Source organism: Callospermophilus lateralis, chromosome 12, assembly GCF_048772815.1.
Source record: "Callospermophilus lateralis isolate mCalLat2 chromosome 12, mCalLat2.hap1, whole genome shotgun sequence".
In the NCBI taxonomy this organism is placed as follows: domain Eukaryota; kingdom Metazoa; phylum Chordata; class Mammalia; order Rodentia; family Sciuridae; genus Callospermophilus; species Callospermophilus lateralis.
This window is the reverse complement of record NC_135316.1, coordinates 72,797,185-72,919,080: the sequence shown is the minus strand read 5'-3', so window position 1 is coordinate 72,919,080 and position 121,896 is coordinate 72,797,185. Positions and strand designations below refer to the sequence as shown.

The 121,896-nt window shown below is 40.1% G+C and overlaps 1 long non-coding RNA gene and 1 other non-coding gene across 2 annotated transcripts; both read right to left on the bottom strand.

The window, feature by feature from the left end:
• Positions 1-22,505: 22,505 nt before the first annotated feature.
• LOC143411778 (uncharacterized) lies at positions 22,506-88,016 on the bottom strand. The gene is made up of 4 exons (XR_013092892.1): positions 87,795-88,016; positions 60,597-60,688; positions 24,018-24,076; positions 22,506-22,587 (listed from the first exon to the last, which is right to left on the bottom strand). It is a non-coding gene; the product is annotated as an uncharacterized LOC143411778 (long non-coding RNA).
• LOC143411920 (small nucleolar RNA SNORA31) lies at positions 64,727-64,827 on the bottom strand. The gene has a single exon (XR_013092923.1). It is a non-coding gene; the product is annotated as a small nucleolar RNA SNORA31 (small nucleolar RNA).
• Positions 88,017-121,896: the final 33,880 nt, after the last annotated feature.

Genomic DNA, 121,896 nt, shown 5'->3' with positions numbered 1-121,896 from the left:
TTGCTTGGCTGCCAGAGGAAAGAAAGTTGTGCCTGTTCCTGAAGAACTACCTCTTACCAAGAAATATAAAGCCCGGAGCAGAGGAATCTGGAAAATGATCCCCGACCCTGGACACCTTTCTGTCCTTCCACTCTGGAAAGATCCGCTTCAGCATCCTGACACGCTCACCTGTGGTGTGTTCTTCTTGAGCAAAGCATGTCATTACTCTGTAGAGTGGAGATAATAACTTTACCTACCTTATAAAGTTGTCAGCATTCAGTGAGGTCGTGTTTGTAAAATGCCTTGTTTAGAACTGGCACCTAGAAAGGACATCACAGATGGTGATTGATCATTATTTTCACGTGCACATGCTTCAGTTATGGTCTCAGAGTGCTCAGCTCTCTTGAATACTAAACACAAGGCCTGAGAGCTCTGACTTGAGCTCCCTAATCAGAATCTTCCTTATTCCTCACTGTTTTGAGACTGAAGTCCTGCTTCTCAGAATCCCCTGGCTTAAATTAAAAATCTCTCTCTCTCTCTCTCTCTCTCTCTCTCTCTCTCTCTCACACACACACACACACACACACACTGGGCACAGTGGTGCATGACTGTAATCCCAGTGACTCAGGAGGCTAAGGCAGGAGGATCGCAAGTTCAAGTCCAGACTCAGCAGTTAGCAAGGCCCTAAGCAACTTCACAAGACCCTGTCTTGAAATAAAAAATAAAAAGGGCTAGGGTTGTGGCTCAGTGGTTAAGTGCCCCTGGGTTCAATCCCCAGTACTAATAAATAAAATATACATTCAGAAAAAACAAATTATAATTATATAATATAAATTTTAAAAAATCTTTTGAAGTTTTATCTATCTATCTATCTATCTATCTATCTATCTATCTATCCATCTACTCATATAATCACTATTAGGAAAAATATCTAGGACATTTCCAGCATCCTGCAAGGTTCCTCAACATCTCCTTCCAGTTGATGCCCACCTCTCTCCAAGAAGTAGTTCCTGTTCTGACCTCTTTTCACCACTGATTGCAGTTTCCACTTCTTGAAGCTAATGAAATCATAACTTGTAGGTTTTTGGTGCCTATCTACTTTCACTCAACATTATATCTGTATCGTTGGATATAAAAGTAGTTTCTTCTTCTATTGCTATGTAATAACATGAATATGCCACTGTTTGCTTAGCTTTTGTACGTCAATGAGCATTTGGGTTGTGTCTACATCTTGCCTCTTGTGAGCACAGGCCTTCTGGAAGAGAAATGCACTTGCTTTTTTGGGGCATAGACTGCAGTGGAATTGCTGGGTCATGGGGTCTGCAAAAGTTAGCTTTTGCAGATTTGATCATACAGTTTTTCTGAGCTTCATTTGAACCCAGAGACTTTGCCCCAGGGAGCCTCTGATTCCTCAGCTTCTTTCCTTTGCTGGGAGAGGAGAGGAAAGGTAACACCTGGGAGCTAAATGGCAGCTTAGCTGGAAGTCTGTGGGAACTGGCAGGGATCCCAGGAGCCACTGCAGCCTCGACCTACGGCCCCCATGGGTTAGGCAGGGTAAGGCAGGTGACTCTTGAACTTTGTGAGAAAGCCAAATCCCAGAGAAGTGACTTGTCCCATTCAGGCCAGGCCAGGAAAGAGCTCCAATGGCTCCATCCCAAGCTCAGTGTGAGGCAAGGCAAATCAACAAAACTTGATCTGTCTGGATAAACCCACGGGGAAGTGTGGTTTCAGCTGTCAGTCCTCCAACAGAGGATCCCTACAGGGCACTGGGAAGCATGTTCACCTGTGTATCCTTACTTCAGAAGATCCAACAGGAAATGTGCTAAATGTGCTTTGGTTCTGATGGTGGCATCTCTGCCAAACTTGAGGATGGACATACGTTCTGATGCTTAGTTTTCACAGTTATCAGAATTTGTTTTTTGAACAAGATATTTTAGCTCTTTTCACTGCACATATTTATTTTTCCAACTGTTCTCATTTGCCAAACAGAAGCTTTACAAAGTGTCTCAGAATTTGTAATGGTAAAACTTTTTAAAGTGAATTTGGTTTTATAAGTTAAGCTAACACAACATAATTACTCTGATAAATTAAAAGTTCCTGGCTTGGTTGTTGCCTGAATAATTTCTGCCCTAAATTATTTAGTTCTTTCTGTCAGTCTCCTTGGAGCGGTTGCCAGAAAAGAACAGGGGTCCCAGACCAGTTCTGTTATTTTAGGGATGTCCATTTTTCAGACAAATGGACATTAAGGTAAATCTAAAATATTGTTATTTAGTTTAGAGTTAGAAACTTTGTATTTTCTTCCTTACTAGTATTCATTTAAAAAGAAAAGTCTTTTTTTGGCATTCCTCCAGAGAACTCTATTCTCATATTATAGTCAACATGGCTGGGTTCAAATCCTGCATTTGCCATCTGCTAGCTTCTGATCTCCAAACAGGTGTTTCCACATCTGTGGAAGTTTAGATACTATTCTAAGGTGCTATGCACTTAAGCAACAACAATACCGAAGGTTTCTGCTAATTAAATGCCAGTAATTGTTAGATTGACATCCATAAATTATTTGTATTAAATTTCCACCATTTTAGAACTTTGTGTGATTTATATAATGTCACTTCTGTCAGTTCAGGGTTTACTCAATAATGATGAGCATGAAGGGACCTCGTAAGTGTTAGAAACTGTGTGTGTTCTGGCCCTGGCTCCTGGGAAAGCAAGGAGCCAACAATTTCAGCTTCCCAGTGAGGGGAGGGGTGGGTATTCTCCTGTATTAGTTTGTTACAGCTGCTGTAACAAAATACCAAACTACTGATGGCTTCAATAAAAGAAATTTATTCTGTCACAGTTCTGGATGTTGGAAAAATTTCCAATCTGTGACACTTTAATGATGTATCCTTAATAATCGTCCCAGTTTTATGTGGGCTACAGATTGTTTTTTATGAATATTAACCAAAATGGATTGAAGAAACTGAAGCTATAACACTTTCAGAGCTGGAAAGAACCTGAGAGCTTGACCCAATTCTTTATTCCTGGGAAAATAAAACACAGAGGGTCCAGAGAAGCTTTGTGACTTGTCTAAGTTCATGCAGCAAAGACAGAACGAACCCTAGGGACTCCTTGTCCAGGGCTCTTCCTCCAGGACCCACACCCTCTATTATGTTTTTTTTTTTTTTTTTTAACAGCTGGGTTCCTTCCAGGTCCAAGCACCTTCTTCACTTTTGCACAAATCCCAGCCCTGTTTCTGATTATTTAATAGGATTGTCCCCAGAAGACCTGATACCCACATGCTGTAGCCTTGGGTGACAGCCAGATGCTGGTTGGCAGGCAGCTGTTTGTCCTGAGATTGCTCTGAGGGTTGATGGGCAGTCCTGGCCCTGGCTGTGGGGCAAGGGTGATTTAGGAGACATGCAGAGTCAGCTCCTGGAAGGGCCAGCTTTCCTTAAGAAAGAAGGAGAGGACCCTGGAAGGACAAGCCACAGGCTTTCTCCCCTGGAGATGGACATAAATAAAGAGCATTTTCAAAAGGAATATTTAGCGGGGGGGTGGGGGGGGGCTGGGGGATCTTTATGCTTTGTTTTCTGCTAGGAGCACGATCCTGGTGTCCAGCTTTCATTTTTGTCACTTGGAAATGAGGGCCCTGGGCTTCCCAGATGGAAGGCTACCTTCCCAGGGCGGCTGGTAGTGCTTCAGCGCCCTGTGGCTAGATGTGTGTGGGACTTAGATTTTTAAGATGTTGAGATAGAATATTTAATCTTTCTTTCATTTTAACGTGGCCAGTGGGTAAGGATCTATGAGCATAGAATGGCTTCGGAAGATGGTCGTCTCTGACATATAAAAATATGACAAGCCCCAGATCTGTCTGTCCTTTTCACCCTTTCCCTAGCTTCCTTCTCCCCCAATTTCATCATATTTTTAACCAGAGATGGAGCTTGGATTTGAGAGTCTTCCCATTTCCATGCTTTTCTAGGCATATCTAAGAATATTAAGAGCATGCTTTGAAACCTGTTCTCTTCCACTGAGTTGATCAAGGCCCTAGGGAAGGAAGTCATTCCAATGTTTTAGTCGTTCTTTTTTCCTTCCTCCGCTGTCTTCCCCTTGGAGGTGGGGAATTCCTCACAGGGAACGGCTCCTCCTCCCCCTCTGTAGGCATGGCTGGCCTAAGTATATGGATTTCTACACATTACTTTTCTTCCTTCATATGCCTCCTGGTGGCTTATTACCCTCCAGGAGAGACTGGGAGAGTTGAGATTCCTGTCACATGTGAGAAGGGAGATCTTGTGTTTTTGGCTGAAGTTGGATTTTCGATCGATCAGTCCTCCCCACCACCTCCCAATCTCTGTGACCTTGGTGAATTAAGTGTGCTTTGCCAGGGCCTCTCATTGTAATGGGCATTCAGTCAATGTTTGTTATATTGAGTTGCATTTGATGCGCCAAGGCATAGAGCCCGAGTGAATTGGCAGAACATCAGAAGAACCAGAGGATGTTCTGGGGCTTCCTGTTGAGGAAGTCCCCTTGCTGGACAATTTAAGGTTAACAATTGGTCTGTTACCATATGTGCTGATTTTCTAGGGGTGCTGTAACAATATACCACAGCCTGGGGAGCTTCAACACAGGGATTTATGTCTCACAGCTCTGGGTGCTAGAAATCCAAGATCAAGGTGATAGTGGGTTGGTTCTCATGAGACCTCTCACCTTGGTTTGCAGGTGGTTGCTTTGTTGCTGTGTCCTCCCATGACCTTTCAGCTATAGGTGCACATCCCGGGTGTTTCTCTTTGTGTCCTAATTTCTTCTTATAAGGACACATTCGGAGTGAATAAAGACCCACTCATACGACCTTAACCGTAATGCCCCTTTAAAGCCTCCTATCTCCAAAAAGATTCACATTCTGAGATACTGGGGAGCAGGGCCTCAACAGATGAAATTTGGGGATGATGGGACAAAATTATTCAATCTATATGCCATATTTTTTTTCTTGTTTTGTTTTTGGTATTTCCTACATCAAGAAGTCAGAGACTACCTTTTGGTATGATATCTGACTTCATTTATATAACATGATAAATAGTACTGTTTTTTCATATGCATTTCTCTGATGCATCTCAAAAATATTTGCATACCCCAAGACATTAGCAGATTTCTATATACAATATTCACTAGAGAAATAGTAGTTACTTCTGAAATCTATAATTCCCTTTTCTTGCAGTTATTTTTTGAAATATCTGAAATAATTAGGATGCACTTAGTGATAATTAGCATATAGTAAATGCCAGATAAATATTTGTGAAAAGGATAAAGAAATAATAAGAGCATTTATATAATCTGTACAATATGGTATGTGGTATTTCATCATTTTATCTACAACTTATTGAATATTATAACAATCTTACTATGTGGGTAAAAAATGATGGCTCAATAATAAATAAATTTTAATGCTGCATTGTTAACAATTCACCAAACAAATTTTTGAAAACAGACACTGTGATGTGTGGATTTTGTTAACTATTATATTATGAATGAATGAAGTTAAGTAAATGAATAATTGGAACTACATACTTGCTTAGGGTGCCTATCATTCATTGTTAATAAAACATTTAGCTATATAAAATTTTACTTTTGTATGTCACATTATGATTTAATGAAATTTTGATAAAATCTATATTAATAATGCTGAAGTTTCTTATTGAGTCTTATATCAGTTTATGAAATAAACATGCTATATGTGAATAATAAAAAAAAAAGAAGCCAGAGACTATTAAGTAAGAATTGACTTTAGACATCTAGTTCCCCGCCAGTTTCTTTACAGATAAGAAACTGACTGCATTAAAGAAGAGAAACTGAAACTCCTCCATGTTCATAGTTAGGATGCCATCCGATGCAGGGACCAGGGTTATCCAGGAGGCAGAGTGAGTCATGGGAACTCATAGGTAAGAGGTTCTAATGTGGTTTCTGTGGAGAGGAACAGGTGAGGCAGGGCAAATGGCTTTGGTTTGTCGAGTCTGAATGATTTCAGTGGACTCTGGGGTGTAGGGATTTTCTGTTGGCTCCTTACTGGGGGTGATTCGGGTAGGGAAAAGGTAGCTCCAAGAGTGGAATTCGGACGGAGGAGGTGGTAGGGGAATGGGCTATGGATTCCCTGGAAAGTGCATTTGCAGGCTGAGTTATTTACTGGCTCTAGGAATTGTCTAGCCTGGGGAGGGCGGTCCCTATGGGGTCAGTGAGAACTCAGATGGCAAACATCAGAAACACTTAAAATGAAATGTGTAATTGCCACGGCAATGAGAGCCCAGGAGTAGCATGTCTTTTCCTTTGTAGCCTGTGACTGGAACATAAAAGACATTCAATATTTGCTTATGGAATGAGCGAACTTCTTATTTCCTCACACCACTCAACCTGATCACACCTTGCCATTGGTCTGATTATTGAGAGGCCACCAATGGTTACATGCGGACTTGCTAGGTAAGAGCTCCAGGTCGCCACTTCTTTTCTCGACTCTGAACATCTTTTCAGTGCCTACTCGGTGCCGGGCATTAGACAGGCGCATACTCCCTGTTGTCAAGGAGGTCAACGCGATGCTACAGAGCTGGGGTATCATTTGTCTTTTCCATTGACTTCAGAGTTTGGGTAAAATAGAGACTTGAAGTTCCAGTGCTTGCACATACTAGGCTTTTTAAGTTGTGTTGAGAGGTTAGCTTGGCGTGTGTCCTTCTGATGTCTTGAGGAAACTCCGGCATCGTGGTGCAGAGGGTCAGATGAGAAAGTCTGCCTCGCCTGATCCTTTGTGGTTTGTGACTGGAAATCCATTTTGAGTCTCAATTTCCAGGCTCGTCATAGCTTCAGTATCCTCCAGTGTTGTCTGTTTTAAGGGGAAAAGACTGAGTCTTCTCATGACAGTTCTGCACCTATTGCTCACATTCTCAAATTAATACGCCGGGTTTTAAAAATATAATTTTCATTATGATATCAGGGAGGGATGAATCTTGTGCCAAGAACCTTTCTTGGATATACATTGCTGGGATTGTGCAGTTCTGTCTGTGCCGAAGCTGGGGTTGGGCCACGGGGAGAGGGAAGCAAGGAGGAGTCTGGACTTTGTTCCTGTGGAGGAGAAGAGGTGGTGGATAGATTCATACACATTGATGAATATATTTATACACAGATACAGTTCTGCACTTTTTCTCAACATTTTGCCATTTTTAATTTAGAGCAGTCACTTTTACATAATTGAAAGAACACTCTGTAAATGTCATAAAGTTAAATCCTTTAGTCAAAAATATTCTTTATCTACATAGTACCTACCCAGTTCCTGGTAGCCTGTATTCTGCTTTCTGTCTCTATGGATTTGACTACTCTAGGTGCCTCCTATAAGTGGAATTATATAATATTTGTCCTATTTTATTTTGGCAGTAGTAACCATTTGTATCTTTTTTTAAAAAAATTAAATTTGTTCTAACTTGTTATACATGACAGTAGAATGCTTTTTGACACATTGTACACAAATGAAGCCAAATTCTCATTCCTCTGGCTGTACATGGTGCAGAGTCACACCAGTAGGGTAATCGTACATGTATATAGGGTAATAGTGTCTGTCTCATTCTAAAGTCCTTCCCATCCCCACGCCCCACCCTTCCTCTCCCTCCCCTCTGCATAATCCAAAGTTCCTTCATTCTTCCCCACCCCCACTATGGGTCAGCATCTACTTATCAGAGGAAACATTTGGTCTTTGTTTTTTTTTTGAGAGTAGCTAATTTCACTTAGCATGATATTATCTACCTGCAAATGCCATGATTCCATTCTTCAAGGCTGAGTAATAGTCCATTGTACCACATTTTCTTTATCTATTCATCTTTTGAAGGGCAAATAGCTATTTTGAATAGTTTAGCTATTATGAATTGTGCTGTTGTAAACATTGATGTGGCTGTGTCACTGTAGTATACTGATTTCAAGTCTTTTGGGTATAAACTGAGGAGTGGGTCAAATGGTGGTTCCATTCCAAGTTTTCTGGGGAATCTCCACATTGCTTTCCATAATGGTTGTACCAATTTGCAGTCCCACCAGCACTGTATGAGCATACCTCTTTCCTCACATCCTTGCCAACACCTAAGTGTTGCTTGTGTTCTTGATAATTGCCATTCTGACTGGTGTGAGATGAAATCTTGGAATAGTTTTGATTTGCATTTCTCTAATTGTTAGACATGATAGACATTTTTTCATACATTTATTGATCAATTATATTTCATCTTCTGTGAAGTGTCTCCTCAGTTCCTTAGCCCATTTATCGATTGGATTTTATTTTGTTTTATTTTTTGGTGTTAAATTTTTTGAGTTCTTTATATATCCTAGAGATAAGTGCTCTATCTGAGCTGCATGTGGTAAAGATTTTTTCCCATTCTGTAGGCTCTCTCTTCATGTTTTGATTGTTTCCTTTGCCGAGAAGAAGCTTTTTAGTTTGAATCCATCCCATTTATTGATTCTTGATTTTACATTTGGTGCTTCAGGAGTCTTGTTAAGGAAGTCAGGCCCTAAGCCCACACAGTGAAGATTTGGTCCTATGTTTTCTCCTATTAGGTGCAGGGTCTCTGTTCTAGTGCCTAAGTCTTTGATCCACTTTGAGTTTATTTTTGTGAGACAGAGGTTTAATTTTCATTTTGCTACATACGGATTTCTAGTTTTCCCAGCACCATTTGTTGAAGAGGCTATCTTTTCTCCAATGTTTTTGGCACCTTTGTCTAGTATGAGATAACTGTATTTATGTGGGTTTGTCTCTGTGTATTCTTTTTTTTTTTTTTTTTTTTGGTACTGGGGATTGAGCTCAGTGGCACTCAACCACTGAGCCACATCCCCAGGCCTATTTTGTATTTTATTTAGAGAGGTCTCACTGAGTTGTTTAGTGCCTTGCCATTGCTGAGGCTGGCTTTGAACTCACCATCCTCCTGTCTCAGTCTCCCGAGACTCTGGGATTACAGACATGTGCTACCACGCCCAGCTGTGTCTTCTATTTTGTACCAGTGGTCTATATGTCTATTTTGATGCCCATACTATGCTATTTTTGTTAGTATTGCTCTGTAGAACAGTTTAAGGTCTGGTATTGTAATGCCTCCTGTTTCACTCTTCTTGCTAAAGTTGCTTTGCTATTCTGGGTTTCTTGTTTTTTCAAATGAATTTCATGATTGCTTTTTCTAGTTCCATGAAGAATGTCATTGGGATTTTAATAGGAATTGCATTAAATCTGTATAACACTTTTGGTAGTCTGGCCATTTTGACTATATTAATTCTGCCTATCTAAGAGCATGGGAGATCTTTCCATCTTTTAAGTTAGTTGTCTTTAATTTCTTTCTTTAGTGTTCTGTAGTTTTCCTTGTAGAGGTCTTTCACCTCTTTTGTTAGGTTGATTCCCTTGTATTTTATTTTTTGTTTGAGGCTACTGTGAATCAGGTAATTTCCTAATTTCTCTTGATGTGGATTCATTGCTTATATATAGAAATGCATTTGATTTATGAATATTGATTTTATATTGTGTTACATTGCTGAGTTTGTTTATGAGTTCTAGAAGTTTTCTGGTGGAATTGTTTGGATCTTCTAAATAAGAATCATGTCATCAGCAAATAGTGACAGTTTGAGTTCTTCTTTTCCTATTCATATCCTTTTAATTTCTTGCATCTTTCTGATTGTTCTGGCTAGAGTTTCAAGAAGTGGAGAAAGAGGGCATCTTTGTCTTGTTCCAGTTTTTAGAGGGAATGCTTTCAATTTTTCTCCATTTAGAATGATGTTGGCCTTGGGTTTCGCATACATAGCTTTTATAATGTTGAGATATGTTCCTACGATCCCTAGTTTTTCTAGTGTTTTGAACATAAATGGATGCTGTATTTTATCAAATGCTTTTTCTGCATCTATTGAGATGATCATATGATTATTGTCTTTAAGTCTATTGATGTAATGTATCACATTTATTGATTTCCATATGTTGAACCAATCTTGCATCCCTGGGATGAACCCTACTTGATTGTGGTGCACTATCTTTTAAATATGTTTTTGTATGCAATTTGCCAGAATTTTATTGAGAATTTTTGCATTTATGCTCATCAGGGGTATTGGTCTGAAATTTTCTTTCCTTGTTGTGTCTTTGTCTGGTTTTGGTATCAGGGTGATATTAGCCTCATAGAATGAGTTTGGAAGTGCTCTCTCTCCTTTTCTATTTCATGGAATAATTTGAGAAGTATTGGTGTTCATTCTTCTTTGAAGGTCTTATAGAAATCAGCTGAGAATCCATCTGGTCCTAGGCTTTTCTTGGTTGGAAGGCTTTTGATGGCGTCTTCTATTTCATTGCTTGAAATTGATCTATTTAAATTGTGTATGTCTTCCTGATTTAATTCGGATAGATTATGTTTTTCTAGAAAATTTTCAATGTCTTTGAGATTTTCTATTTTATCGGAGTGTAAATTTTCAAAATAGTTTCTAATTATCTTCTGTATTTCAGGAGTGTCCATTGTGATGTTTCCTTTTTCATCAAGAATTTTAGTAATTTGAGTTTTCTCTGTCTTTCTGTTTGTTAGTGTAGCTAAGAGTTTATCAATTTTGTTTATTTTTTCAAAGAACTAACTTTTTATTTTGTCAATTTTTTGAATTTTTGTTGTTTCAATTTTATTGATTTCAGCTCCCATTTTAATTTTTTACTGTCTTCTACTCTTTTGGTATTGATTTGTTCTTCTTTTTCTAGGATTTTGAGATGTAGTGTTAGGCCATTTATTTGTTGACTTTTTGTTCTTTTAATGAATGACTCAATGCAATGAACTTTCCTCACAGCACTGCCTTCGTAGTGTTCAATAGCATGCTATTTAGTCTCCAGGTGTTGGAGTAGTTTTTAATTTTATCATTGATTTCTAGTTTCATTCTGTTATGATCTGATAGAATGCAGGGTAGTATTTCTTTCTTTTTTTTTGTATTTGCTGATAGTTGCTTTGTGTCATCACATATGGTCTATTTTACGGAAGAATCCTTGTGCATTGACTCAATGATGGGTGAAATATTCTCCATATGTCTATCAAGTCTAAACCATTGATTAAATTATTTAGTTCTATGGTTTCTTTGTTTAGTTTTTGTTTGGAAGATCTATCCAGTGGTGAGAGAGGTCTGTCACCCAGTATTACTGTGTTGTGGTCTATTTGATTCTTGAAATTGAGAAGGGTTTATTTGATGTACCTAGATGCTTCATTGTTTGGGGCATATATATTTAGGATTATTATGTCAGTGATGTATGAATCCCTTAAGCAGTAGGAAATGTTCTTCTTTATCCCTTCTGACACACTTTGGCTTGAAGTCTACTTTATCTTATATGAGAATGGAAACCCCTGCTTGTTTATGTAATCCATGTGAGTGGTATGTTTTTTCCCAACCTTTCACCCTCAGTTTGTGGATGTCTTTTCCTAAGAGATGAGTCTCTTGAACACAGCATATTTTTGGGTCTTTTTTTAAAAAAGGTTCAATCTGCCAATCTATACATCTTTTTGTTGATAAGATTTGGCCTTTTAACACTGAGTGTCGGGAGCCATTCTCACACGTGACTGGGTGACTCCCGGTTAGGGTCTGAGGCGCTCTGGCTGTGTCGGAGCTTTCCCGGCCCTCTCCTGTTGAGAGAACCCGTCCGTGTGGGGGTGTAACTGACCACTGACCCTGGAGGCCCAATCACTGACCCTGACCTTGGAGTGCGGCCCCCCCTTCAACCTTCATTGGATGGAATTCTCCCCTGAATTTCTTGCTCCCCAATAAAAGGCTACTCCCTGGCGTGCTCTCCCTCTCTCTCTCCTGCTAGCTCTGAGTAATCCTTGCTGCCCTGCTGGGCGGTTAGAGGAGGGAACCAGAGAGGGGAGCCGTCTCGGACCTGGTCATAGAAAAAGGTAACTGAGTCTGTGTGTTTATTTCGATCTCGCTAGCTAACTTTTATGCCAAGAACCTCGTTAATGAAACCATTGCGCTGGCCGCATGGTAGAACTGAGGGTTATTTTGAGGTGTGATTTGTATTCCTTGTCATTTTAGTTTATATTTTGTTTTTAACTTTACTTGGTTTCTCCTTCGATTGACCTTTCCTTCAGTGTACCTCCTCCCTTTTCTGATTTTCATTATTTTTTTTTTCATTTCCTCCTCATGGAATATTTTGCTAACAATGTTCTGTAGTGCAGTCTTTCTAGTTGTGAATTCTTTTAACGTTTGTTTATCATGGAAGGTTTTTATTTCATCTTCAAATCCGAAGCATAATTTTTCTAGATATAAAATTCTCGGTTGGCATCCATTTTCATTTAGAGCTTGATATATGTTATTCCAGGATCTCCTGGTGTTGAGGGTCTGGGTTAGGAAATCAACTGAAATCTGAATTGGTTTCCCCCAATGTATAATTTGATTTTTATCTCTTGCAGCTTTAAAAATTCTATCTTATTCTGTATGTTAGTTGTTCTCATTATAATGTGTCTTTGTGTGGGTCTGCTGTAATTTTATACATTTGGAGTCTTGTAAACCTCTTGGCAGTTGATTTTCCATTTCATTCTTTAGACTAGGGAAATTTTCTGATATTATGTAATTGAAAAGATTGTGCATTATGGGTTCTTCTCTGTGAGGCTGACTTTATTTTCAAGAGTATATATTTTGTCTTCATTGCCTGAGGTTCTGTCTTCTAAATGAACTAGTCTGTTGGTGATACCTTCCATTGAATTTTTAATTTGGTTTATTGTTTTTTTCATTTTCAGAATTTCTGCTTGATTTCTTTTTATTGAAGTGATCTTTCACTTCCTGTCTTTTTTCTCTGATACAATCCTTTATTTTGAAGATCAGCCTAACTGTGTACCTTCTAAACTCCTCTGACCTTTCTTCTATTGTGTTGTCTATGAATCCTGTTGTTGAAACATCTTGGCTTGTTTGAGGTGCTTTGTTCTCTGTTTTTTTTTTTTTTTTTTTCATGTTGTTTGTATGTCTTCCATCTAGCAGTATGGATCTGAGGCAGTAAAGTTTTTACCCTGTAGTCTTATAGTGTCCCTGAAGGCTTCCAGTATCCACTTTTACAGGGAAGACAAACAGTACCCAGTGCAAACAATATACACTTCAAACCAAATAGCTCTTATTAAGGTGTCTACAGTTTTGTTGCAATAAACAGAAATGATGTGTTCAATGGTTGTCTACAATATAAACAGTAAATTTGCTAAAAGGGTTTACAGTTTCAAATGATGGACAACGAGGGAACAGAGGTAGTGTAAGGTATGATGTTTATGAGGGAGAAAGAGGAAAGCTAGAGGTAAAAATGCATAGTAAGAGTGAGAGAAGAATTAATAAAGGTTGGCTGTTAGTATGAGAGATGTGAGAAGGACAATCCAGGAAGACAGAGAGGTGAGAGAAAAAATACACACAGATTAAAAAAAAAGTAAAACTATAATACACAACAAAATTCTAATATACTATTCAGCCATCCCATTCCTCAATAAATTAATACAAAAACAATATTTGCATTCAAAGATGGTAGAGATGTGAGAGAGAGAAAAAAAGGCAAGTCCCAATGGAAAATTGAACAATTGCTTCTATTGGCTTTCAAAAAATGTTCTCAGCTTCTTTTCTCTGCTGATAGGTGGGGTTGTCTGAAGTTTAATGGTAGCTCCAGTCTGGAGGGTGCCACACTAGTTGGCTGGGTGAGCTGATAGCAAGATGCCATCACCACGCCCTCTTCCAGTCTTCCTACCTATTTTAGCCAGCCCCTTCAGTCCCTGCATACTTCAGGACTCACTGAGCTGGAGAGAGCCTGGTTTTCTCCAGTTTCTAAATCTGAGCCCCACCTCCCCCCACGGGGAACTGCCCATAGTCTCTAGCATTCCACAGGCTTGCCAGACCCAGACTGGCCCAGGCCAGCCCAGCTGCAATCTGAGGAACCTAGGCTTCAGCTTCCCCAGGCTCTGCCTTGCTATAGTCCCAAGATCTCAGTGTGTTCTAACTTGCAGAGAGACCACCAGGGATGTGTTCATACAAAGGAACGACCCTGCAAAGAGGCAGCCAGTTGGCGGCCACTGGCACACCCAGTAGAAAGACCTCATGTATAGCCAGACCCACAGGTACCCTGACTTTATATCTCCAGACCCTGCCTGGGGTCCCCAGACTGAGGTGGCTGCCCCCCAAGATGGTGGCAGTGGCAGTGGCAAACCTGAAGGCACTGGCTGGTGTCCTAAGATGGCAGCAGCTGGGTGTAACCAAACCTGTGGGTACTGTGACAATGGACTTCCAGGCAGCAGTGGGCAGCGGCCGGTCTGCAGGCTGAAGGCAGGTGATCTGTGGAAGGACTCAGGCGGTGGGTGATGGGTAGATGAAAAGTAGGCTGTGGACAGGCAAGAGGTGGGCAAAGGGGAAAATGGCAGATAATAGATGGTGGTCACCCTCATTGTTAAACAAAATAATGTGTGAAGATGTGAGAAAAAAAAAGAATAGCGCTACTCTAGATAAAGTAGAGAGAAGTGGAGGGAGGGGAGGGGAGGGGTTGGGGAGATAGGAAGGATAGTAGAATGAAACAGACATTATTATTACTGTGTGTATATATGTGACTGCATGACCAATGTGATTCTGCAACCTGTGCACTCAGAAAAATGAGATATTGTATCCCATCTGATTCAAATGTATGATATATCAAGATCACTGTACTCTCATGTATAACTAAGTAAAACAAATTAAAAAATAGATGGTGGCCAGCCAGTGATCTGTGCTCAAAAGGTAGGCAATATGCTGGCAGATGGTGGGCAATCACAGGGGAAAAATGGGGGGCAAACAGCAGGAGATCAGTGGGCAGCAGATGGCTACCTCTCAGAGAAACAGTATTTCCTCTGCTTGAATCCCAAGTCAAGGAGTGACAAGGAATGCAGCCTCCCTCTAGTTCACCATCTTGGATCTCCAATATTTGTCCTTTGTCATGGCTTTTTCCACTTAGTGTGATGTCTTCAAAGTTCATCCATTGGTAGTAGGTTTCACTCCTTCGTTTCTTTTTAAAGGCAGAGTAATATTCCAATGTATGTATCTACCACATTTTGTATATCCGTTCATTTGTTGATGGATACTTGGGTCATTTCCACCTCTTGGATACTGTGAAAATTATTACTATGAGCATTGATGTACACATATCTCTGAGCCTCTCCTTTGAGTTTTTTTTAACATAATAAGCTAGGGAGTGGAATAGCTATGTTGAAATTCTTTTTGATCACTCAGCTGTGTGAGGTGTCTTCCTTCTGAGGCAAAACATGCTTTCTACTGCAGACGATAGTATTGGTTTGGGATGTTGTTTCTGGCTATTCAGACTCCCAAGCCTGATTCTGGTAGTATCTATGCTGTCATATACTCTTCTAATAAACTTCCTTTTTTACTTAAATCAACTAGAGTTGCTTGTGGCTTGCAGTGAAAACCCTGAGTGGCACAGTTCTGCACATATCCTCCTACCCTCCTACCCCAGCACAGCAGTTCCACTCTTGTGGGGCAGCCGTTGTCTTCAGTTTCCTATGCATTCCTTCAGATATTCCTTTGATTTCCACCCCCCCTCTTATTTGATTTTTAAATGGAGTGTTTTTTTTTTAGGGCAGTTTTAGGCTCAGCAAAATTGAGTGGAAAGTGCAGAGATTTCCCATATACCTCTGACCCCATACGTGCAGAGTCTCCCCCATTATCAACATCCCCCAACAGAGTGGTACATTTGTTATGATTGGCAAACCCTACTAACATGTCAATATCACCTAAAGTCCTTTAAGTTATATTAGGGTTCAATCTTAGTGTTGTCCACTCTATGAGTTTCTATAAACACATGATGACATATCTCCACCACCACAGTATCATACAATGTATTTTCACCCTAATCTTCTGTACCTTGCCTATTCATCCCTACCCTTGCCCCTGGAAACCACTGATTTTTTTAAATGTCTCCAAAGCCTCGCATTTTCAGGAGTCATATAATTGTAGCCATGCAGTATGTTGCCTTTTCATAGTAGCTTCTTTCACTCAGCAATATGACTTTAAGTTTTTCTCCTGTGTTTCATCACTTTCCATTGTACTGAATAATATCCCATTATTTGGAGATGTATCACTATTTATTTACCCACTCACCTTGGGAAAGACATCTTAATTCTAAGTTTTGGCAGTAATGAAAAGAGCTGCTATAAACATCCTGTGAAGTTTTCTGTGTAGATGTAAGTTTTTCACTCCCTTGGGTAAATACCAAGGAACTTGATTTCTATATCATATGGGAAGAGAACGTTTAGTGTTGTAAGAAACTACCAAGCTGTTGGCCAAAGCGCTATACCATGTTGCATTCCCACTGGCCAGGAGTGGGAGTCCCTGTTGCTCCACACTCTTGTCAACACGTGGTGTCGGTGGTCTGAATTTTGGCTAATTTGATAGGTATGTAGTAGTACCTTTCACTTTTTGAAAATGTAGATGAAAAAAATGTGGCATATATACACAATGGAATATTATTTGGCAATAAAAGAGAATAAAATCATGGCATTTGCAGGTAAATGGATGGCGTTAGAGAAGATAATGCTAAGTGAAGTTAGCCAATCCCAAAAAACCAAATGTCGAATGTTTTCTTTGATATAAGGAGGCTGATTCATAGTGGAATAGGGAGGGGGAGCATGGGAGGATTAGACAAACTCTGGATTGGGATGAGGGGTTGGAGGGGAAGGGAGGGGGCAGGGGGTTAGAAATGATAGTGGAATGTGATGATCATTATCATCCAAAGTACATGTATGAAGACACGAATTGATGTGAATATACTTTGTATACAACCAGAGATATGGAAAATTGTGCTCTATATGTGTAATAAGAATTGTAATGCATTCTGCTGTCACATATAAATAAAAAGTAAATTAAAAAAAAAGAAAATGTAAGTGAGGGTACATTCTTGCCTTATTCACTACCCATCACCCAAGAGTAAGCCTTTGAGAATGTACACTATGTGCTGCAAATGAAAATTCAGTTTTCCAGCATCTGTTTGGGACTGGGCAGGGGACAGGTGTTGCTTCTGTAGAATTTGTCTACTTTCTGGGAACTTAAAAGGTGATAGCAAAGCTCTGCAGAAAACAAATAACAACAACAAAAAAAATTCAGTAGCAAAGGACAAAAAGTGAAAATCAAGATGGGGTTCTGTGTCCAGCCTCAGAGGTAAGAGTTTGAAATGGCTAATATCTGGAGAGACTCTTGTTGGGCCGTGAGGCGTTTTCTCCCTCTAGAGATTTTTTTTCAGCAGGTTCTATTCTGTTGAATATTTCATTTTTTAACCCCTTAGACTACGTGTCAGAGTTCAGAATGGAGTAGGTTTGGGCCCTGTGTGCCTATGTAGGTAGGGTGTGTGGCATCTGGTAGGTCTTTCAGGTTTGGATGCTAACCTTGCTTTATCTCTAGTGGCTTTGAGTCTGATTTGTTTTGGGAGGAAAGGAAATGGAAGGAAATGAGCAAATTTCTGTTTCAAAAAAGGCCACTCTTGCTATACTGTGGAAAGCAGATTGAAGGGAACCAGAAATTGATGTGGAGACTCAGGAGGTGGCTATCCGGTGAGACAGGGTAGCAGTCTGGATATGCATACAGGTGGTACAGCTGGAGAGCTGTGGATGGATTCAGGAAATTTTAGGAGGTACAGCCATCAGGACCTGATAAAAGATTCTCTAGGTTTTCATGTCAGAGTAGGAGTCATCAAAGAGACTTTGCTCAAATAAGTCTCATCCAGTCTCATCCTGTGGTGCCCACTGGGGTCCATGGCCCTTATGTGCTGGGATGCAGAGCGCAGTGACTATGAGAGTTCTGCGCATATCACAGGTGTCAGGAAGAAACCCAATGTCACAGGAAAAGGCAGGGAGCAAACCGACTGCCACTCTCTAGGTCTAAAGTAGACAAGACTTCAGGGATCAGAGCAACATAGTTTATTACTCACTGTAGAGCAAACAGAGCCAATGGCAAAGTGGGACTGTTCTGCCACCTCTGAGTCCTTCCTGGGCATGATGGGTCTAGACAGACAGGTCACATCACAACAGAGGAATCTAGGGCCAAAGGCCCAGAATCTTTGGACCAGATACTATGTTGCAAGAAACAAGCTCCAGGGCACAGACAGTTACAGGATAGTTATCCTGTGGGTGCTTTGCTTTACTACAGATTCAGGATCCAGACGAGCTTTGCCATCTGGCACAGTGGACAAGAACATGCAGGATGCTCAGGGTCCATGGTAAACAGCCTTTCCCAAAGAGGCATGTTCATAGTGATTGTTGAATAAATGAAGGAACAGAGCTGAGGGCTCTGCTTACAGTGGGAAGTCTGTTAGACTTCATTTGGTGACTTGGAATGCAAAACATGTTGCTGTCATATAGTTTTAACTGTACATTTTTGCTTGTTTTTGTTTTTGGTACTGAGGATTGAACCCAGGGGCATTTTACTACCGAATTACATCTCTAGTCCTTTTTTTTTTAATTTTTAAATTTTTGAGATAGTCTTGCAAAATTGCTGAGGCTCGCCTGAAACTTGTGATGCTCCTGCCTCAGACTTCCAAGTTCCTGGGATTACAGGCATATGCCACTGCACCTGACTAACTGTGAAGTTTAACTGTAACTTGTTCTTATTATATTTGGGAACCTGAGGAGTGCTAGAAAGAAAATGGGTGCGTAGGAGTGTAGGGTATCGGCAGATTAAATGTGGAATTTTCTCACAATATAGGCATTTTTGGGACGCAGGTTCTTGAGCCGTAGAACTGTTTGCAAAATGGCTAGATATTTCCACATAGTGCAGTTATGTGATTGGTTGGTAAGTTGCAGCTGCAACTGTTGAACAAGCTGCTATCTGAGTTTTAAATAATTTTTTGGAAAGTACAATTCTCTATGGGATGACAGATTAAAATTCATGTTCTCATTTTTTCAATACTTTGTGAATTTTTCCTTAAAATCCACTTCTGCTTATAGTGGGGAGAATAAGTACTGAAGAGAGTTTGTAAAATAACTGAGGTAGCAGTAGCCCGGAAGGGGCTGTCTAAATAGAGTTTTGTCTATGGAGTTAGGAATGAATAATGTCATCTTGTTAAGACCTAAGGACTGTAGGAATTGTTTTAACTGAGAGATTAAATTGGATCAAGTATCAGGACCGAGGACTAGACTGGGTTATCCATTAATAAAACTGTCTAAAGTGTCTTAAATTCATCCTTTCAACTAAAAAAATGAGGTCAGCGCTTATCAAAATGAAGCCTTTAAGATTCAGGGGAAATGGTGGCAGAGGGTTCCTCTGGGGTCTCTTTTGCTCTCTCTGTTGATTTTTTTTTTTTTTTTTTTTTTTTTTGTACCAGGGATTGAGCCACATCCCCAGCCCTTTTTATTTTGTATTTTGAGATGAGGTCTTGTGACGTTGCTTAGGGCCTTGCTAAATTGCTGAGACTGGCTTTGAACTCCTGCCCCAGCCTCCCAAGCTGCTGGGATTACCGTCGTGTGTCACCACCCCAGCTCTCTTTCCCTCTTTCTGCCTGTCTGTATCCCTTCTCTTACCTATTTCCCAAGGTCTAACTTCTCTGACTGCTCCTCCCTCAGAGGTCTCACCTCGGATGGCTAGAATCCAGAGAACCACTGATATAAATAAGGATTTTAATGTACACCAGAATCACCCAGAGAGCTTGTTAAAACAGGTTTCAGTCCCATTTTCATAGTACTGGGGAGAACCAGGGAGGTGCTGGCAATTTTGCATTTCTATGAAGTGCTGTTGTTCCTAGGATCCTACTTTGAGAAACACTGACCTATATAGACTTTGTGTTTTACTCTTAATTGCATGTCTTAGAATAGTAGATCTGTCTTTTTCATTGCTATCGAAATGTTCATGTATGTGTACTGACACACACACACACACACACACACACTCAATGAATGTGAGTTCCATTCTCTACTTCCTTATTTGAGCTATAAATTCTTCGAAGGAAGAAGTCTTTAATATATGCAGTGCTGTTCTTTGGAAGTACTCAATATGTATTTGCTAAAACAAATATATGGATAGAAAGTTCTTGATTTCAATGAAACTCCCCCCCCCAGTACCTCTAGATTTTTATTTTGTTCATTTTTCCCTAAGGCATAGTCACAGTGGTATAAAAACATCTTTTATTGGTTGGGCATTGTGAAAAGAACTGACAAATTAAAATGTCTCACTTAAGTATAGTTCCCAGTGGGCTAATACAAGATAGGCTTTTCACCCTAGGGTCTTTCAAACATTGATAAATTATATGACAAGTTGTAGGATTTTCTGACTGGTATCTCTGAAGTCTCTTGGTGCCAGGTACATTTTTTTTTTCTTGATCTGAAAGACATTTTTTAAAAACCTTGACATTGACAGGTAACAGCAGGGGGGAGGCTGCCAGATACTTGTGATTTTCCCTGTTGTCAACTGGACTTGATTCTTGCATCTGTGTGTCGCTGGGAAGGGATACCATACTTTTCCTCCTGTGGACTCAGTTGCCATAGCACAGGCAACCGGGAGACTAGAGGCATGATGCTGTTTGAAACACCAGTGGAAGTTGATACTTGAAAGCAATACCTAGAGTCTAATAATTTGGGAAGTAATTAAAATTACCCCTTACTTGAGTTTTAAAAAAGATTTTCATTTTCAGCTTTTTTGGGGTTATGGATAAGGCTAGCCTCTGATTGACACCTAAGAGAAAATGGGGTCTTACTCATTGTGATTATTAGGGTAATCACCTTTTTCTGACCACACCAGTCCTGTTGAGCACAGTGGGAAGAACATAGATTTGAGGTTGAAGAATTCAACTTTTGGTTTTGCTCCTGTCTTGGATCTGATCTGTTGAGAAGCAGATGTTGACACAGGTTTAAATGTACAGAGCTTTTCTGGGGGAGGGAGCAGATCTCCAGATCCCATGCAGGTCTGACACCTGGAGAAAGGCAGGGAAAGGGGATTGTCTTAAACTGCAGGTTTCTGGGGGAAACTTTAGCCTAACCTTTAGAACAAAGGTTCCCTGTGTGGGACCATGTTTCACCACACTGGAATGACCCTGCCTTAGTCCTTGCTGAGTGCCCCACTGTCTCAGACACCAGCTGGAGGAAGCTGTGGGATGTATGGCTTTGGAGGGAAAGAGATGTGCGTTCAGAGGGCAGCAGGTGATGCTGCCCATCAACCATGTCCTTGTCGAAGGAGATCTCAGCGGCTCGTTTCTATGGCTGCCATAGCTTCTAGAAACATATTCTATCTTTATTGCTCTGTGGAAACAGTCTGATGAGAATATCAATTGGGGTGCATGCCTTTCCTCAGCAAAGCTTCTCCGTGAATGATTTCTGCCTAGAACTTGTGTATTGGGCAAAGTGACCAAGAGATTAAAAACCACTGGTGCGATTCATCTCAGCAGCCACTGCCTTGGTTCATTTTTGAAGTTTCTGATTCTGGTTCCCCAACTTTCCCTTCAGTTCTTATGTTATTCCCCACCCCCCTGCTCAAGGTAAATATATCTCAATTTTGTTGCTTGAAATCAAAGAAACCTGGCTCATCAACTATAATTTTGGGGGGTGTTCTTTTAGTTAAATGTGGGGGGCTGTGGGGGCTAAATATAAGATAGGATGTGTAAAATACTTGATGCATGGATGGTGCCAATGCTTTCCTCCCCCCACTCAAAATTGACTTCATTTTCTGACAACCTGTATCTCTGAGATTTGAGTTTGAATAAAGTTGCATGAGGTTATTAATATCTAGTCTTAGAAACGCATTGTATCCCTCCTTTTGGTGCCATGTTGTACAGGGAGCAAAGCTTAATCTCCAACCTCTGTAAATTCTGGCTGGGCCTGAGAATTAAATTGACATAAGATGGATTAACAGGAGAAACGCAAACAAAGTCTATTTGATACAAATTTTACACGGCACAGGAGCCCTCATAAGGAAATGGAGACCCAAGGAAGCAGTTTGAGTTAGTTACTCGTATTCTTGGTTGGACGAAGAACAGTGAATGGTGAAGAAGCAGCTTAATCATGTGGGGAGTCCTAAAAGATAAGGGCTCTTTTAACAAGGTCTGCACAGAATTCATTTAGTCCTGACTTCTCATCTAAGTAGAAGGAAGGACGTTGCGTTGCCATCTGGTATAGAGAAAGTGCCTTTCATGTGGGAATTTCATCTCCTGCTTTTATGGAACAGAAGAGAGGTCAGAATCTCTTCTACCTCTTGTTAGTCAACTTTGCATTACTGTAACTGAAGTACCTGACAAGAACAACTTACAGGACGAGAAGCTTATTTTGGCTCATGGTTTCAGAGATGGCGTTCATGGCTGGCCACTCTGTTCCTCTGGGCCCGAGGTGAGGCAGAACATCATGGTGGAAAAGTGTGTCAGAGGAAAAAGCAGAGCAGGATATGACAGTCAGGAAGCAAAGAGAGACAAAGTAGAAGGGATCCCAGGGAAAATGAGCCCTTTCAGGGCATGTCCCCAGTGACCCATCTCCTCCAACCACACCCCTCCTGCCCAGTTACCTCACCCAGTCCATTCAAAGTAGGATGGACGTACTGGGGTACACCGCTCACAATCCAATTTTACCTCTGAACATTCCTGCATTAACACAGGAGCTTTGGGGGGATACCTCGTATCCAAGCTGTAACGAACCTCTGGTTTTCAAGCACCTTTAATTCAGAATAGTCCACACATCAGAGGGTTTGTTTTAACCCATTCAACGTCAACTGTGTAGGACGTAAAATTCCACAAAGGATGCTCAAGACATGGTTCCCAGTCTCAAAAGGAAGCAAGAGCTTCCCCCCCAAATTTAGCACATTTGTTGTTTAGAATAAAATTTAAAATACTGATCATTTAAGGCCTCTTGGTCTCTGACCCTGCTTTTTCTTTCTGGCATTATTTCCCACCCCATCTATCAGAGTCCTCACTCAGACGGAACCCACCTTGTCCTCCTGACATTGGAGCGTACCTTCTCAGAACACTTCCACTAGTGTCTGTGTCCCTTGTCCTACACCCCAGTGTTCTGCTGTCAAAGTCCTACCGTCCTCATGACTGACCTCCCCTGTCCCTAATGGGAAGCCGTCTGTGGTCTCGGCAGCCTCAGAGCTTTCTCCCCTGCTCTTCCGCCCTTCCTGGCAGGTTTAATTCCTGTTTACAGGGTGTCCCTCTCATTGTAATGGGGCCCTTTGAAGTTAAAAGCCCCAAATTGGTTCTTTCCTTTTTAATTTCCTAGTAACCTGCATTTCTTTCATTCCAGCTTCCTCATCCTCTTGCTGGGAATGGAAACTGAGAAGCTGCCCCTCTGCCCCCCACCCCCGCACCCCTGCCCCAGGGGCCAAGGAAAGCAGAATCCTAACACATCTCTGGCCAGCACAGCCCAGCTGAATGTGCATATGTAGATTTCCCGGCTTATGGCTAAACGGTGATTCAGTTTTTTTTCTTTTTTTTTTTTTGTACCAGGGATTGAACTCGGGGGCACTCGACCACTGAGCCACATTTTGTATTTTATTTAGAGACAGGGTCTCACTGAGTTGCTTAGCACCTCACTTGAACTCACGATCCTCCTGCCTCAGCCTCCAGAGCCACTGGAATTACAGACGAGCGCCACTGTACCCGGCTGAGGATGGGGGTTTTGGTACTAATTGTTATTTTTCAGAGTCCCAGGATGTGCCTGGCATAATTGCTCCCAGAACAACAACTACAATCACATGGAAGTTGGGCAGGTGGAAGGAATACAAGAAGCAGGAAATCGGTTGCTCAGTGCTCTTGAGAGGCACAGATAACATCTCTTTAAATTTCATCGTGGAATTCCAGGCTTAGAGAGATGCTCTAACTCTAGTGGGAACTCCTGTTTACCCTTTATCCAGATTTGTCAGTGACTAATATTTTGCCACATTCGATGTTATCATTTTCTTATTCTTTCCATCTATAGATTATTTTTCCAAACCATTTGGGAATGTTACAAAAACCATACCACTTGCTTCTAAATTCTTTAGTATGTATTTACTAAGAATAAGGATGTTTTCTTACACAGCCATGGTAGAGCTACCCAAACCAGGACATTTAACATCAATATAGGTTTAATTTATTACTTAGTTACCTTTCTCCAATTGACCCAGGAAGTATTTCATGTTTTCACCCTCTGGTTTGGGATCCCACCTAGGATGATATTTCAAATTTTATTAATATCATGAAGTTGTAAGGACCCAAAAATTGATTTTTGGGTCCAGATTCTACTCAAATTCAAGACACATGCTTTTGTTCACTTAAGAAAAGTATGATAGTAAAGAAGAGAGACTTGTCATGTTGTACAGGGGTGACCTGCTTCCTCGTGCTTTTTACTTGCTGACCAGTTGGAGGTTCTAATGTCCCCCATTGGTGGTAGGAAGGGCTTCTGTCGAATATGATGGCTCTGTCAACTTGGGCTTGCGATTACTCACATTTCCCAGGATTGGCAAGGAGGTAGACTCCTCAAAAAGCCAACAGAAAACATTCACTTTGAAGAGGTTTTTGTGAAGCAAGATTGCCTATATTAACCATATTTACTCTAAGATTTTAAATTCACACAATTTGTCCAACTATCCACCACTTATGAATGATAGAAAAACCAAATATTAGCCTTTCACTTGTACAAGTATAAATGCTAATTTTTAGGTTTTCATGAGTACAAAGGCAAATTACCCCAAACACTGCTGACCCGAGATGCTGAAGGAGAAGGGAAGTCATTACTTTTGTCCCTTGAGTGTGCTTCTGAAATGTAATATTTGAGGGTCCAGGAATTTGCTCTTATTTTAAATCTGACCACTTTCAGGAAGGCAGCTGGTCTTTCTAGGTGACACCTCCCAACCCTTTGCAGGGAGACCAAAATTCTTTGTGAAGGACTTTTTTTACTCTAGAAGACTTCTCATCTGTCAACCTTTTCTCCTGGATTGGCCACTCATTTTGTTGGCATTTCCATTTCATTGTTGAAAGCTATGCCAGTGGCCACTTCTTCTATAAAGCCTGTTTGACCATTATTTGTCCCTTCCTTCATGAACGTCCAGCATTTGCTCTGTGTTATGGTAAGCAGCTGTATTAGTCGGTCTTTCATTACTCTGATGAAACATCTGAGGCAGGATAACTTTATAAAGAAGGGAGGTTTATTTTGGCTCATGATTCTGGAGGTTCAAAGTCCAAAATTGGACAGGTACCATTGGCTTGGCCTCTAGTGAGGGTCTTTTGCTGGCAGAGTCCTAACATGGTAGGATGGAGTGTGAATGTCTGTGTGCACCTCTGTCTCTATCAATGTATATTCCCTCTCCTTGTAAACCCACCAGGATTCACCCAGAGGGATTCTGCCACAATAACTTAATCACTTTCCAAAGGCCCCACGTCTAAACACCATAGTTGGATTAAGTCTCTACTTTCTTAATACCATTAACGTGTAACTTTGGGGTTTGAGCTCCTGCATGGATTCAGGGGGACAGATCGTATTCCAGCCATAGCAGTAACACACAGTGTATAATGATGGTCCTCAAGATCATAAGTGAATTCCATTCTCATGTCTCATACCCAGGGGTTTCTGGCCCATGGCTGGTGACCACAGGATGAATAAATTCTGAACACAATCTCACACTGATCGTCTAAGAATCTCTGAGTCTTCATCACTTAATTTTGGAGTTTGCTGGTTCTAATTCTTCACGTTGTCCTTTGCTGCGGTGCCCTTTGGTTACTTTACTTTTTACTTGGGTGAAATCAATACTGCAGTTTTATTGAAGCCAGGATGGCTTTGGATTATAAAGCAGATGTGCCAGTGTGGTGGGTGGATGGTGGGTGGTGGTAATTCCATTTGGTAGCTATTGGAAAGCAGAAACCTGGAGGGCTCTGTGAATTCATCTTGTCACCTCTACTTCTCTTTGACTGATGGGTGTTTTTCTCATTCTTAAAGACCTCTGGGGATGGCAATTTTGTGTGGCCCCAGATAGAAATCTTTATAGTGGCAGAATGACGAAGCACATGTAAGACGTTAGAAGTATAAAGATGGATGTTCTCAGATACCCCAGCCCCGTGGTGTACAGCTTCTCCAAGCCTGTCAGGGCTGTGTCTGAAAAGAGGGCTAGCTGGTGTTCCTAAACCCACTGCATTTTCTACCTTGTCCAGTTAGTGTCGAGCCCAGTGCAGATCACTGGCCATTCTTATTCTCGGGAACTTATGTTAAACAAGTATCTCATCCAATGCAAACCCCTGCTCCACTCTTGCCCTGTCCCACAGGCCTTGGAATCCATCTGCATCTATTTCAGCCTCTGGGCATGAGCACATATACATTCTATTAGGGCTGTAATGGCTCAGGTATAAGGTGTGGTTTAAAAGAGCCAGGGTTAGCCATTAGTCAGTCCGGCAATGTTTTAGCGTGTTATATAATAGTGCATCTTATATTCTGCAAGTAAATACCCTAATGTGTCATGTACTCATTTTAAATGATAATAAAAAAGATTAGTACTTCTCTCATAAACTTTTGCAGCAATGTGAGTTGTAAGGGGGAAAGGGCAGATACAATTTGCTTTCTCTTGGGTACCACTACCATCTGTGCTCTATATTTGTGTCTCAGTGATGCCCCTTTCTTGCTGCTAGTCCTGGTCTATTGTTAGCATAGCACATGTGGGCCACACTGGTAATTTCTGTCTGAAGAGGTTTTAGTTTACAAAAATAGGCAAAGCTTGACTTTTCACAGTCACTTCCTCTATAATTAAAATGGTATTTCTTAAGTTAGAAAAGGATGAATTCATGGTAGGGGGAAAAAGAATCTCTTAAAAAAGGCTGAATTAAAACAAAATAAAGGCTGAATTATATTCTTGAACCATTGCCATTTATAATGAAAGGCTTACTATTGCTTGAGAGTCACTTTGAACACAGGGTGTAACTAGATGATCCAAATTGAATGAATTATGCTTCAGGTTCTTTTCTTTTTGAGAACATATTGACTAATTAAAACAGCAAAAAAAATTTTGGTTAACCCTGGGGAAGAGGCGTGAATGAAAGCCTCTTTACACAAGCTTGTTTCTCTCTTCCTTCCTTTCTCTCTTTTTAAATGTATTTAGGAGTTTGCTTATCTTCCTCTGGAAAGGTGAGGGAGATCTTGTTTTTGATCTCAGGTTCTATAGATTTATAGATTTGGCTGCTTCTGCTTGATGCATGCTTCATTGTGGATTCTAAGTGAGTCGCTGACTTTTTTGGTTGAGACAAAGTAGTTCTTGCCCCACAAACATCACCAAGCAATCGCCTATATGAAGCTAACGAAGGCTTGTTCAGTCATCGCTCATCTGGGGCTAGTTAAAACAGGAGCAGTGTCTTAAACTTTCAACAAGAATGGTGACAAATTGCTTCTACCAGTGGCTCAGAGCCATCTGGGAGAAATCTGAAGTTGACTGAGTTTGGAAAAATCTTTAGGAGGAAATCTGCTAAACTTCTGGTGAGGAAAAAAAAAAAAAAGAAATCTCACTATAGGCAAAAGTTTCTGCCTCATCTTTGCAAATAACTGAAGTGAAAGGTCATTTTGCTTCAGTTACTCAGCTAATAGTTTCCACATTAGGTCAGTTGAGACCTTTGATATGAGTGAATACCTGGTTCTAGTGATGACTGAAATACCTGAAGGGCAGGGGACCATAAAGAGAACATCCTTTTCTTTTTTAATAGTTTATCTAGCAAACATTTGGAATGTACTGTATGTACAGCCTTGCACAAGAAAGTGATGGTCACAATTCTAAAGAAGTAGCAGTTTGGGCTTCTGCTCTGTGAATATGCTGGAGCCTTTCCAGGGTAAAGCCAGGGGTGATTTTCTGTTCTTTGCCCTTCCTCCAGGTAGAAGGTGAAGTCTCATTTGCTCCATGTGAATGTGAACATGAGCTGTACTTGGAAATTCACTTCTAACTCATAGAACATGGTGGGAGTGATTGGCCCCGTCTAGGTCACAAAGAGGAGATAGCTTTGTTGGGATAATATTATGCTCTGAATCTCTAACCCAAATCACATTCTAGCGAAGCAGAGAAATCTTTTAATAGAGTTGAATTTGGTGTAAACTTGTGGAGCCATGCTAGTCTACAAAGCTTGGTCAGTCCAGATGTGGGGACTAGTGAGAATGTCAGCTCCAAGCTGACTAAGATCCTTTAGATATTAAGCAGTGGGAGGGATACACAGGAGAGAGAATAAAGCTACGGGCAGGTGTGGGTGGGACCTCCTTTGTTTCTCATGGAAATGTTTGGTCAAAGTGCAGAGGTGTCAGGCATGTGCAACGAGGGAGGAATGGATCAGATCAGAGAACTAATGGATTCATACTTGGCTGCACTACAGTGAAATAATTATATAATATATCTACTGTCTTTCCCATTCCCTTCCCTGTTCCCTTCCCTTCATTCCCTTTGTCTAATCCAATGGACTTCTATTCTTCCCTCTTCCCCTATTGTGCGTTAGCATCTGCATATCCGAAAGAACATTCAGCCTTTGGTTTGGGGGGACTGGCTTATTTCTCTTAGCATGATAATCTTCAGATCTATCCATTTACTGGCAAAAAAGTAAAGTCATTCTTTTTTCTGGCTAAGTAATAGGAATACTCTGGTTTATGAAGGATTCATTTCTCACAGCTATCAGAAAAAACTGCTGAAAATCAGGCATAGGATTTAATTGTCAGAATGGCAAAAATGTAAGACACTGTAGCACGATAGTAGGTCTCGGTGTTCTAGTGAGGACCGTGATAGGAAAAGATGGGGACCTTAAGACTTGAGAGGGATGATGGGTAATCTTAACTCCCACCTTCAGTTTCCCTGGATCCTCCTCATTGGTGGAAGCAGCTTCTCTACTTTTTGCAGAGAGAAGCACCCATCTTGGACACCTCATTGCCCAGATATGATGCAGAGCCTTTCCTGAGGGTGAGGCAAAACCTGCGGCTTCTCTGCAATCTCAACCCACCACTCCTGATTGCATCAGGTCAATAACCAGGTCCAGGCCTTATTTCCACCTGAATGGGAAGGTAGAGCCATGTTTTAGGATGAAAAAGATGAAAAAAATTGCAGAATCGTACTAAGTGACTAGAGAAACTGGGGGACACAGGTAGGGCAGACCTTGAGAATGTTAGTCCTGGGTTGGAGGGAAGATAGGCTGGATAGGGGAGAAGTCATTGGCAGAGGGACACTCATAACTTAGGATTCAGTGTTCTAATGAGCACTGAATGCTTGTTTTAATAGCTTGCTGGGAGGACCCCCTGCAGTGTGAATTTGGAAATAGCTAGTATAAATAAGATGGAGCAGTCATATTTCCATGACTTTGAAAGTAAAGCCTCAGGGAAACACTGAAGTTATGGGAATGGATGGATTATGTGTGTCCCGAGAAACTACTATGTGACGATGTCCTTCACCTAGTTCTACATCTCTGCTTCATTCAATTTAAAGTCGTATCTGCCAATTTGAGACATCAGGCAAAGCAGACCTTCATTTAATTACCCATTATTTATTTAGTAAATATTCACTAAAATATATTATAGGTCCATTAGTATGCAAACGTGCCTTGCCTCAAGGAGTTTTTCACCTAGTAGAGAAAATAGATCCCGTGGAGAAAAATCATTTTCTACTCATAAGGTCCCTTGGTAGGGCCTTCAAGTGTACATGCTGTGACACAAGAGCTCCAGTATAGTGGTCCTGGAGTGCTGCTTTTCCAAAGTGACAAACCAATATGCTCTTTTGCTAGGTACAAAAATAAGTGCATACACTTGAATAGACAAAACATTTCATCTGAAGCATTCAAGATAAAAATCAAGAAGGAAAAAAATATGCAGATTGAATTTAAATATATTAAATTATTTAAATAAATTAAATATATTTAAGATATTATTAAATATATTTCTTTATCTTTTGAAATTGTTGTTCAGGGGCTATACAATTATTTTGCAAGAATGATTGAAAATATGAGCACCATGTTGGAGAATTTCTCATTTAAATAGATTTGGGTGTAGAGGGATATGCTTCAGGGGAAAAATCTCATTAATTCTTCATACTTTGCATTTTGAAATTAACAGAAAGTTTTATGAATGAGGGCAGATGAAGAAAGATGAATTTCTGTCTTATTTCATTTCCTCTGCCACTCATATATTATAAATTGTTTTTAAAGCAAGGAGAACTACTTAGTTTTTGATAATTTAAGTTCCTCACATAATTAATAGCTAGTTTTTCTGGTCTGCCAACTTCATAATTTTTTTTAAAATTTTTTAATGACTTGTAGTCCTAAGTATGCACCACAGTTGAATAAAATGGTTGATCTGTAAAACATGCGCTCATTTGCTGATTTATTTCAATTAGAATTATGGAATATTATTGAAAAGATGAATGTCAACAAAATTATTTTGGAAACAATTAATGAAAACTTATAATGGTAGGTGGAGGGTGATCAATAAATACTTGATATTCCAGAAGGAGCAAGCTTATAATGTGGAAAGCAGCTATTTCCTTTACTAAATAGTTTCATTCTATTCCTTTGCCTGAGAGGAGTGCTTGCTGATTGATTATACAAAATTAAATAGAGAACTCTGCAATAGGAGTGCTGGTATGTGTTGTAGTTGTGCTTTGCCTTTGTTTTGGTAAATATTATTATGAAAATATCATTCCCTATTATAATAGTTTGTTCAGATATATATCTATTTAAAAATTCAAAGATTACTCATAATCCTACCACAAGAAATGACAACTGTACATACATAGTATCTGTTATCCCAGCCTTTACCTATGTAGCCATTTTGTAAACTAGACTTACGTCAGGAAAAAGCATTCATTTTTACTCAGTGCCTTAAAAATGTGTTCTGCTATTTCTTTCTTCCCTGTTTCTTGACAACGTCTCTGGCATTCTTCCCATTCCCTCCTTTTCTCACTTTATAGGCTATCAAGGAAGTGTTTACACCATGACAATTGGCAAATGTTAGAAATCCAAGTCTTGCCTGCTTCACAGTGATTGCTTCAGGACCCAGTTCCAAGCCATTAAGTGCATGACGTTCCCTTAGGCCAAGGGATTGATTTAGAGGTTGTCTAATCAATGTAATGCATGGAAAAATTGCAGGGAACTCTGGGACACAGGAAATGTTTCTTTTTGGACAAGAAGGCATATGGATAAAGCTTGAACTTGTCACATTGGGCAGCCATCCTAAAGGGACTTACACGGAGGTGAGATGGGAAATTGCAGAGATACTGAGCTGAAGTCTTGAACATCCTGAGATCTGTGCTAGTGAACTCTGCACCAGTAAGTCATATGCAGTGTTCCAGAGAGTTCCAATGGGGTTTTCTGTGCTTGGCTATTGACAACATCCTCTCTGGTTCACATATGCTTTAAGCATATGATAATTGGAGACTAATCTCTTTTCTTTTTGCTGAACCATCCTGAACTCAGTAGAATCACATGTTTTGTGGAATTCCAGAGCTATTTTATGGAAATGAAGACACAATTTCAAAAGAAATTCACAGATCCTTGAGTATGAATTATACATCAGGTTTCCACAACAGTCTTCCCAGTGCAGACCTCAGGATGTGATAGATTCCTAAGAATATGTTCTCCTAGTTTGGCTTGGTTTTGAAGGGAATTGATTGAATTGAAAGATATTTAGCCTTCCAAGGTAATAGGGAGTTTCTATAATGTTAAAGGTCTACAGATTTCCAAAACTGTTATGGAATTTATATGTCTAAAATTTGGGCAATCTTTGCTTCTACCTAATTTTATGCAAATATTTTCTTTTTTAAGAAAGTGCCATGATTCAAGTTAAACACAAATTGAGCTACAAATTAATAATTATCTATGAAACAAATCTGGACTCAAAATCTGGATATATGCTTATTCAGCAGATTCTCCATTTTCTTTGATCAGTCTCTTTCTTTCAGTGCCACTAGCGTCATTGACCTGATAAGTGTTATGTACTGTGAATGAATAAAGTTAATAAAACTTTGGTCTCACTTTTGTGCTCATACTTAAATCTATCCATCCTCATTGTTATCATTATAAAATCCGTGGAACTGTAGCTGTTTGGTTTTCTGATCAGGTGGTCTGCTATGGACTGAATGATTTTCTCTTCTCTAGATTCTCATGTTGAAGTCCTAATACCCATTCTGATGGTATTTGGAGGTGAGGGGTCTATCTGGATTCTTTAGCTTATGATGGTAGAGCCCTTCAAGAATGGGATTAGTGCCTTTATAAGAAAAGACATGGGGAGAGAATTACTATCTTTGCCTGTGAGGATCCAGGGACAAGGCAGCCGTCTACAGCCAGAAGGAGAATTCTGGTCAGCCACCTTCATCTTGGACTTCCCAGGCCCCAGAACTGAGAAAAATAAATGTTGTTTAAGTTTGTTGTTGGTTGACTGGGGTCAGTCTGTGGTATATTTGTTATACCAACATGATTTAAGACCATGTCTATTATTAAAACATCTGTTATTAAAATATTTGTGAGTACATGTGTGTGGCTTGTATGTTTGCTTGTTACTTGGATTCATGGGTCTAGTTTCTCTCTGATTACATCTAATCTAGAAATTTCTGTTATTACCTCTCCACCTTTGCAAGTAGTCTCCCCACCCCCACAAACAATCCTAACTTTTGTTCCTTACTGTACTAATCACATACCTCTGGGCTCTGTCCAACTTGGAGAAGTCATTACAAAGAATGTCTCAGTTGTAAGAAGAAATTAAAGGGAACATTATACAACAAGCCCTTTTCATTTACTAGATACAGCCGATTGGAACTCTTGACTGTATGGATGTCTTCCTACTCAAGTAATCTGAAATGCTATCTGGAAACTCTCAAGACTGTGGTTAATAGAATAATTTTTAAGAAGAATTTCTTGGGAAAAAAACCAAGTTTGTTATGTCACTTCTCATCCCATTTTATTTAAAAAAAAGATGATTCATTGTTAAAATTACTCATAGACTGTTTTTGAGTTGGAATTCCTAAATATTGCTACTTTTTTTCATCTACAAATACCTGAGTTACAAAAGACTTCCTCAAATAGGGTCGGGTCATTCACTGAGTTGGAATTTTTCTCCCAAGAAAATTGCAGTAAAGAGTGTTTGTCATTTGAATTTTTACCTGTTTTGGGGGAAGGTACTTTGGTCACATGTGAGGAGACCAACTTCCGGCCAAAGTGCAGAGAAAAAGTATGATTTCCAGGGCTGACATCAGGCAACTCCAAAGGCTTAACCTGGAGGGTCTCAGGGGGAAGGCCACCCTCCCTCAACTCACCTGAAGGGAGGTGAAGTCAAGTCCTCAGACCCCCCTGGCCACCCATGCACTCATGCAGATCTCCTTCCTTGCCCACCTGCCTCTGTTTGGAGGTGGTCTTATCGGAAGCCTTGAAAGGGTTTTCCCCCCTTCAAATGCTTTCCTCCCCTCTCCTCTGGCCTCAACACCTACAAACTGCAGAAGCCTTTGTTCTGGGCTCCCTAGGTGGTGAGCGCCTCTCTCTTCCCAGGTCTGTGCAGATCCCTATGACCCTCAATCATGGCACTAGTTCCTTGGAGAAATAAAGCTAGGGCAAGCCAGCTACCTTCTCTGGTTTTAGCCTTTGGTGTTTATTATCACAGTAAGTGACTGGAGGCTCCACTCTTGATTTCCTTTTGGCTCCTTGTTTTAAACCTGGCACTCGCAGCTCAGTTCTCCAGCTCAGTTGAGATGTTGACATCTCAACAGATTCTCATCAATAGAAGCTTTTACTGTCAAATGGACACACATTAAACAAGAATAATTATAAAAGCCAACATTCTTTGAGCTCTTACTGTATGCCAGCTGCCTCGCTAAGTAAGCCCTTTGCAGATGTGATTTCAGGGTTACCTCAAGCGGTCCACAGACAGGCATTGGCTGGCTACACTTTGTTACCAAGTACAGAAACTAAGAGTACTTGTTCAGAGACTCGTCACCGTTGTAGAATTGGTCATTGTATTTTTAAGAGTATTAGTCTACAACAGTGTGAGCATTTTAGAAATGTATTATTTCACCATGGATGGAGAATCATTATGCTATCTCATTTAACTTATAATGATCTTTTGAGGTGGATTCCATGATTTACCCTTCATTTACTGATGAGTAATCCAAGGCATAGAAAGGTCCAGTAACTTGCTCAGGCACACAGTTTAATGTGCCAGTGCTCAGATGTGCAACAAGTTAACTCCACAGCTGCTCTTACTGTTACTCTAGGGCTAAGTTCATAGTTCTTTTCATTAGCAAATGTCTTATGCCACCATATGTGTGTGGACTAACAAGGGTCCCAAGGAGCCATGTGGTTAGAATATCTGGAATTGTATTTGTCCCAGCAAATGCAGGATTCATAGCTATCTTAGACACTTTACCTCCATCTTACAATTAAATGATACCCTCTGTGCTACCTTAGCAAGGAGAAATTGTGAGTAATCACAGGGAGTCCGCCATGTTTCAAGCTACCGCTTTGTGTTGAACCTAGTGTTTTCATAAATTCAATTCTTATTTGAATCTGTTTACCCAAAGCAATTTACCCTTCCCTAGTACTGTTAGCTAGATTTATAGTTTTGTGTGTCTCCTGCTTGAAGATTCTGTCTTTGGATCATCATAGCTGTCTCTGCCTCCTGAAGTTGTTACAGGCTGGGCAATAAAATCTCATATGACTCCAAGCATCTCCCAGAGATGGAAGTCTCCATTGCTGATACAGAAGGACCCAGTTCTAAGAGCAACCCTAAAGAGCTTTTGCATGCTAACAGCTCATTCACTCTGAGTCATGTTCCTCACATTTTCTTATTAGAGATTTCCGTGGGTAGAAAGGCAGGTCAGGATCAAATAGCAGAGCTTTGTGAGAAACCTAGAGTACAGAGTGGATGAATAAGTTTACAGTGTATGTCTTTTGAGAAAAAGTAAGTAATGGAAGTAGTTGGAGGTAATTATTATACTCCTAGTTACATGTGGTTGGCTCTGGTGTATGGGACTAGCCGTGAGGAGGGTTGGAGGAGACTGCTGATTTTTGCTCTACATGTTTTACTAGATTAAAAACAAACAAAACTCAAACATTTGCACATACTATTTTGAACAATGAAAAGCATATCCTAGGTAGAGTTTTGTGTCACATGCCCCTCAGCCCACAGCTGAATTTGAGTGTGAAGGGGTGGACAGTTCCCAATAAACTTTGGCTTCTCTACTGCAGACAGCACCTTGCTTTAAGCTTGGCTCTCCACCACCCACCATCCTGCCTTGTAGGCCTTCTTCAAAACTGCAGCAGCTCTTACCTCTTGTACAGGAACAGCTAGGAATTGGAGACAGGTACAGAGCCCTGGGGACAACCTTTAAACAAAAGTGAACTGGAGTCTGTGGATACTTCCAATTGATAATTATGGGAAGAATCTGAATCTGTTCCAGAGGTTTCCAGCAGAATGGAGCCATTTCCTATAGAGGTGAGCTCCATAACCCTTACATTGATTTTTTTTTCTTGTTTTCTGCTATACCCCCTCTTTCCTGTCGTCTGCCTTCCAAGGAAGCTACTCACTGAATCCTTTTCTTGGGCTCTGCTTTCAACAGAAACAAAACTCAGGCAGGCCCTCATTTAAAAATTAGGAATCTTATATTGAGATTTGCAGCCCAAGGTTTCTGGACCCTGCTCTCCATAGTATGGTTCAGAAGCTGTATGTCACGTATAGTCACGCTGAAATGCAGATGATGATCCCATTCCAAGAAATCAATTAACAATTACAGAAATGTACCACCGTGGGGGAGGAACGTGGCTGTGGGAAGGGGCAAGAGGTGCCATGAAGAGACTGTAAGTGACTTTCTGGCCAGCCAAAGAAATGTCATAGAAGAAAAAAGAAGTAAGATAGAAATGAGAAGAGAAAAGAAGTTGGCAACTCACAGAGAAAAGGAAATGCTATCTCTCTTTCCTCCTGTCAAGAAGGCTAAGAGGTGTGAGCAGCAGATTGCAAAATAATCCAGAGAGCCAAGGACACTGCAGACTTGCTGTAGATGTTGGAACCGTCTCTTGATTTTTAAAAGCCAACGATGAAAGCTTGGGGAAGATGACCAAATAGAGACTCCGCTTCCTTCTGCAGTGTAGGTGGGTGAAGAACATGTACTGACTGGAATTTTGGCAGGTCTGAGAATTCTGCTCCCAGGGTGCCTGCTAGATTTCCAGCTTCCACTTCTGCTCTTGTCTGGCTGCGAACTGTCACTGGCTTCCGTGAGACACCCATCTGTCTTGGTGGTGCAGCACCCACTGTCTTTTCCTTAAGCTACCTTGGGCTGGTTCTTGTTATTTGCATTCAAAGTTCCTGACTGTTACAGGCTGTCCCCATCAGAATGTGCTTGGGATTCCCTGCCCCACTCTTGGCCTCTTGTTTGGTCCTACACATGTGATTTGGGGCTGAAATTCCCTTCTTCAGTCAGATCCAGAATGTGCCTTTCTATTTTATAGCTAAGTAGATTTTCTTCTTTGTTCTCCAAATCCTCTCACACACCTCTTAGTACTCCTAATGAAGTGACATCATTAGTTAAGTGGAAAAGAACAATTTTAGGAGGAAAAGTTTATTTGGAGCCCATGGTTCCAGAAGTCTCAGTGCATAGATGGCCAACTCCTCAGGGCTCGAGGTGAGGCAGAACATTATGGCGAAGAGTGTGGTAGAGGGAAGTGGCTCAGGACATGGAACCAGGAAGCAGAGAGACTCACTCATTAGATACAAAATATAAACCCTAAAGTCATGGCCCCAATGACCCACCTCCTCCAGCCACACCCTACCAGCCTAGTTTCCACTCAGCTAATCCCTATCAGGGGATTAATTTACTGATTGGGTTAAGGCTCTCATAACCCAATCATTTCACCTTTGAACATTCTTGCATTGTGTCACACGTGAGCTTTTTGGAGGACACCTAACATCTAAACTATACCAATGTCTTTATAGCTTATCAATGTGAAAGGCACCAATAGGAGGTAAATTTTCACCTCCAACAGTTTAAGTGTCCACTTAGGGAAGGGCATTGGCTGCAAGATTCCCAAGATCCCCATGATCCCTGGGTATCTGCAGCCAGTGTGAATACCCACTTCTCCTAGTCCACTTCCTGATCGCCTCACGGAAGGGAAGTCTAGCTAGACAGTGCTTAACACCTGCACTCCTGCTCCTCTCTGAGGATCTCAGAGAAGCATATCTAAAAATTAAATCTCTAAAACCAGCTTTTCCTCCTGAGTTAGATATCAGAAAGCATCAAATTGTATCAAATTCTGCTTTTCCTATACCTTAAAGCCAAGCCACCTGCTCACATTTCTGAATTCTATCCTCGAAACTGGAACCCTAAAGCCACAACATGTTTTTGTGTCTTAGGACAACAACTGGTATGCCTCAAAGGGGATTAAAATCTAGTTTTTAAAAATTTTAAAGAAAAGCAATAGCTGGGGCTGGGGATGTGGCTCAGTGGTTGAGTGCCCTTGAGTTCAATCCCTGACACCAAACCAAACAAAATAAAATAAAATCAATAGCTGTTTGTTTTCTTAAAAATTTATAGCAGTACTGGAAACAGGGGCAGTGGCCCTGGGTAAGGAGACGCTGGGTCAGAATCTCAGCTGTAACCATCATGTGCTCTCAGCCTGTCACCTCAGGCTCTCTGCAACTTTATTCTTTATCTGCAACACGAGGACAGTTATAGTACCTGCCTTGGAGGTTGTCATGAGGGTTAAATGAGCCAACAAAGAGCTTTCATCATTGCCTGGAATATCACAAGCCTATTGTGAAAATTTGCTATAAAAAGCATGTAAATAAATTATTTTTCTGTTTATACAGATAAGCTTCTCATACATGCAATGGACTTGTTCTCCCTTTAACGGTATGTCTCAGATATCTTCTTTGTCAGTGTTTAGAGATAGCTCCTTCTTTTTAATGACTTCATGCATTCCATTGTATGAATGTATAATAATTTATTGATCCCACCCTCTAAATATAGATTTATGTTGTTTCTGCGGTTTTTGTTACAAACAATGTTATGATGTATAGGTGCATGTATATATTCTGCATACTTAGGGAGCAAAATCATTGAAGTAGAATAAATGTTTGTAGGTATTGCCAAATTGCCCTCCAAAAAGTTTCCCATTTCTTATTGTTTGGATTCTTTTATTAAAATGTGACAATGCTAAGCATTTAGTTGGAAATAAATTTGTAATACAGAGAAATGTGTGTTTGTGTGGCAATGTTTGGCAGGAAGTCTGACCACATATGGATTAGGGTAAACCAAGGCCTTATGCTTTGTACAGGAGCTTACCTTACATCTGAACTTAAGAATACACTGAACACTATTTGCAGCAGCAGTCCCTGTGCCTTAGCAGTGGGATCCCCAAATCCATCAGTGTGTTCATAATGACAACACAAAGAACCCTGCGTTGGTTTACATATATGTGTCTAACATCCAGCATTAATAGGTAAGCCCATGCATCAACAATGGAGAAAGTAAATCTTTTTTCTAGTAACAGCTTAATTATAAAAGAAGACTGTAAATAAACTCAAAGAATGGTTGCAGGCAGTTTTCTAGAATATAGGGTGGCAGAGAAGGAAGGCAGGTGGATTATAGGGAATTCACTGACTTCCTGCCTCTGACTCTGGCTGGCTCCACTTTTCTTTATCTGGGGATCACAGGTTCTGCTCCCTTCAGATTCCCTCTCTGCTTTTCTCGTGGATGGCAGACAATTTCCTGCACCATCTTGCAAGATTTAAAGATGGAGACTGGGATGTTTGTCATAAAGAACCTAAGCAAAGCAAGCATCGCAGCTGTGGGATTACTGAATCAGAGAAAAATTAAGTTAATTGAAATGATATCTTTATTTTTCATTTGATAAGTCTTCAAAAGCATGAATTAGGGTCAAATATTTGAATATTGAAAAAAAATACAAAAAAGAAGGCATGTACCCATAATCCCAATACTTAAAAATTAAATACAATGAAAAATGAAAAATCCACTCCCAAGTGCCTCCTTCTCTCTCCTCCCCACCCCAACTGCTCTTACTAGCTTAGACTGCATCCTGGAATTTTCAATTTTTAAAATAATTTATATTAAAGAGGGACAAAATGAGCTCTGTTGCTTCCCAGTGAGCAGCCAGCAGTTCATCTAATGTTCCAGTAGAATCTTCAGGCAACAAAAGAGGAGAGGAGGGAGGTGGAAAGGCAAAGAGACATGGGCAGGGCCCGCTAAGCCTGGGGCAGGAGCTCTGTGTCGCCCTGCCAGTGGCCACAGGGGCAGAGGCTATCGATGCTCACCAAGTCCTGCCTCCATGTTTATTCATGCATTTTCTATCCCTGGGCTCTTGATGCTTCCTAGAGAGTAGAATTATCACTAATAAAGATAATAATAACTATAGCAATAATTTCTTTAGCATTTACTCTATGCTGTCTTTTAGATACTTATTTCCTTTAATTTCACAACAATCCTATTGTTTCCATTTTACATCTGGGGAAACTGGTCAGAAATGTGAAGCACAGCCCAAGGTTACACAGCTAATTAACTGATAAAATTCAGAATTCTGACCCCACACAATTGTACCCCAGGACACACATTTTCTCCCGATTTATAATAATCCTACAAACACAGCTGGGCTCCCTTCGACTATTCTTCAGACAAGGATTTCTTTAAGCTGACCTGGAAACCATGGTGAAGCAGTATTCTACATCTTAAGAAACCCACTCAGCCTAAATCAGGCAGATTTCCTACATGTATTTTCCTCCTTACAGGAAATTTCTAGAAGGTGGGATAATTCTTCTACCTAGGCTTATTAGTTTGCAGACTCTGTGGCTTAAAAATAAAGGGCCAGGAATTGTCCAAAATAATGTTAAGGAATGTGTGAGGCCCAGGATTCAATCCCCAGCACTGGTGAAAAAAAATGGTAGTACCAGTGTGTTAGTCAGCTCTGTGTCACTGTGACCAAAAGACCCAAAAAGGAAATGTTACAGGAGGAAAAGCTTATTCTGGTTCAGGGTTTCAGGGATTCAGTCCATGGCTGGCCAACTCCATAGCTCTGGGCCCAAGATGAAGCAGAGCATCCTGGCCAAAGGAAGTGTCAGAGGGAAGCAGCTCAGGACATGGCAACCAGAAAGCAGAGCTCTGCTCACCAGGGACAATATGTACCCCACAGTGAAACTCCTTGTGATCTACCCCCTCCAGCCACAACCTGTCTGCCTAGAGTTACTGCCAGTGAATCCATCAGTGGGTTAATCCACTTATGAAACTGCACCTCTGATAATTTCATCATTTCACCTCTGAAAATTCTTGCACTGTCTCATACATGAGCTTTGGGAGACACCTGATATCTAAACCATAACAATGAGACATCAGCAGCATTAACAAGGAATGTGAATGGATACTTCAGAAACAGAATTAACTGAACAGTGCTGTAAAAACGGACATCTAAGAGGCTAAAGAAAAGACTCCGACAATCAGGAAGCAAAAACGTGCAGACGGTCCTGGTAATTCTTGGCATGGCTGATACAGCAGAGCATGGGTGACTTTGGAAAAATGCTTAAATTGAACCATCAAGGGTAATGGGAGACCCAGGGAGGTTGGGGGAAGAGTCTGGAATGCATGGCTCTGTTGGGTAACATTGCTCTCTACAGACTCTGGTAGATGGTGTGCTGACTTCATTCTCCTGACACTTGCTGCCACTTACCAGCACTGGATCTGAAGCTCCACAGGGTGATTTGTGGGGCCCAAATTAATTGTACAACTAAATGGAATTTCAGGGATATTGCTCAGAAGGAAATAATCCTTGAATGGCTAGGGAAGTCAAACTCATTAAGAATGACAGGGAAATAGTACTGGTGGAAAATCTTATGTCCCTGTGCCTAGGCCTTTGCATAAGTTATTTTGTTTAAGCCTTTCACAAAACGGAGGATATAGGTAAAATTGCCTAAGCAGATGTGAACCTGCAAAGAGGCAGGCAGTCAGTTGCATATGAGAAGAAGGCATGAGCCCTCCCTGGCTCTTGGGAGAGGGGATGTATAGGGGATGATCCATAAGCCCATTCTATTTGAAATCTTGATTGCTGAGTTAGAGTTCAGGGGTGTAGGTCAGAGGTTAGAAATGTGAACAGGTAGAGGTAACATGGGGCAGTTCTGCAAGCAGTTAGGAACATGGACTTGCAGCTCATGTGGCTCTACAATTCACTAATTGTGGGGCCTTGGACAAATTTCTTAGCCCCTCTACCCCTTGGTTTGTTCACCTATAACATGGGACTCATAAATGGATTCCTTTAGTAGATGGTTATGAGAGTTACATCAGTTAACACAGGTAAAGCATTGTTAGAACAATGCCTGGAAGGTAATCATTATTAATTATCATTATTACCAATGAGACTAAAAAGGCCACTGGTCATTAAAATAGTCAGTGTTTACTGAGCGCCTCCTCCATTGAACTCTCTGTTAACTACAGTGCCTATGTCTTCATATTGAATGTCCTTATTACCACTCCCCAGGTGGGCAATTTCTATTCCCATTTTATAGAACAGGAGACTGAGCCTTCGGAGGTTAATTGTGTTGCCTGTGCTCACAAGGCTTCCAAGAGGCAGAACTGGGACTCTAGCCCAGGGTTCTTTGTTTCAGGTCCAGGCTTTTGCAAGCTAAGCAGGAAACCTGGGAGGGAAGAGAAAGGAGGCAGCCTGAGGCTCTGTGAGGAGCAGACTTTACCATCGCTGATCTTTATATTTGGAGGGGAACAGACCAGGTGGAAGTGCTGGGTTCCAACTTTTTAGAGGAGGTGCATAGTTTTGTTTCTTACCTTTCTGACTCTTTAATTTGGCATCTCTTCCTGTGGAATGATGACTTCCTGTGTGCAGTGTGGTGGTTCTTAAACACATTGCACCTGAGAGTCCCCTGGGGAACTTTTCCCAGACACACCCCACACCAGCGGCATGGATATCTCTGGGGATGGGATCCAGGCATCAACTTTAAAGTCTCTCTGGGTGATACTAATGTGCTGCCAAGTTTGAGTTCACTTCCCTGAAGCTTCTCGGGGAAGCTGAATCATCTAGGGTTCAATTTTCCCTGAAATGGATTCACTGGTTCTAGTCTGCGACTCAGGCACTGTTTTAATCATTTTTCTTGCATCACTGTGACTAAAATACCTGCCAAGAACAATTTAGAGGAAGAAAAGTTGATTTGGGGCTCATGGTTTCAGAGGTCTCAGTCCATAGATAGCTGACTCCATTGCTGGGCCTGAGGTGAGACACCACCTCATGGGAGAAGAGCCAAGTGAGGAAATCTGCTTAGCTCGTGGCAGCTGGGAAGAGATGGGTGTGAAGGGAGGGAGAGAGGTAGGGACCACAGGGAAGATGCACACTTCCAGGTTATACCCCCAGTGACCGACCTCCCCCAGTTACACCCCAGCTGCCTACAGTTACCACCCAGTCAGTCCATTCAGACGAGGATGGGCTGATTGGGTTACAGCTCTCACAGTTCAATCATTTCACCTCTGAATATTCCTGCATTAACATGAGATTTTGGGGGACACCTCATATCCAAACCACAACAGGCGCCATGTTCTAGTTTGGATCTTAAATGTTCCCCCAAGGCCTGTGTCTTTTAAAGACTTGGTACCTCACTCATTGTGATATTGGGAGGTGGTGGGACCTAGTGGGAGGGATCAGGTCATTGAGGGTGTGCCCTTGAAGAGGATTTGGGGACCCCAGCCTCTTCTTCTTCCTTTGCTTGCTTCTAGGCTGCCATGAGGTGAGCTGCTCACTCACCCACCACGATGAGCTGCTTCTTCACAGGCCCCCGAAGCAACAGGGGACAATGACTATGGACTGAATTCTACAAACCATGAGCCAAAAAAACCTTTTCTTTTTTACAAATTGATTATCTCAGGTATTTGTTAGAGTGATGAAAAGCTGACTAACACACTTATTGTGTAAAAGATTCCCAAATGATTTGTATGTGCAGCCAGATGGGGGGGACCCTTGTCTTAAATGATTCTTTGGGTAGAAACTTGTGAGAAAATACCTGTTATTTTTTTTAAAAAAGGGCTATAAATGTGAAGTTGAGACTATTAATACATGTCAGCAATTTACACGTTCATGACCCTCATCTTGGCTTCACATTCCACACTGTTCTCACGATAAGGCTCACTCGATCCAGAACGCCATGAAAGAAATAACAGGTAAATTTCATAAGAAACAAATCAAGGGGATATTTTGGGAAATCATGACAGCTATTGGGACATGTGAAAATAACAAAGAGACAAGAAAGTTGTGAAGATGGAGGATCCCTCTCTATCCTCTTTGCTTGTGGCCACATGCCCCTTAACTTCCACCATGCCTATCATAGCTGTTTTTCCTGCTAGTTCTGCCATCTCTAATCTAGCCCCTTATTGCCTGCTGCATTCATGAGAAGACTCTGGTGGCCATGCGCCACCACACTTGTAATCCTAGTGGCTCAGGAGGCTGGGATAGGAGGATTGTGAGTTTAAAGCCAGCCTCAGCAACAGTGAGGTGCTAAGCAACTCAGTGAGTCCCTGTCTCTAAATACAATAGGAAATAATGCTGGGTTGTGGCTCGGTGGTTGAGTGCCCCTGGGTTCAACTCCTAGTATCCCCTTCCCCCCCAAGAAGACTCCGGTGATCTTGGTAGAGATCAATGACAGATTGTAGGTTGGCAGCAAGAAAGGCAGGTGATACACAGGTGGGGGTCTGGACTGGAGACCATCTTTGTTGGTGAAGTTGGTACCTCTTCCTGTGACCATGGCTGGTACCTTGCCTGACCCTGAGGGCAATGACTGTTCAGTACTTGTTCCCATTTCCACATTTTCTCAACACCCTCTACCCCTCTGCCTATTGTCCCAGGTGGCACAATGGTCAGGGGACAGCTTATGGTCCCTAGGGAAACCTGACAGTTAGCTTGCTGTGTTACTTTTCACAATCTGCTATTTCAACAAAACTCAGTTTCCTCATCTGTAAAAGGGGGTTGTTAGCACTGATTTCAAAGGGTCTCTTTAGGATTAGAAGAAAGACATTTAAAGTGGCTTGTGGGTGCTTTGTACTTTTGAGGGCTGTAGACTGGTTTGGGGAGAGAAAGTCTTTGTGGGTCACACAGGCCTATGTTTGGTGATTGTGGAAACCTGAGTCAGCAGAGAAAGAAGTGTGAAAGGGGGAGTGGGCCCCACCACTGATTTGAATATCCTTCTATCAGGAGATCCAGTCATCCTGCTGGTTTCCATAGAAATACAAAAATTCATCTGGATTTTGTTTCACATAAAAAAATGAATTATGAACTTAAGAGTTTCTGGAAGAAAAATGCCCATTACATTCAAAGTTAAAATAGCTCATCATTCAAGTTGTCAAAATTCTTGCTACATGCTAAAGTTGTTGTTTGGGTTAATTTTACTAATTGAATATATCTAGGTGTGTCAGTCAGCTTCGCATGACTGTGACAAAATACCTGAGGAATTAAACTTACAAGGAGGAAAGATTCATTTTGTCTCACAGGTTGAGGTTCCAGTCCATTGTTTCTTGGCCCCATTGCTATGGGCCTGTGGTGAGGCAGAACAACATGGCGGGGAGTGTGTGGTACAGCAAAGCTGATGGCCTCACGGCAGCTATAAAGCTATGAGAGAGAGAAAGAGAGAGAGAGAGACAGAGACAGAGACAGAGACAGGGGGAGGGAGGCTGGAGTCCCAGTATACCCTTCAGGGGCATGCCTTCCTTGACCTAAATCCTCTCTATAGGCCTGGTTAGACAGCAGTAGCAATGAGCGGTGCAATGCAGGCAAGGTCACAGGTGTTCTTTAAATTACTTTAGGGTCTTCTTTAGGCTACTTTCAAAGTAAACAAGAAAGCAAAGTGCGGTTGTTAAATTGCAGAAAAGCAACAGAAGCAAGGGGAGCTAATCAGTCAAGAGAAAGGATTAATGGGACTAACTCTTGAGAGGGTCCGTTGATGTTGACACGAAGCTAGCAATTATGACAAAAGGTGTCTCCATTTACCTGGGAAGGAAGATTCCTTTAGTTCAGGCACACTAAGGTAACTTCTGACCAGCAGCTGACCCCAATGCCCACATTAACATGGGATTGACTCATGAATCCCCCTGAATAGCATGGCCACCATGACAGTTCTGGAGAAGACCAACTAAGGTCAAAAACTCCACCTCCCAACGCGAAGGAGGAGTCGAACACCTGATTGGCAAAGAGTACAGAGGTGGTCCCCAGTTCTCCTGATAAACATCAAACAGTAACAACATTGGGGACAGCCTTGTCTCCTTTGTCATTCTCTGTTTGGAGACGGCCCACTCTCTCCCTTGAGAGTGCTTTTTGCTTAAGCCTCGATTCACTTTTATTTTATTTTCACCTCACTTTCACTTCTAATAAAGTCGTCTTGCATGACTTTTGGTGTCTGGCTTTAAATCTTCTTGTTGGAATATAAAAACCAAGGTTTGGAGTTTCAGCTGCCTGCTTTCAGCCCTACCTGCTAATCAAGTTCCCACCATGTCCCACGAGGCTGGGAACCCTCCTTCAGCACATGAGATTTGGGGAACATTTCCAGTCCAAACCACAACACTGAGGGAAGCAGTAATGCCCATGTAAACAACTCATTTGAGGGAATGTACTTCCTGGTATTTGCTTTGCTTATGTTTGAGAAAAATAGGATTCAGGGAACACTTAACTTTTGACTGAGAGGGATGTCCTGAAAATTAATTTTTTAAATCAGCAGCTTGGTATTTGAAGGGCATTTTTTCCCCTTAGAAAACCTGCTAGGTGTGCACAGTGCTAGGCTTGCTTGTCATTGGAATGTATCGAAGCTAAATTAATGATGTTAATTGATTCTGTAATTCATTATGGATTGGGACTCATGGCACAAAGAAGCAAAAAGGGGCTTGGATTTTCTTTGATGCTCCCAGGCAAACTTCTGAAAGAGGCAAAATTGATCATCACCACACTCCTCCTCCTCTTCTGCCTGCTTGCTCTGCTTCTGGGACCCCACTCCTCATTCCCCACCTGTCCACCTTCTTCTGCCCACACACTGAGAACATGGCAGTTGATCTCGGTCAGGAATCAGAGGAAAGTGGGAGATAAATGACTTTATGTATTGCCTGAATGACTGCCTGCTATCCTGTGGGTTTGTGGTGCAATTTCTTAGAAAAGAGAATCTTTTTCCTCTTTCTTCTCCTCCTTTACCATTTTTTATCCCCAGTAGAAAAACATTTCAGGCTATATGACAAAGTAAAATGAAAAATCCAGACAGTCTGGAAGGAAATTTTATGGGCAGAGAGCCACAGGAGAGGTACTATATCCCACCTGGGAGTTTCTCTGACTTCAGTTCCAAGGCAGCCCTTCCCCAAGAGTGTCCCCAAGTGTGGTTGCTTAGAGGTGGCCAACGGGAGAGAATCCTGTGCTAGGAAGAGGTACAGACTTGGTGGGTTCTTTTTTATTTTTTATTTTTAAAGATGGACACAAGATCTTTATTTATTTTATTTTTCTTTATGTGGTGCTGAGGATCAAACCCAGCATCTCACATGCGCAAGGCAAGCGCTCTACCACTGAGCTATAACCCTAGCCCCTTGGTGGGCTCTTTTGTTAAAAATTTATGAGGAATTTCAGGACTGTGATCACAGAGCATTAATCCAAGTGTGGGCTCTTCTAAGCATGGGGTCCCTTCCCAACTTACTTTCCTGTCTAGAGGACTCCTCAAAGGGCCATGATGACTTGGATGAACACGCAGTCACGTGCTCACGAAGCTGGCTCTGCCAGTGTCAGAGAATGCAGAGCGCATCTTTATTTCAGGTAGACTCAGAGCCTTGACTGGGCGAATTGCAAAACTCCAAGAATACAGTTGAGTAGGATTTCCTCAGTTTTCAGTCCATAGAAGTTCATTCTGGATATTTCCTGGTGTTCTGCAGAGATTCTCTGGGATGTTCAAAACTGTTCTTTCTTGTTATATTATAAAGCTTCAATTTCAAGCTCCCATTCTTGTGTCTTACAAACCTCCATGTTCAATACAAAGCCTGGATGTCCATGGGAGGAGGGAGAAGGGATTTCCCTAGGGACCTGAGCTGTGGGCTGAGCGCCTTGTCCAGCTCCTTGCTCACAGTCCCCTCGTGGGGACTGGGAGGAGCTGGTGCAGTCCTACTTGCCAATGCTCTGAGCTGAAGGGTGGCTTCTGCTGATGTGGGGCACAGGTGCATTTCAGACATGCTCCATTTTCTTCAAGTGTCGTTTGCACAGGAAGGTCAAATGAGCCCTGAGCATCTGTCTTCCTGCCACCCTGGCAGCCAGCTGTGAAGGAGGGATCTGATTAAAAGTGAAAGGTAAGAGGTGTCTCGTGTTTTCATAGGAGCACACACAGGTGTCCTTCATGTATATGCAAACTGAGATGATGCCCAAAGGGGATGGTGGAAAAACACAGGGAGACCCACTTCAGGATACATACTTCTATCTTCGGTCAAAATTAGCAAACCGTTTCCTCAGAGCTGCTGATCCTATTAGCAATCCTTCACCTTTATGTTTGGTTTCAAATTAGAAATACTTCTAACAGAGTAACAGTTTCCATTTTCTGGGATTACCACAGTGACCCCACAAAGAAAGCAACCAGAGCCCTAATCCCAACATCTTGTTCTTAGATTTTCTCAGAGGAGTCTGTTGACAGGAGATAAATATATAATAGAGTCTGTAATATGTTTTCTCAATCGTCATTCCCCGGGAGACCTGCTTTGCCTCAATGTTCCGGTGTATTTTCTTTGTAGGAAAGATACTGTCTTCATCACAAAAATTAAAAAGAGATTTTTAGTAACCACTTTGGGCTGGTTGTAGCTCAGTGGTAGTATGTGTGAAGCACTGGGTTCAATTCTCAGCACCACATATAAATAAATAAAATAAAGGTTCATTGATAACTAAAAAAATATATATTAAAAAAAGAGAAGTAACCACTTAAACATAATTTGGGGGGAGAGCTCAAAGCCCATCATATCCTAGAGAGTCTGCATACCTTAAAATTTTTGAATTTTATATGTTTTTATAATCAACAAGTGAGATTTCAATAATGGAAAGTCACATGCATTGGTACAGCTGTGACTTCAATGGTTGGTTGAGGCCGGAGACACTGCTTGGCTTCTGTGAAACTAAGCCTGGCATGCTTCTTAACTGTCCCTCCCCTTTGTCACCACTCTGGTGCATATTTGAGCATGGGAGGGGCTGCATCCTAGCTACAGGACAAGCAAGTTATATATTGTGACCTCTGGAAGGTGAACATTCAAGCCAGGGGTCTATGGGATGAATCTCAAAGCTGACTCCCTGGATACCAGGCCCCAGTCACACCACAAACCTCCATCAGACCCTCTCCTTGTGGGATTTCAGGAAGTGAGTCCTTGAAGGGATGAAGTGGGGGTGGTGGGCAATTTCTAGAACCAATCCCCAGGTCTGCCTCTTGGCAGAGCTAACTAGCTCATCTGTACAGCTCATCTGCGGTTCAGTTCACTTACAGTGTAGGCGCATCGTGGTTTTTGGGTACCTGGATTAGGTTGAATAACTAGGGCACAGCTAACAGACATGAGACACCATCAGGTAGTGTTCTAGGGCTGCTGTGTGATGTCTGCTCTGGACATCGAAAGGATAGCTGAGCTTGTCAGGAGGGATCACCTCATCTCTATATCTATGTTGATTGATGTGTTCCCGAAGTGGTTCTGTGATTTGGCAATCCAGGAAATCAACAAAACGAAGTATATGCACTCACCATGGGCAGAGGTACAATTAACATGTAGAGAGAGAGGTGTGGTAGGCCGTTTTATCAGAGAGGAAAACGTGTATTTTGGCTCTTCCCAGCAGGGAAGCACCAGGGACCATCTCAGTGCCTTGGAGAACAAGTGATTTCTGGGGTCCTGAAGGGCAGGAACTGTCCTAACCCCAACAGAGGTGAGTTAGTTGAAACTTGTGCTCATCTTTTTCATTTTCAAAGGTTTAAGGACAGAGGTTGCCGGACCTTGTGTGGGTGAAGCAGCAGGAAAGGGGTTGTCATGAGCTCCCAAGCTGGATTTGGTGTCTTTCAGCTGAGGTTCAAAGATGCTCAGGTTCCTCTCAAGGGTTTTGAAGGCTTTCCTGGTTCTCCAATCTAAGAGCAGTCAGGTCGTGAGTAGACATCTGCTCTTTGCAAAGTGGAGCAGTGGAAGAAATAGAGGACCCGGTCCCACCCCTTAGATCTGGAAGACACTGGACCTGGAGGGAGCTCATGATGCCCCCCAGAGAGACCCTTCCTGGGTTTGGATTCTCTGATGCTGCTGGTTAAGTGAGCTGAGAGTTGGGCTTGAATTTCCTACTCTGGGAATCGTTCTGAGCTGTGGTGGGCTGAGAAGAGAAGAGTTGAGTGAATGCAGATAGAAACATCCGATTTTTTTCTAAGGAACCCGTAAAAGACTTTACCTGTGTGGTCAAAAGATTATCCTGTCTTGTCTGGATTCCTCCTGAGATGCCTCTCACACCTCACCCTTCTTTCCCCCTATCAATCTATGCAGGATGTGATTTGCCAGAGTCAGGAACACAAATTGTCTGCCTCCGCAATGGCGCTTGCATTGGGTTTTCCTTCAGTATCTCATTCATACTGCTATGGAAGCTGCTTGCTCTGCTCATTGTCCATTTCCCTAGGGCAGTTTTTTTGCTCTATATTGCGGCTTTGTTTTCCAAACCTGGCTGTGCTCCACTCTGCGACTCTGTGTTTAACGGGAATGCAGTCTTAGCCATCCTGTGGCATGAAGGGTCCCTTCTGGTGGGTGTTGCAGCTTACTGGTGGAATCCACATCATGTCATGTCATCCCATAAGCAGCTATGTGTGCTTTAAGGACCAAAGTGGTTCTGAGCAGGTAGGAGGCAGTATTGTTGCATTTGTCTTTCTCATTTTCTGATTAATTCAAATGCTGATCTGAGTGATCCAGGTGGTAGACCAGAAAAATATATTTTTATGTATTTTTCTTACAAGCTAAAAGGCCTGAGGCACATGTCCACCTTTCCAATTGCCACTTATGCCATTTTTCTGCACCCTTATTCCAGCCACCTTAAACTGACTTCCTCCAGCTCTCTGTCTTGTTCTTCTGCTCACAGGTTCCCTCTGCCTAGAATCCTACCCCGACCCTGTCTGGTGAACCCCTGTTCACATGGCAAAACCTGCTCCAGGGCCTTCCCCCTCTTGTGGTAGCATGGACCACTCCTACCTAATACCGGAAATGCTGTTTTAATTGTATGGTTTATTTCTATAGACAAGATAGTCCAGCTCACCCCGTGCAGTCAGCTGTCTGGATTAAAATCCCAGCTCTGTTTGTTACCCCATGTGTAGCCTTGGGCAAGGTACTGAACTTCTAGTACCTCAGTTTCCTCATCTTAAAAAGGGGATGATAATAAAGAAGCGCTTATCTCTGTGGGTTCTTGTGAGGATTAAATGGGTCAGTACGTGTAAGGCACTGACAAAGGATCACATACTTGAGGCAGTGCTGGACAAGTTGTTCATGGTTATAATTATGAGCCTGAAAGTCCTTTGTGGGCCATGCTAGCCTCTTGTTTTGGATCTACTACAGATGGCTCATGGTGAGAGTTGAAAACATTGGTAGAATAAATGCATGGGCCGGAATGCCTGCCTTCTGTCTCCGTTCAGTATCTTTCCCCAGTGTATATATTCCTTCAGCCTGAGAACAGGGTGACGGGAAGGATGATGGGAAATAGCAAGCACGATGAGACAGTTGAGGTGAGGAATAGTGGCGTCCACCGCCCGTGAGCCCCACTGACCCTCCGTAACTCAGAACATCTTCCTGGCCAGTCAGTGTTTTTATATCCTCATCTAGCATGGGGAGGGAAACAGCAGAGGTAATCTAGATGTTCCTGATTATTCCGGCACAGTTTATTATGATCATGATTATTTTTTGGCCTCCCTTCCCTGTGAGCTAGGTAGAGGTCACTAGCTTCTGAAGCAAAAAGAACCCATGACTACAAAGGCCCATTAATCATACCCCTGCATCTGCTCCCTCTCCTTCAGTGTTTTCAATTTTATCCCCTGACATCATTTCCCTAGGTTCCCAAGTTGGAAATATCTGCATCTTTTTTTTTTTTTTTTTTTAAATCTCAGCTTCATCCTTTGGGTCTTTTAATTTTAAACTTTTAAGAAAATCTGACGTCGACCCTTTCTTTAACATCATTGTCTTCAGGCATTTATTATTTCTTTGCTCGACTTTCACTAAATGTCCCTAACCAGTCTCTCTGTCCATTTATACCTTGCTCAGTACAATACTGCTAAAAGAAAAAAATCTTGGATTATACTACACACAAAGAAGATTTTTAAAAACTTCCAACTTGATCATCACACACTGTCTACCTGTACTGAATTATCACACTATACCTCATACGTTTATACAATTAAAGACATTATAGAGTATGTATTTCCTGGACTATGTCTCACTATTTTTTTTTCAAAATCGTGCCTTCACATTATTTTTGTAATACTGTGTTCTATTCTATGAAGACATTTAACTGTCCTTCATCAAGCTCTGTAGGGAGCTGGGGGCAGGGCATGCAGGGGAACTATTGATGAACCAAGGTGCAGATGAAAATCTTGAATGGGGTCAGTTTTAGAAATGCCCAGGGGCCTGAGGCAAGTGAAGTGTAAGGGGCCACGGGATTGGTTAGACGAACTTGGAGAGGATAAGAGAGCTTCTAGAAGTAACAGATGAGTTTACAAATGGATCTATATGGAACTGTGGTCAACCTCCACCCTTGACCCAAAGAAGGAACTGACCCATTGGAAGAATTTTGTCTCTGATAAAAGGAAGCAGGGTCCAGATGGGAAAAGAGAGAGATTTTGATGGTTTTCATGAGTGTCTTCCCTGGAGAGTTAACTTGGATAGTTGTCAGCTTACAGAGTGTATTGAAAGCCATTGAGGTCACCTAGAGAGGGGGACAGGTATGGAAGAGGAGAGGGCCCTGTGGAACCCTGAGCACTCAATGCTGCATGCTGGGGGCAGCGGGGACTGACATGGGGCTCACGAGGAAGGAGCAGCGAGCACCGTGTCCTGAGTGAGGTGAGCAGGTGTTGCAAAGAGAGGCAGACCCTCTGCCAAGCTCTGCTGGTGGGTCAAGCAGGACATGGGAACTGAGACGTGAATGTGGGATTTGGCAACTGTTTGGGGTACTCCTGATTGTAAGGGTCTTAAGGGAGAATGGGAGAATTAGAGTCAGCGTGGAATATTCTTGTAAAGAGTACTGCTTAAAAGAGAGTGGAGAAATTGGGAGATTGTGCTCTGTGTCTGCCCTACAGCAGGGGCTGTGCCTCCCATCTTGGCTTCTTGTGTTAGCTCCTATTATGCTGGAAGAAGTGAGGTGGGCAGTGACGGAGTTGCTCAGGAATGTCCCTATAGACTAGAAGACAGGCTTTGGTTTGATTTCTAGGGATCTGGAGATATTTCTGAGCACTGATAAAAGATTTAAACCATTTATGGCAGAAGCAAAGCAGCAGCAAGCTAGTCTTTCCCAGTAGGTTTTCTCTGGGAGCTGCAGGGAAGAGGTGGCTTTGTTGTCCCAGTTGGCTCCAGGTCCACCCCTCATCCATCCCCACCTGGCTCTTGCCCTTAACAGTGATATTCCAGGTGAGGGGTTTAGTTGTTTTTCTGAAGTTGTTCACAACATATTATGAGAACAATGTAGCCAAGACATGCCAAATGCTTTAGTGGCTTCTTGTGGTCACTTTCACTTATCGAGGTGTCACACTGAGCATCTCAAATGCTGTACTTTCTTCCTCCTCACAACACTGCAAGATACAGACTTTTAGCCTTGTTTATATTCAAGGAAGCTGAAGTGCAGAGTAGTGCTGTCCCAGGTCACTCAGCAAGGCTGCCCTTCAGACGCGTCTGACTCCAGAGTTCATGCTACGTAACTCTGCTTCTCTACTGATTCTGGCCACTAGGAGTTTCTGTGACCTTCTGTTAGTTAGACTCTAATTGATTTTCATCTTTTAATTCTTGTGGTAGAAACTGAAAAACGATTCCATAATTCTGTTGTACAAAGTACTGTCTGCATATAGTAGCAATTGCTTTATTTTATCTTTGGCTTATTTCTTTCAGGCATTCAGAGCTGTCCTTTAAGCCTAATATTCTGAAATATGAAGCATATACTTTTATTCCACTTTTGCTATTGTTTAGATATTTTCTAGTTTATTACTGTTTTGACTCTTTGCCCCAAGCTCTCTCCTCAGGAGGCTGGCCTCCTGTGCCCTTCATACTTGTGTTTGACCTTCTCTGGATGCCCAGTACTGTTATGATTTGGATGTGGAGTGTCTCCCAAAAGCTCATGTGTGAGACAATGCAAGGGGGTTTAGAGGAGAAATGATTGTGTCATGAGAGTCTTAACCCAATCAGTGAATTAATCCCACATGGGGTTAACTAAGTGGTAACTGAGGGCAGGTAGGGTATGAGTGGAGGAGGTGAGTCATTGGGGGAATGGCTTTGGGGTATATCTTTGGATCTGGCAAGTAGAGACTCTCTCTGCTTCCTGATCATCATGTGAGCCCTTTCCCTCTACCACTCTCTTCTGCCATGTTGCTTTGCCTCACTTTGAACCTGGAGGAATGGAGTCAGCTGTCTATGGACTGAGACCTCTGAAACTGTGTGCCCCCAAATAAACTTTTCCTCCTTTAAAATTGTTCTTATCAGGTGTTTTAGTCACATCAGCAAAAATAGCTAAGACAAGTACCATGTTCATGTTGTCCTGAAGCAGAATTTTCTACAGAGTTCCTATTGGGAATGCATGATGGCTTTGAATAAGGCAAGGGAAAGAATTCTTTTTTCCATTCTGATTTCAGAGAGCTTCTCATCTTTTAAGGCCAAAGGATTCAGCAACCCCTTGGATTTGGTGTCTTTCAGCTGAGGTTCAAAGATGCTCATATTCCTCTCAAAGGTTTTGAGCTTAGAGCCCAGTTTTTTCAATCATTTAAACCAGAATTTCCTGAGCTGGGTTTCATGGAACACTGTTCAGGTTGCTGAGACAAAAGTGTCAAAAAATGGTGCAGTATCTCTCAAAAAATTGGGAACTACTGCATGTACACCTGCTCTTTAAAAATTGATAATGCTCAGAAATATGTTATAAAGCTAAGAAGTCTCAAAGAATGTTTCACCTTGGGTTTTTCTAGAGCAGGTTATGAAATAAGGACTCACGGGAAAATAGTTCATTTGGGAGTCATAGAAAACAACAGAAGATACGTGGGGAATTGTAGGTGAAATGGCCCGAGTCCCAAATTTAATATGTTATACAATAATCCTAAAAAAAAAAAAATCCCCAAAGTTGATCATTTCAGAGTGTCCAGGTCTTCTCACCAGGGCCCTTAGGACATTCTGGACTCCTGAATGTGTCACAAAGACTTTGAGAATCCAGCAGCACTGCCTCTAGGTCAGAAAAGACCACCACTGTTGCCCTGTTGCTCCCAGGTCAATGGGTGGAGCCATAGTCTGGGAAGCTCCAGGAACTGGGCTGTCCACATGGTAGTCACTAGCTTCATGTGGCAATTGAGTACTTGGAACATGGCTAGTGCAACTAAGGAACTGATTCTTAAATTTCATTTTATTTTAATTAGTCAGCATTTACATGGAAGTGCCAGAATGTTCCTAGTGGCTACCTTACTGGACAGCCTGGTCTTAGAGGCATGCCACCTCCCCAGGATGCACATGGAGGTGTGCCGCCCCCCATGCCGATGTGCTCAGCCCATTCTGACACATAAGGACGTGTTACCACTCTCCCCACTCTCCCTGTGTCCCCTCAAGGGCTTCTTGCCCTTCTCTGTTCTCTTGTTCCCTCAGAGGTGCCTACGGCCTGTGACTTCTCCAGTATCCTGCAGTCTTCTTCTGCATGCTCAGCCAGCTTCCCAGAAGCTTCTAGATGGCTTCTATTAAGCACTTTCCCATGGTTGGCTTCCCCATACCTCTCATGAGGTTTTAAAATGAGGTCCCATGAGGCATTTTAGAGGACAACTTTCTCCAGCATCCCAGAGGGGACATTTCTAGTATGTTCTATTTCGTGGCCCGTCAGCAATGTCTTTGTCACCCCGTGAGACCTCTTGCACAAGGTCTGGATCTTAGACCTGGGGAAGGAGAACTTCCTTGGGTGCTCTGTGTCTGCCCTACAGTAGGGGCTGTGCCTCCTATCAGTGATGCCTACATTTTTTAGAATTTCTTTGTTTCTTATGCTATCTCCTGTTACACCAGTCCTGTGCTATGATTATTAATTTTTTGTATTCAACTTTCTTTACTATGCAGGTTGGATCCTGAATGATACACTGTTATAATCTGACCTTCATATGGGAAGGAGAAACATTAATAAACTCTTACTTAGAGAACATGGGATCCGAGAACATGGGATCCAAGACCACTGATGAATTCTACACTAAGTTTATACACTAATTGTACACTTAGATGAAAACATAAGCTATACTTCAAAAATCTCTGTATCTGATCATCACTTGTGACTAGAATCTTTGCCTACTTGCAACTTTCTAATAGTAGAGAATAGAGAGAATAGAGTAAGTCCATCGCTTATTGCTCCAATTGAGAAATTGGAGCAATGATACCACTGCCAATCATTTAGGCATGAGTGTGGGCAGTTGCCTCACCCCCAGAGAAGGTGAACAGGGATGGTCCAAGAGGGATGACATCTTTATGCTTCACTCACCAAAGACAGGGGTCTTTGTTAAAGAATTTTTGAAACCTTTTAAAAATGGTGATTCAACAGCTAAGGGTTAAGTTGAAAAAGAGGACTGAGTGCAACTTTTTTTTTTTTTTCTAGTTGAGGTCTACTTCTTGGTGTTGTGAATTTTCCCCCTCAGAACCTTATAGAACATTTTGTTCATTAAATTAGGACTTGGCCAGGAGAAGAGAACACTCATTCTTGTCTGAGAATTCCCCTAAAAATAGAATATTCTTTTATCTAGTTCCTTCTGTCACAATTTAACAATCACAATTTAAAGCTGTCATTTGTTGGGCCAGGTTCTCAGCTCAGCATCTTCCATTTATGTCATATTTAACCTTAAAAAAAAACTTCACCAGACAGATGGATAAATTGAGGTTAAGAGAGGTTAGGTAACTTCCTCAAGACCACACAGCTAGGGCAGAGCTGGGTTCTGAATCCAGATATAACCGACTCCTCAAATCCCAAATGCCATCCATCCTGCCTCAAATGTTGCCGTACATTGAGAAAACATTTTAAATTTTGCTATTTCTTTTGGAAACTACCAGCAATGACTGAAGTAAAAGAATAGAGAGGGCTCTCAGGAACTGATGCTAAATAGATGGGGAGTTTTGGGGTAGAGGAAATAGTGGTAAAGAAAAGGACTTTGGAGAATTGGAAAGGCAAGGAGGACTGAGGTATTGCTATGGATTGGATCATTGTCACGTAAAGCCCATGTGTTAAAGTTATGGTCCCCAGCCCACAGACTATGGGAGGTCCCATTACTTTTAAGAGGTAGAACCCAGTAGAAGGTCTTCTGGTCACTGTGGGGTTCTCTTGAAGGGGATATTAGGACCCCAGCTTCTTCTTCTTTCTCTCCTTTATTTCCTGGCCATGAAGTAAGCAACTTTTCATTCCCATCTCTCCCCACTATGATGTACTGCTTCCCCACAGGCCCAAAAGCAATCGGGCAAATGGACCATGGACTGAAACCTCTGAGAGGGTGAACCAAAATAAACCTTTTCTCCGTGTAAGTTGATCATCTCAGGAATTTTGTTACAATAACGGAAAGTTGACGGATACAGGAATAAAGATAAACGCAGTAGACCCACCCAAGGCCTGAAAATCTACACAAGTTAACAAGACCAGGAGAACCCCTTGGGGGAGGGTGCAGACCCAGGAGGGTGTTCTCTGGAATGCAGGGAAGTACAGTACATGGGAGTTTAGAGGGAAAGGAATTCAGCTGGTCTAAGTGAGGGGTGATGATAACTCATGGATCTGGGAAAGGACACTATTCTTAAATCTCTAGCCAGGGTGTGACCTATCTGTCCTAAACCGGGATTGTATACTGAGGACAGAAGATGGTTTTGTTTCAAAGTAGAGTGAAAGAGCAAATATCCTCAGGACTCACTGGCCCTCATTTCCCATGTGTGAGGCAGGAGTCTAGGGAAAAGCCAAGGGGAGCAGAAACCTTCCCAATCCACAGGTGATACTTCCAGGGAGCCTCTGTGCCCCTCGATACCAGGAACAGAAGGGAAAAGGGGCGAGAGGAATCCCATCATGGATAGCTCCCGAGACCAGGATTGCAACTTTCCAAAGGAATGGATGTTCTTGGACTGCAGGGATCTTTCTTGTCTCTGAGCAGAGTCTTCCAGAGAATTCTTTCTTAAAACATGGGAGGATGCTGAGGCCTGTGCCATGGTCTCCTCAGCTGTAATAATGAGACATGGCGGCAGTGATGATGCGTCACTGGCTATGTTAACATTTGTCTTATGAATATGTAACACTACCTTCTTTTATTGAGAGCCCACTACTTCCCATTCATCATGCCTGGTTCTTTATATGCAATCTCACTTAAGCCTCAGAAAAATCAAGTGAGGTATTTTACAGAGAGGGTAAATAAGTCAGGTTAAGTTTGGATGCTAGAATTTGATGCTGGGCTGTTGGACCTCAGAACTCATGCTGATAATCATGCTGCTATCGCAGTGGGTACTCCTGATTAATCGTCCTCTCCTTCCATTCATCCCACCCGGTCCTGATTCACATTAGTCTCAGCTCTCCTCCAGTTAGTCCTGAGATTCAGGGGAATCAACGCCATCCCTAGCTCCTGGGTAGATCCTAATTCACATAAACCTGTAAGCTTGTGGCTTACAAATTCTCTGAATGACTCTGTAGTCACCGTTTTTTTGGTCTAGAAGGAGGCCTGAGACTCAGCAGGGGCCAAGCATGGCCTTATTTTCCATGATAGGGAGAAAGATTGTCTCTTCTGCCACAAGTAAGATAGTAAATGGTTCCAGGAGGAAGAGTCATCTCATTGCTGAGGACAGGTGACCTGGGGACAAAAGGTACACGTAGGAGACTTGAGAGCAGAATGAATTATAGGCCAGCAGCACTAGAACCCTGACCATTTCCTGCACGCAGCACTATTAACTTTTTCACATGTCGTCTAATAAACTTCCTTGCTTATTCAAGACAGTTGAAGCAGAGCTACTGTTACTTGAAGTTCAACCTGGGTACATCTATGTTCTCCCTCAGTTACTTGCAAAAAAAAAAAAAAGTGTCCAATGTCTCTAAGAGGCATTTATCATCTCAATCATACAAAAGCCTTTCTGGTTTTCTTTACCCTTTAAACATTTTGTAGCATCTTAAAAAGCCTTCAGCATAAACCCAGCTCCTTGAATGATTCTTAGAGTTAGTTTTTATTTCCCCCTTTTCACAAATATTCACTAACATCTCTCACACCAACTAAGTAAGAGATACTAATGGTATTTCTTACCCTGCTTTAAAAAAAATTCCTCCTATTTAATCGTATTCCAACATGAAAGATCACAAAAAGTCATCTTTTCAAAGGACATAATGACAGGAATGAAGGGATCAAAACACCCAGGGAAAGCCTGTTTCCTGTAACCTATGGTGGCATGTTTCCAAGCCTGTGAGTAGGAAAGTGGAAGGAAGGCAGGGGACACTGGCAGTATTTACAAAGGGAGGCTCCTGTGAGGCTGAGGTGGTGGGAAGGGAGGCAGGACCCAGAGAAGTGGGTTCCCAGGCCACCTACTTCATTGCTCTTAAGAGTAGAAGATTGAATAGAGACTGTAACACCCTACACTTAGGTCCTGCTAAGACCGTGAGCATAAACCACTGAGAAGCGCAAGTTAGAAACAATGGCCATTGTGTGCATGCCACAAAGACCTGCAGTGTTCTGGGAAAACCTGAGATGTGGGGACAGTGTCCTGGGAGGATAGCTTGTTTTCTTTTAGGGAAGATGTAGCCTAAGAAATGAGGTTGGTATGAGCTATTAGGGACCATAGGTTCTCATCAGATTCTATGTGACTTACTGAGTCTGAGCAACATGCCCGTGGAGACTGAGTAATTCCATGCGTTGTCATAGAGCAGAAGGAATGACAGTTTAGAGATGCCTAATAATATTCAGGTCTTGGACCTGCACTGGGAAGTTTTTCAATGCTTCCAGCTTTAGTCTTGGTCAAATCACTATGACTTTGGATTTTAATTCCAGAGCATCTAATTTCTTTTCAATATGAGAGGGGGAGCTTACTGGGTATGACGGGGTTCATGATATTTTTACCCCAGAGTGCAGGCAACAGCATCAGATATTAGCCTCTTGAAATTCTCCAACCTAGAAAACCAGAACCTCACACCCTCTTGTTTATTTTGTGAGAGGGGACAGTGAAGGCTGGCCAAATAATTACAACAGCTGTTTCTTTCAGAAGGGAACTTACTTAACAAAATAGGTAGGAAAAAGGTAGAAATAGGAGAAAGAAATGGGGTTTTGAGCCTCTATGTTGTTACTTAATTCCTTCCTTGAAGATAGTTATATCAAATCCCTGTCTTCTTTAAAAGCAATATCATAAATTAGGACTCTATTCCTTAAAACCCAGTTAATAATTAAAAATTGTCATTATTGATCATGAAAAGAAAAATGTGCAATGGGGAAAATACTTTACCCATTAACTAGATATATTTGGAAAAAAACCCTTTTAAACAAAATTCCCTCACAGCGGTGGAGGGGGAAGGGAGGAGGGGAGGTTCACTGGATTGGATAGGGCAGAGTGGGGGGATTGGATAGGGCAGTGTGGGGGGAGAGGAGGGTGGATGGGAATGGGAAAGACAGTAGAATGAGTTGAACATAAGTTTCCTACTTGCATAATACACAACCAGTGAAACTCCACATCATATACAAGTGCAAAAATGGGAAATTATACTCTATATATGTATGATTTGTCAAAATACATTCTACTGTCATATATAACTAAAAACAACAAATAAAAAACCAATTGTCCCTGAAGCCTTCCATGTCCAAAGTATAACCAAGAGGTTTTGTAAATAGGCCTGGGCAAGAGAGAGAGAACTTCCTAGATTAATTTTGTCAATTGAGAACCAAATTGGGCTCAGTGTGGTGGTGTTATGCCTGTAATGCTAGTGACTCAGGAGGCTGAGGCAGGAGGAGCACAAGTTCAAAGCCAGCCTCAGCAACTTAGCAAGACCCTAATCAACTTAGCAAGACTGTATCTAATAAAATACTGGGGATGTGGCTTGGTGGTTAAGCTCCCCTGGGTTTAAACCCTGGAACCAAAAAAATAAAAAAGAAAGGAAAAAGAACCAAATTTGGAGTCATTAATTTGCAGGTTCAGGGTCCCTCCTCTGTTAAGAAGCTGATTCCTGCTTTCTGATCGTGAAGGAAGGATATGAGACAAATAAAAAGGCAAATCCCACCCTTGTTGATTTCGGAGAGCAAAGAGGAAGACATGTGGAAGGGTCAATTACCCCTGTGATCTGTGTGAACAAGGAACAGACATAGGATTTTTGTCTTTATCAAATGTTATTGCAAATGCTTTTTAATAAGCACCGAGTACAAGCTATGCAAGCAGAATGTCTCACAAGGAAGAGAAGTTCGTGAGCGCTGTAATGTGTGCAAGTTATCATGGGAAAAGGGAGAATCATTATTTCTGCATTTTGTTTTTAATATATATTTTTTCATTATGAGAACATACACTTATTGTAAAAAGGAAGACTTCTACTCTCCTACCTGGAGCAATCACTGTGCTGTAGTGCATTTCCTCTTGCCAATTCTTTAAAAGAGATCCCAAGGAGTCTCTGTAGTTTCTAGGAATTATGGATCTGATTTTTGGAAGAAAAATTTAAGAAAATAAAATAAGAGATAAGAGAGTAACTAATGCATGAAACACTCAGAATCACATAATTTTAGACAGTTTAGAATAAACTGTAGGAGTAGTTTGATATTTTCTGTCATCTTAGTATTATAATGAGGAATGAAGGCACATAACTTCAGAGTCTTCGTTGTCTCCTGCTGCTTTAAGAGGGCCATCAAAATGATGCATTCTACAGAGAATTAATGAATGAGAACGAAAGCACTGGTACCAGGGACAGTAAATAGGATTATAAACACAGGAACACCTTTGGGACATGACGGTATTATGAATCATATTTAAAAAGTACTTAGTAAATGACTTTTTACTTAAGGGTCTAATGGTCCTTATCTGTACTGAATTTAATTGTCACTGTTTTATTGTAATTTATTTTTCCATATCTCAGTGACCTACAAATCCCTTAGAGAGTCACAGTTTTGAAGAAATTAAACTGCAGCTTAACACATGTCGACTTTAGTAAGCTGTTGAGTTTTGCTTTGCATGAAGTTGTTCATAGTAGATGAAGAAATATGGTATCGACCTGTGGTTCCCAACCTTTTACGAGGAAAGGGCCCCTTTATAATGTTATTGATTCCTCATATATTATATTTTATATTCGTAGTTGACAGTAAATATGCACATGGATTAGTGGATTCTTTGTAATAATTTCTGCATCTCAGTTCATAGGTTAAACTTTATTTCCTTTTTAATGGAGAAAAGCAAATGGCTTGTAAAGAGAGGCGCTTTCCGGGTAAATGGAAGAATACTGTCGGGTTCTCTGCATCTTCCTCTAAGTCTCTCATCTGGCTATTTCCATATTTTCTTCAGTCCTCTTGTTTTGGGAATCCATCTTTCTTAGGACAATCATGTCAGGTCCAAACAGGAAAGCATGTCCCTGCAGTGTGGCTCTGGCCTTCTTTCTCTGATGTGTGGTGAACACCTACCTTTACCCCATAGGATGATGATATGCAAAAGAGCCTAATGGCTGTCTGTCTTTTGCTCCTATTTTTGTTGTTGTTGTTGTTACACATGGGCCAAATGCTGCAGAAATGTCCTCATAAATCGAATCAGAGACTCACCGGTGTTGGCTTTCGAGAGTAATAATTCAACTTCAATGGGATCCCACAATCATTCCTCCAAAGTGACGGAAGGAATGGAATCACGTTTTGAGAGGATATTACCTTGTGGACACTTCCTTTGATTTCTTTCAGGGCCCATATCCTGCCACTTTCTGCCCTGTTTTATCTTGCGATATTACCATTCCTCATTATTATTGGTTCAGAAAAGAGAGAGAGATGTTTTGTCAATTCAATTCATTCGGTGATGGCTGCAGAACATTCACCATACAGCTGGAAAAATAGTCTGTGGCTTTCATTCAAAAGATGATCTTTCTTTGGGCAGGAACAAAACCCGCATTCTATAGAGCAGAGAAGTACTTCTGTAGTCAGGAAGACAGTCTCTTTTAGCTTTTAAAAAATATACCAACTGAGAACTGGTTTTGTGATGCAAATTGGGTGCCTGGGACTAAGCCGCTTTGAAGGGCAGTAATGGAAGAGTTACTCTGGTGTAGGAGGCCTGGAGCCCTCCAGGATATTCCATGCAGACGCTGAATTTCTTATTTTTCTTGGTTTTTGAAAATTGCTTCTTTCACATAGACACAGTGTCTTTGTTCAGAAAGTTTGGGAATACTGTACTTTAAAATTTAAATCAGTCAATATGTTACCAGGAGAACGGTCAGTATGATGTCTAGGTTTGAAGCTGGTTCCACCATTTAGCTGTGTGAACGTGAACAAGTTACTCCAATATGTCTCAGTTTCCCCATGTGTAAAGTGGGAGAAGAAAACAGACTCTACCTCATAAAGTTATGAAGTTCAGTGAGATATGGCATAGCCCCTGGCACAATGTAGTAGCTCAAGTGATACTAGCTATTATTGTTACTTTTATCAATAAAATAAATTGCTAATAGACAAAACAGCAGTTAGCATTTTATAACCGTTCTACGTTTTAACACCTTAGTTTTGTCTCATGCTTTTTTTGCATGACCCCAGTGGTTGAACAAGTTTGGTTTTCTTTTGGCTTCTCATTGTGGTGAGGAGAGCCTACGTCGTGGGAATCAAGGGAAATAACCTTTATAGGGTGTCAGCTCTGGTGGGGTGGTTTGAGGGAAGGTCTGAGGAAGTAGGAATTCACTCCAGATTGGATACTGCTAGAAAGTAGGGCTGTCTAAGATTAAGTATCTCTGTGATTCTCTCCCAGAGTAAGGGGAGGCTAGATAGAAGACACAATTTTGTCCTCATTTGGGACAAGAGATTTTGTGGGTGGAACAGTGACCTTTTTTTTTTAACTGTGTTTAGACAAATTATGAAGTGGATTTGCTTGGTCTTATTTTATCCTGGCCTCAGAGTAGCCCTGTGAGAGTCACAGTTTTGAAGAAATTAAACTGCAGCTTAACACATGTCGACTTTAGTAAGTTGTTGAGTTTTGCTTTGCATGAAGTTGTTCATAGTAGATGAAGAAATACGGTATCGACCTGTGGTTCCCAACCTTGTACATTAGCAAATCCACTTGTAGTACATTAGCAAATCCACTGTTTTTCCCTGCCTGAGATGGTCTGTATCTAATGGAAGAATCACAGGGTCTATTCCCGTGAGCCAGGCCAGCTTCTGAAGTCAGGGGCTATTCCTTTCTCAGTTGGTACAAGTAGCATTCTGAAGAATTATTCCAGTAATTTAGGTAAACAATACCTCCTTCTACCCTGAAGAGTTAAATGGAAACTTATCCATGTTTTTAGGAAAAAGTTGTTGTTGTTATTATTATTTGCAATTTATTACTAGGCATTGTTCTATTGCTGGGCTTCTGACAATGAACATGAATGACAATGTGAGACTGCCTGCTATAATTTGGATCTAGAATATTCCTAAAGTCCTTTGTGTTAAAAGCTTGGTTCTTAGCTGAGTGCTACTGGCAAGGGGTGGAACCCTTGATAGGTGGGGCCTGGTGGGAGCGGGTAGGCGATTGGGAGCATGTTCTGGAAGGGGACTGTGAACATGGCCTCCTTTGCTTCTAGCCTTGAGGTGAGCGTCTTGCTCCCTGTGCTCCCTGCCGGGATGTTCTGTGCAGCTACAGGCCCCAAAGCAGCAGTCCTACTGACCGTGGACTAAAACCTCTGAAACCATGAGCCCAAATAAACCTTTCCTTTTAAAAGTTGATTTATGTCAGACAGTTGTTAAAACAATGCTAACACAACACCAGAGGATCTTACATTCTGATCATGGAAGATAGACAAAGGAACAACCTAAGAAACAGTGTTTTCTGGATAAATGATTCAAAAAAATAAATAAATAAACAGTGTTAGGTTAAAAAATAATGAAGGAGGGGCTGCTACTAAGAATGAGGACAAATGTCACAGAAGGACTTTTCTGGAATTCAGATTTGGTGCACCATAGTCTGTGTTTAATTTTTTTTTCTCTTGATTTACACGAGCTGGGTTTCTTCTGGCATGCACACACTTTTCTACAGGGGATACTAGGCGACTGACAGATGTGAAATAGAAAATTTTGTTGTCCTTTAAGAATATTTGAAATACTTAATGATTCTCAAATCTAGTGTGGAAAAGAATAGGGTGAGTCATCTGGAAATTCACATTTATAGATTGTGGGGCTTGCAACATGCCCATTTATCTCAGAATGGTGGCATGAGAAATAAATCAAACCTGGAAGATATTTTGCAGAGGAAAATACTTTCCAAGTTGCTATAATTATTTGCATTGTAGTACATTAGCAAATCCACTGTTTTTCCCTGCCTTCTTGCAAACTAAATAAGTTGAAGCAAACTTTCTCATTTCTGCTTTTTATTTCCTTTGAGTATTTATCAATTCACATGAAGTAAAATTTATTTTTTCTCCCCCAGAAAGACATAACTCACTACTTAAAATCTGCTTAACTTCCTTTTGATTTCCTTTGGTCTCATTTTATATCAAATAGCTCTCTCTCTTTTTTAGCCTACAGAAAGATGCATTCCCCGATTCAATCTGTGCCACAACAAAGACAGACAGAAAGAGAAGGGAGTGCAAACCAAAAGAATAACAGCAAATTGTTCAAGGTCTATCAGTAGAGACAGTCAAATGGTTCTTAAACTCAGCATCAAGCATCAATGAGCTATTTCTTAAATAGATCTTCTTTCATATGGACAAAATTGATATTTAGGGGTTGGGGTTGTGGCTCAGTGGTAGAGTGCTTGCCTGTCATGTAAGAGGCACTGGGTTCCATCCTCATCAACATATAAAAATAAAAAAATAAAACAAAGATTTTATATACATCTACAACTAAAAAAATGGATATTTATATCACTTAAAACAATTGCTGTGTTCAATTTTTTTTTTGCAAAGAAAATTTATGTTGCACAAAACTTATTTTTCTGTGGATGACCAATATCAAATCTGAGATCCATTCAGTTAGAGAATTCTACCTCGTGATTATGGCAAAAAGAGAACAAAATAGAGTTCCTTTGTAAAACTGTATTAATATCTTTAAAATTATAGATTTATGGTGACTCATGCCTAAAATTTCAGCAACTCAGGAGGCTGAGGCAGGAGGATCGAGAGTTTAAAGCCAGCCTCATCGAGGAGCTAAACAACTCAGTGAGACTCTGTCTCTAAATAAAATTCAAAATAGGGCTGGGGATGTGGCTCAGTGTTTGAGTACCCCTGAGTTCAATCCCTGGTACAAAAAAAAATCAAGGAGGTACAAGATCTCTACAATGAAAACTATAGAACACAAATAAAGAAATTGAGGAAGACCTCAGAAGATGGAAAGACTCTCCATGTTCTTGGATAGGCAAAATTAATATTGTCAAAATGGCCAAACTACCAAAGGCAATATACAGATTCAATGAAATCCCCATTAAAATAGCAAGGACATTATTCACAGAACTAGAAAAAAGCAGTCCTAAAATTTATTTGGAAGAATAAGAGACCCAGAATAGCCAAAGCAATTCTGAACAAAAAAGTGATGCAAGATGCATCACAATACTTGATCTCAAGTTATACTACAGAGCTATATTAGCAAAACCAGCATGGTATTGGCATCAAAAAAGACATGAAGACCACTGAAACAGAAGAGAAGACACAAAAAAATTCATGTACTTGCAGGAATCTGATACTTGACATACTTGACAAAGGTGCCTATATATATATATATATATATATATATATATATATATATATATATATATGAGGAAAGATGGCCTTTAAAGTAAATGGTGCTCATAAAACTGGATATCCTTATTTAGAAGAATAAATTTAGATCCCTGTCTTTAACCCTGAACAAAGTCAAACCAAAATGGATCAAAGACTTAGAAATTAGACCAGAAAGTTTACAAGTGCTAGAAGAAAACATAGGATCAATATTCCATCATATAGGGCTTGGCACCAACTTCCTCAACAAGACCCCTAAAGCTCAGGAAATGAAACCAAGAATAAGTAAGTAGGATGCAATCAAATTAAAAATTGTCTGCACCACAAAGGAAATGATTAGGAGAATGAAAAAAGAGCCTAAAGAAATGAGAGAAAATCTTTGTGCACTATTTCTCTGATAGGGGATTAATATCCAGGATACATAAAGAATTTTAAAAAAAAAGAGTCAATACCAAAAAAATCCCACAAATAGCCCAATCAATAAATGGGCAAAAGAAGTAAATAGAAACTTCTCAAAGGAAGATACACAAATGGCCAAAAAAAAAAAAAATATATGGAAAAATGTTCAGCATCTCTAGAAATCAGGGGAAATGCAAATCTAAATTACACTAAGATTTCATTTCATTCCAGTCAGAATGGCAATTATCAAGAGCACAAGTAATAATAAACACTGGTAAGGATATGGGAAAAAAAGTACATTCATCTATTGTTGGTGGGACTGCAAATTAGTGCAACCACTCTGGAAAGCATGTGGTGATTCCTTCAAAATGTCATATCCACAATAGGACCCAACTATCCCACTCTTTGGTATTTTATTCAAAAGAACTAAAATTAGCATGCTATAGTGTTACAGTCACTACAATATTTGTAGCTGCACAATTTATAATAGCCAAGCTATGGAATCAACCTAGGTGTCCCTCAAGAGATAAATGGATAAAGAAAATGTGGTATATACACACAATAGACTATTACTAAACCATAAAGAATAATGAAATAGAGGTTTAATTTCATTTTGTTATTTCATTTGAGGATTTCTAGTTTTATCAGCACCATTTGTTGAAGAGGCTAACTTTTCTCCAATGTACATTTTTGGTGCCTTTGTCTAATATAAGATAACTGTAGTTATGTGGGTTAGACTCTGTGTCCTCTATTCTGTACCATTGGTCTACCAGTCTATTTTGGTGCCAATATCATGCTGTTTTTGTTATTATTGCTCTGTAGTATAGTTTAAGCTCTGGTATAGTAATGCCACCAACTTTACTCTTCTTGCTAAGGATTGCTTTGGCTATTTTGGATCTCTTATTTTTCCAGATGAATTTCATGATTGCTTTTTCTATTTCTATAAGGAATGTCATTGGGATTTTGATTGGGATTGCATTGAATCTGGATAGTGCTTTTGGTAGTAGGGTCATTTTTACAATATTAATTCTGCCTATCCAAAAGTAAATCTTTCCATCTTATAAAGTCTTCTTTAATTTCTTTCTTCAGTGTGTTGTAGTTTTCATTGTAAAGGTCTTTCACATCTTTTGTTAAATTTATTCCCAAGTACTATATTTTATTTTATTTTTGAAGCTATTGGAAATGGGGTGGTTTTTCTACTCTCTCTTTCAGTGGATTTGTCACTGATGTACAGAAATGCCTTTGATTTATGGATGTTAATTTTATATCCAGCTACTTTTCTGAATTCATTTATTAGTTCTAGTATATTTCTGGTGGAATGATTTGGGTCTTCTAGGCATAGAATCATATTGTCAGCAAATAGTGATAATTTAAATTCTTTTCCTATCCGTATGTATCCCTTTAATTTCTTTCGTCTGATTGCTCTGGCTAGAGTTTTAAGAACTATGTTGAATAAAAATGGTGAAAGAGGGCATCCTTGTCTTGTTCCAGTTTTTAGAGGGAATTCTTTCAGTTTTTCTTCATTTAGAATTATGTTGGCCTAGGGCTTAGCATAGATAGCCTTTACAGCACCGAGGTATGTTCCTGTTATCCCTAGTTTTTCTAGAGTTTTGAACATGAAGGGATGCTGTATTTTATCAAATGCTTTCTCTGCATCTGTTGAGATGATCATATGATTTTTATCTTTGAGTCTATTGATGTGATGGGTTACATTTATTGATTTTCGTATGTTGAACCAACCTTGCATCCCTGGAATGAACCCTACTTGATCATGTACACTACCTTTTTGATATGTTTTTGTATTAGATTTGCCAGAATTTTATTGAGAATTTTTGCATCTATATTTATTAGAGATACTGGACCGAAATTTTCTTTCTTTGATGTGTCTTTGTCTGGTTTTGGAATCAGGGTGATATTGGTCTCATAGAATGTGTTTGAAAGTGTTCTCTCTTTTTCTATTTCATGAAATAGTTTGAGAAGTATTGGTGTTAGTTCTTCTTTAAAGGTCTTATGGATCAAGGACCTAGAAATTAAACCAGAGACCTTGCGCCTAATGGAAGAAAAAGTAGGCCCAAATCTCCATCATGTTGTATTAGGTCCCAACTTTCTTAATAAGACTCCTATAGCACAAGAATTAAAGCCAAGAATCAATAAATGGGATGAATTCAAACTAAAAAGCTTCTTCTCAGCAAAAGAAATAATCAATGAAGTGAATAGAGAGCCTACAGAATGGGAGCAAATCTTTACCACAAGCACATCAGATGGAGCACTAATCTCTAGGATATATAAAGCACTCAAAAGCCTTAACACCAAAACAAACAAACAAATAAACAAACAAACTCAAATTACCCAATCAATAAATGGGCCAAGGAACTGAATAGACACTTCTCAGAAAAGTATATACAATCAATCAACAAACATATGAAAAAATGTTCAACATTTCTAGCAATTAGAGACATGCAAATCAAAACTACTCTAAGATTTCATCTCACTCCAGTCAGAAAGGCAGCTATCAAGAATACAAATAATAAGTGTTATCAAGGATGTGGGGAAAAAGTACACTTATACATTGCTAGTGGAACTGCAGCCAATCTGGAAAGCAGTATGCAGATTCTTTGGAAAACTTGGAATGGAACCACCATTTGACCCAGCTATCCCACTCCTTGGTTTATACCCAAAGAACTTACAGGGATACAGCCATATAGATGTTTATAGCAGCACAATTCACAATAACTAAATTGTGCAACTAACCCAGATGCCTTTCAGTAGATGAACGGATAGGAACACTTTGGTATATATATACTCAATGGAACATTATTCAGCATTTAAAGAGAATAAAATCATGGCATTTGCAGGTAAATGGATGGAGTTGGAGAATATAATGCTAAGAGAAGTTAGCCAATCCCCAAAAAACCAAAGGCTGAAAGTTTTCTTTGATATGAGGATGCTGATTCATAATGGCGATGGTATGGGAGCATGGGAGGAATGGAGAAACTTTAGATAGGGCAAAGGGGAGGGAGGGGAAGGGAGCGGGTCAGGGAGTAGAAATGATGTTGGAATGAGTTAATCATTACCCTAAGTACATGTATGAAGACACGAATGGTGTGAAAATACTTTGAAAAATTGTTCTCTACATGTGTAATATGAAATGAATTGCATTCTGCCATCATGTATAACAAATTAAAATAAATAAATAATTAAAAAAGAATAATGAAATAATGGCATTTTCTGGTAAATGGATGGAAATGGAGAAAATCGTGCTAAGTGAAGTAAAGCAAACTCAGAAAATTGCTTTCTCTCATATGTGAAAGCTAGAGCAAAATAAGGAAAGAAGTGGTGGCGGAGGGGATTGGAAATCATAAATATATAGGGAAGATCAGTGGAGTAGAAGGAGACCAGGAGTGAGGGAGGAAGGAAGGGAAAGGAGAAGAAAAATGGAAAGAATTTAACAAAATCATGTTATATTTATATAAAAAGATACCGAAAGGAATTTCAACTTTAGGTATATGTAGAAGAAAGGAAGTTTAGAGAAGTAGAGGAAGAAGAATCAGGGAAGGGAGGAGGGGAGGAAAAGGGAGTGAGAATGGGAATTAAAATTAAATTCCTTGCATGTATAATTTCATCAAAAACCCCCAATACTATGTATAATTATAATGCTTTAATAAAGATAACTCTAGCACAAAAATTTAACATTTAAATAAAAATTAATACTTCTTCACTTTTAATTAATTTTGTATTTTGCTGTAACTCTAAAATAAAATTATTAGTTAAAAATGTATACAATTTTTAAAATTCAGTAATAAGATCATTGTCTTCACACTTCCCCTTAGCATGCCAAATCCTAATCCTTTAAGAAATTCTGCTTGCTTTTACCACACTGAACCTGTTGTTTAATTATTTAAATTTTCTCTGTAAGTTTTCTATTCTTGATTGCTTGCTGACCCTTCATTTCTGATAATTTTAGCTGGTAACACTTAAACAGGTTGGCACAGCTCCTTTGAGCAGGAAGAAGGGCAACACAGAGTCAAAAGTTTAAAAATTCCTTCCTTTCTTGTCAAAGTTTGCTCTGAAAGCAGCTAGGATCTGAGAATGGATGTTTCATTAGCATATTAAGTAGTTAATTTTTATCCTTCTGCCTCTAATTGTAAGTGAAGGCAACTTCTATACCTTTGTAAGAGAGTAGGAGGACATTAAAATGGTATTTATTAAGCAAAATGCTCCATATCTGTGATAGCCACTTAACTAATTGAGAACTTGGATTGTGACTAATATTGACGGGATGGTCAGGCTTCACTAGTCAGTAAAGACAGGAACAAGATGGCACCATGGAAGCATCAGATTTGCATGTTGAAAAAATAATTACATTTGAAATTTAATTAACATGTTCCTCTTGGCTACAAGTCTAAGAAAAAAGAAGTCTGCATTTTTTTGGTATCGCTTTCTCTAGAATACAGGATTGTATTTGGTTCATGAATATAAACTTAGTTTCTCTTTGGTCACTTCCATACCTGGTGTTGAATTAATCTTTTTTATATACATATTGTTTGCATGTTGTTTTTTTTCTCCCCAAAGATGTTACCTGAAAAATCCAGGGTAAGTAAATTTCACTTCAATTACAGAGTTATTCTTTTACATTACCAACATTTATAGTAAAATGACAAGACAATTAACTTATTTTTAATTTTTTTTAAGTTACAGATGGGCACAATATCTTTATTTTTATTTATTTATATGTGGTGCTGAGGATCGAACCCAGGTTTTTTACCACTGAGCCACAACCCCAGCAGATAATCAACTTATTAAGAGAAGGGACCATAGCATTCTCTGAATCCTTCACAGTTGATAGCTCTATACTGACTATATGGAAGGCACTCTGCATTGTAAATCCTTATTGTGAGAGATGGCTCTTTTTTATTCCTGTACTTGATGCCCTTTAATGTAAAGCTGCAAAATTATGAGACATGAACACTCATACTACATACAACTGTGTATATTTTTCCTGGTGTTCTTGGACATGAAGATGAAGTAAGAAAGGTTGAGAGAGGTGAGGGTAGGGGATGGAAAAGACAGCCAGACTGAAACACAGTGATGAGTGAAAGAGGATATTTTTTCATTTGGATATATTAGTAGAAAAAATTGAGTGACTGTTTTCCCAGATTCCTGTGCTAGTGTAATGGGTAAGCTGCTTTTGGAGCTAAGGGTATTTGGAAATATCAAGTTTTATTCTATGGTTTGATTATCTATGCTAAGTGGTGCTTTATGAGTGAGTTTTTTCTTTGCTCTAGATTCTTGCATGTCACCTTTGTCCTTCCCATGTTGGTTGGCAAGCTCTCTGTTAAGCATGTTCAGGTGTTGGGTGCATGTCTACTGACTGGTTTGGGTGCTACGCATTCTATAACCACCTGTGCTCTCGTCCTCTGGCTCCAGAACCACAGCTGCCTTCTCTGATCACCCTGGGCTCACCTGGACGCAGACCCAGCACCCCCTTTTCCTCTTTTAGAGACTCTACTTACTCAGAAACCTGATAGACTAAGGACATTTCACTGAGGATTTTTTAGTGTGCCCAGAGAGTGAGATTTTGTCACTTCAGACAGCTATGCCATTTTCACTGGAGAAATCTATTTCATCTTCTGCTGAATGGTATCCAAGGCCCTCTGTCTCCTTCCCCTCCAGGGAGGCTCTTTCCTCCATTTCCTGGATTTTCTTGGAAGGCTTCAAAATTTTTACCTCTTCATTCACCAGAACAAATAAAATTACCATTATCAGGACTTCTTTTACCAGCTGTGATGGTTAATTTTATGTGTCAATTTAACTGGGCTAACAGATTCCCAGAGAGCTGGTGACACATGACTTCTGGTTTGTTTCTGAGGACGTTTCTGGAAGATATTAGGATTGAACCACTAGACGGAGTAATGAAGATTGGCCTCACCTTTTTTTTTTTTTTTTTTTTTTTTGGTGGATGAGCATCATCCAATCAGCTGAAGCCTTGAAAAGAACAAAAAGGTGAGCCTGAATGGAACGAAATATTGGAAGAAAGGGGAATTTGCTTCCTTTTGGAGCAGGGACATCCATCTTTTCCTGCCCTTGGATGCTGAGGTTCCTTGTTCTCAGGTGTCCAGATCTGGACTGAGTTATACTACCAGTTTTCCTGTTTCTCCAGCTTGTAGACAGCATATCATGCACTTTTTTTTGCCTCTATAATCTCATGAGCCAATTCACATAATAAATCTATATTACACCCTATCAGTCCTGTTTCTCTGGAGGACACTAAGACACCAGCTATCACCAAGACAGTAAATATCTATCAGCTTCATTCTAAAGCCACTTCCTTGACAGATTGCACCCTTTGCTCCAGCTTTCCACTTCCCTTATTAGAGGGTAAATGAAGGAAGAAAAGGAAAAAGGATATAATAGGACTTATGTTTCCACAAATGATTGCTACAGTTGTAGGACATCAGAATATTTTAGTGCCTTCTAAATACTGATTTTTAGAAGAGAGAGAAAAAATTTAAAAAATTCAAAGAAGGGGGCTGGGGATGTGGCTCAAGTGGTAGCTCGCTTGCCTGGCATGCGTGCGGCCTGGGTTTGATCCTCAGCACCACATACAAACAAAGATGTTGTGTCCGCCAATAACTAAAAAATAAATATTAAACTTCTCTCTCTCTCACTCTCTCTTTAAAAAAAAAATTCAAAGAAGAAATTTTGTCTTATTTTTTGGATTTAGATCTGTCTTACTGAATCTTTGGGCTTATATAACTTGTTGGTTGTTTTGCCATTTTACAGATCTTGTTAATACACTACCTTTTTAAACATTCTTTGGCGAATCTAGGAGTTATAAGGAATTGTGGTATTTACTATCCCTAAACTTTCTTGAATATGTATTTCAACTTCTTTGAGCAGAATTATTATCTTATTTAAATTTTGTTGTTGTTTCATGACTTGCCTGTCTTTGATGACAGAATGTTTCCTTGATAAACAACATAGATTTTTTTTTAAAGAGAGAGTGAGAGAGGAGAGAGAGAGAGAGAGAGAGAGAGAGAGAGAGAGAGAGAGAGAGAGAGAATTTTTTGATATTTATTTTTTAGTTATCGGCGGACACAACATCTTTGTTTGTACGTGGTGCTGAGAATCGAACCCGGGCCGCACGCATGCCAGGCGAGCGCGCTACCACTTGAGCCACATCCCCAGCCCCAACAACATAGATTTTGAAGTAAGCAGTAAGTGCTTGTGTTGAACGTTTGCTCTTCAGAATGGAGGACTGTTTAGAAAAAGTTGTATCAAAATTTTTAAGAGAAATAACTTGGGACCTACTCTTCTTCCCATGGAGAGTTGTTCTTATTTTAACTTTTAATAATTTTGTATGTCTTTGGAATTAATCTGGGAATGTAGTGGTAGATCTGACTCTATACATTAATTTTTGTCTGAAATGATTTATAATGGATGGCTTTTGCCCTCCCACATCCACCTCTACTTTCCAATGGCTGAAATTGATCTTCAAGAGACTCTTCTAGTAAGAGGTGAGAGGTGATGATAACTACTTGTAAGCATAACTTGATATTTTTCATGTTTAAGGGGAAAAAAACCCCAACCCCTGGGGAAATATTCAGTGCTTTGTGTTAATTATAGAACAAATATCTCTTAAATTTCCTAAACTCCAATTCTGACACGATTCATTCTGGTTCTGGCAAACCTCCTTCTGTCTTTTCCTTGTCCCCAGTGACTGCTCCTGGTCCTGTGGTGAGAGGGAGGACCATCATAAGAATTCTCGTTGCTTACATTCCTGTCATGCCTGTTTTGCTGAAGTATCGCACGGGGTGATTTATGACCATTTTCTCTAGTTCTCACAACAATCATCAAAGTGAAGTGTGACCCTCCCTCATTATAGAAGAGGAACAGGTTCAAGGGGAGGCCCAGTTACTTAGCTAACAAGAAGCAAAACAGAATTTCCAACACATCCTTTGGCTCTGGGGCAAGGCTCTGCATGTTGCCATGTTGTTTCTTTGCCCTTTTCCAGGATGATGATGCGTCTCAGCCTGTGGCTGCCTATCCTCTACTACATGGGTCACTTCATGACTTGTGTTGGCTGCTAGATTAGAGTCCCAAGGCCAGATCTGAGCTGGCTTCATTCTTGGTGGACACTTTAGACGATTTGACTGAGCTCCTGGCCAGCCCTTGCCAACTGGGCCCCTCTTTCAAATCCTGCCCAGTTCTGCAGTGCAGCCCCAGTTTGCTGGGCCCTGAGTTTCCCTTCCATCCAGCATGCCTTCTCCTTGAGTTTACTTCTATAGGAAAGAGCGAAGAGCTGAGCCATCCTGATAGCTGAGTTTAGGAAAGGAGTTGAATTAAATATTTGAAAACCAAAGAACATAATCTCAATTCTTATCCACTTGAGATGATAAAAAAGTTTTAAAACATTTAAGGACAAAAAAAAAAAAAAAAAAAAAGAAAGAAAGCCTCAGGTCACAGTGTTGCTTGATTTGATTTGAGTGAAATTCAATTGCTCTTCTTTTGTTGGCCTGGGCCGTTTGCAATTGGTCCAGGTATCCTGGAAATTGAATTCTTTGCTCAAGCAAGAGAGAGGGGTGGAATGAGAGAGTGTTCGTAAAAGTTGGGGAATATAGGGGCAGTGGCTGTTACTTTTGCTACCCCAGCTGCTGCAGCTGCAGGGTTATTTTGAATGACCTGATCACTTACAGCCTCATCAGAACTTGGTGAGCAGAACCTTACACCACCCCCGGTAGTCCTCATATTTTGCTCTGGGTGCTGACCACATCTGCATTCTCATAAATGGAAGAAGGGTCTCAGAGCTCAAGTAAGCCTGCCAGGTTGGAAGGCTGATCCTCAGAAACTTAAAAGAACTCTTCTCCTTTCTCAAGGGTAACAAGACATGAGCTTTTTAAATCCTCCCCCCATCAAATTTTTTTTTAAAGAAATCATCTCCATGGATTTGAATTGAATTCCTTGAAATGACTAATATCCACCCTCAGCAGCTCCAGCAACAGATGCCAACATGACAAATGAGAGCTAGCAAAATGCTAATCACACATGAGCCTGAGGCACAAAACACAGAACCAAAATCTCCATGGGCCAATCCAACTAGCTTGGCAGAGAGGACCCTGGTGAATCCAGGGGAAACCTTGCTAAGCATGAGCAAATTCCAGGTTTGCCTCGTAATTCCTTATAAGACCAAATATATTTATATATATATATATATATATATATATATATATATATATATATCATACAGATATGTGTGTGTGTGTGTGTGTGTGTGTGTGTGTGCATGTGTGTATTTTGCAGTGCGGTATCTAGTGGGAGTCATGAATATATCAAAGCACTTCATAAAATGTACCTGTAAATGTTGGTGGTGTTATTATAATTATGACCTTACTGAAGAGAAAGGAACAATTTTATTTGAAAGGTGATAGCTCTAAAAAAGTGAAGAAGGGGGCTCTCATCTTACCTTGTGATCCCAAGAAACTGAAAACGAGCGATTCTGGATTAGAGCAGAAAATTCAAGGTGCAAACAGACTGGAAAACTCAATGCTTGGGAATTTCACCCTTCTCCTCTTGCATGTGCTTAGAAAGGCACACTTTTCAGTTTATTTAGGATCAACAAAATTTTATGGAAATTCCCATCCCCAGTGCTGTACTAGATACTGGGTTTCTGAGATACATGAGACATGATTCCTGTGCTTCAGAAGCTGATAGGCTAAGGGAGGAATCCACATAGACTATTTTGATACATTGTGGTCATATTAGAACAGAGGTCATTCATGGTGGCCAGCAGCAGTATTTGGAGCTCCAAATTCAATGATATTTAAAAATCCTAATCTTTCTGTAGAACTGGGGATTGAACCCTTGGGTACTTTACCACTGATGTACATCCCATCTCATTATTTTTTTATTTTGAGACAGTCTTGCTAAGTTGCCCAGGCTGGACTCAATCTTGTGGTCCTCCTGCCTCAGCCTCCTGAGTAGCTGGGATTACAGGGGTGCACCATTGTGTCTGGCTAAAATCTGTATCCTATGGCAATGCTCTGCTGATTTTCAGCCTTAATGCCACAAACTGCCACAAGAACCCTCAAAGAACCAGATGCCTACACCAGCACTCGCCAGATGATCAGTTTTCCCACAGCCTCCTCCTTAGGCTGCTTTCTTTCCTATCCAAATCTTGTGCTGAGGTGTCTGACTGCAGCACTGACCTCCCATTCTTACAGAGGGGCTAGAAAACACTTTCTTTCTTGTGACTGCATTGCTCTCAGGCGGTCTTCAAGATGTGTACCATTCCAATCAAGTTCTCTGTTTCCCCTAGAAACTCTGAAAGCTGACAAATATCCTTTGTAAGTTTCCAGATTACTTGTGGGAAATACAAGATAGCATGATTGTTGGATTATATTTTAAGAATATACTTATTTTGTAAGGAACTACCAACCTTGTTCCAAAGTGACTACACCATTTTTCTTTGCCACCAGAAATGAATGAGATGAACCCCTTTTGTTTCACACGTCTTTGCCTATTTAGGTGTGGCCAGTTTTTGCTATTTTAATATACATATATGTAGTTGTGTAGTGCTTTTTGCTATTTAAACTAGCTATAGTATTGTTTTTAATTAGCAATACTGACTGTTGTGACCTCAAATTAAGAGTCGTGATGGTTTCTTTGAATGGAGCTTTACATACATTTGTATTCATGTATTCGTGTGTTTGTTGTAGGCATTAATTTTTAATAGAGTTCATGTACTAGAAAAGTTTTAGGTTCACAGCAAATTGGAAAGTATGGAGAGTTCCCATATGCCCCCCTCCCCACACGTGCAGAGTTTCCCTGCTACAAACATCCTTCACCAGAATGATAGGTTAGTTACCATCAATAGTGTACATTTACATGTCATTGTTGCCCAAACTTCATGGTTTACATTGGGATTGGCTTTTGGTGTTGTATATTGTATGGATTTTGACAAATGTACATTGATACGTACCCATTATTATGGTACACAGAGTAGTTTCCAATGGGGAAATGGAATCTTCCATTCTCCCCCTGTTGCTCTCTCCCTCTCCCCCTACCCGTGGCAACCATAGATCATTTGACTGTGTCCATATTTGCCCCTTTTCTGGAATGTCATGTAGTTGGAATAAAAAATATCTAAACTTTCAAATTGGCTTATGAGTAGGTGTTTAAATTTTCTTCTTGTCTTTTTATGGCTTGGTAGCTCATTTCTTCTTAGTGCTGAATAGTATTTCTTTGTATGGGTGTATCCGAGTTCATCTATTGAAGGACATCTAATTTGGGGCCATTATGAATAAAGCATCCATAAACACGAGTGCACAGATTTTTGTGAGGACACAAGTTTCCAGTTTATTTGGGTAAATATCAAGAAGCATTATTGTTGGATTATATGGTCAGGGTATGTTATTTTATAAGAAATTGCCTACTTTCTTCCAAAGTGGCTGTACGGGTTTTCATTGCCACCAGCAATAAATGAGTCCCTTTTGTTTCACACATCTTTGCCCAATTTAGTGTTGTCAGTAGGTTTTTTTTTTTTTTTTTGATTGTTGTTGTTTGTTTATGAACTATTATTTATTTATTTATATTTGTATTATTATTTTTTTTAAAGAGAGAGTGGGAGAGAGAGAGAGAGAGAGAGAGAGAGAGAGAGAGAGAGAATTTTTTTTTAATATTTATTTTTTAGTTCTCGGCGGACACAACATCTTTGTTTGTATGTGGTGCTGAGGATCGAACCCGGGCCGCACGTACACCAGGCGAGCGCGCTACCGCTTGAGCCACATCCCCAGCCCCTATATTTGTTTTATTTTTAAAATACACAACAGAAGAATGCATTACAATCCTTATTACACATATAGAGCACAATTTTTCGTATCTCTGTATATAAAGTATGTTGAACTATTCTAATAGGTGTGGTATCTCCTTGTTTTCTTTGTACTCCCCTAATGACATATCACGTTGAGCATCTTTTTATGTACTCATTTGCCCAAAATCATTCTTTATTTTTTAAATTATAAATTTGCCATCCTATTTTGGCTTTTCTTTGTGTTTTGTTATGCTGGAGTCTAGAAAATTAGAAATGGCCCTAAGCTCTCTTGAACTCTGAGACTCTGCTATTAGTTCCAAGAAGAAGGAAAAAGCAGAAGAGATAAGAAACGATTGTCACGAAGTCAGATATACAGAGGGTAGTGAAGTTAGTAACACTGGTGAAAATAAAATTTTAGGTAATAATGTTTTTTCCCTTTCATGAAGTTATTTACTACTGGTTGAAGAGGGAACCGGTGTCTCCTGAATGTATTTTCCTTTGTTGTTTCATGGGCAGAAAAAAAGCTGTATAAAGCTTTTATGTGTGGAGCTCCTGGTGGCCTCAGGCCCCAGGGATTTTGAAGGGGGTGATCATCCTCATGGTATAGGAAGTGCCTTTGCCTGTCCTCAGCCTGACCTGCTCTTCAGGAGAGAGTTTGCAAAGCCTCTTGGCCTGTTATCAGAGTCTTCTTCTTCTCCTCCTCCTCCTCCTCCTCCTTCTCCTTCTCCAACAACAATGAGCATCTACCCATCATGGAGATGTTATTAAGATAAAATGTGATAACGTTGTGAAGGGGCTTTGGAAATAAAAATGTTTTACAAATGAAAAAGTTCACAGGATTGATTTTCCACTGTGGGTTTCTCATTAATTCATATTCACCTAATGTATGGGACCTTTAGGGTACAATATTCATCTAAGTAAATGGAAAGATTTATTTTGTTTTCCAAGAAAATCCTGCTTATAAACACCTTACCACTTCCTTTTTGTAGTAAAATGTACCTTCTGGCTACACAATAACATTCTTAACAAGGAAGAAGGCAAAGTATCGTTTAATCACAGCTTACCACTTTGTTTAACAGCTTTCAGTTATTAATATCTTCTTGGGGAATTTCCTTTCAGATTAAAGATCGTCCTTGCTACTCATCTCTGAATCCTGAAGTTGGTTTATTTTTGAAAAATGCATTTCTATTTTCATAAGGAGAGAGAAAACAGTAACAGAAATATTTTTATTATCTTCAATAGGCTTCAGATGCTATCTTAAAATCTTTTGTTGCCTGCATATTATGTTTTTTTTGAAAGAAGTTTTGTTCTCTGTAATTTCCTTTGAGTAGGTCTGAAGAATGATTATATTTTAGGATAAAATGCCTTAGAAAGTAACTAGAATAGAAATGCTGTGCTATACATTTTTTTGATTAAACATTTATTATGGCTGCTATTTATGAGAGGAGACAATAGTTATGATGCTGTTCTCAATGAATCATTAACGTTCAGCAACTGATAACTTTTCAGGATTGTGTGAAGAAGTTGTTAGACCAAACTGTTATGAGCAAAGGCATTAATTCTCCCAAAGTTTAACACTAGCCACACTTTTGTTGACCAGTAGGTTAATGAGCCACTGAATCAGCTCACAATTTTAGTTTCACTAACTTGGAAATCCTCATTCATCATCAGGGGACTGTTACCAGTATCTTTAGATTTCCTATTTTGGAACAATATTGTGCCTTCAGTAGATGAGTTTGCAGCTCCAGGGTGACACTTTACAATCGTGGAGTGAGAGTTTTAAGTGGGTTGTTTGCCTAAGATGGTGACTAATTCTGAGGGTTTCAGGAAACTAGTTTTTCTTCATTTCAGTGGGAGGCTTCAAAAATTTGTATTGACGAAATCCAGTTGAACACCTTCTAAAGGTTTTTTTTTTTTTTTATTAAAAAAAGGACTCAGTTTTTATGGACCTTAAAAACTTTAACACCTTACTTGCTAACTCAACACATTAAGATCTTTCATACTTCAGTTGTACAACAGTCACTTGACAGTCAGTGATAGGAAAAATCATTCGCTGGGTTGTGTCACTGGTAAAAAAAATCTTTGGGGAAAAAATTAGATATGGAATTTACATGGCTAGGAAGCTGAATGCTATGGAAAATAGAAGATAATAGAAGAATAAATTAACTGGGAAAATGTTTGCAATGCCCAACCTACATTAAAACAGAGTCAGCAACCCAATGGAACATTGGTGCAAGTTAAACTAAAGTACGTTTAAAGAATGCATGAACCTTGGCAGGTCCAGAACTGGGCTCCACATTTTACCTTGCCCCATCCTCCAACCAACTTCTCTGCTTGATTTTCTTTTTTAAGTTATTTCCTTCCATCTTCCCAGGTATCTAACCTGGATATCGGGAAGTGACCTGTGCTTCCTTCTGCTTTATTTATCTCACGTTTGGCTAAGGTCTTAATCATTGTTACCTCCTGAATATGTTTCAAAAGCCTTCCTTTCTCTAACAACTTCATGAAATCACAAACATTCCTGCCTTATCTTTTGCTCCTCCTCTAACTCACTTAGAAAACATTTTACTAGCTTTCAAAACTTGCCCCAAATATTTTAACTATTCCAGAAAAATTGTGGTTTTCAGCTTTGGCTGCACTCTGGAAATCAGTTGAGTTATTTTTTAAAAATTGATCTTCTCCTAGATATTCTGATTTAACTGGTTCAGGGTATAGCCAATATAGGAGTTCTAAAAACTCCCCAGGTGATTCTAAAGTGCATTCAAGCTTGACAACCATACAATGAGAGAGTCTCTTCTTTATTTTGCCACCTTTACTGTATCTTTTAATAATTGTTCTGAAGCCTCATAAACACCAGTGTCACTGGGATAGTGATGGACAAATCCTAAAGTAATCCCTGAGGACACCAGCTTTTGTGTTCATACCCTTGTAGAACTCTTTCTCTGAGTATGATGGGAAATGTGTCATTTTTAATCAAAAGAACATGGCAAAAGTGATGAGATGACATTTGGTGATTACAACTTCTAGCCAGTTTTCTCTTTTCCCCTCCTGACCTTGAGGAAGCTATTGTGAGAGGCATATGGGAGTGCCATGTGGCAAGGAACTATGTGTGGCCTTCAGGGGCAGAGGGTGGCAGTGTTTAAAAGCTGAGCAGTGTTTCACTTGCAAAGACCAGGAGACCAGGAATTCTGCTTCCAGCCTTAATGAGCTCAGAAGAGATTTGTTGCCAGTTATGCCTCTAGAGGAGAACTGAGGCCGGCTCACACCTTGGGGGCAGACTTGTAGTGGACCCCGCTAAGTTATGCCTTAGACTCCTATCCTAAAGAAATAGTGAGATAATAAATAATAAATAATAAAAAGCTGCTAAACTTACTAGAGTTTGCTATGAAACATTGTAACTAATATAGGGTCCTATTACGTTTTCTTTCTTTCTTTCTTTCTTTTTTATAACCTACCTAATTTAAAGCCTCATTTTGAGGTGGAAAGATAGAGACTATCTCCACTGGTGAAATATTTGAATGTGTCTGCACTGGCCCAGTAGCAGTCATCCTCAAATCCATTAAGTTTAAGTCCTGCACTCACAAAACTTGTGCGAGTGGAATGTGCTGGCGCTGAGAGCAAAGGCAGGGCCTTGTTGTTTTGAAGAACTTCTGATCTTACTGGTGATGTTTAGAGGGTAACTATGAGGAAAGAAGCGCCCAGGCGTGCCATCAGAGAAGTGGTTCTGAGGACTAAGGGTGGGGGTGGGGACTGCAACAAGGGGCGAAGCTGCTTAGTGAACCCAGATCTGGTAAAGAGTCATCTGTTCTGAGATGAAATCTTCCCATTGAGGGATGAAAGCTGAGGGCTGGGAAGGAGCACAGTGATACCTCTTTTTAGGCTTTTTTCCTTGGGATGCACCTGTTCTAGGACCTGTTCTAGCGTCCTTACTGTTCCTAACCAGCAATGGAACAGGTGCCTTTCAAAGCAGAGCTCCCTGTTGTCGGCTTTATTCAGGCCAAGATTTGACGGCCAGACAAGAGACTGGATAACAGGACTTTAACTTAATTTAATTTAAGAAGGAAATTAGTATCTAGGTCAATCAGATGGCCATTAACCCTGGTCCTCTCAGTTCTAAATATCCTCTCAGTTCTACTTTCCCAATAATAACTATAACTTGGCTGGATACGTTAGACTTCCTAAATCTATTACTATTTGAACTCTATTAATTATTATTTTAGAGTACTTTTAATGAATAATACTAAAAATGGGATATTGTTTAAGCTTCAAGGAAATATATTTCTGGTAATTTACATTTGATATAATATGAGTCAACTTGTGCATTAGCATTTGATTTACTATGTTTTCTAGTAAACTTTCTAGTAATTATCCCAACCTGAATTTTACATTTAAATAGATCCATTTTCATTTTGAATATGGTAAACAAAAACCACATTTTTCAATAGGTATTGTTTCATTGCATTAGAGATGCTGAACATATTTGGAATGGTTTCTGAAGAGCAATGGAGTGTTTTTCTCACCATTTCTTGAAATTGGTAACCTTTTAATACTGTTGAATCATGGATTGCTTGTTGGCTATTGAGTGGATTCTTTCTCACATCACTCAGACACCAAATGCCAAATGAGAGGTTTTGTTTGTTTGTTTGTTTCTCCATTTGACACCAAATACATGGTCTTTTCCAATACCACTTGTCCAGCTTTATGACATCAGCTGGGTTTCAACAGTTCAATTCAGTTCTGACCCCATCTACCTGGAGTCAAGGTTGGATCCCACGGTTTAAAGGCTCAGTTACACATGGCTCTCCCCACTTCAGATGCCAGTGACAATTTCCAGGCCAATGATCTATCTGACCGGCAGGCTATAAATCAGGGGTTCCCACACTCTCTGTTTTGATAACTTGCTAAAATGTCTCTAAGATCTCAAAAGTACTTCACCAAAGTCTAATAATTTATTATAAAAGAGACACATGAACAGCCAGATGAAGAATACCCAGGGCAAGGTCTGGAAGGGTCCCAAGCATAGGAGCTTTTACCCCTCTCAACTTGGAGTATATACTTAATAGCACCCCAATGTGCTCACCAACCTGCAGGCTCTCCAAGCCCCATTGTTTAGGGGTTTTAATGGAGGTTTCATTGCATAGGTGTGATGGTTAAATCACTGGTCATTGGTGATTAACTCAGTTTCTTGCTTCCTCTTCTCTTCTCAGAGGTTGTGTGTGAGGGGGGAGATGAGAGGGGTTAAAAGTTTCAAACTTCTAATCAAGGCTTGGACTTTCCAGATACCAGCTCCACTCATGAAGCTACATAAGGGCCCAGCCCATTAGGAAAAAAGGTGGTTCTGTCACCTTTATCATTCTGGATATTCCAAAATTTTAGGAGTTATGTGCAAAAAGCAAACATCTTTCTATGCTACTACCAATATATACTGTGGGTCCACACTGGATTAAGAGAAATGTGAAGCACAGATTCAGGACTCAGGAACCTTGAGTCCGGTTGAGGAGAAAGGACCTACACATGGGGCAATCAAGGGAACAGTACCAATGAAAAGTTCAAGGAGGTAAGAAATTAAAAAAAATTCTTTGTTCTTTTTATATATACATTACGGTATATTTTGACATATTATACATACATGGCGTATGACTTATTAGGATCCTGTTGGTTGTACATGATGTGGAGTTTCACTGGTTGTGTATTCACATATGTACTTAGGAAAGTTACATCTGATTCATTCTATTGTCTTTCCTATTCCCACCCCCTCCCATACCTTCAGTCCCCTTTGTCTAATCCAATGAAATTCTATGTTTTTCCTCTCCTACCTTATTATGCGTTAGCATCTGTGTGTCAGAGAGAACGTTTGGCCTTTGGTTTTGGGGCATTGGCTTATTTCACGTAGCATGATAGTCTCCAGTTCTGTCCATTTATCAGCAAATGCCATAATTTCATTTTTCTTTGTGGTTAAATAATAAATATTCCATGTGTATATATACAAGGAAGTCAGAAATTTAAGCAGGTTTGATGAGTGAGGGAACAGTCTAGATTAAGAACTACTTCAACCTGGCCTACAAAGTTGTAGAAGTGGATGGGAAAGGAGCCCAGCATAGTAATTTGGGGGAAAGACATGGATAGGCAAGAAGAAAAGCTCCTTGGCATTTGTGTTAGTTTCCGGGACTATTGAAACAAAGTGCCACAATCTAGGTGACTGGAAACCAGTGAAATGTATCCTCTCATAGTTAGGGAGGCTAGAAATCCAGAATCCAGGTGTTGGCAGGACTGTGCTCTCTCTCTGAAGGCTCTAGGGAAGACTTGTTCCATCCTTCTCTACTAACAACCTCCATGTCTGGCAGTCCCCAGCATTCCTCGGCTTGTGGACACATCACTCTACCTCTGGCTCTGTGGTCACGTAGTGCTCTCTGTGTCCCTGCACATTGTCCTCCCTCTGTGCATGAATGTCTCTGTGTCTTTCCTCCTTGTAAGGACAGCCGTCATCTCACTCTAGTCTGACTCTGTCCTTTCTTAGTTATATCCACAGAGATCTTATTTCCAAAGAAGGGGTCACATTTCTAGTTTTCAGGGGTTAGGAGATTATCTTTTTGCTGGACATGATTCATCCCTGCATAGAGACATCAGACCAGCCCCGAGCACTGGTGTAGGCAGGCCCTGAACAGTTGTGAATGTGTGTGGTCCTTGCAGACTAGGGTGACATTCTCAGAGCAGAGGTACTCATCTGCTGGTTGTCACCTGGGAAAGCTAGAAGGAAAAAATGATTTCAGGAGGTGAGGCCTGATAATCAGAGTTGGAAGGGAACTGAGAGATAGGGCTTGGAGCTCATTTTGTGGACAAAAAACTAGTTAGGAGATAGTGACCAAGGTGTGAGGGTGGATGATGGAACTTTGATGGCTGGGTCGCGCCGCCTCGCCTGGTTCCCGCCTCCACAGCTCTCCTATCACCTTGCCAGAAGCCCCTCTAGAGACCCTGCCAGCACACTCAACCATCAAGATTGATTTTAGATTTGGCTTCATACTGGGGGACTTGGCATCCTTCTAACTCTCCGTCGCAGCCTCTGCTTTGTTTGGCCTCCCCTGAGCACTTGCTCTGGTTCCCGGGTTCACGTCCTCAAGACTGGGCCTCTGATTTTTCTTCAGTCACATTCCCAGTGCCTGGCTTGACTCCCGGGCCACACAAGTACTGAAAGCCTGCTGTAGTGACAGCTTTCTCCCAACGTAGCTGGACTGCCAGGACCTTTCCTCCTGAGCCTGGACACATGATATGTTGCTCTGTAATCCAGACAAGGACTGTCCACTATCTTTTGTTTTTTGGTGTGCTTTTTCTGAATCCTCTAAGTGGAACTTCTAGTATCTTTCTTTTTCTGCTTCCTGACCTGTTGTACATGGGAGTCCTATTCGGGATGCCAGCTCTTTCCCGTTTTCTCTCCCACTGCCAGCTAACCAGAGTGGGATCAACTATCTAGAAGAGACTAGAAAAGCTTGGAGTCCTGACTGTGGGGTTAAGAGAGTATTTCCCAATCAATAATCTAAATGCACTTGAAGAAAGAAAGCAAGGTGTAGAATAACATGCATATTGTGAAAGCATTTGAATTGAGAGTGTGATAGGCCTTAATATATAGAGAGAATATTTCTAGAAAAATTGAAAATCCAGTCTCAGTAGTTGCCACTAGAAAGAGGAACCGGGGTTTTTGAGACAGGAGTGGAGCCAAGACTTAATTTCCCCTATATAATTGATTTAGTTGCTTTGATTTTTCAATTCTGTACACGTGTTATCTATACAATAAATACAGCAAAATCAAAAAATACACTTGAGACATTTTACTAAGTAAAGCAAACTTGAGGTGACTTTTTGAAACTCGCAGTATTGTCAGAGAGTAAATTTGTCTGTTCTCTATATTTAAGTTTCTCTATATTAGGTTTTCATGCTCAGGTAACTCCTGTGCATGGAAGGACCTCATTTGAAAACAAACAGAAATACCCAGTTGGCCTGCATGTTCAAATGGGGATGTTCTATTTGTGGCTGCCTTCTCTGGTGTCCTTGTTGCTCTGGATACTGAACTTTAAGCCTGTATTTTTCTCCTTGCCTTCAAGTTTAAGGTCAAACTCCATTTCTCATGGAGTAAAAGATAAGACTAATTACACTGCCTGTACTACTGAGAAAGGATGACCTTGTCCCACTTGCTTAAGGACATGGGACCTAGAGGACAACTCCACATGTCTATTTCTAGGCAGAGCAGCAGTGACAGTGATGGGCATGGAGACAGAGGGGGAGGGTCTGCTACAAAGGCTTCTCTGGCAGTGGTGGGTGGGAACAGCGGCTGCTTACATGGGGCTACCGGACGGAGGCCCAGCCTGTTGTGGGCATGTGCTAAAATTGCTATTCCTGTTATGCCTTAGGTATTAACTTGGTCTCTAGCTCAGTACATTTAGAGACAGGGATTGGTAATAATGGGTACCATTATTAGAGACAGGAATTGGTAATAATGGGTACCTTGTCACCAGTTACAATTTAGAGCAAAATTTGGGAGCAAATGCAGAACTTTATAAAAAGAAAGTTTCCCTGGATGGAATGTTCCTTGTCATTTGTCAACCTTTGTTCAGGATCTTCCAGGACATTGCTACCAAGTCCCTAAACAAGATCAGATTTCAAAATCTAATTCTTGGCCTTCATAAACTTCAGAAAGCTTCAACAATGGAAATGCCTGGAATTGGGAAAGAATGAGATAAAATTAGGCATAAAATGTATTTTGCTTTTAACTCCTTCAAGTCAAAGAGACTCAGTGTACATTGGAACTGACTGACTCTCTCCTTGCATGAATGTCCAGTGCCTCGGGGCAGTGCCACTAGCAAATGGAAGAGAGGCTCACAGCTTGAGAATTAATTAAATTCAACACGCCTACTGAGCACCAGTCATAAGCTGGACACTGGGGAGGGAAAATAAAGCCTGGTTCTGTCTCCACAGGGAAAGAGACACGTTAAAAAAGTATAGGCCCTCATTCTCTTAGTCACATTTCTGAAACCCCAAATCCACATAACATGGAATTATTATTTTTTCCCCATAACTCATCTGGCAGCAGAACTTAAACTGATGTGAATATGAATATATCATCTCTCTATATAGCAATAAATATACCTATACATCTCTCTAGATAAAGATATCTCCTTTATTTATATCTTCCTTGCTGTGAATTCCATATATTTTTTAAAAATTATTTATTTATTCTAATTTGTTATAGATGATGGCAGAATGCAACTCATTTCATATCACACATATAGAATATAATTTTTCAAGTCACTGGTTGTACACAAAGTCCATTTATTTTACTTAAGGAAGATTAATGGGGTGTGTTGCCCCAGATCCCACTGGGGATGTTAGATAATGTTGGTTATACCCGGCTTTCTTTTATAAAGTTCTGCATTTGCTCCCAAATTTTGCTCTAAATCATAACTGGTGACAAGGGGTGGTTGGGTGTAAGGCCTTTGGACCTGTGTTTGTTTAAAACCTCTGTTTCTTGGGAAGACCCTACTTTGAGGGCACCTGATATCTTCCAGGACAAGGACTCAGGCTCCCTTGTCCCTACTGAGCACCAAGAACTTAAGTAAGTAGCAGCCTCTGTCTGCTTCCCCGAGAGCTGGATTTTCTCCCTCCCAGTTAGGTTTCTGTACTTACCTTAGATTCTTTGAATACTTTTCTGTCTTCACTGGAAGTGTAGCTTTGCCAAGACTTGTTCCCTTTTCCTAGTAGATTAATCCTTCCCTAATTCCTCCTTATAGGTATTGTTTAATCCTTGTTTGTCTCAGGATTCTAATGAGTCTGTGTCCTCCATAAGCTGCAGGGATCCCATTGGACATATTAGGAATGGTGGCACCCTGGACTCTGCCTTCAATGGGGGAGGTTCTCGTCTTTACACAGAATAGCCTTCTGCACTCTTCACGTTAGTATTTTCCATGGTGTTCCTTCCCCTTGCTGGCACCTTTCCAACTTTACCCTGTGGAATAACATTGGCTTGTTGGCGTTTGGCCTTAACAGGCACCGTGCTCTCTTTCTTTGGAATTGTAAAGAGCAGCCTCACATAGGAAGACCCATGGATAGACGATTCTTTCCATGTGATTGGGTCAGGATGACTTAGTGGAAAAGTAAATGCTAACTTGGTGGAAAGACATAGCCAGCTTTTATGTTATGGATTCTTCATGAATTAAAATACTGACTTGAAAATCAGCCCAGACTTACCTCATCTTGTTCAGACACCTCATCCTGTGTGAAATTGGCCCCTTTCCACATGAACCCACTCATATAGAAGGCTATCACCTCCACTGGCACCCACTTGCATCCTGACCACAAAACTCCTTGTTCTGTGGAACTAATACAAGATTGTTTTTCTGAGAATGTAAGTTCTGCTTTTCTGAAAATGTAATTTCTGAGAATGTGACTTTTTTGTAGTCTGGTAATTTTCCATTTTTATGAGATGTATCTTGTGGTAATGATTGCTTCTCCTGCCCCCCCTTCTTTGTGGTTTTAAGCCTTATAAGCTTGACTGGGGTCGAGGGTTGCAGAACTGCTTAGTCTCTGCACTCCCTACCACCGACCAACAATAAAGCCTTTTGTCTTCACCTTCAAAAGACCCGGAAGATTATTTGGGAATTTGGGAATAGTGCCTTAGCATTAGGATGACCATCAGTGCTGTGAACTTTGAGGAGGCTGAAATTGGTGTGTATGTGTGTGTGTCGGGGGATCATCTTTAGTGATCAAAGAATCAAGGAAAAGAACAGGGATAGATTTCTAAAACAAAATTCAGGAAGAAAAAAAAAAACCGCCAGGATCAAACATACCAAATAAATTTGCAATATTTTATGTCTGTTTCTTTCCCACAACAGTGGTTAGGATAAAAGCTGGTAAAAAGAAAATAAAAAGCTAGTGTGATTATTCTTAGGAATAGCAGTTATGCTTGTCAGCTTTCTGTTACTGTGACAAATACCTGAGTTAAGCCACTTAAGAGGAGAAAAGGTTTACTTTGGCCTTTGGTTCCAGAGATTTCAGCTGATAGTCACTTGGCTCTGTTGCTTTGAGCCTGTGGTGGCACAGGGCATCGTTGTGAGAAGGCAGGGTAGAGGAATCCTGTTTACCTTATGGCAGCTAAGAAGCAAAGAGAAAGCAGGGACTGGATATACCGCAGTGACCTCACTTCCTTCCACTAGACCCCGCCTCCTAAGTGTTCCTTCACCTCCCAACAGCACCAGGACCTGGGAACCAAGCTTTGGACATCTGGGCCTTTGGAGGATATTCAAGATCCAAACTTTAACAGAAAGCGAGACTTTCTTTTATTATCTGGAATCTTCTTATCTCTCCCACGTAAAATCTTTACCCACATCATGAATGACCACAAGAGTGGGAACTAAATGGAATAAGTTATACTTTATGTATGTATGTTCTGCCAAAATACATTCTACTGTCATATCTAACTAAAAATAAAAAATAAAGATATTAAAAGAATTTTTACCCCCAAATACTATTCTTCATAGAAAATTAGGAAAATAATGCTTAGTTCACTGAAGGAAAAAAATATCCTCTGGTATCTTGATGTATGGAGATGATCCCCTTTTTTTCCTGTGATTTTGGCCTACACTCTTACTGATCTTTTTCTATGCATATTATTAAAGTGCCTTACATTTAGAGGCTTAATAATTACTATTTTTTTTTCTTTCCTTCCCAAACTTGTTCAGAACAGAGCCTCTCTCTGAACAGTGGGCTGTGTTCTGAGCTCATCCTAAGAGATGTTTAGGTCAAGTAATTTCAGTGTTGCAGAAAAAAAGAATCCTCAATAAATTTAATACCCTTTGCTGCTGGGATCACTTGCTAGAAATAGCAAGGAGAGCCCTGGATATATGCATTACTACAGGGACTCTTCCTGAGAAGCAGTGGCCATGGCAGAAAAGGTGCTGGGTGCAGAGGGAATTGGTCCCTCAAAGTGGGGCACTGTTCACACTTGCTAATGAAGGACACCGGGGGAGGCCTCTGTCCACTGAACACCCCCAGAAGAGGCAGAAATCATATTGTCTACTTTAGAGTGCAGTCAAGTGTTTCCTGAGGGTTATATGAATGTGGGTGCCTCAGTTTTGTAGTCTCAGAGGGGAGCTAATTAAAGATATTAAATGACTGAGTAGTATTGGATCTTCCAGCACTTGAACCAAGTGTGGGAACCGCTCTCACTTAGAAATAAAACACTTTGGCATGTCCCTGCTAAGACTCTCAAACTTCTCTCTTTCAGAAAAAAACCCACTGTTTAGGTAAATTTGCCTGTATGGAATTACAAAGAGGCAATTCTGCAATAGGTTTGATTTTTCCCTTCTTTACCATTTATTTTGCATCTCAGATAACCAGTGAGTGAGCACATGGTGATGGAAAGGGTAATGTGTCTTTTTCTCCTGTCTCCTGCAGAGGGTGTGAAGGAAGAGCTGATGTGAGAGTGTCTGAGAAACTCTCTGGGGAAAAGTAAATGCTAACTCGGTGGAAGGACATAGCCAGCTTTTGTGTTGTTATGAATTCTTACTCAAGATTCACATAGGGTGTGTTGGATAGATAAATGTATTTATCAGGCATGCATCAAAATACTCCTGTTGTGTCATAGAATGACTTATTGTTGTACTGTAAATTTTCTCCCTGATATTATGGATTATGGTTGACCTATATATTTATCTATGTAATTTATATAAACTATATGTAAATTATAAATTAATCATAAAAATATATGAAATATTTATAAAAATTCAAAATATACAAATCATTACATACACAAATCTATTTGTGTTTTTTACATATCTTTTCTCCGTAATTTTATTTTTTTGTGTGTGCACTCACACTCACACATGCACACACACAGATCAAAAATTGCTTTCTTCATTCATCTAGCCATCTATTCAGCTTGAAGCCTTTGGAAATTGCTCTCTAAAGATCTGGAAGGGACCTAATTTGCACGTGGTTATGGAATCAGTCAGAGCAATTCTCTGAACCTGCTTATAATTTGGACCACAGTTTCCCTCTCGATTACCAGTCGGTGTTTCCTTAGGAAGAAATACTTCCGCCTGACAACTTTCCTTGCACAGATTTGAGTCACGTTGCATTATCTTAAATTGCCCAGGTGAGTTAAATAATGTGTTGTCACTGAGCCGAATGTTCAGTTTCATTGGGTTTGGAGATTGTCCAGATGCTCATGGATTAGAGAGAGCAGGATGTTTTTACCTCATTAGAAGAATGAGAAAGAAGCCACCTCAGAGTCTCATCTTACAAGGTGAATCTCCCAACTGAGGATTCTTTTTTAATTTTTTGAGATAGTAGACAAAAGCTAAAGTTTTAAGGATGTCTTAGAATCAAAAATTTTTTTTTTTAGCTTTTCCCAACAAAGAGTCTGCAATGATAAATAAATCATTTGTTCATCTAAAAAGGGTAGTATTTAATTCTGTATGGAAGCATCCGCTGGCAATTCATTTGTGTTTGGTAATCTCTCAGGATTTCTGTACATTCTGAGCATAGGCTTGTGTTTATGAACCTTTACAAAATACAGCCAAGGGCTGAACAATTAAGATTTTAATTTTATCCATCTTGATTGTTCTCCTTCACTTAAAAATCAAAAAAATGCCGGTACTGAGGGAAAAAAATGTCATTAACTTTCCCTTGTTTCTCAGGCATCTTTGGCATGTATCAAATACGCATGTCACAGAATGACTTATTTTATTGTCATATTGTAAATTTTCTCCATAGTTTTATTGATGGTATTTTGCATACAGAAGCTGTTCAGTATTTCTGATAAACTGATCACACTACATACTGATATTTAGTGTCTTTTTTTTAATCTTAATACATTATCACTCTGACTGTCCACTTAAAATTTAAAACGGTCTACTGAGACAAAATTGTGAAGTGCAGTGGTTTTTAGCATATTTGCAGTTGTGCAATCATCCTTATGTCTACTTGGAAAACATTTGTATCATTCATTATAATTATTAGCAATCACTCCTTATTTCTCTCCAACCCCAGCCCCAAGCCCTAGGCATCCTTTTTATATATTTGCCTATACTGAACATCTTATGTGAATGGACTCTTAATATATGGTTATTTGTGGCTGATGGACCTCATTTATCATGATGGTTTTCAAGGTTCAGCCATATTAATATGTGTCAATAATTCATTCCTTTCTAATGCTGAATAACCTATTTTATGCACATATCACATTCTGTTGATCTATTTATCAGTCCTTGGGTATTTTATTTTTCCATAGCTTTATTAAGTTATAATTAATAATTGTATATACTTATGGTCTACAACATGATGTTTGATATGTGTATGCATTGTGAAATGATTAGATAAATCTGATTAACATATCCATCATGGAACATACTTATTTCCTGATGGTAAGAACAGTTAAGATTTACTCTAGCAGTTTTCAAGTATGTAATATGTTATTATTAACCATAGGCACCATGCTATACACAGATCTTTGGAACTTATTCATCACATCTAAACGAAAATTTGTACACTTTGACCAACTTCTTCCCATTCCTCCTCACTTCTCCTAACCATGGTAACCATCATTTTACTCTGTTTCTATGAGTTTAACTATTAGTTAATGTTAATGAGATCATGTGGTATTTGTCTTTTTGTTCCTGGCCTATTTCACTTACTATAAAGACCTCTGGGTTTACCCATGTTATTACAAATGATAATTTTTTTAAAGACTGAATAATATTTCATAGTGTGTGTGTTTGTGTGTGTGTGTGTGTGTATGTATGTATGTATGTATGTATGTGTGTATACACATACCCACATCACATTTTCTTTATTTCTCATCTATTGATCCACTTAGATTAATTTCATATCTTGGCTATTATGAATAGTAATACAGTGAAAATGGGAGTATATGTGGCTCTTTGACACACTGTTATCTTTTCCTCTGACATAGTATGCACAGAGGTCGGATCACTGTATCACATGGATGATAGCATTGCTAGTTTCTTGAGGACCCTCCATCCTGTTTTGCATAGTGCCTGTACTAATTTGCTTTCTCCCCAACAGCATATAACTGTTGACCTTTATCCACATGCCCTCATACACTTTTGTTTTGTATTTTTTTTTTTTTTTGGTGGTGCTGGGGATTGAACCCAGGACCCATGTGAGGCAAGCACTCTACCAACTGAGCTACATACCCAACCCCTTATCTTTTGTCTTTTTAATAAAAGCCAGCCTAACCTGTATGAAGTGAAATTTCATTGTGGCTTGATTTGCATTTTCCTTTGGAGAGTGATATTGAGAATTTTTTCATGTACCTGTGTGTTTCTTTTGGGAAATGTCTGGGTCCTTTGTCCTTTTTAAAACTGGGTTGTTTTCTCTGAGTTGTTCAGAGTTCCTTATTTATTTTGGCTATTACTGTCTTATCAGATGTGTGGTTTGCTGGTATTTTCTCCCACTCTGTAGGTGCTCTTCACTCTGTTTTCTTTGTTGTATGGGAACTTTGTAGTTTGATGTAACCTCACTTGTTTATGATGGCTTTTGTTGCCAGTTTTTGGAATCATATCCAGACCAATGTTGTAGAGCTTTCCCCAATATTCTTTTCTAGTGGTGTTACACTTTCAGGTCTTAAATTTAAGTATTCTATCCATTTTGAGTTGATTTTTATACTTGGTGTGAGGCGAGGGTCCATTTTTGTTCTTATGCAGGTGGGCATTTAGTTTTCCTGATGTTATTCATTGAAAACACTGTCTTTTCTCTTTTGTGTCTTCTTGGCTCCTCTGTTGATCCATTGACCATACACTTGTGTATTTATTTGGGGGCTGTCTATTCTGTACCACTGGTTTCTGCCTTGGTTTTTGTGCTAGTTCCACACTGTTCTGATTACTGTAGCCTTCTAGTGTGTTTTAAAATAAGGTGGTAAGGCTGGACGCAGTGGTGCACACCTGTAATCCCAGAGGCTTGGGAGGCTGAGACAGGAGGTTCATGAGTTCAAGCCAACCTGAGCAACAGTGAGGTCCTAACAACCATTGAGACCCTGTCTCTAAATAAAATGCAAAATAGGGCTGGGGATGTGGCTCAGTGGTCAAGTGTCCCTGAGTTCAATTCCTGGTCCAAAAAAAAAAAAAAAAAAAAAAAAAGAAACAAAGGAAGGAAGAAAGAAAAAAAATGTTTAGGTAGTATAATGCTCCCAGCTTAGTTCTATTTGCCCAAGATTGCTTGCCTATTCAGGATCTTTCATTGTTCCATACAAATTTAGGATTATTTTTTCCTATTTCTGTGAAAAATGATAGAAATTGCATTGAATCTGTAGATCATGGGTAGAATGGATATTTTAACAATAGGAATTCTTCTAGTCCATGAAAACAGAATGTCCTTCCATTTATTTGTATCTTCTTCAATTCTGTTATCAGTGTTTCATAATTTTCAGTAAAAAGATTGTTCATCTCATGGCTAAATTCATTCCCTTTTTCTCCCCAGGGTTATTGTAATGGAGGTTTTTTTGCCTTGATTCATTTATATTTGGATAGTTGTTGTGTATAGAAAACAACCACTAATTTTTGTATGTTGATTTTATTTTTATCTTTTGATTTTATTAAATTCATTTTTTAGTTCTAACAGTTTTTTTTTTTGTGTGTGTGTGTGTGGTCTTTAGGGTTTTCTATATAAGATCATTTCACCTGAAAATTTAGACAATTTTACTTCTTCCTTTCTGAATTGGATACCATGTATTTATTTATTTATGCATAAACAATTTCTTTGAATAAGACTTCCAATACTATGTTGAATAGAAGCAGCGAGGGTGGGTATCCATGTCTTGTTCTTTAAATTGTTAGACACCTCATTTGTTTTCACTTTTTGCCTGTTATAATTAAAGTTGCCATGAGCATTCAACTACAGATTTTTAATGGGGTTATGCATTTTCATTTCTCTTGGGTATAGCTAGGAGTTCAATTTCTAGTCATATGGCAACTTTGTGTTTAATGGTTTGAGGAAATGCCATATTGTTTTCCAAAGCTACTTGTACCATTTTACAGTCTCACAAGCAGTGCATCAGAGTTCCAGTTTCTTCACATGCCCATGATACTCATTATTATCTTTGATTATATTCTTCCAAGTAGATGTGAAATGGTATCTCACTGTGGTTTCAAATTGCATTTCCTTGATGGTTAATGATGCAGAGCATCTTCTAATGTATTATATTGGCCATTTTAATACTTCTTTGGAAAATTGTGTATTTAGATCCTTGTGGAATTATTAATTAGGCTATTTGTCTTTTAAATATTTAGTTGCAAGAATTTATTTTTAATATATTCTGGATTTGAGTCTATTATTAGACATATGATTTGCAAATATATTCTCCTATTCTGTGAGTTGTATTTCCATTTTTGTAATCATGTTCTTTGGAACACAAAAGATTTTAATTAAGCCTGTTTTTCTTTCGTTGCTTTAGCTTCTGATATTTTATTTTATACGTAACTATAGAGATCATGCTGTGGTGGAATCATATTAATAGAAAGACTTCTTGGTTGTTTAATAATTAACTCTCATTTGTGTGGGATTCACAATAAATTTAACTTTAGCACTTAAGTAGAAATCTGATGCAGATTCTGCTTGTTTTCAGAACCTTCCCCCCCGCCATCCTTTCCTGCACCTGCCTTTATGTGATCTCAGATGCCCCTACAATAGGCAGCATCCCACATGAAGACTGGGAAGCCCTTCAACTCTCTGTCCAGAGTCTTAATGTCTGGAAAGAGAAGCCCACAAGTACAGGCAGAAGTGCCAGGGGAGTCGCTGACCTAGAAAATCTTTATCCAACAGGGAATGGGAGCCGCCCGATAATTCTTTAACCTCTTCCTTTAAACAAAAATAATTCTGGAGGTGAACTGTTACCGATGTACTTTGTCTCATCACTTTCTTGCTCCCTTATTTCTGTTCCTGGAAGAGCCTTTTGAATATAGTACCTGTTCTCATGTTCTTGCATCAGGCAGAGACACCAAGGACACATAATAGCTCTCTTTTGGAATCTATGTGTGGATGGGTTTTTTTGTAGAACCTTTTGGAACTTCCCTACTCTCCACCCCAGGTAGTCCACCCAATAGGTTTATGTGGGGACAAGTGCATGGAGTACTGCATACATGCACACGTTAAGGGCGCCTGAGGGGTAGGCCACTCCCCTTATGCTAGGGTTGTGAGTGGCAGGCTGCTCACCCTATAGGCACAGCCCTGGGTGGGAGCCCATGTGTTGCAGCCACAGCACTTGCTCCACGGCCTGCTTCTTGATTAGTTGCTGCAAGGACAGTTAGCCAGAAATTGGATTGGTGGCTGCCTATAATCTGCTTAGCTATTGCTGGTGTATATCAACATGGTAACTACACAATAAAATCATACCTGCTTCAAGCTTGGTCTCTGGAGGTCTTGATTCCTGATTCCACAGCCACACCCTCCTCTACCCTGTTCCATGGACCTCCTTGCTGGATGAGGGAGAGCCCTCGCAGGTTTAATGTTGGATCCTCCTCCTTGTTAGGGATCTTGAATGGGCACTACATGATGGCTCAAGCCAGCTTCCTTCAGTGGTGTCCATTGTCCACTGTCCCTCTGTCTTGATGTTCTTCCCAATTGAAATTGTCAGATTCTGCAAAGAAAACACAGGACATACAGTTGAATCTGAATTTCAGATAAATGGTGAATACTTTTTGGTAAGTCCCATGCATCCTACATTTTATCTGGGAATCCTGTCCTCACGCACCTGTGTTTTTCTCAAATAGCACACAAAGGAGAGACCAGTGAGATTGCTGCCCAGTGAGAAAATAAAGTGTGATCATCCTTGGCAGTGGGCAGGCAGAATGCTTCTCCTGCCAGCTTTTTGCTTATCTTGAGATGAGGAGTATGTATGTGGAAGGGAAGAAGAAAACTCATTATGAATAACTGTGTTTCTGTTGACTCCAAATGTTTTTTTTTTTTTAATTTGCAAGGGTGGGGGTCTATGAGGGTGTCCCCCCAAATGTGTATTTATGTGATATTTTCTTGGCCTGAATTTGGGATGTCAGGTTCTAAATCTGGGGAAATAAGGAAACTTCCCACCCACATCTGTACACTACAGCACCGCTGCCTCTGGGCAGTCCCTGGCTTTCTCCTCTAAACTTGTGATGAATTTGCTCTGTGGCCCGACGTCATCACTTATATTTCAACAACACGTGGAGTTGGAATTTGGAATTTGTTAGGGTTCCCTCATGGAAAAAAATGAATAAAGTTGCCTCATTTAGCTTTTTTACCTTTTTCTTGTTCAAATAATTTAAAATATTTTTTTGGGGGGGCTGCCGGTTTGAGAATGTGAATATTCATTCCGACATCTGATCTGGAGTTGGAGATGGATGGTGAAGCTCTGATGTACCTGCCTGTGGTCTCACAGCTCTTCCTAAATTCCTTAAGTGTAGCTCTGATGCTCTTTGTGGACAGTGGAGCTGAGCACTTCCCAGAATCCTGCCCAGACCCCAGCTGCCTCTCAGTTTCTTGTAGGGAATCCCCTGAACTAAAGGGAACCATCTCACCCAAGCTTGTGTCCCACTCCTAGGGACAGCCTGTGTTCCATTCCTGGTCATAGGAGCACTGAGAGGTAGGTAGACAGAGGGCTGGTTACTTTTGGTTTATTTGGGATGGTTTAATCTCAGCTTCAAAGAACCTCCTGAGGATTTGTTTGTATCAGTGGAAGTAAATATATTGCTTAAATCATACCATATGTGTGTGTGTGTGTGTGTGTGTGTATGTATATATATGTTTTGTACCAGAGATTGAACTCAGGGGCACTTGACCACTGAGTCACATCCGCAGCCCTGGTTTGTATATTTATTTAGAGACAGGGTCTCACTGAGTTGCTTAGTGCCTCTCTATTGCTGAGGCTGTTTTTGAACTTACAATCTTCCTGTCTCAGCCTCCTGAGCTGCTGGAATTATAGGTGTGCGCCACTGCATCCAACTGCTACACTTTTTTTTTTTGTTAAGTATATGTTTTATCAGAATACTACAGGCACACAGCCTCATCAATGTTTATTGCAGCATAATTCACAATAGCTAAATTATGTATCCAACCTAGATACCCTGCAGTATATGGATGTTATAATGGAGTATTACTCAGTGGTATATACACATAATGGTATATATACATAATGGAGTATTACTCAGCATTAAAAGAGAATAAAATCATGGCATTTGCAGACAAGTGGATGGAGTTGGAGAATATAATGCTAAGTGAAGTAAGCCAATCCCCCAAATCCAAAGCTGAATGTCTTCTCTGATATAAATGATGTTGATTCATAATGGGGATGTGGGGTGGAGAGCATGGGAGGAATAGACAAACTTTAGATAGGGCAAAGGGGAAGGAGGGGAAGGGGGGTCATGGGGGTAGGAAAAATGGTGGAATGAGATGGACATCATTACCCTAAGTACATGTATGGAAACAAGAATGGTGTGACTGTACTTTGTGTTCAACCAGAGACATGAAAAATTGTGCTCTGTGTAATATGAACTGGATTGCATTCTACTGTCATATAGAATTAATTAGAATAAATAAAATTAAAAAATTAAAAAAGAATATGTTTTATACTAAAATTTTTCTCCAAATTAGCTTGGAAAACATAACAATTAAATTCCAAATGTTCCTATTTCAAATGTGTTTTTTTTCCCCTCCAGTTATTTTCGTCTACTAAAACTAGCTTGAAAACATGACATTCATCACAACATACTTAAGTTCTACATTTGTGTTAGAAATATGGTTTTCTATCAGATTTTTTTAATTCAAAAGTTACTTGAAAACTTTATTTTATTTCTATCCCAGTAGATATCCTCTGCACTTTTCTGTTCAGAATTCTTTTATTATATTTCCCCCTAAAAGTTACTTTTAAAACAAGGTTTTTCATAACAACAGGTTTAAGTCCCCTACCTTTTGGTAGAATTTGAATGAAAATATTTTTTACAAGCTGGAATTGAGGTGAAAAAATCTGGTATAAAAGAACCTTTTCAACATAAAAATATTTAAGAATGTTAGGGTGATAAATATATTTCCCAGGCAGCCTGAGATTTGTCCTTTCTCCTAGGATTGAGAGAGAGCTTTTCTTCCTGATTCCTGTTTTTGATAACGACTTACAAATAGATTTTTATATTTAGAATAAATTCAGTTCAGCGTGTTTTGTGTGTATTGATGTCTAACATTACCCAGACATAAGGCTTGTCTGTCCGTTGGTGAAATTCTGACAGTCTGATTGTCTCATCCTCAGTCTTAATGTGTCTTCCTGGCACCCTCAAAAATGTCCTCTGCTCTCCACTTGTGATCTGGTGACGTCATCTTTTGAGTTTAATTCTTCACAGTCATTCTGTCATCAAAAAAAGTGTGTTAAACTATGTTCTGCGGGGTTCTTGGATTCTGTTGAGGATCCGATGAAGACTGGGGTGAGCAAATGGGGAGTCTGAGACAGAAGGGGGCTCCAGGTCCCAACTTGGCCACCAGCCAGAACACCTGTGGTGGTTTCTGGTCAACCTAGTTCCAGAGTATCCTATATTTTTCTTGTAAACAGGGATTTTTTTGGAAAGCTCTACTTTATGTGCTAAGAGACAGAATTTTTTTTCCTAGTTTGGATCTAGAGGGCAATTTTGGCCATAATTATTTCTTTTTCGTAGAACAACAGGAGTAACAACAAGTTAAGAGAAACTCTTGCATGCCAGATGAGAAGGAAGTTCAACATCTTCTTTTTAGGCTGCCCTGATATTTTATGAGCTCTGGGAGCTTACATTTTTGAGTTAAGGTTAGCCAGGGTCATATGTTGTCATTACTTCTTACAGCCACATGGTGTCGCTGTGGACAACTGGTCATTTTGATAGCCACTGCCAGTCGGCTTCCGGTTCAGGTCTGTGCTGGCCACTGAGAATCTTTGAAAGACAGCCTGCAGTGATGGGCGGTCCACTGTGTTTGGCTCAGGTTTAGTTAGCGATGTTCTACACCCAAGTTCTCACAAACACAGCTTTTGATACTTAGTTCTTTCTGGGACATATAAAGTCTCATTTCCTTGGATGCAGAAAAATAATTTGACAAAATTCAATGTCTCTTTCATAATAAGGACAGTCAACAAATTCAGCATAGAAGGAAGCTACCTCACTACTATAAAGGACATTTAGGAAAGGCCCACAGACATCATACTCAATGATGAAAAATTGAAATAATTTCCTCTACCTAAGATCTAGAACGAGTGCCGAGACTGACCTTGAACTTGTGATTCTTTCCTGCCTCAACCTCCCCAGTTGCTAGGATTATAGGCATGTGTCACTGTGCCTAGATTAAATTTTATATCCTAAATACTAAGAAATATACTTTGCAGTTGTCATATTCATAACCTTGATGTTATTTTTTGTTTAAATATTATGGGAAACAGCATTCTAAGGTGACCACCAATGACCCATGTCCTTGTAACACTCCCTTGACAGTGAGCAGACCTATCACTTCTATCCAGTAGACCATCACAAAGATGATGAGCTATAACTTCCTGGATTGTATTACATTATAGCAAAGATAAAGATGTTTTACAGATACATGTAAGTCTCCTCATTAGTTGTCTTTAGGTTAACCAAAGGGGAGATGACTTTGGTGGGTCTGACCCAATCAGTTGAGCCCTTAGAAGCAGGTTTGGAGGTCAGAGAGAAAATAAATAGCAATGACATCCTCCTGTTGGCCTTAAAGAACCAACTGCCAAGGTGTGGAGAGGGCCACGTGGCAGGGAGCAGCGGGCAGTTCCTAGGAGGGAGGGCCGGCAATTGTAAGGCTTGAACTCTGTCAATGACCCATGAGCTTGGGGAAGGAGCCCTAGGCTCAGGGAGAGAGCAGCACTTGTTTATATCACCATGCAGCCTTGAACCCTGAGCAGAACATCTGGCCTGGGGCTATGTGTCCTGACCCTGGGAAATTGCCAGGTAATAAATGCGTATTGATTTATGCCACTGTTTGTTGTGCAGTAATAGCAAATTAATACCAATAGAAGAGAGTAAGTGATCTTATTTTTCAAGCATTATAAATTAGGCACAGTATGCCCAGTGGATTTGAAATCTGCACCAATAGTCTTGAGCTCAGGATCCAGGTCCCTGCTGGGGAAGAGCAGCCTTTCCAAGAGCTGCATGGGTACAGAAAGTTTTAAGAACATTCATTTTCATACAGTCAGAATCCGTAATATTTTTTTCCCGTGATTTACTGGCTGGGGAGGTGTCTGCAATTCAGGAAGCCATGTGTCCCTCTTACCTCTGTTTTCACATCTGCCTTTCCATCCACATCTCCCTGTCTAAACTGCCACCCACCAGACATATTTTCCCACCTCTGAAGTCTTACTTCTGTGCATGTTTAAGGGTGTAAAAGTCTCTGATCAAATGAAACATACTAATATGGATAATGCTTTCCACTCACCAAACCCTGATGTTCCTGCTATAGGACTTGGTACCTTTCTCTGTCTTTTACAAATTTCCATGGTGTGCAAGGTATGGCAATGGAAACATTAATTCAGCTTTTGTGGGCAATGCCGTGAACTCAAGGGTACTGTGAAGTAGGGTGGCAGGGGCGATGAGAATTTTCTCCTATCGCCTGCTTGTCACCTTGAAAGCAGTACTTCCTGGGGCTGCACTCAAGAGGAAAGTACAGAGAATATTCTCCACGTTCTCTGCCCTCTAGAATGCACTCACAGCAGCGCCTACCTGGGATGTGCCTGGACTCAGGGCAGAGGGAGGAGGGAGTCTGTAGTGAAGGTGGTTGCTCCTGATGGTCACGCTTGGCCATATCAAAGGGAGTGAAGCCTTATTTTGTGCCGTGAGCAAGCTTGTGAAAAATGTCTGCTCCAGAACTTCACGTTGCAATTCAGAAGTGAGGTGCTTGTCATGGGGGCGTGTGTCAACACTTCCATTTGAACTGAAAAATGAAGCCAGACCTTTCTGACAGATAGAAAATCCGATCTGGCTGACTGGTTTGGTAATGAGGACTGGCTTTGGCAATTAGGTTTCATGGGGAAAATCTCCCTGGAGCAAAGAAGCTAAATATTCAAGTTAGGAGATTTAGTGAATATATTTAATGATCAGATAAAAACTTTGCCTAAAATATTGTATTAGCAAAGGAGTACCATAATTAATAATATTTTGGTTTTCCAATTCTTTCTATATTGGGTTACACAAGATCCTTCCTACACAAGATTCTGAATGATAGGTATAATTAACCTATTATTGACGAGCCTTGGTAAAGCCTTTAAAAATATTCTTCTCAGAAACCAAGTGGATAAACATAGTGTTTGGATAATGAATAATCTTACAAATAGGTGGTTTCCAATTCTTTGTTTTGGACAAAATTAGATAATTTAATTGGATTGTTAGCTAAAAAAAGTTCAAATAATTTTTTTTGGGGGGGGTACCAGGGATTGAACTCAGGGGCACTTGACCACTGAGCCACATCCCTAGTCCTATTTTGTATTTTATTGGAGACAGGGTCTCACTGAATTGCCTAGTGCCTCAATAAATTGCTGAGGCTGGCTTTTAACTTATAATCCTCCTGCCTCTGCCTCCGTAGCCGCTGGGATTACAGGTGTGTGCCACTGCGCCTGGCTCAGATAATTTTTGATGGTAGATTACAATATTATTTTGGGCCTTTAAGTCAGAAGCAAAAATCCCCCCTTTCTAATTTACTCACATATATGAATTTTTTTATTGCTTGTGTCTATAAAAATGGAAAAAAAGGAAACTGATTCAATTCTGAACCTCTTTCTGACAGTACATAACATTCATTCCATTATATAAACTAATTGAAAAAGGCCCATTCACATTAAGATTTCCCTTAACATTTTACTTTTTATATTTGATAATCACTTATCAAAATTATAAAATGTTTTTTATTCCATGTTTTGATTACTTGTTTGCTACTAATATTTTTTTTAAAATTTATTTATTTATTAGTTCTACATTATTAGGTATACATGACAGTAGATAGCTCTTCAATTCATGCACACAAATGGAGCAGAATTCTTCACTTCTCTGGTTGTGCATGAAGTAGTCACACCATTCGTGCAATCTTACATGTCTGTCTCATTCCACCATCCTTCCTACCCCTTTGCCTCCTCCCCTTCTCCCCTTTGCCCCATCCAAAGTTACTCCCCTCCCCCAATATGGAACCACTTATCAGAGAAAATATTCAACCCCTGATTTTTTGAGACTGGTTTATTTTGTTTACCATGATATTCTCCAGCTCTGTCCATTTACCAGCAAATGCCATGATTTTATTCTCTTTTAATGCTGAGTAATATTCCATTGTGTATATGTACCACAGTTTCTTTATTCATTCTTCTATTGAAGGTCATCTAGGTTGCTTCTACAGTTTAGCAATTGTGAACTGTGCTGCTATAAACATTGATGTGGCGGCGTCACTATAGTATGCTGATTTTAAGTCCTTTGGGTATAGACGAGGAGTGTGATTGCTTGGTCAAATGGTGGTTCCATTCCAAGTTTTCTGAGGAATCTTCATACTGCTTTCCAGATTGGTTGCACCAATTTGCAGTCCCACCAGCAATGTGTGAGGGTGCCTTTTCCCCCACATCCTCACCAACACTTATTGTTGTTTGTATTCTTGATAACTACTGTTCTGACTGGAGCAAGATGAAACATTAGTTTTTATTTGCATTCCTCTAATTACTAGAGATGTTGAACATTTTTTCATATATTTGTTATCAATTGTATATCTTCTTCTGTGAAGTGTCTGTTCAACTCCTTAGCCCATTTATTGATTGGGTTGTTTTTGGTTTTTTTTTGGCGTTAAGTTTTTTGAGTTCTTTATATATCCTGGAGATTAGTGTTGTATCTGACATATGTGTGGCAAAAATTTTCTCCCATTCTGTAGGCTCTCTCTTCACTGTAATTTTTTTTTTTTTAGCTGAGAAGAAGCTTTTTAGTTTGAATCCACCCTATTTATTGACTCTTGATTTTATTTCTTGTGCTTTAGGAGTCTTATTAAGGAAGTCAGGGCCTAATCTGACATGATGATTTGGGCCTACTTTTTCTTCTATTAGGTGTAGGGTCTCTGGACTAATTCTTAGGTCCTTGATCCATTTTGAGTTGAGTTTTGTGCATGATGAGAGACAGGGAATTAGTTTCATTTTTCTGCATATGGATTTCTAGTTTTCCCAGCACCATTTATTGAAGAGGCTATCTTTTCTCCAGTGTATGTTTTTGGTGCCTTTGTCGAGTATGAGATAACTATATATATGTGGGTTTGTCTCTGTGTCTTCTATTCTGTACCATTGGTCTACATGTTTATTCTCGTGCCAATACCATGCCACTTTTGTTCGCTACTATAGCTTTGTAGTATAGTTTAAGATCTGGTATTGTGAAGCCTCCTGCTTCACTCTTCTTGCTAAAGATTGCTTTGGCTATTCTGAACACTTATTTTTCCAAATGAATTTCATCATTACTTTTTCTATTTCTATAAGGAATGACATTGGGATTTTAATTGGAATCTCACTGAATCTGTGTAGTGCTTTGTGTAGTATGACCATTTTGATAATATTGATTCTGCCTACCCAAGAAAATGGGAGATTTTTCCATCTTCCAAGGTCTTCTTCAATTTCTTTCTTTAGTATTCTGTAGCTTTCATTGTAGAGGTCTTTCATCTCTCTTGTTAGATTGATTCCCAAGTATCTTATCTTTTTGAGGCTATTGTGAATGGGATAGTTTTCCTGATTTCTCTTTCAGAGGATTCATTAGTGATGTACAGAAATGCATTTGATTTGTGGGTATTATTGAGTTTGTATCCTGCTACTTTGCTGAATTCATTTATTAATACTAGAAGTTTTCTGGTGGAATTTTTTGGATCCTCTAATTTTTTGGATCCTCTAATCATGTCATCAGCAGGTAATGATAGTTTGAGTTCTTCTTTTCCAACTTGTATCCCTTTAATTTTTTTCATCTGTCTAATTGCTCTGGCTAGAGTTTCAAGGACTATGTTGAATAGAAGTAGTGAAAGTGGGCATCCTTGTCTTGTTCCCATTTTTAGAGGGAATCCTTCCCATTTTTCTCCATGTGGGATGATATTGGCCTTGGGTTTAGCATAGATAGCTTTTACAATGTTGAGGTATGTTCCTTCTATCCCTAGTTTTTCTAGTGTTTTGAACAAGAAAGGATATTGTATTTCTTCAAATGCTTTCTCTGCATCAATAGATACAATCATGATTCTTATCTTTAAGTCTATTGATGTGATGGATTGTGTTTATTGATTTCTATATGTTGAACCAACCTTGGATCCTTGGAATGAATCCCACTTGATCATGGTGCCCTATTTTAAAATATGTTTTTTGTATATGATTTGCCAAAATTTCATTGAGAATTTTTGCATCTCTGTTCATCAGGTATATTGGTCTGAAGTTTTCTTTCTTTGATGTGTTTCTGTTTGGTTTTGGTGTCAGGGTGATACTAGCCTCATAGAATGAGTTTGGAAGGGTTGCTGCTAATAATTTTAATGATATTTCAATACAGAAGAAAAATTTCCCTTTTCAGGGCCTTATGATCAAAGGAAATTTAAAAATTAAAAGTCAAATTTAAAAAGTACAGTTAATCATATGCCTCTTCCCCTGGAAAGCATGCAAGGATGACTAATAAGATTTGAGATCCAACTTTGTAGATAAACTAAAATGGAAATGTAAGTTTAAGAACAAAAGAGAATGTATGGTTTGGGTCTGAAGTGTCTCCTGAAAGTTTCTTTGTTAACACAGAAATGTCCAGAGGTGAAATGATTAGATTAGGAGAGCAGTAATCTAATAAACAGGTGAATCGATGCAGTGGGTTAATAATTTGAATAGAACAACTGGGTGGTAAAAGCAGGCAGGTTGGTGTGTCTGGAGGAAGTCAGGTCACTGGGGCCATGTCTTTGGAGTTTGTATTTTATTCTTGGCTCCTTGAGCTCTCTCCCTTCTTTCAGGCTGCCATGACCTGAGGTACTTTCCTCAGCCATGCCCTCTGCCATGAGGTTCTGCCTCACTATGGGCCCAAAGCAATGCAGTCTGCCGATCATGGACTGAACCTCTGAAACCTTGAGCCCCAAATAAACTTTTCCTCCTCTAAATGGTTCTTGTCAGGTACTTTGGTTACAGCAACAAAAAGCTGACTAACATAGAGAATCATGTGAACTTCCCAGTTGTCAAAGAAAACCTTTGTCTGTACTTTTAGAATACATTATGATGTTTTGTACAATTAGGTAATTTAAAAGAGAGATGGAACAGTTTTATTCAAGTGGTCAATTTTTATAATATCGGACATGACAACTTCTGAACATTTTTAGGCATAAGATAGAAAATTTCAGCTGTCAACTTGAACAATTTAGAGGAGATCCATCGTTTTTCAAAATTATTTCAGGAGATACATACACAGTTGAAAAGTTTGAAGGCCGTTGGTTGTTTCTGTCAACTACAGGCTAAGGAAGGCTGGGTAAAGGCTTGCTGAATCTCAGTGGCTTAGAATGACGGAAGCTGTTTCTTGCTCTTGCTACCTGTGCACCTGTGTGATGGGTCTCCAGGAGATCGACAGAGAGCTGCTATCACCAGAACATGACTTTGCTCCTGGCAGAGGGAGAAAAGAGACATGCTACAGTGGTCACATGTGGGACTTTAAAGCTTCAACTTCAAAATGGTATCATGATTTCTATCATATTTTATGGACCAAAACAAGCCACGAGGCCAGGCCTGACAGTAACAGGTCAGGAAGTAAAATCATTTTACTGGAAAGATTTGCAAATATTTGGGAACAAAAATAAAATTGAACATAATAATTTACAGAATTACAGATATTTATTTATAACAGGGTGAAATGTGAAAGTTCTCAGTGGAAAAGGCATTGGGCAAAAGAGAAAAATAAAGATGTGCTTCAACATGAAACTGGAGGTGTCAGGATACAATTTAGGATGCTCTTAAGAAAACAGGGCTTTGCTCATTTGGATCAACCAACTTTATGGATTTTTTAATTTGATTTCATCTGAAGGTATTTAAATGACTTCGTGGAACAGTGCCCTTAGGCTACTGACTCATGTGAATGAAGTCCGAGCAAGAGAAAATTCATTATCAAACCCTTGTGAAATTTGATGTTTGAGTTGGCAGATTTGTTTTATTTTTATCTTTCTAATAAGGACAACTTTGCCGTTTGCCATTTGTGAAATGATTTGTTCTTCTATTTGGAAACAGCATGTTAAAAGAAATGATGGCAAGAATAACAGTTAATCACTGTGATTTGATCAGTAAACAACAATATATGCATATGCTGAAATTCCACACTATGCCACATTCATATTATAATAAATATATTAATAAGACAAATAAATAAAGAGAATGAGCTATCTTTAGATTTAAAAAAAGATTATTAGGGGAAGTGATGAAACAACAAATCCCATTTTAAAATCTTAAAATCTTCCAGTGTAAAAAACTTCACAGAAATCTTCTGGAACTCTGAATGAGAACTTCAAAGATCACTTGGTCACCCGTTTTAGTGCCAGTCTGAAACACAAATGCTTCCCATACTCAAAGTTGTTCTGCCACTTGATTTACACATCCTACAACTGTATTGGGAGTTGGTGCCACAGGAAAATTTCTTTTGAAGTTCCCAGAATTATTATGTACTTAACATATTTAAACATTTTTTCCTTTAATTTCAACCTGGAATAGTAGAAAGATTGGTAGATTATGGTTTAAAGGAAGCTTATAGAAAAAACATGATTATCAATCATTATCTTTCTATTCTTCTTTACTTTCAATAAATTTAATCCATAACCACTCTAATAATGTTTGACATTACATATTGGGTAGAAATAACCTTTTCCCTGTGTAATACTACATGCAATATGCTTAGCATTGTACCAGGTATACAGAAAGCACTCAATAAATAAGACGTCACAATAGTATAAAGGTATGGTAAAGAACAGTCAGCCAACTGAGAGTCAGAGGCAAAACTTTAAGTCCCACCCCGTTTAATTATTATTTTTTTTTACAAAGGAGTCTGGGATATTTTCGTTTAAAAAAATTAACAGATAAAGTTGTATATATTCATCCTGCAATTATATATATATATGAAATATATTTTTTATCTTTATTTTATTTATTTATTTTTATGTGGTGCTGAGAAGCAAACCCAGGGCCTCACACGTGCTAGATGAGCATTCTTCTGCTGAGCCACAACTCCAGCCCCACATTATGATATTTTTATATGCACAAACACACATTGTCCAATGGCTAAATCAAGCTAATTAATATCTGCATTACCTTCCATAGTTATTGTTGTGTGATGAGAACACTTAAAAGCTGCTCTCTTAGCATCTTTCAAGGATATAATGTATTATTATTAATTATAGCCATCATGTACAATAAATCTTTTTTTTCATTTTTAAAATTTTTAATTTGTTATATATGACAGCAAAATTCATTACAATTCATTTTACACATACAGAACACAATTTTTCATATTTCTGAAATCTCTTTTAAACTTTATTTGTAAAAGTCAAGTTTTAAAAATAAATAATGTGCAAAACAATGGGCAAGAGTGTTGAAAGTGAGTTGATTTAGTGAGTCTAATCAGAAAGGAGATGTGAACAGCAGGATTCTGAAGATCAGCAGACTTTGTAATTCTTTTTTTTATTGGTTGTTCAAAACATTACAGAGCTCTTGACATATCACATTTCATACATTAGATTCAAGTGGGTTATGAACTTCCATTTTTTCCCCAAATACAGATTGCAGAATCACATCGGTTACGCATCCACATTTTTACATAATGCCATATTAGTAGCTGTTGTATTCTGCTACCTTTCCTATCCTCTACTATCCCCCCTCCCCTCCCCTCCCATCTTCTCTCTCTACCCCATCTACTGTAATTCATTTCTCTCCTTGTTTATTTTCCCATTCCCCTCACAACCTCTTATATATAATTTTGTGATTCTTCTCTAAAGATCTGCCAGGACTTTTTTCTGGTGACCTAGGTGTAATAGCAATAATTTACACTTTAACTTGGAAACTTTGCACATGAAACTAGAATCAGGAACATTTTAACTTTAATTTATAGTAATAATAGTTAAATAATTGTGCCCATTAACCATCTTCTAAAAATTCAGCCTCTGGACTTTAGAGAAATGCAGTGATTATTTAAAAATCACTAGCAAAATGTGGTAGAATTGAATCAAGAAACCAGGTCCGACTATCTACATGGCTTTTTCTTCTTCTTCTTTTTTTTAAACTAAACTATGATATAGTTATTGAAAGGTGATCAGATTCTCACTTTATAAAAGGTTATCCCCATATTTAAAAGATAATTTCTGTTTTAGTCAGCTTTTATGTCACCCAAAGACCTGACAAGATGAACACAGAGGAGGAAAACTTTATTTTGGTTTATGGTTTCAGAGGCATAGTCTACAGTCAACTGACTTCATAGCTTTGGACCAGTGTGAATGCAGAATGTATGGCAGAAGGATATGGCTGAGGGATCCAGTTTAGAGAATTGTATGAATGGGGGAGGGATGCAGGGAAGGAGGAAGGGCAGGAGGGAAAGAGGAAAGGAAGGAGGGAAAGAGGGACAGAAGGTGGGGTGGAGAGCTCTCTCTGATCACCAGGGAGAAAATATAAACTCCAAAGGTACACCCTCAGTGGCCTGCCTCCTGCAGCCCCAGCCTGCTTGTGTACAGTTACCACTCAGTTAATGCATATCAGTGGATTACTCCACAGATAGGAGCTTTTGAGGGATACCTCATATCTAAACCATAATACTATAAAAATGCATTCTAAGAATTCCTAGAAGATTTTTGGAGATGGATAATTGTATTGTTTTTCCCATTGGTAAGTATAATTGAATTATATTTTACTTTTCATCTAAATGAAACCCCAAAGAATTTAAACTGTTTTTTTTTTTTTTTTTTTTTTTTTTAGGATTAGCAGATGTGAATCAAAAACTTTTTAGCATTGTTCTGAAAACAAATTTGGTCCTTTTCCTTTTTTTCTCCTCAAAAAGTGATCAATCTATGCTGATCCATAATGGAGGTGTGTGTGGGAGGGCATGGGAGGAATGGAGGAGAGGGCAAAGGGGAGGGAGGGGAAGGGTTGGGACATGGAGGTAGGAAAGATGGTGGAATGAGATAGACATGGTTAACCTAAGTACATATATGAAGACACACATGGTGTGACTCTACTTTGTGCACAACCAGAAACAATGAAAAATTGTGCTCTATATGTAAACTATGAATTGAAATGCAATCTGCTGTCAGATATAACAAATTAGAATAAATAAATGAAATTTAAAAAAAGTGATCAATCTAGTCAATACAAGGCTAGTTCTTTCCTGAAATAGCTCAAATGCAAAGTTAGTTTATATGTGGGGGAATTTTAAAAGTTGAAAGAGAATAACCTAATTTCTTTTGAAATCTTCTTGACAACTATCATCAACATTTTCCCAATTTATACTTATTATGGAGTTGTCTTCCAGTGTCGGCAGTGGGAGAGAAGTGGAAAGAAACCATGTTTAATTAGATTGCAGCTATGTGACCCCCGCACTTTTCATTAAATTAGTGAGGCATAAGTCAAAATGATTTGGTGTCTTGAAGGCAAAAGAATTCCTTGTTCAACTAAATTTCTTGCTTTCAACATTGGTAGCTTTCTTGTTGCATGGATTCAGGGTTAATGGAACCAAAACTACTAGCATTTTCCTGGAAACTACAGGAGACATTGATGACATCTACAGAAGTAGCTCTCTCAGAGCCACCTCAGGAGCACCTGAACATTGTGGCAAAAGCAGAATTAGCTCTGGGTCCTCTAGGCTTTCCTGTCCACTCCTTCCAGGCACCAGCACATCTGGAATGGGAACACCTGCCCCCTGTTGCATTTCCTTGGGGCTCTCTGTGCTATAATCCTAGGGTTAATTACAGGTTGAGCATCATTTTCCCCAAAATCTGAAATACAAAATCCTCCCAAACCCAAAACTTTTTGAGTGACGATATGATGCCACAGGTGAAAAAATGCCACATCTGACCTCATGTGATGGGTCACGGGCCAAACACGTGTGTTAAAAAATATTGTACAAAATTATCCTCATGCTATATATACGAGGTGTCTATGAGACTTAGATGAATTTCTGGTTCAGACTTTGGTCCCATCCCTTAGATATCTCATAGTGTGCATGCAAATATTCTAACATCTGAAAACCTCTGAAATCTGAAACACTTCTAGCCTTGAACATTTTGGATAAGGAATACTCAACTGGTAATAATAACTGTAGGCTGGAAGTTTCTAAGAGATATTTGAATTCTAATGAAGAATTGGATGAAACAGCATAGCTAATGATTTTATTTCAAGTAGACGGTGGGTGAAAGTTTGATGGTTAGGGACTTCTCAAATCTCACTCTATAGATAGAAGTTTACCTGTGCTGATACGGAGGTTGGCCCGCACAATGAACACCATTGATCCAAGTTCATAGCCAAGGTCCAACATTGAGGATAGTAGTCTAATTCTTCATCTTGATTGCTTCTTTTATTCCTTTTTGTGCAGTGACAATAAAATTTGAGAATACAAATGAGGAGCTTGGGAAAGGAGGGAAGAAAGGCATAACCACAAATATTTATTGAGTACCATTATGTGTCAATGTACCTCATACTAGGTACATATGTGGGCAAGACAGGTAGTGTCCTTGACCTCATGGCTCTCGAAAGGATAGTGGTGGGATCTGTCAAACCAAAGTGTGTGTGTGTGTGTGTGTGTGTGTGTGTGTGTGTTTACAGAGGGAGAGGGAGAAAGCATGCTCACATGCGATAGTTTGATTGACTGGCTGATTTTAAGGAATTGATTGGCCGATAGTTTGATTGACTGGCTGATTTTAAGGAATTGATTGGCTCACTTGACCGTGGGGCTGGCGAGTCTGAAATCTGCAGGGCTGCCCACCAGGCTGGAAACTCCAGCAAGAGTTGATGTTGCAGTCTTAAGTCCGCAGCAGTCTGGGAGCCGAATTCCTTCCTCTTTGGGGAACCTCAGTCTTTTCTCTAAGGGCCTTTGAATAATTGAACAAGGCCTAACACATTATGGAGGGTGATCTGCTTTACTCACTATCTAATGATTGACACCACAGCCTAGCCAGGTAACACCTGGAGTTGACCATCACAGGGCCTTCCCTGGGCATCCAGGAGGAAGATGATGGTAGATGAGGATGAAGATGGGGGATGGAGAAAGTGGTTGGACTTGAGAAAAGAATGAGCAGAACTTGTGTTGTCTGATGGTGGGGTGAATGTGGATAGGAATATGAAGCAGGAGCAAGAACATCCTGTGGGTGTCCGGTGTAAGCAAAGGGCAGCCCTGTCTTCTCCAACGACTCACATGCAGTGTGGGGGGGCGGGGGCAGAGAGAAGGGACTGGAGGTGAGAGGAGAGAGAGGGAGTGAAGCAGAAAGAGAGAGCACATGCCTGTGGATGTCCTTCTGGTGCAGGGCCCTGCTAGGGATGGGGAGGGAGCTCAGTGCTTGGCACTAGTGTTGAGAAGCTTGTGTCTTGGCTGGGGGCTGCCATGGCAGAGTGTTCAGAGGTCATGACTTGGCCCCGCCCCAGGAGGGATCCTGAGGAACAGCATCCTCATTCCTGCTAGCCACAGCCCAAAGGAGGTCAGGAACTCTGGGAAAGAACTGGCTCATTCTGCTGTGAACCAAAGAAGAGCATCTAGAGAGAAGCCTCTCTTTCTACCAAGCTTGGGGGAAATTATTTCCAAAAGGAGACGGTCTTTCTTAGTTGTGTCAGGTGAAGCTGGGAGACCTAGGACTAAAAAGAACAGGTTCAGTTTGATAACCTGGCAGCTCTGGAAACCTTAAGAAGAGTGGTTCCTCTGGTGATTCTAAGTTGCAGATGAACAAATTGAGTTTAGAAAGAAAGTTAAACTATTTCTCTTGCAAGCTCGCAGCTCAGTGTATGTGCCATGGATGACCCTGATGTTAATTTCTGCACACGTTTGCTCCTCCTGAGAAGGTGCACAGGGTCGCAGCTTGCTGCCTCCTCCCTCATGCTTCGTTCTCCTTTCCGTTGTGGGTGGAGGAGTGCCGGTGCTCTGACCCTGGAGTGTAGCACAGATGAAGAACTAGGCCTTCTGAGAACATCACAAGTCTCCCATATTTAACAATCTTTAACCAAACTCAAAGTTTTCATGGTGGTAAATTCTCAACGTCTGGCACCAAGTCTTTAAAAATCCTTCTTGGTTAGGAGACCCAGGCAATTAAAGCAAATTTATTGAAACAGATTTTATACTTAGTCTGGTAGCAAGATTTCACCCTGAACTAAGAACAACCACTTAACCATATTGAAGAGCTAATTTAGTTTCAGCCCCAGCAATTTTGAAATAAGCATTTATATAATAAAATTTAAATTATAGTAGTTCTTCTCTAGAAGTTACTGTGTATATATTTATAACTTCATAATACATGCTATTATGGTTGATTTAATATTCTGGTGTTTTTTTTCCCAATTCACATTAAACTCCTGTTTATTTGACTTCTGGGTTCCTATCATGACTCTCTGCTCATGTCTCATGGTCTTTCTTTTATATATTGGGGGCAAGGGGACCGATTGCCTTGGTTTGGCTAATTTGTAGTTGTGGTAATCGTGTCTTTTTAACTCCCCAGAATGTATTTAGAAAAATGCACACGTAAATCATAGTCATGTCTGAGGAATAAAAACAAAAGAACAAAGAAAGCACAAAAGGAAAATTAACCCTACCTCCATGAGACTGACAGGTGGACGTGGCCCTGCTTGGACAGACCCATGGTGAGATAGCCCGTCAGAGATTTCTTTATTAGTATTTGCTGTAGTTGGAATCTTGGAATGTGTCCCAAGGCTTATGTGTTGAAAGTTTGGTCCCAGCTCATGGCACTGTTAGATGCCGGTGAAGACTTTAAGGGGAGGAGGGAAGTGAGAGATTTTTGTTCACTGGGGGAATGCTTTTGAAGGAGACTGTAGGACCATGGTCTCTTCTTTCTCTTTCACTTCCCAGCGATGAGGTGAATGGTTTTGCTTTGCCATCTGCTTCTGTGATGATATGTTGCTTCACCGTAGGCCCCAAAGTACTGGGGCCAACTGGTTATGGACCAAAACCTCCCAAACTGTAAGCTAAAATAAACCTTTCCTTTTTATAAGTTTATTAGCTCAGGTATTTTGTGATGGTAACAGAAAACTGACTAGCGCAGTATTTCTATAGAAATCACAATCAGATGGTCTGACTCATCTTTAGCTTAATCTTAAAAAGAGTCAGTTTTATATGTTACCTTCTGCGCCTTACCTTTGTGTGCTTTTTTTCCTTCTCAGAGTGGCATTTTTTTGAAAAGAAAAATTCAGTTAACAGTTTATTTCTAACTCAGACTTTTGAACTTATTTTTTCTTTATAACTGCCAGTTTAGGATAGTATTTTCTTAGTTTGATGAAAATCTTATATATGAGGATGAAGTTAACACTTTTTCCACATGCAGAAATTTGACACAGGATTGCATTTTATCTACCTGTCACACTTAGGGTCGCTGAGCACCAGGGTTTCACTTTTGATTGCAGGTTAGAAGATTCCTAATTTTTGTATTATAGTGGAGCCACAGCAGAGTTTTTGTCTGGCACGAAGGATTGGGCACCAGAAGAGCCTGTTCCATTATCTCCTGCACCCTCTTCATATGTAGGACCCTCCTTTCCCATTAGCCCATTGCTGTGACCAAAATGCTTGAAAAGAACAGTTTTTAGGAGGGAAAGTTTATTTGGGATCACGTTTGCAGGGGTTCAGTCCATGGTTGGCTGACTCCATTGCTGTGGGCTCCAAGGTAAGGCAGCAGCACATCATGGCAGGAAGGTGTGGTAGAGAAAGGTTTCTCAGGTCATGGCAGGCAGGAAGAAGAGAGAGAGTACAAGGAGCCAGGGATAAAATATAAACCCAACAGGCATCTCCCCAGTGACCTAACTTCCTCCTGTCCCACCCCACTTGCCTATAGTTACTGCTAAGTAGTCTATTCAGATTAATTCTTCAAATATATCCATCCACAAGTTAGATTATAGCTCTCTTAATCTAAGCATTTCACTTCTGAACGTTCCTGCATTGCCAGCACACGAAAGTTTAAAGGGCCACACAGCAGTTCCACTGGGGGGCTATTGATGTCAGGATCTTGTGTGGTGGTTTTAAAACACGTCCAAGGGTTCTTCATCGTTCCTCCCCTCCAAAGATTGTGTCTTATTGCCCTCCTCCTCTCATTTCCCTTCCTTGCCTGTGGGTGGACTTAGTGATTGGTTTGTAACAAATGGAATGCACCAGAAGTGACTGGGATGTGACTTCTAGGGGCTGGGTCATAACAGGAGCTGCCTTTCTGCCCTGTCCTCTTGGATTGCTATCTTTGTGGATTAGCCCACGGCCATGGTCGGGGCCATTCAAGCTGTCTGAGGAAAGGCTCATGTGGGGAGAACCGAGACTTCCCGTTCACCACCAGTACTCACTTGTCACTGGGAGGGAGGGAGCCAGATGGAGGCAGAGCCAGCTGTCATTTCCACTGTGGCTTGTGAGAGACCTTGAGCCAGAGCCAATAGGCTAAGCTGCTTCTGAGATGCTAAAGTAGAAGGAATACATTTTATTCCTTAAAACCACTAAGTTATGAGGTGATTTGTCATGTAGTTATGAATGACTAATACATCTTGACTTTTGGAACCAGGGGGAGTGATCAATGTTTTGAAAAGATTTACTTTCTTCATTCAGGTAGTCAGGATCATTTTTTAACGGACTCTGCTTCCGAGGACCTAAGCTTTTCCAGGGCAGTAGACACAGCACTGTTGTGAGTGTTTAAAAGAAAGTGAGTGGTTCTGTATCTTTCAGTAGAATATCTGACATCTAGCAGTTAGCGTAAGACAAAAAGTAGTATTTCTCAAACAAAGCTATCATGTTGTTGCTATAATCATCACCATCAACACCACTGAACATCCGGCTGCAGATAATACTGGGGTAATAAATATCCTTTTGAAGTGGAGAAATCAACCAAAGGCCACAAAAGGCAATTAATTACATGGATATTTAATTTTCCTAGTAAATACTTAAAAGGATCCTTTATTTTAAATGTAGGTAGTATTATAATTCATCAAAATAATTTCTAATAGTTAATTGCTTGTGGAATTTTGTCTCACAAATGATACCTTCTGAACTTAAGATAGGTGGATGAAATAAATTTTTAAAAATTCTGTTTAGAACATATTAAACAGATGATAATAGAGGTAAAAAAATCTTCTGTGGAGTCTTCTACAAAAGAAAATTTTGACAAATTCCCAATCAGATTAAAAAAAAGACTATTATTGAAGGAGGTTAAAAAGAAGCATAAATAAATTTGAATATAACTATTCATTTTCTGGATTTTGCCCTTCTCTACCAACTTGACTTTGTCAGAGTTAAAATTATATTCTGATTTCCTCTCTATGAGTAAGAAATTTCTTAACAGCAGCTCATACTTGTTTAGCTATGGGGGATCACTTGGTGTTCCCATTGATATGCTTGAGTTCGGGACCCAAAAGACGACCAGAGACCAAGATGGATGTAAGCAGCAAAGAGACGTTTATTGCGAGATAGCTCGGTCCTCTACGCACACAGCAACTGATGACGCTGAAAGGCCCCAAGCCCAGGGTTTGCAGCAGTTTTATACACTCTTTGGGGGAAGTCAGGGACTTTACATACATCATAGCATCTCTTAACAAATCATCACACACCTAGGGAAAATCATAAAACAACTCTAAAACATGATTAGCACAGTCACTGGAGGGAACAAGTTGGGTAAGGGTGATTGGTTAGTACAAGAGGGGGATTCGTTTGAACTGATTGGTTTAAGCCACTAGGGGAGTACCTGCTGAACTTCGTGGTTTTGATAGACCCAACCTGATCTTTTCTTAAAATTGGGAGCCATCTCGCCACAAAGCCATGAAAAGATAATTTTGGCTTTACTATAAATTACTGCAAATTCTGAACCAGCTTGGACTGCCTGTCCGTGCCTTGAACTCACCCATGCCTGGCTCTCTGACCAGATAGCAGCCATCTCTGAAACTTTAGTGACACCTCACAAATCTTGGCCTTCCCTGGCCAGATAACAACCCTCTCTGAGGCTCTAATGACCTTCATAAATTCTGATGTCGGGGCCAGCAAAAATGTAAACTACCGTTAGTGTTATGCTCCTCAGAATTCTGTTATCTGCAACCCCCCCCCTTTGTGTACTTTCTGGGCTATAAATCTGGGCTGCAGGAAAGCTGCGGCTGCTGTCTTGTTCCCGCGGTTTTGGGTGGGAGAAGCAGCTGGGCCGGTAGAAATAATAAGCTTGCTTTAATTTGATTTTAATTGGAGTCAGTGGTCTTTTCTTGCATCCTGGTCTAATAGTTTCCCAATGTGTTATCAACCACCATAAACTACTGGGGCTCATCTGGCATCCCAAGTATTTTCCCTGTTTCGTGCTGATTGGTGGTTGCTAGGGGGTTGCTATGAGTCCTCACCTAGACTGAGTCAGAGACACCTGGCACTGCAGATCTCTCCTATTATTTGCAGACAAACAACTCAGCAGGGTGGGTATGTGCCTAGGAGTGCTCTGTGGGTTTTTCCAAGGACAAGGGCCACGCCCCCTTCCTTGGACAGGCTTTGCTCTGAGGTAGAGGCTGGTTTCTCAAAAATGAAATCACATCAGTTTCTCACCACCCTCTCTACTGACGGTCCCACACATCTCTCTCCACAGCGGGAGAGGGAGATGTCCATCCTAAGATGGCTCCACTCAGTTGGGGAATTATCTCAGGGCTTTCCTTTTAAAGCACCACACTTTAGAGAGGAGGCAAAGCAAGATGAATCATCAATGCGGCCACCAAGTCCTCCTTACCTTCCGGGCCATGGTTGTGAGGCGGGGCCATCACCGATTGCCATAGCGACAGAGTCTTTCTGACCTAGCGCATCCCCCACTTTTAAGCACTGTCAAATGGACACCTGGTAGAGCTGATTATCCTCCCTCTAAATCATCATTTTCCTCTTGTCTTAAAATCCCTAATATTTATAAGCTAGATGATGCTGGTGTTTGTATGACATGCCCAGCATTCCATGGGGACAGACACCTCCAACCAAAGCAGCAGCACCTTCTATGTCAGCTTTCCGCTGAAAATACTCCCCATCAACTCAGCCATTAGCTTCATTTTGCAAATTGATTCCTTTTGCTGTTACCCATATCTGATGACAGAAGAAAGGGAAGAAATAGAAGGAAGAAGTACGCCTGCTGAGATAATTGCACTCTTCCCTCTCTGCAGGAAATAAAAAATCTCCTTTATCCTTTCATTCCTCCAAGTATGCCACTTCAAAGTGCAGTTCAGCAAAGAACTCAAATGTTAAAAAGCTCTGATGACATTTCCGGAGCAATACATTATCTGACTTTTAAGATAGGGACAGACAAGGTGACTAATGGCTAGTGAATTGGTTCTATGGTCCAGAGAAGTGTAGTAGTCACGATTTCCAGTGATTCCTCTTGAGGAGCCAGCAGCAGGGGTTTGAAGTCAATGATTTGTTTGCTACATAATAAACCAACCGTGGTGCCTTCATGCATCACTTGCATTCTGTGTAGCTAGAGGTGAAGCCAGGATGTTTCCTTCTTTTCATCCTCCAGTGTAAGTGAAGCTTGATTGGCTACTTACGCTAGGAATCTTAGCCTTCCTTCCATATGTGGATGTCAGGAGATAAATTATACTTTCCCCAACTCTGTGTTACAAAGGACACCTGACACTGTGCGATGTAGCTCCTCCTTTTGATTACAGGGCTTTGGGAGGAAGGTCAAATGGACAGTTATTTTCAGTTTAATACAATACAGAGGGAGGAGAGTGATCACTGGAGAGGAAAAGGAGACGAGGAGGAAAGGCAGAGTGAGAGATTTGGAATTGCAAATCTGAGGTTAAAGGGGCAGCTTTGGAGGAACCAATTTCTGGGTATTTTCAAGAACCAAGCAGTGAGCAGGGGTCCTGCAGTACCTCATCCACCACTCTGCATACCAATGTTTTAGAACCTTCTCCTGAGGGTGCCTCTGCACCCCCAATTCTACCAGTCTTCCTCCTTTCCCTCCATGTTGAGAAAACCGGACAGAAAGAATCTGATTATATGTCCAAACTAATGTGAAAATAGGGCATGTCTCCTTAACAGAATTTTTTAAATAAATTAAAAAAAAAAGAAACCATCCTTGATGGTTAGTCAGGAATCCCCTCTCAAGACAAGGCCAAGGTCACTCTGTTTCAGTGGTAACTTAGTCGCTTCTGATCCAAAAGTCCTCAAAACTTGAATGCATGGTAAGAGGTTGGGGATTCAGGGCATCGTTAGAAAAATGGGAAGTGCCAAATATTTTAAATCTCTATTGTAACATGTGAAAGTAGATGAATGTTGTGCTTAAAAATGCTTTGCTCCAAGAGACCTTGGACATTGAAAGTGAAATTTCTATGAGTTTGCGTAAGTCAGAAAAGATGTACAAGACAGGTTGGCTGGGAGCTACTAGGGAAGGACTTTAATTTACATTAGGATAATTTCAAAAGGTTGGAGGCTAAATTAGAAGGAAGAGGAGTTGTCATTCCTGATTACTATGGGATGTAAGGAAATTAGTGTTTCACATGCCTGGATGTATTTGTTTAGTTAACATTTTAAAAACATTCACTTAGGAAATGAAGACTTTGTATTTCAAAGAGTTTGTCTAATATCCAGGACAATCAGAGTTAATCTTTAATGATGGCTCTTACATAAGTTCTAGGAAGATTTTTGAAGTATGGGCTTGTACTAATTTGTAAGGTATTTCCCGGCAATTGTTCTAAGCAGCACCCTGCATCCTGAGGCATTTCAGCCTTAGATCATGCTTCCTTTTTCTCCAGCCAGGTGTGTTTGGTGCAGGGCTATCATGGTTGCCAAGGTTCTGGCCTCTTTAGCCTCTTTCTCTCTCTTCAGGTGACTGGTAACCTGTGGAAGTCTTTATAGCTATTCTAATTTCATTAGGGTTAAGATATTATAATGAGCTTCTAGGATTTCCTCCCAGGTGCTAGAATTAACTTCATTTCAGAATTTTTAAAAAAATTTCTTATTAAAGTAGAATGCATGTTATCATAGCGATTGAAGGACTTAGAGTAAGCTTTGGATAACAAATGTATATGTTCTTGAATTTAGTATCTTGGGCTTCCAGTATCTTGTGGAAAACAATTTCAGGCAGACACTTCTAATTTCTCCCCATTCAATTCTCTTTCTGGGCACATAGGAATGTCATACTCTCCTGCTGCTTTGCAGTTAGGCAATCAGTTGGTGCTGGTGGGTTGTGAGCAGAAGACCTGAGCCACTTTGTGAGCTAGAGCACAATGAACAAGGGTTTCAATTTCTACATGCTTGCTATGTTCTGTATTTTAAAATATAATAGCCCTCCTAATGGGTGTAAGTGGTATCCCATGGTTGTTTTGGTTTGCATTGATCTAATGATTAGCTTGGACATCTTTTCATGTATTTACTTGTCATTTTATTTCTTCTTTTGAGAAGTGCTTATTCAAGTCTTTTGCATTTTTAAATTTTTTTATGTTTTCTTAGTGCATTATTGCTATACATAATAGTGGGGTTCATTTTGATATAATCACACATGCATGGAATATAATTTGTTCCATTTTAGTCCCCAGGACCTCCTCTCTCCCTCCCTTTCCTTTGTCCCCCCATCCCCCTCCTGTACTCTGTTGGACTTGTCCCCATCTATTTATTGTTTTTATAACTTGGTACCTAATAGGTATACATAAAGATGGAATTCACTCTGGTACATCCACACACACAGCATAATTAGGGCCACCTCATTCCTCCTTTTCTGACCCACCCCCTCTCATCACCAAACCTTGACTTTATGAGTCTGGTTTATTTCACTTAACATGACATTCTTTAGTTCCAGGTATTTACTGGCAAGTGCCATAGATCATTATTTTTTACTGCTGAGTGAAATTCCATTGTGTATACATACTACATTTTCTTTGTCCATTTATCTGTCGACAGGTGTCTGGGGTGATTTCATGACTTGGCTATTGTGAATTGTGCTGCTGTAAACATTGATGTGCCTGTATCACTATAGGAAGTTGATTTTAGTTCTTTTGGGTCTACTCCTAGTCTTTTGAGGAATCTCCACACTGCTATCCAAAGTGGTTGTGCTAATGCATAGTTCCACTAACAATGTTTGAGTACACCTTTTCCCCCACATCTTTGCCAGATTTTACTATTATTTGTATTTATGATGGTTGCCTTTCTAACTGGAGCCAGATGAAATCTCAGTGTAGCTTGGATTTGCATTTTCCTGTTTGCTATAGAGGTGGAACACTTTTTCATGTATTTGTTCACCATTTGTATTTCTTCTTTAAAGAAGTGTCTGTTTAGTTCTTTCACCCATTTATGGATTTGGGTATTAAGTTTCTTGAGTTCATTATCTATTCTGGATATTAATTATCTGTTGGAAGAGTAACTGGTAAAGATTTTCTCCCCTTCTGTAGGTTTGCTCTCTGTGCTCTTAAATGTTTCCTTTGCTGTGCAGAAGCTTTTTAATTTGGTGCCACCCCACTTACTGATTCTTGGTTTTATTTCTTGGGCTTTAGGGGTCTTTTTAAAGAAGTCAGTGATTGTGCCAATATGGTGGAGTTGATCCTGTGTTTTCTCCTAGCAGTGACAGTTTCTGGTCTAATACAGAGATCTTTGATCCACATTGAGTAGAC